General features: G+C 36.9%; 1 protein-coding gene, 1 long non-coding RNA gene and 1 other non-coding gene across 4 annotated transcripts; 2 read left to right on the top strand and 1 right to left on the bottom strand.

Moving 5' to 3' along the window:
- Positions 1 to 27,601: 27,601 nt before the first annotated feature.
- Positions 27,602 to 27,708, top strand: LOC123797598 (U6 spliceosomal RNA). The gene has a single exon (XR_006780989.1). It is a non-coding gene; the product is annotated as a U6 spliceosomal RNA (small nuclear RNA).
- A 28,766-nt stretch (positions 27,709 to 56,474) lies between these two features.
- Positions 56,475 to 125,946, bottom strand: LCA5 (lebercilin LCA5). Of its 2 annotated transcripts, none has more exons than XM_087856928.1 (8): positions 125,722 to 125,946; positions 103,752 to 104,091; positions 98,996 to 99,525; positions 65,725 to 65,862; positions 64,727 to 64,823; positions 63,901 to 64,043; positions 61,519 to 61,651; positions 56,475 to 59,792 (listed from the first exon to the last, which is right to left on the bottom strand). In XM_087856928.1, the coding sequence occupies exons 2-8, from the start codon at positions 103,948 to 103,950 to the stop codon at positions 58,930 to 58,932; spliced, it is 2,103 nt and encodes a 700-aa protein (XP_087713054.1). In that variant the 5' UTR covers positions 103,951 to 104,091; positions 125,722 to 125,946; the 3' UTR covers positions 56,475 to 58,929. The 2 variants fall into 2 exon arrangements, with proteins under 2 accessions (XP_087713054.1, XP_087713055.1); XM_087856929.1 differs by lacking the exon at positions 125,722 to 125,946 and adding an exon at positions 117,349 to 121,304.
- A 5,884-nt stretch (positions 125,947 to 131,830) lies between these two features.
- Positions 131,831 to 134,162, top strand: LOC148107491 (uncharacterized). The gene is made up of 2 exons (XR_015722239.1): positions 131,831 to 131,936; positions 133,524 to 134,162. It is a non-coding gene; the product is annotated as an uncharacterized LOC148107491 (long non-coding RNA).
- Positions 134,163 to 144,179: the final 10,017 nt, after the last annotated feature.

The following is a 144,179-nucleotide window of genomic DNA, read 5'->3' as shown; positions in this document are numbered from 1 at the left end:
GGAGATAGTTAATGCAGAAAAGGTCAACTTGAAAGGAGATATGATTTTGCAGGGAAGGCACTAGGAGAATAAATATCCTTTTCTTCCTATCATCTTCTGTGAAGGTCATTGTGAAGACCTGTGAAGGTCTGTGAAGGTCATTGGTCAAATTCAACTGGAAGCAAGAAAGCATGTTGATGTAATCTATACAGGTTAGCCTACTGACAGAAAGTAGAGTGGAAGAGGTAGCATACCAATAAGTAGAAGATACCCAGTTATTACAATTTTAAGTAAAATGATGTTATATTACTATGCATTTTTGGCATCCAATTCAGATGGAATTTTAAAAATTGAGTGACATTGCTATAATTAGATTCTTTATATTCTGTTTACTTATTTATGTGACCAAGATTTTATCAATCTGAGTACTGTCTCATCTGAGCAATAAGTGAGTTATCCAAAAATAGATTTGGATAACTTTCTACTGAGTAGAAAGGAAAATGCCATGTATCTCAGATGTGTTTGCAGAAATATGATTATAATTATCAAATACTTAATATATTTAGGTATTAAATTTTATGGGGATAAAATAGGTATGTAACATTTTTAAAGTTTCAGGTATACACAATTATAATTCAATATCTATATATACTACAAATTGATCATCACCAAAAGTCTGGTTACCATTCATTACTGTACAATTGATTGCTTCACCTATTTCACAGAACCCAGCCCCTTCCTGTCTGGTACCAATAATCTATTTTCTGTATCTGTGAGTTTGTTTTTGCACTGTTTTGTTTGTTCCTTTCTCTCTTTTTTTAGATGCCACATATGAATGAAATCATACAGTATTTATCTTTCTCCATATGACTTATTTTACCTTGCACTATACCCTTAAGATCCATCCATGTTGTCACAAATGGCAAGATTTCATTCTTCTCTATGGCTGAGTAGTATTCCTGTGTGTGTGTGTGTGTGTGTGTGTGTGTGCGCACACCACATCCTCTTTGTTGATTCATCCATCAATGAACACTTAGGTTGTATCCATATCTTGGTTGTTGTAAATAATGCTGCAATATATCTTTTCAAAATAGTGTTTTTGTATTCTTCAGATAAATACCCAATAGTGGAGTGGCTGCGTTATATGGGAGATCTATTCTTAATTTTTTAAGGAATCTCCATACTGTTTTTCCATAGTGGCAGCACCAGTTTATATTGCCATCAATGGTATGAGGGTTCCCTTTTCTCCACATTATCTCCAGCACTTCTTATTTCTTGTTTTTTTTTTTAAGATTTTATTTTTAAGTAATCTCTACACCCAACATGGAGCTCAAACTTACAACCCTAAGATCAATAGTCACATGCTCTCCCAACTGAGCCAGCCAGGCGCTCTTTATTTCTTGTTTTTTTTTTTTTTATTTTTTATAATAACCATTCTAACAGTTGTGAGGTGATATATTTTTGTGGTTTTGATTTGCATTTCCCTAATAGTGATGTTGCACATCTTTTTATGTGTCTATTGGTCACCTCTCTGTCTTTGGAAAAGTGTCTATTCAGATCCTCTGCCCAGTCTTTAATCATATGGTTTGTTATTTTATTGTTGAGTTGTAGGAGTTCTTTACATATTTTGGATATTAATCACTTACCAGATATAGGATTTGCAAATATTTTGTCCTATTCAGCATACAGTATTTTTGTTGTGATGATAGCTTCCTTCACTATGCAGAAGTCTTTAAGTTTGATGTAGTCCAATTTTTAAATTTTTTCTTTTGTTTTGCCTGGCTTTGGGGTCAGACACACAAATATATTGCTAAGGTCAATGTCAAGGAGCTTACCACCTGTGTTTTCTTCTAGGAATTTTATGGCTTCAAGTCTTACATTCAAGTCTTTATTTTGCATTAATTTTTGTGCACACTGTAAGATAGTGGTCTACTTTTATTCTTTTGCATGTGGCTGTCCAGTTTTCCCACCACCACTTATTGAAAAGAATCTTCTTTCTCCATTGTCTATTATTGGCTCCTTTGTTATAAATTGTCTGTACATATGTGGGTTTATTTCTGGGCTCTCAATTCTGTTCCTTTGGTCTGTGTGTCTGTTTTATGCCAATACCAAACTATTTTGTTTGCTATAGATTTGTAGTGTAGTGTGAAACCTGGGGGCATGATATCTCCAGCTTTCTTCTTAGAATTGTTTTGGATATTTGGGATCTTCTGTGGTTCTTCACAAATTTTAGAATTATTTGTTCTAGTTCTGTGAAAAATACCATTGGAATTTTGATAGGATTGTGATTAATCTGTAGATTGCTTTGGGTAGTATGGTCATTTTAACAGTATTAATTTTTCCAATTCATGAGCATGAAATATCTTTCCATTCCTTTGTGTCTTCAATTTCTTTTGTCAGTGTCTTATAATTTTTAGAGTAAAGGTCTTTGAACTTCTTGGTTAAATATTTGGATAGGTAATTTATTCTGTCTAATGCAGTTGTAAATGGAATTGTTTTCTTAATTTCTCTTTAAGATAGTTTGTTATTAGTGTATAGAAACACCACAAAATTCTGTATATTGATTTTGTATCCTGCAACTTCACTGAATTAATTTATTACTTCTAACAGGTTTTTGGTCGAGACTTTAGGTTTTCTGTATATAATATGTCATTTGCAAATGTGACAGTTTTATTTTCTCCTTTCTGATTTGGATGCTGCTTATTTCTTTTTCTTACCTTATTGCTATGGCTAGGATTTCCAATACTATGTTCAATAAAAGTAGTGAGAGTGAGCATCCTTGTCTCATTCCTGATCTTAGAGGAAAAGTTTTCATTGTTTTCACATTGAGTATGATGTTAACTGTGGGTTTATTATATATGGCCTTTATAATTTTGTGGTACGTTTCCTCTATGTCCATTGTGTTGACATTTTTTTATACTAAATAGATGTTGAATTTGTCAAATTCTTTTTCTGCATCTATTGAGATAATCACATAATTTTTATTCTTCATTTTATTAATGTCATGTATCACATTGAATAATTTGCAGAAGATATTGAATCATCCTTTCATCCCTGGAATAAATTCCATTTGATTATGGTGTATGATCCTTTTAATGTACTGTTTAATTCAGTTTTCTAACATTTTGTTGAATATTTTTGCATTTATTTTCATCAAGGATATTGGCTTATAATTTCCCTCCTCTCCTGTCTCCTCCCCATCCCATCCCATCCCATCCTGTCCCATCTGATTTTGGTATCAAAGTAATGCTGGCCTCATAAAGTGAGTATGGAAGTGTTCCCTCCTCCTCAATTATTTGGAAGAGTTTGAAAAGGATGGGTATTGAATCTTCTTTGAATGTTTGGTACAATTCACTGTGAAGCTGTCTGGTTGTAGAATTTTTCTTGTTGGGAGACTTTTGATTACTGATTCAATCTCCTACTAATCTAGGAGTAATGTACCCATAATTGATCTATTCAGATTTTCTGTTTCTTCCTGACTCAGCTTTGGGAGTTTGTAAGTCTCTAGGAATCTATCCATTTATTCTTGGTTTCCAGTTTGTTGGTATATAATTTTTCATAGTATTATTTTATGATCTGTTGTATTTCTGTATCAGTTGTAATGTCTCCTCTTTCATTTCTCTATTTATTTGAGCCATCTCTCTTTTTTTCTTGGTGAAACTAGCTAAAAGTTTGTCAATTTTATCTTTTTGAAAAACCAGCTCTTAGTTTTATTGATCTTTTCTATTATCTTTTTACTTTCCATTTTATTTATTTCCAGTCCAATTTTTATTCTTTCTACTAATTATAGGCTTCATTTCTTCTTTTTCTAATTCCTTTAGATGTAAAGTTAAATGCTTTCTTTGAGATTTTTCTTGTTTCTTGAGGTAAGTTTGTATTGCTATGAACTTTCCTCTTAGAATCACTTTTGTTGCATCTCCTAGATTTTGATATTTTTAATTTCTGTTTTCCTTTGTCTCTAGGAGTATTTTTATTTCTCCTGTGATTTCTCTTATGACTCAATAGCTGTTTAGTGACACGTTTTTTATCTCCATGTATTTGTACTTTTCCCAGTTTTTTTCTTGTAATTGATTTCTAGTTTCATACCATTGTGATTGGAAAAGAAGATTGATATAATTTCAGTTATCTTAAATTTATTGAGACTTGTTTTGTGACTTAATGTGTGTTCTATCCTGAAGAATGTTCATATGCACTTGAATGTATATTCTGCTATTTTGGGATATTCTATATATAACTTTTAGGTCCATCTGGTCTAATGTGTTATTCAAAGAAATGGGTAGTAAGGAGGGCACGTATTGCATGGTGCACTGGGTGTTATACACAACTAATGAATCATCGAACTTTGCATCAGAAAGCAGGGATGTACTGTATGGTGACTAACATAATATAATTTAAAAAACATTTAAAAAACTGTTTCCTTGCTGAATTTCTGTCTTCATGATCTATCCATTGATGTAAGTGGGGTGTTAAAGTCCACCACTTTATTTTATTACTGTCAGTTTCTCCCTTAACGTCTGTAAATATTTTTTTTATGTATTTAGGTGTTCCTATGTTGGGTGCATAGATATTTACGGTTATTATATCCTCTTGTTGGATTAATCCCTTTATCATTATGCAGTGCCCTTCTTTGCCTCTTATTACCGTCTTTGTTGTAATGTCTATTCTGTTTAAGTACTGCTATCCCAGCTTTTTTTGTTTGTTTGTTTTGCTTTCTTCCCTTTGTGTGGAATATTTTCCATCTTTTCACTTTCAGTGTATAGATGTCTTTTAGGTCTAATGTGAGTCTCTTGTTGGGAGCATATAGATGGGTCTTGTTTTTTTATCCATTCAGTCACCCTATGTCTTTTGATTGGAGTATTTAGATCATTTACATTTAAAGTAATTATTGATAGGTACGTACTTATTGACATTTTTAAAATTGTTTTTGGGTTGTTTTTGTATTTCTTCTCTGTTCCTTTTTTCTTGTCTTGCTCTCTTCCCTTGTACTTTAATGGATTTCTCTATTCTTATGTTTGGATTTCTTTCTCTTTATTTTTTGGTGTATCTATTATAGGTTTTTGATTTGTGGTTACCATTGTATTCATATATAATATCCTATGTTTAAAGCAGTCTATATTAAGTTGATGGTTGCTTAATTTCAAATACATTCTAAAATAACTAAATTTTTACTCTCCACATTTTATATATTTTACATCTTTTTATTTTGTGTATTTCTTGACTAATTTTTGTAGATATAATTGATTTTACTACTTTTGTGTTTAAATTCCATGCTGGCTTTATAAGCGACTAATCTACCTTTATTATATATTTGCTTTTACCTGTGAATTTTTTTCCTTTTATAATGTTCTTCTAGTTATGGTCTTTGCACTTACAGCCTTTTCTTCAACATTTCTGGTAATGCTGGTTTAGTGATGAACTCCATTAACTTTTACTTGTCTGGCAAATTCTTTATCTTTCCTTCAATCCTTAATGATAAACTTGCTGGGTAGAATATTCTTGGTTGTAGATTTTTTTCCCTTTTGCAGTTTGACTATATTTTGCCTCTCCCTCTGGCCTTTAAAGTGTCTGCTGAAAAATCAACTGACAGCTTTATGGGGTTTTCCTTGTATGTAACTATTTTCTTTTGCTCCTGATGTTTTTAAGATTCTATCATTAATTTTGTCATTTTAATTATTATGTATCGTGGTGTGGATCTCTTTAGGTTGATCTTGTTTGGAAATCTCTGTGTGTCCTAGACATGGATATCTGTTTTCTTCCCCAGAATAAGGAAGTTTTTAGCTATTCGTTCTTCAAATAAGTTTTCTGTCCCCTTTTCTCTCTCTTTTCCTTCTGTGATCCCTACAATGCAAATGTTATTGCACTTGATAATGTCACAGAATTCCCTTAACCTATTCTCATTTATTATTCTTTTTTCTTTTTTGCTCTTCATCCTGGTTGCTTTCTATCACTCTGTCTTATAGATCACTGATTCATTCTGCAATCTAATCTGCTGTTGATTTCCTCCAGTGTAGTTTTCATTTCGATTATTGTGGTCTTCAGCTTTGACTGGTTCTTTTTTATATTTTCTGTGTCTTTGTTGACATTCTCACTGAGTTTATCCACTCTTAAGTCCAGTGAGTATCTTTATGATCATTACTTTGAACTACTTATCAGGCATATTGTTTATTTGCATTTCACTTAGCTCTTTTTCTGTGATTTTGTCTTATTCTTTCATTTGGGACATATTCCTCTGTCTCCTCATTTTGTCTAATTCTCTGTGCTTGTTTCTATGTATTGGGTATGTCGTCTACATCTCCTGGTCTTGAAAGTAGTGGCATTGTGTAGAAGAGGTCCTGTGGTGCCCTATAGCATAATTCACCCCCCCTCCCACCCCATCACCAGAACCAGGTGCTCCAGAGGTGTCCCCAATGTGAGCTGTGTGCATCCCTCTGTTATGGCTGTCATATTTGCTATGGGCACACTGGTGGATGAGGTTAGCTTTCAGCGCAGCTGGCTTCAATGACCTGCTTTGCCTGCCTTGGGTGCACTGGGCATGTGGTGCTTCCCATGGTATGGCGAGGCCCAGTTGCATCTACTGTGGGCTCACTGGTGAGTAGGATTGGAACTCAACCTTCCTGTCTTCAATTAGCCTGTGCCACAGGTGCAGGTGCAGTAAAGGGCAGGGCTTGCTCCCAACATAGCCAGATAAGAGGCCTGGCTGCAGGACACGTGGGTGTGTCTATTTCGTGGCATTATCTCCTCCACTCTGCAAGGCAGGAATCACTTTGGAGTGGTACCAGTCCTGTCTGGGACTGCCTTTCAGTTGTGGTGGGGCAGGACTTGCTTGGAAGTGATTCCTGTGGACATAGGCAAGTTGTGTGGGGGTGGTTCTGCAAGGCAATGCCAGTGTGGGGCACACAGTGGTAGCAAAGTAAGTGGAGTGTGTTAGAACTGGTTTTGGCAAGCATCCAACTATCTAGACTGTGGGAGGGCAGGAAAAATGATACTTAGCAACACTTTTGTTCCTGGAGAAATCTGCAGATCCCTGCCCCTCCAGCACATGTTCTAAGATTAATCAATAAATATCCTTCACATTTACCCCAAGCACTTCTTAAACTGTTACTTCTGTGCTATGTTTTGGGCAAAGTTGTTTAGCATACTGGTTCTTTACGGGTCAGGACTGAGTTTTCCATTACTTCGTGGCTCTCCCAGAATTGATTGATGTTCAAAGCCAGACATTATGGGGAGTCATCTTCCCAGTGTGAGTCCCCAAGGCCAGGGGTGCCCAGTGTAGAGTGTGATACCCTCACTCCTCTGTGCTTGTGATGTCCTTTCTATTTGTGGTCTTTTCAATGTGGCTTTATCTCTATGACTAGCTGTGGAAAATCTGTTCTGCCAGTCTTCAAGTTGTTTTTAGAGTTATTTTGATAGATGTTGTTGTTGCCTCAGTGTGTTTGTAGGATGAGGTGAGCTCAGGATCCTCCTGTTACATCACCTTCCACCTCTCCTCAAATGTAGTTTTGTTATTAATTAATTACATTTATTTGCAGCTTTAAAAAGTTCCTTTAATATTTCTTGTAAGTCTGGTTTAGTGGTGATTAAATCCTTTAGTTTTTGCTTATCTGGAAAGCTATTACTCTTTTCAATTCTCAGTGATAATCTTGCCAGGTAGAGAATTCTTGGTTGGCATTTTCTTTTCAGATCATTGAATATGTTGTGCCACTTTCTTCTGGCCTGCAAAGTTTCTGATGAAAAATCAGCTGATAGACTTATAGGTTTCCCATGTATATAACAAGTTGTTTTTCTCTTGCTGCTTTTAAGATTCTTTTTAACTTTTACCATGTTAATTATAATGTGTCTTGGTATGGATCTTGGTATAGACCTGACACCTGTTTCCTTCACCACATTGCGAAAATTTTCAGTCATTGTTACTTCAGATAAGTTTTGAGGCCCTTTTTTCCCCTCTCTTCTCCTCTTGAGACCTCTACAATGTGAATGTTATTCCACTTGATGTTGTTTGAAAGGTCCTTTAAATATCTTTAGTTTTTAACTTCTTTTTTTTTTTCTTTTGCTGCTCTGGGTGAATTCCATTGTTTTGTCTTCCAGCTCCCTGATCCAGTCTTCTGATTCATCCAGTCTACTGTTGAATCCCTGTAGTGTTTTGTTTTGTTTTATTTTCCAGTTCAGTTACTGTATTCTTCAACTCTATAACTTCTATTTGGTACTTTTTTGTATTTTCCACCTCTTTATTAAAATCCTTGCTATGTTCATTTATTCTCCTGAGTTCAGTGAGCATCTTTATGACCTCACTCTGAACTCTTTATTAGGTAGATTGCTTATATCTGTTTCATCAAGGTCTTTATCTTGTTCTTTCATTTGAAGCATATTCCTCTGTTCTCATTTTGCCTGGCTCTCTGTGTTTGTTTCTCTGTGTTAGGCAAATCATCTATTTGTCCCAGTGTTGAAGGAGTGGCCTTTTATAGAAGATGTCTCATGGAGTTTATAAGTGCTTTCCCTGCTGGCCCTCAGAGCAAGCATGCAAGGGGCATCCTCTCTGTGAGCTGCACATGCCCACCTGCTATGGTGATGCCATAACTGTGGTATGCAGCTGCAGCACTGGGATAGGCAGGGTCCTCAGTGAGGTGCACCCTCTGGTGCTAACAAGTTAGAGAGTTCTGAAATGAAACCCACCAGCAGTAGCAAGTTAGAATGAGATCAGAAAACTGGTAACCACCAGTCTCTGTCCCAGAAAAGAGTCCCAACAAGTTCCTGCCTCTTCAGCAGATGCTTTAAGATTAGTAAGCGGATATCCTTCCCCTGTGGTCTAAGTGCTTTTCTAACCGGTGTTTTTGTGCTGGGTTCCAAGGCAAATGAATCTACGTGCAAGCCCTTTAAAAACAGATTCTCCATTCCTTACAGTTCTGTGATTTTCCTGGAAATAATCTCATTGGTTTTCAAAGCCAGGCATTTGGGGTCTCATCTCTCCTCTGCAGGATTTAGGGGCTCGGGTGGCTGATATGGAGCACAGACTCCTCACTTCTCAGGGAAAATTGCTGTATTTTTTAGATCCCTCCCAATTGTGGATCTGCTGCACCTGGAGCAGGTTTGGGTTTTGTTTTGTTTTCTTTGTGCCTTTCCTGCCTGTTTTGATGTTACTTTTTTATCCTTTGTTATGGAGGCTATGTTCATCCAATTTCCAGGTCTTTTTTAGAGGAAATTATTCCAGATGTAGTTGAAAATTTGTTGTGTCCCTGGTATGAAATAAATTCAGGATCTTCCTATGCTGCCATCTTGAACCCCCTCTCTATTTAGATAAATCAATGATGAATTATAATAATTATAATTTAATCCAGAAGAAATTTTTCAATAGCAAGAGTATATAGTGAATTATTTAACTTAATGTACAGTTGACCCTTGAACAATGTGGAGGTTAGGGGCACATACCACTTGTGCAGTCAAAAATCTATAGCCTTTTACCACCACCTCCAAAACAAAATAGTCTACTACTGACTGGAAGTCTTCCTAATAACATAAACAGTTGATTAACAAATATTTTGTATGTTATATGTATTATATATATTGTATTCTTACAATAAAGTAAGCTAGACAAAAAAAATGTTAAAATCATAAGACAAAATACATTTATAGAACTGCACTATATTAAAAAAATAAAAACTCCACATATAAGTGGATCCACACAGTTCAAACCTGTGTTGTTCAAGGGTCGATTGTATATATATTCAGAGAGAGAGAGTATTCCGATTAATCAATAAAAGATTTTTAAGGAAAAATACAGAAATCTTCCTAAACTGGAAAGGGAAATGAATATCAAGATCAATGAAGCCCAAAAAGGTACAAGTAGAGTGAACATAAAGTAGACTTCACCAAGAAACATTACAATCAAATTGATAAAACTTCATAGCAGAGTAACTTTTGAAAGCAGCCAGAGAATAGCAACTCATAACTGGCTAGCAGGTTTCTTTTGGGTGCTATGAAAATGTTCTGGAATTAGATGGAGGTGATGGATGCTAACATCACGAAGGAGCTAAAAGCTGGTGAACTGTATACTTTTTTCCAGTTTTTTAAAGAAATAATTTACATACATCACTATATAACTTTAAGGTGTATAGCATGATGGTTTGGTTTACATGTATTGTGAAATTATTACCACAATAGCTTTAGTTAACATCCATTATCTCATAGAGACACAATAAAAAAGAAAAGAAAAACAATTCTCCTTGTGATGAGAACTGTTGGGATTTACTCTCTTAACACCTTTCCTTTATATCATACAGTGTTAGCTATAGTTGTCATGTTGTACATTCCATCCCTAGTACTTACTTATTGTATAACTGAAAGTTTGTACCTTTTGACCACCTTTCACCAATTCTCCCTACCCGTACCCCTGCCTCTGGTAACCAGAAATCTTGTCTCTTTCTCTATTAGGTGGTTGTTGTTGTTGTTATTGTTTTAGGATTCCACACATAAGTGAGATCATACAGTATTTCTCTGACTTATTTAACCTCACATAATGCCTGTGAAGTCCATCCATATTGTCACAAATGGTAGAATCGTTTTTTATGGCTGAATAATATTCCAGTGTACATCTGTCTGTCTGTCTGTCTGTCTCAACTTCTTTATCTATCCTTAGGTTGTTTACATGTCTTGATTATTGTAAATAATGCTGCTGTGGATATGGGGGTACAGATTTATTTTGAGTTAGTGTTGTCTTTCTTTCCTTTGATATGTTGCCAGAGGCAGAATTGCTGGGCCATATCGTGGTTTACATTTTTTGAGGAATCTACATACTGTTTTCCATTGTGGCTGTACTAATTTACAGTCCCATCAACAGTGCACAAGTATTCTCTTTTCTTCACTTACATGCCAACATTTATTATCCTTTGTCTTTTTGATAATGGTTGTTCTAATAGGCATAAGGTACTATCTCATTGTTAGTTGGTAGTTATTTGCATTTCCCAATGACTAGTGATGTTGAGCATCTTTTCATCTACCTGTTGGCTGTTCATATATCTTCTTGGAAAAATGTCTATTCTGGTCCTTTGCCCATTTTTAATAGGATTATTTGCTTTTTTGCTATCAGGTTGTTCTTTATATATTTTAGATATTAATTCTTTATCAGATATATAGTTTGCAAATATTTTTTTCCCATTCTGTGGACTGTCTTTTCAATTCATTAATGGTTTCTTATTAGTATGATGTAGTCCCACTTGTTTCTTTTTTATTTTGTAACTCATGTTTTAGGTGTGATTTCCAAAAAATCATTACCAAGACCCATATCAAGAAGCTTTTTCTCTAGGTTTTCTTTTAGGAGTTTCATGGTTTCAGGTCTTGCATTTAAGTCTTGAAACAATTTTGAGTTCATTTTTCTGAGTGATAAGATAGGGATCAAGTTTCATTATTTCACATATCAATATCTAATTTTCCCAGCTCTATTTATTGAAGGGACTACCTTTTCTCCATTGAATATTCGTGGCTCCCTTGTCAAATACTGACTGTTTATGTGTGGGCTTATTTTTGGGCTCTCAATTCTGCTCCATTGATCTATTTGTATTTATGTTCCATACTGTTTTGTTACTGTAGCTTTATAGGGTAGTTGGAAATCAGGAAATATGATGCCTTGTGATTTGTTCTTTTTTTCTTTTTTTCTTTTTTTAAAGATTTTATTTATTTATTCGACAGAGAGAGAGACAGCCAGCGAGAGAGGGAACACAAGCAGGGGGAGTGGGAGAGGAAGAAGTAGGCTCATAGAGGAAGAGCCTGATGTGGGGCTCGATCCCATAACACCAGGATCACGCCCTGAGCCAAAGGCAGATGCTTAACCACTGTGCCACCCAGGTGCCCCTGTTCTTTTTTTCTAAGGAGTGTTTTTGCTATTTAAGGTCTTTTGCAGTTCCATATAAATTTTAAGGTTGTTTTTCCTATTTTTGTAAAAAAAAAAATGCTGTTGGAATATTGATAAGGATTATATTAAATTGATAGATGGATTTGAGCAGTATGGACATTTTAACAATATTCTTCCAATGCATGAACATGGGATATCTTTCCATTTACTTGTGCCTTTTTTAATTTCTTTCATCAATGTCCTGTAGTTTTCAAAGTAGAGATTTTTCACCTCCTTGGCTAAATTTATTCCTAATTATTTTAGTATTTTTGATGCTATTATAAATGAGATCAATTTTTTTTTCAGGAAATTGAGTGTATGCTGCTAGTTTTTGTATGTTAACTTTGTATCTTGCAGCATTAGTGAATTTGCTTATTCATTCTAACAGTTCTTTGGTGGAGTTTTTAGGATTTTCTGCATATAAAATCATGTCATCTGCAAATAAAGATACTTTTACTTTTTCCTTTCCAATTTTGATGCTTTTATTTCTTTTTCTTATCTGACTGTTCTAGCTAGGACTTCTAATACTATGTTGAATAAGAGTGGTGAGAGTGGGCACCCTTAATTGTTCCTGATCTTAGAAGAAAAACTTTCAACCCTTTACCATTGAGCTTGATATTAGCTGTGGTCTTATCATATATGACCTTTATTATGTTGAGATATGTTTCCCCAATGCCTAGTTTAAGTATTTTTATCATAAATAATTGTTGATCAAATGCTTTTTCTGCATCATTGAGATGATCATATGATTCTTTTTCTTTCATTCTATTACAGTCACATTGATTGATTTGTGTATGTTGAACCATCCCTGCAGCCCAAGGATAAATCCTATTTGATCATGGTGAATGATCCTTTTCATATGCTACTGAATTCAGTTTGCTAGTGTTATGTTGAATATTTATGCATCTATATTAATCAAGAATATTGGCCTGTAATTTTCTTTTTTGGTAATGTCCTTATCTGGCTTTGGTATCAGGATAATGCTGGACTCATAAAATGAGTTTGGGGCTATTTCCTCCTCTTCAATTTTTTGGAAGAGTTTGAGAAGGATTGGTGTTAATTCTTCTTTAAATGTTGGTAAAAATCACATGTGAAGTCATGTGTCCCTGGGCTTTCCTTTGTTGGCAGATTTTTTATTACTGGTTCAATCTTCTTATTGGTAATCAATCTATTCAGATGTTCTATTTCTTCCTAATTCAATCTTGATAGGTTGTATGTTTCTAAGAATTTTTCCATTTCTTCTAGGTCGTCCAGTTTGTTGGTGTATAGTTGTTTGTAGAACTGTACAGCTTATTTTTTTTAAAGATTTTATTTATCTATTTGACAGAGAGAGAGTGAGAGCACAAGCAGGGAGAAGGAGAAGCAGGCTCCCAGCAGGGAACCCTGTGTGAGGCTCAATCCCAGGACCCTGGGATCATGACCTGAGCCGAAGGCAGATGCTTAACCTACTGAGCCATCCAGGTGCCCCAGACCTGTACAATTTAAAATGATTTAAAAGTTATATGAATTTTATGTCAATAAAAAAAATTTATTATGCTATTTAAATTCCATTTGATATATTAACACTGTGATACATTTTTATTTTAAAAGTCAATATTTCAGGGGTGCCTGGTGGCTCAGTTGGTTGAGCAACTGTTGATATTAGCTCAGGTCATGATTTTAGGGTACTAGGATTAAGCCCCACATCAGGCTCCCCACTCAGAGGGGAGTCTGTTTGTCTTCTTTCCCTCTGCCCCTCCCCCCATTCACACACTCTCTCTCTTTCTCTCTCTTAAATAAATAAATAAATCTTTTAAAAATAAAAAATAAAATAAAATTCAACATTTTCAGTCTTGTTAAAATTACTGTCTGTAACAATTTAGAATGAAAAAATTTAGATGTTTAAAAATGTGTGAAGGTATAGGTTAAACCAGATGAGATTGCCAATATTTTACCATTTTTCACCTAAAAAATAAGTTTCATATGATTCAATTTAATAGTTTAAAAATTCTTTTAGAAAGTACACGTACAGTAAGTTTGGAAAACACTGATGCAAAGGATCTGAGAAATAGGTAAGTTTAGCACCTGCTAAGTTAGGGGGAAAGTTAACTTTAGGTGAGTGAGAATTTTCAAAAGCGGGTGAATGAAAGCATAAGCAGTTTGCAACAAGAAGTAGTGTGTAAGAGCTCAGACTCTGGGACCAAGCGTCTTTCTCAATTTCCTGAACTATAAAATGGTGATGATACTAGTACTTATAAGGTTGTTTTGAGGATTAAGTAACTGAATGAATTTAAAGAGCTTAAAATAATAGTATATAAATATGTGTTTATCAGTCAGCTATTATCACAGTAACATTGCGTAACAAACAAGCACAAAATTTCAATTGCATAAAACAATAAGCACTAATTTCTCACTGTGCACTACACAGATTGACATAGGGTTAGGCCCAGATGTGCTCCAAAGTTTCTCATACTCCTCGAACCAACAGCTAACCTAAGCATGTTCTTCCATGGCAAAAAGGAAGAACACGAGAAGATGTTAGTCTCCTTTGAAGTAAAGTTTTGTCTTAAGGTTTTTTTACTCATATGTCTTTCTAAAATCTTGTAATTTTATAGGAGTTTCCACAGAGAATACATTACTCTAAAAAAAAAAAAAATCCTTGATTGTGAACCAAATTCACGCTTCCACCACAACCATTAGTATACCCATTCTTTGAAACAGTCTGCCTTTCTTCTGCACCAAACAAGCTACATGCATCCTGGACAACATGGATAAAGGAAAAAAAAAAAAAAAAAAGAGGTGTTTTCCTTGCATTCGAATATGTTTTGAATTTTCTCTTTCCTTCTTTAGACAAGCCTGCCTTGTGTACTGCCTGAGTAATTTCATAGCATCTACTGAAGACAAATAATTTAGAATACACATTCCGCGTGCTGGCTAAGAGATTTACATTGCCGCTGAACAGGTGAGGCAAGAGTTAAAGGGAATTTACATATCCTTCTATAGTTTGGCCTTTATGTTTTATTATCAGAAGCCAACAAAATTTTAATTTCGCCTTCTGCTTCCTGGTGAATAAACAAATGAAGATCGTTTTGATAGAGAGACTTAATGGGAAAACTTGATATATTATACCTTTGCAGATAACTAAAATTTATGAGCTTAGGGGAACAGTTTACCAATTTCTTCCTCTCAAATAGTCTGTTTAGCTTGCAAAGTTCACATGTTTTTCCATCCACTACTGCTAAAAATTGTGTGTGAAGTTATCTTATGTGCCTGACCAGGCTGACAACACCTACTGAGATTAAGTCTTTACTACAAATGTGGACTATGGTAGAGTCCTTCTGGCCAAAGAGCAAGACTGCACATTTCTCAGAGTTTTTGATGTGACTTTCAAACACTACTGGGATTATACTTGTTTCTAGAAAGAAAATTCCAACTGGCAATTACTCAGTGTGAATGATAAACACACTTGGTTTTGTTGACAGCTGTTCTTGTTAATTCCAGTTTTACTGTTTCCTACAGTAACATTTTCTTAGAATGAGGGAGCTGTAGCCTAGCCTTGAGAGATGGGAGGAGTTATAAGAAGTTCTAGCTATTATTCTTCCCTCTGAAATTCAAATAGAAATGATTATGGCCCTTTGACCACAAGTTTGATTATTCAGTTTTAAGGAATGTGTATATAAGTACTGTGCAGCTAGTCATTATAATACTTTTAAGAAAATTTAATGGCATTAGAAAATTCTCATGGAAGGATCATATAATTTCTATAAGAAAAAAATAGAATACAAAACTTTTTAAATAGCATAATTCCCATTGAGATAGAATATACAGTTATTTGGAAGGAAGGAAATATACCTAAATGTTAATAGTGGGGTTTGGGATGATTACTATTCCAACTCTCGCACTTTCCTATATTCGTGAATTATTTAAAATGAACCAGTATTTTGTAACTTGAAGAGTTCCTAAATACCATAAGACATAGCTTCCTCCCCATTCTTGTAATATATTGGGAAGACAACATTTTATACGTTAAGAACTAGCCATAAAAGGGATTTTTCTAGGCTTCCCAAATTTCTATCTTCTGTCATCTTTTTTTCTTCACTCTCTTCTTAGTAATCTCAGTAAGTGTCATAATTCACATAAATACCTCCATCCTGTGTATCCAGCTCTTGCCTTGAACTTCAGCTCCCGTCTTAGAATGCGGACTACCTGCTAGATAGCTTCATGTGGATATCTTGTCAGCACCCTCAGCATACCCCGGAACAAATCCCTGAATTGTCCTCTAGGTCTGCTGATTGTCCCACTGTCTCTATTCCTGTTAATGGCATTAAGGTCATTAAGAAAGAATGTCACTGCTATCTTTACTCTCCCTTGTCTGTCACATACAAAGAGTTGTCATCATATTCTAGCTAAGTAATCTTGCTCACATTTAATTGTTCCTTTCCATTCCCTCTGGCAATATCCAAATTATACCTCTCACTTGGGCAATAGCATTGTACTTAGGAAGCCCTTCATGTTTATTAACTTTAATCCTCAAAATAGCCCTATGAGCTAGGTACTCTTCTTATCATCCCTGTTTTACATTAAATTGTCTGAGGTCACAGAATTTACAAGTAGAGCTGGATTTGAACCCAGACCATCTAAGGCCAGAGACTATACATATGCCTTTCAGCCATGCAGCCTCTGGAGTAGTAAAGGCAACAATAGCTCCACATCAGCTCTTGCTGCGTGCCTATGTCAGTATTATCCCTATTGTAGAGATAGGAAAACCAGAAACACCGCATAAGTCTATTCATCCACCCACCTCCATCAAGATTAATCTTCTAAATGCTCTGTTCTGATTACTCCTTTAAAAAGAAAAAAAAAAAAACCACACAATTCTCATTGCCCAGAGAATAAAGTCCAAATTGTTTTATTGGGCATTCAGGAGCTCCCCATCTGTTGCCCACCCACCTTTCAACTTTATCTGCTACTCTCTACTCCTGCTGGATGGGTCCCCTGGCCATCCTTCAGCCATGACCCAGGTCCTGGCTCCACTCATCTGAGCTCAAACTTCTATTTTTGCTTCTAACCACCCACCCCAACTGCCATGTATATATTCTCCTCTGCAAAGGAGAGTGAAATTTTCACTGAACAGGAGCCATAGATTAGGTGCATTCTGAAGACCATCAAGACTTCGCCATTAACAGACCATGGAAATAGAAAAATCACATTTTGTTATTCACAAGTACAAAAACTAGGCTTGACAGAGCTATCCTGTTTCTTTCTCTTTTGTAATGGTGCCCCCGGTGCATACTATCAGTTCAACAATAAATAGTAAAATAAATAAAATAAATAAAAATTAAAAAAAAAAAAGATTGTCACTGAGCATAGTGGGAGCAAGAGGCAGATAAAGTTAACACTGAGAATGATGGTTTGGGTAGTCCCAGACTTGTGACCTCGTGTGCCCAGATATCTTTTTCCTATTGGTCTTCTACTGTGGGCTAAAGCAGTGGTTGTGACCTCTTCCCCTCCTCCTCTTTGTTCTTCTTGTTCTCCATCATCTTCCAAATCCTTTTGTCAGAGAAAGTCTTTAGGAGGCTCAATATAAATAATATATTTGAAACAGAGTTGCTCTGCTGGAGGTGAAGTGGGGAGCTAGAAGCCCTCTTTATTTGTCCCTCACTTACCAATTCTCCCCCTGCACCAAAGGAATTCTGCATAGCCTAGTTTTTCAAGGGTTGTGTGAGCAGTGCGTGTGTGTGTGGTCATGCATGCCTATTTAGAGGTGGGATGAACTGGAAGGTGATTCTGTTGTTCATAAAAATGTAACATGCTTGGGGCGCCTGGGTGGCGCAGTCGATGGGCGTCTGCCTTCGGCTCAGGGCGTGATCCCGGCGTTATGGGATCGAGCCCCACATCAGGCTCTTCCGCTATGAGCCTGCTTCTTCCTCTCCCACTCCCCCTGCTGTGTTCCCTCTCTCGCTGGCTGTCTCTCTGTCACATAAATAAATAAAATCTTTAAAAAAAAAAATGTAACATGCTCAAACCCCTCTCTCCCTTCTTTTCCTAAGTTAATTGCTTTTTTATTCTGTGCTCACTAGAACCTGGATTCAATTGTAATTCAACAAGTATTTGTTTAGTTCTTGCTAAGCTGCTTTCATGATATGAGGCTTCAGAGATATATATGGAGAAGCCCCTGCCCCTAGAATGAATATAATCTAATTGTAGGCCAAGACTGTCACGTTCCTGAGAGTGACCCCAAATTTTTCTGTTCTGATTTCTTGTTGAAACTTCAGCACTAACCCTTTAGTTGCCTGACTCCTGGACAGTATCTGCTTGGTTGTCCCACTCTCACCTCAACTCGACATACCTCAGTCTGAGACTATGCTCTTCCTTAGAAAATCTAGAACGTTTGCAACATCAACATCAGAGTTGACTGGTAAAAGAGCAAACCACTGGGGAACAGTGGGAGGCAGTGGAAATCATCCATCAAAATAACAAAAGTAACACAAGTAATTGGGGCGAGCTGTGAATTACTATTAAATCTGTGAGCCCGATCTTTTACGAGGGAGAGTAAATGTATCCTGGAGAGAATATATACCTATGTTATCTCAACTGGTCTCTGTTCCCTGATGCCTCTTATCTTGTGAGCATCCCTCTATGTTAATATGATTGTAGAGTTAAAAAAACAAACAAACATGTGTTTTATATATAAATGGCCTTTAACTGCAAGTCAGCAACTACATCTGCAGATCAGCAAAAGAAATAGAAGTCTGTTCCAAAAATGGAGAAAATGGCCATGATGGATGTTCTAAAAGAAGGGACTATATACATGAAACCATATTTACTATAATTTCTAGTTGATGACTGGGATTTCCAAGGGTAATATACTGAACTCACCTTGTTTGCTTACTTGAAAAACAAACCCCTGAATAAATTGTGGCTTCATTGTATTTGATTTTGCTAGAGAGGACAAGTCGAGGTTACGGAACAGCTCACTGTGAGAGAGAAATCCTAACCAGACATCTGTCCAAAGTCACACCTGCAGTCTGGGGGAGCAGCCTGCTTCCCTTCCCAATTCAGTCGCGGGCTGGGACACATTACTGTATTTGGAGAAGGTTGAATTGAAAGGCCTCCAAAGTCCCTTCTGACTAAACATTTTATGAGTATATAAATATAAGTTCATTTGGAGGCCAGAGAGGTGAGAAATTAAAATTTTAGGAGTTTTAGCAGAGGGTCCTTCCTAATGGAGGAAATTACTGGGGCTTGCTTCGAAGACCTGCTAGATTTTGGAGATGGGGCAGGAAAAAGGTATCATTCTGGGTGGGAAAAACATGTCAAAGGTATGGAAGAGGCTGAGCAGGTGCAGAGAAATGAAGAGGGAAGCTGATGCTGATGGAGGAAAAAAGAAATATGATAGAAAGAGCCCCTTGAGAGAGAGTAGGAGTTGAACTGTATTTGAGGCAGTGGTAAGCTTAGCAAAAACCTGACAGCTGTTCATACATTATCTGATAAACCTGACAGTTGCCTAAGGACATGTGAACTTTGGAGCAGCTCTGCAGTGAAAAGAGATAGAAAAGCTGTATGCTGTGTTAAATCATCTTCCCCAGTGATAAAGAACTGGGGTTTTCCTAAATATGGGGGTGGGCTACCAATGAGAAGTAAAATACATTTTTTTAAGGTATCTCTTGTCTATACTGAGATGAAAGGGCAGCAAAGAAAATGTGTAAACATCTGACTAAGGTCAAGAAATGACATTTTAAAAACTTTCACTACAGAGGTGAAAATAAGATCTTTAAAAAATAGTATAAAGATCCTTTGTTTATGAACAAGGAAGTACGATTATGGTACAAGATGATGTATTAAGGAATTAGAACCCTGGAAGCAAGCCTGACATGAAATTGCTTCAAAGAGGCCTTTAAGTGACTATCCATTTTGTAACTCTATCATTATAATTATTATATAAATTATATTATGTATTTATATATAAATCATAAAACCATTATAGGATGGTTTGCAATAGTGTATAGCTCAGAGTGATGGTGTATCCTCTCGACTACAAACGACCAATCTGATGTCACCAGCCCCACCTGAGAGCTAGGCATAGGGCTGTGCATATTATGGCAAGTAGCCAAAGAAATATGGTGGTCCCATCAGCAACTCAAAACCCGTGATGGTTCTAGACAGTTTGTATATTTTTATGTTTGGCTATTATTGAATCATAACTGTATTTTTACTTTATTTAAAACTTCATAAAAAGAAAAAAATACTTTTAGGAAATCGAGAGGGATACAAATTATGTTTCAATCAATTTGTACTTCTGTAATCAAAGAGACCTCAAGTCCAGAAATACCACTAACCTAGAACAGATGAAGTTACCAACGCTCCATAACTGCTCTCCAGCTCTCTAGGTATGAGGAAAACACTGTTCCTGAGAATATGATTAATCATAACATTTGTCATTTGGATAATGAGAATCCCTAATGGTATAAAAAATCAGCAAATTTTGCCCATTCTGAAAAATAGACAAAACACTTTTGTGGCTTGGATTCTGGTGATACCTGGTGGTGTTTCTATTCTATTACCTTCCACTATAGACTATTATCTGTCCCTGGATCCTACCAGTTTATAACTGATCTTGAATTTATTTCAAGTAAAATTTCTAAGACATTGAAGTTTTTCCCTCTCTCTTTTAAATTATTTTTAAGTTTTTAATTTCAGTATATTTAACGCAGTGTTACATTAGTTTCAGTTGTATAATATAGCGAATCAACAATTCTGTACATCACGCAGTGCTCATCATGATAAGCGCACTCTTTAATCCCCATCACCTGTTTCACCCATCTCCCCCCACCTCCCTTCTGCTAATATCAGTTTGTTCTCTATAGTGAAGAATCTGTTTCTTGGTTTGTCTCTCTCTCTCTCTCTTTTTCTTTTAACCTTTGCTCATTTGTTTTGTTTCTTAAATTCCACATATGAGTGACAACATAAGGCATTTGTCTTTCTCTGACTGACTTATTTGGCTTAGCATTATACTCTCCAGCTCTATCCATGTCCTTGCAACTGGCAAGATGTCAGTCTTTTTTATGGCTGAATAGTATTTTTATGAAAAGTATTTTTATGGCTGAATAATATTACATTTCATACACACACCCTACATCTTTATCCATTCATCTATCAATGGACACTTGGGCTGCTTCCATAATTTGGCAGCTGTAAACAGTGCTGCAATAAACATTGGGGTGCATGTATCTCTTTGTTTATTGGGGTGCACGTATCCCTTTGAATTAGTGTTTTTGTATTCTTTGGGTAAATACCCAGTAATGCAATTACTAGATGGCAGGTACTTCTTTTTAACTTTTTGAGGCACCTCCCTACTGTTTCCTTCAGTGGCTGCACCACTTCGCATTCCCACTAACAGTACATGAAGGTTCCTTTTCCTCCACATCCTCACCAACACTTGTTGTTTCTAGTGTTTTTTATTTTAGCCATCCTGACAAGTGTGAAGTGATATCTCATGGTGATTTTGATTTGTATTCTCCTGATGATGAATGATGTTGACCATGTTTTCATGTGTCTGTTGGCCATCTGGGTGTTTTGTTTTGTTTTGTTTTGTTTTGTTTTTGGAGAAATGTCTGTTCATGTCTTCTGCCCATTCTTCAATTGAATTATTTGGTTCTTTGGTATTGAGTTGTATAAGTTCTTTATATATTTTGGATATGAACCCCCTATCAGAGATGTCATTTGCAAATATCTTCTCCCATTCCATAGGTTGTCTTTTAGTTTTGTTGATTATTTCCTTCACTATGAAGAAGCTTTTTTATTTTGATATAGTCCCAATAGTTTATTTTTGCTTTTGCTTTCCTTGCCTCAGGAGACATATCTAGAAAAATGCTGTTACAGGTGATGTCAAAGAAATACTGCCTGTGTTCTTTTCTAGGATTTTATGGTTTCAGGTCTCACATTTAAGGCCTTAATCCATTTTGAGTTTGTTTTTGTGTGGTGTAAGAATGTGGTCCAGTTTCATTCTTTCACATGTAGCTGTCCAGTGTTCCCAACACCATTTGTTGAAGAAACTGTCTTTTTCCCATTGCATAGTCTTGCCTCCTTTTCAAAGATTACTTGACCATACAATTGTGGGTTTACTTCTGGGTTTTCTATTCTGTTGCATTAATCTATGCATCTATTTTTGCGCCAGTACCATACTATTTTGATTTCTGCTACTTTGTAATATAACTTGAAGTCTGGAATTTAATACTTCCAATTTTTTTTTGAAGATTGCTTTGGCTATTTGGGGTCTTTTGTGGTTCCATACAAATGTTAGGATTGTTTGTTCGAGTTCTGTGAAAAATGCTGTCAGTATTTTAATAGGGATTGTAGTAAATCTGTAGATTGCTTTAGATAGTACAGACATTTGAACAATATTTTTTCTTCAAATCCATGAGCAGGGAATGTCTTTCCGTTTCTTTGTGTCATCTTAAATTTCTTCCATCAGTGTTTTATAGTTTTCATAGTACACGTCTTTCACCTCTTTGGCTAAGTTTATTCCTAGGTTTTTTATTATTTCTGGCATAATTATAAATGGAATTTCTTTTAAAGTTCTTTCTGCTAAAAAATTAAAACTAAAATTAAAATTCTTTCTGTTGCTTCATTATTAGTATATAGAAATGCAACAGATTCCTTATGTTGATTTTGTATTCTGCAAATTTACTGAATTCATTTATCAGTCCTAGTAGTTTTTTGGTGGAGTCTTTAGGGTTTTCTATATACAGTATTATGTGATCTGCAAATTATTTCTTCCTTACCAACTTGGGCGCCTTTTATTTTTGTTGTTGTTGTTGTCTGATTGCGGTGGCTAGGACTTCCAGTACTATGTTAAGTGAAAGTGGTGAGAGTGGACATCCTTGCCTTGTTCCTGACCTTAGAGGAAAAGCTCTCAGTTTTTTCCCCATTGAGTATGATGTTAACTGTGGGTCTTTCATATATGGCCTTTATTATGTTGAGGCATGTTCCTCTAAACCCACTTTGTGGAGGGTTGTTTTTTTTAATCATGAATGGATGTTGTACTTTGTCAAATGCTTTTTCTGCATCTATTGAAATGATCTTACTCTCTCTTTAATGTTTACACAGGTAGGATTTGGATGAGATAAGGGGAAGGAAACAAGGCAAGTGAAACAGCCTGAATAAGGACAGTATATTCATGTATGAGAGAAGCCGGTGTGGGAGCAGCAAGGCTGGAATGGATGACTTCTCCTAGGGAGGGGATAGTGGAAGGTTAAGGAGGAATGTTTGGTGGGGTAATCTTATATAGTGTTGGACATGCTGGGTTATAGAGTCGTGGGGTGAGGGCCCAAGAGGAGATAAGGAGGAAGAGGTGACATAGCTCATAGATGGGTCGTTATGAGGAAGAATGGAGGAAGCTGGGTTGCTGCTGAGGGCAACGTTAGAAAGCAGTCCACAAAACCACCCTCACTTCTTTTTTTTTTTTTTTTAAGATTTTATTTATTTATGTGACAGAGCGACAGCCAGCGAGAGGGAACACAGCAGGGGAGTGGGAGAGGAAGAAGCAGGCTCCCAGCAGAGGAGCCCGATGTGGGGCTTGATCCCAGAATGCCGGGATCACGCCCTGAGCCGAAGGCAGACGCTTAACGACTGCGCTACCCAGGCGCCCCTCACTTCTGATATAAAGTGCACGTTTGGGGTGTATAACTGACCACCCTCCATTTCAATAATTTGCTAAAAGGACTCATAGAACTCACCAAAAGCATGGTCATTATACTCATCGTTAAGGTTTATTACAATGCACCAGGACAGATTAAACCAAGGGAAGACATGCACCAGGCAGAGTCCAGGAGAGTTCTAAACTTAGAGCTTCTTATTGTTCTCTCTCGGTGGAGTATGGACAGCATTAACTCTTCCAGTAAAAATGTGAAGCAATATGCACAAAGTATTGCCAATCAGGATAACTCGCCTAAGGCTTGATGTGCAGCATTTCTATTGGGGCTCAGTTACATAGATCTGATTGGTCATCCACATTGCTGACCTCCATATCTAGCCCCTCTGGAGGTCTCCTTGATGACACATGACCCAAAGTCCCCACCCTACATGACACTGATAGGCTGTCGGTGTGGCCCAAAATTCTCAGACACTCATGTCAGAGATGACATTTCAAGGGTTTAGAGATCACCTCCCAGAGGGACTAAGAGTAAAAGCCTGACCTCCCTTTGGGTAAGGTTAAGTCTTTACTACACACTGAGGTGACACAGTTTTGCCTTTTTAAAAAATTCCCCCTCTCGTTTCTGTGTCTTCTTTCTTTGCCAAAATCTTATAAGCTACAAAGCAATCTATGTCCCCAACACCCTCTTCTTAGCCACCGTCAATTCAGGCTAACCTAGTGACTAGGCTCTAAAAAATGAGAACAGGGTCAGTGTCATGTCTTCATCCTCAGCTTAACAAACTCCACAGAAGTCTCTGGGCCAATCTCATGATGCCAGGTCCCTGGAGAATGTTATTGGCAAGGATAGCTTCTCACTTGGAAAATTACAACAAATACAAGCCATCTCAGAGGACAAGGACTAAAAGTCTGATTTCCATGGTGACATAGTGACTGCCCCTCTCCACCAGAGGCAGAGCATGTTGAAGACTTATTCTGGGCCACATAGTTTCAAACAATGCAGGTTCTAACAAAGATTAAATGACCCCACAGAAAGTGACGATGTGATTTAGGTGAAGCCGCTTCAAAGCCTTAGAACGGTTCCCTTTCAAGCTCTCTCAGGTGGCTTTTTGTTTTACTTGAGATCCCTTTCCTTGCCAGCCTGTTTCCTTCAGTGAAAACTTAGCCAAAGAAGCCTTCTCAGATAATGAGAAGAGGTTTTATTCCTGGAGATTTTTGCGATCTTGAGTCATAGCTCACATAATCATCTTTAGAGATTTTTATAAGGGTTGCCTATCTTAAAATTTAAAAAAAAATCTTTGGAAAAAACAGATTGGACCCAACTTTGGGCTTATGTCTACAAAGTGAGTTCTGTGGTAAAGGGCTTTATTTGAAAATAAAATATTTTCCACAAGCACTTCTCTAACTAAATCATATAGCACAAAAATAAAAGGGCTTGAATTCACAAAAACAATCATTATTTGCAAAGGGAAACCTTTTCAAATGTGCCCATACCTATCCACATCTGCTTTTTGATCTCGAGGCCAAAAACTCTCTTGAATCAAGTGTTTTGCTTCCAGTGCACTTATCTCAGAATTGTGAAATGAAATAAATAGGGAAAGTAAACAGCATTATTTTAAAATAATGCAATTTGTATCTAATGTGGTCATGTGTGATACTCTAACTTATTATGTTGAACTGTAATTTGAAATACTTCATATCCTATATTTTAAAAACTAACCTAGAGTTTTCTCCGTCTTCAAAAGTGACTATTATATTTTCATATTGTCATTAACATTGACTATGCTACCATACTAGTGTTCTGCTTTATATATTTTAATTAAATGTTTTATATTTTGTACTTGTATCCTGAGGCAATTTTAACATGAAGGGGACAATTTTATAAATGGGAAAAAAACATATCAAATGAATAGTGTGTTCCCTGCTGCATAGAACATTTAAAAGCCAGAATTCCTGCTCCAAAATGTTTCCAGGCAAAGTAAAATTATAAGGAAAATTAGATGCTCTTAGAATGTCAAGAGTAAGTTATTTTCTCTTATTTGGCTTGGTTTTTGGTTTGTTTGATGTAGTCATGAAACCATTTCTCCTTAAAGATGAGTCTGGTTTTGCTGAAGAGAAGGTATGAAGGTTTATTACATGGTCACTTATACTATTAAATAATTGAATATAATGCAAGGGTCTAAAAATAGGGGCATGGTTGCATGATTGAGGGACATAAACACCGCATAATCTCTAAAAGTCAGATCACAAAATGACAGAGAAAAGTGTTTCCTATATGTTAAGTGAAAAAAATCAATTATAATCAGCATACACAGAATAGTCCTTATTTGATTAAGAAAAGATATGTAGAATATGAATAAATAATATATGTAAATATGCACAGAAAACACCGAAAGGCTATTTAGACCAGATTAGTAGTGGTTTTCTCTGCATGAACTAGACGTAGTTTGAAAGATCATAACTCATTAAATCGTGGAGCTGAAGTGCCTCCGAGATCATTTAATTCAGCCACACGTTAACTCACTAGATAATTCATTCCTTGGCTATTTAAAGACTGCTCCCCCTTTTTCGTCAATTCTCTTTTCTTCAGTATAACCTCCCTAGTTTTTTCAACCTTTCTTTGTGATTTCCTGACTCCTCCCGGTCCTGAGTTGTTGGCATCCCTTTTAGGATGGGTCATCCAGAGTACGGCCATGTTCCAAGTGTGATCGGGCAGCCGGCATCCAATGGACTTGTTTGCTCCTTCAGTGTCTCTCCAGCAAAGCCCTAGTTTGTACCAACGTGAACTGTTTCAGAGAATTTCTACATCAGCAACTATTAAAGCCCATCTTCTCCAATTTGAATTCATTCTATTAATGCTTTGAATCCAAAGCAAGATCTCTGCAACTATAACAATCTCTGATTCAGCTTCCAGCCTTTCTATTCATCCTTAATAAGCCATATCTCATTTGTTTTACTCTATATCCAAGTTTATCAAACTCATTTCAAATCTTAAATCTGTCCAGCAATATATTACCTATACTTAGGGTTTATATTCCATTTTTTTTCCTTCCCCTATTGATAAGCAAGCCTTCTCTATCTTTACCCATCTCTGAAAACCATCTCTGAGAGCAAGGACTAGAAATCGTCTTACCGTCTCAGGTGTCCCATATCTGCTTTTTCACGGAGGACTTTATGGTATGGCATTTCATTGATCACCCCCTCCCACTCATTTACCCCAGCTCAGATAAGCAGGACAAGCACCCTCCTACAGGCATAGTCAGTGGCTGAGGAGGATTCAACCCTGCATTTTCTACACTGGAGTTTTAGTGCATTTCCCACCATCAGGCTCAGTAAAAAGAATACAAAGGCAAAACGTGGAAGCAAAAACTAAGAGGGGGTTTTCCTGAAAGGAAGAAAATGTAGTAGAAGAATGACGTAGCTAGTATCAATTAGTGTTTACGTATCACTGACAAGCTTAGAGTCTATAAATGGAGTAATGGGTTGGATCTCTTCTGTTTATCCCTGTAAATGCCATCGATGTCTGGCTCATTTATTCTGAATGTGGCTTCCAGAAAAATCACGGATAGGGGAGCCAAGCTCCTGGGAGAATTGGTCATCTGTGAATTTCAGAGACTCTCGTCATTATTATTATAACATTCTGTCTTCCCTCCATACCTACAAGGTGAGGAAGTTTAACTCAATTTGATGACGCTCAAGTCTTCCTCCGTTCAATATTTTTGATACGAAGATAGATTGAGCCACCATCAAGGGGCAGTTTACAAGTTTTCCTTGCAATGCTGTTCAAGATAATCCGTGAAACACAGATTTGATATTGCCAGAGCTGCTTTCTTCCTCGGTAATTTTTTCATTTATCTCAAACTGACTTCTTGCTTTTTTCTGCACCCCTCGGGCACTGCTATACCCCACTCAACATGCTCTCTGCCTGTGCATGTTCCCTGGTTTCCTCGGAAAATTGCTGCAACCCAGCCTTAGGGCTAGGGGATCTGGAAGCCTCTTTACCTAGACTCACATGCTACTCAACTGTGACTTCTGCTACGTACTGCCAAGTGACCCATTCAATCACTTAATTTCTTACAGCCTCGGTTTGTTCATATAAAATGATGGTGGTGCTTGCTTTGGCAGCACGTATGCTGAAGCTGGAACAATACAGAGAAGATTAGCATGGCCCCTGTGCAAGGATAACATGCCAACTCATGGAGACTTCCATATTTTTATAGCAATTATAAATAAACCTGTTAAATTTTTCTGGACAATGCCAGCATTTGGATTTTTTTAAACAAGTAAATTTCTTATTGATGACAACAAAATAAAATAAAAATAAAATGATGTTGATGGTTCTCATGAAACTCTTGTGAGGATATGTGGCATCAAGAGCATAGAGTCTTAAATGTATTGTCTAGCTCATAGAAAACACACAAACAGATGTTCACCAAAAAAACTTCACATTTCTCTATCATTTCTCTATATCTCCACCCCCTGGTCTCAGAGGAAGAGGAGTCTGTATTCTTTTTCTTAGGCTATCATAGCTTCTTTTGTATCTCTACTGGCTTAAAACAATAAAGAGGAATTACACGTTCTTGTAGCAAAGTCCAGAGGGAGGGCAGACTTCAGCAGCTCAGCAGTGCCATGAGGAACCGAGTTCTGTGCTCTGTTCTCTGCCCTTGCTGATATCAAATTCACTTTAAGGTTAGGTCTCCTTGGGTTCACAAGATGGCTGCAGCAGTTCCAGGGCCACATGCTTCATTTTGCACATTCAAGCAGAGAACAAGAATTAGTTCTAGAACTTCACTCAGAAGAGCAGAGAAGCTTCATTTTCAAAAGTCTGGGGGGGGGGGGAATCCCTCTCATATCTCATTGGTCTAAATTGGATGAAATGCCTTCCCTAAACCCATAACTAAGGTAGGGTGATAAGTTCGTGTTATTTTAAGCTTGAACCCCATAACTCTGTTTCTAGAAATAGGGTGGAGTTGAATGTTTCTCCAATGCACATAGAATTTGGAGTATCCAAGCAGCATTGTCCAATTGCACGATTCATACGGATTTCTATTCTGGAACTGTGTTCTGTGCCTTTCACATAAAATACGATAGGAATAGAGCTTCCTGGAGTTAGTCATCTGGTGGGCTTGGACTTGGAAAGACATAGTTGAAATTAAGGGTAGTTACTGTAAGAAAGGGTACTAGATATTGGTTAGATCATCACAAAGCCTCCTTCACCATGTGCCTTCGAGTCTATCTCTTCCTCCTTCCTATGGAGGTTTTCCCTGTTACTTTATCCTTTTTTTTTTTAATTAGTAACAGCTCCCTTTTTATTGGGTCACTTATGCTCATTTTTCTTTATCCAAAATAATAAAAAATTAAATTTAAATTAAATTTAAATTTAAAAATCGGAGCTTCCCCAAACCTGCTACTCTGCCAAGCCACCTTAGCTTCCCTACCACAGTTACTGAAAATACAGTCTATCTTCATTGCCTCAACTTGGTCAACTTGCTTCTGCCTTAACCACACTACCGAATCTACCGTCTGAGTCACTTTTCTATAAATGAATCCAGATGTCATTGATGGGCCACAACTTCCCTGTTCATCACGTCCTTCCTCCCTGAAATTTTCTCCTCCTTTTCATCAATTTATTTGATCAAAATTTATCATGCACCTGCCACATGCCACACACTGGGATAAATGCCGAGAATACAAACGTTAAAAGAATTCAGTCCTTCCCCTCAAGGAGGCTAATAAAGGCTAGTGGGAAGACAGTCCGTGAATCAACAGCTGAAAGCCATAGTGGAGGCATGTGAGAGGAGTAGAGGAGTAAGCATCTAAATCTAGGAGTTTGTAGAGCTTCAGAAAGAGATAAGTCTTGAACTGTTTTTAGGAAAGAGTAAGGAGTTTGTCAGAGTGACAGAGTGCATTCTACATTCAATCCGTTGTTAAGGCCTTTTACTTCACCTTTAATATCTCTGGCATTTATCCTTACCTCTCTGATCCCACACTGACCAAATTCTGCCTTCCATGCCCCCTCATTAAGCAAATGGCATTAATGTCTCTGTTTAACCCAATTGAAAGAATACGTAGAGAGCTGTTACCGCGTGCTGGGCACTACACTTGATACAGATCCCAAAACAAACTAAAAAATTTGCAGTTCAGAAGGAGTGATGAGATAAACACCTAAGCCACTTAAATACAAAACAAAATTGATAAATTCCGCAAACATATTACACCTAACTAGCCATGGAAATTCACAAGATGGTAGATCCCTTCTGAAGAGGACTCAGTTGAGTTAGTGGTATTCAAAATGCCACTTAAAGTTTGGATTGGATGTTTATTAGGTTTGGAGAGGACAGTTAGGAAGGAAAATGCATTCCAAGCGGAAGACTCTGGATGAGTAAAGGGAAGAAGATGGGGAAGCACAAACATCCAGATAATAGTGGGTGCTGCCATTTGCTGGGAGCTTAGGTTACTGGTAAACGAAGCTGAGGTAGGAAGATAAACTGGGACTGTTCTGTGAAGAGTCTTACAGGCTGGTCTGATCATTTATACTTAATTCATTAAATGATGAAAATCCATCAGCTTTTCCTCTTATCTTTGTACATACATGGCTTCTTCATTTGTTAGTTTATAAAATACCTGTGAGACTACTATCCGCTACTATCCTAGAATATTGTAGTTTAGTAAGACGTTATTATACAAGGCACATGTGCTGAAATGGTATCTTATGATATGAAAGCTAAGCAAACCCTGGTAGATGGTGGCAAGAATGTATTTATATCTAAAAAATTATGTTCCTGAGCTTTGAAATATTTTAGGTTTTCCATTATTTTGAAATTAGATAAAAACTGCAGTGAGCCAGCTTATAAATTACTATTTCTGTTAACTTCAGAGAACAAAAAAAGGAGTTCTCTCCTAGGGACTTTATCAAAATTCTTTGAATTGGCAGAGTCTATGAAACATAAGAAACATGAAGAAGAAATTTTAGTGGAGTATCTCCAGACCTTAATGGATGTCTGAATGAAAGTACATGGTTTCTTCCAAAAATATGTAAATAATTATCTATTTCTATAATGGGACATTAATTTCCAAAGAGGTGCTAATTTGTCTTTCTAAATGGAAATTCCCACTTAAAGAATTTTCAAAAGCAAATAAACCAGTTGAAGTTTCCAAATATAGAGCTACATGTGTTGTACTGATGACTTGTCCTAACAACCAGCATTCTGGTTTAGTTTCTGAAATATTCTATACATCGACAATATATTTACAAAATAGATTTGGTAATGAGTATGGTCCTAATATTCTAGATGAAAATCATATTGAAACCCAATATGATTTCAAAATTGGCCAACTTTACCAAGGAAACATGAAGAAAGGTTTCCATGGTTTCAGAGAATCAATAGTGCCCTCTAAAGGAAGTCCATGGGAGGTACATTTAATATCAAGGTTTAATTCAGCTTACATTTTGCCAAAGTGTTACTTAATTGTAATTCACAAAATGGATTCAAGATTATAAAAAGAGTGCAGGCTGGCCCTCCTCATAAGTATCATGGGTAGCTTCCCACATAAGTTTTCGACTGGTAGAGCAAACAGATCTTCCTTGAACCCCAGTTGTTTCTGCTCGTTGTGAACTATTGTCACCATCCTTATGGAGAGTTTCTTGAAAGGCAATGGCTTCTGAATTGAGGGTTGGACATCCTGGATTCTGAGATGGGAAATTCAGAAAGGGATCCAGGTAGCTGTCTTGGGAAAAATGTGCTATACTGAGGGAAGAATGTGTAGAATTGAGTGCTGAAGAGGCTTTGTCAGCACTTTGCCCAGGGCCAACTACGAAAACCTGTATATTGGCAAAACAGCAGCATCAGCTGATTTAGAAGAGGAAGGCAGTATAGTTTGGCTGAAACACATGAAAGTTAAAAGAAAAAGATATGGAACACTTGTGGATTTTTATTTGTCAATCCGATTTGTGGTTTACTCTCACATTTCTTTTCTCTCTCCATTTTGCATGATATATAGAGAATTATTCACAAATTGCTTGATAATGTTACAAGAAATCCTGGATATTATTATTATTGTATTCTTATTACTATTAGGAGTGGGGTGAGTCTTAAAGACTAATACCTGCCTTAGAGACACAAAAAGTCAATAAGCACAGTTGAATGTTAATCCCAGATATAAGGTAGTGCAGCAGAGTCATTGTCATAATGAGATAGTTGAGAATGAAGTTTAAAATATTTTGTTTTGTTCCCAAAACTATGCATATAGAGCACCGTGAATGTTTTTAAGGCTCTTCTTTCAGAGTCGGGGCCAGCTTCGTTGGGCAAGAAAGATCACAGGTTAGGTTGGCCCTTAGCACACACGCCTGTGGCATGCATGCCAGCTGACGCTGCGTATGCAAATATAATACTTCATCTGAGCCTCACATCAACCTTGTGAGGTCAGCAGGGTGATTATTATAACAGAGCAAGAAAAAAACTTCATGGAACATGGGTAGGATTAGTAGGAAAATTAATTTTCAAATATCCTTTTTTTCTACCGATCAGTTGGAATATTAAGACACTTGAGAAGATATTAGGTTATTAATGGAAATAAAAATCTGCTAAGATGGTACATCAGCCATAGCAAAGCTATTCCCCATCTTTTGGGACAATCCGGGGGTGAACTGGCACGTTTCTGCCGAGACAGCTGCGGTTAGTACAGCAAGGGGATAACACTGCACCATCTGAATTCGATGTGACACATAGTCTGAAGAAAGCTGAGAACTATGGCACAGAGTCATTCTTAGCGGGTTCCTCGAACTACCACCAGAGCTAAAGGTGCAGCAGGTGCGCAAGAGCTGCTGGAAGCAGTCGGCTCGTTACACCACAGCATCGACTCGCACGCAGGCCTCCCACCATGCATTTTGAGCTTCACAGGCTAGAGTTAAAAGGGTTTAAATGTTCATTTAGATTTCTCTTCTGAAAGGTTCTTGGGAAAAGACAGATCCAGGAAAGTAGAGATTCTTCTAAATCTCCAGGGCAGAAGGTTAACACACAAAAAAATCCCTCCTCCTCTGATTTACTCTGATTAGCCAAGAAGCTATTTCAAAGAAGGCGCCGGAGACGTACTTCTCAGTGTTTTTCCGCACCGCAGCATGGCCTCGTAACTGGCTGGGCAGGAATCGCAGCGCTCTCGGGTGTGACGGCCCTGTCTCAGCATGCAGTGGGACTCGTTCTGTGTTTCAGAATTCTCTTCTGGAACCAAGGCCCCTCTTCAGGGCAAATGGCTCTTGAAGAGCCTGCTGCTCACAGGAGCTTCTGGATGGTCAAGTGAGAAAGTTTTCAGCCTGGGCAACACAGACACAGCCTGGGTACAAAGGAAGGTCAGAGCATTTACTTTCAGTGCCTTGACAGCTGAACAGAAATGGTGGGTTTATGGACTAAACTGTATTATGCACTAAACTCTGCCTGAGGCCAAAGCCTGTGGCCCTGGGGAGGACGCTGTTGAGTTCCTAATGACCCCATAACCACTGAGTGTTCTCACTTTCACAAACCAGCTCCATTTGTCCTGTTAATTATTATCATGTTGCTCTGTATGCTTGTTAGTACTTGGACATAGACACTTTTAGCATGGACAGCAACCCCACAAGGTAGGCAGGACAAGTTATTGTTATCCCCATCTTGCTGCTAGGGAGAAATTAAATGATAGGGCTTGACTGTATTCTGCTAGCTAACAACCCTTGACTCCCTCCCTGTGAGCCAATTCTCTATGCTTTATGTCATTTATCCACTCTCCCTTTGGTCCCGTGGCATATGTCAACAAGGCAAGCTGATAAAATAACCAACACCAGTAGGAGATCAGAAGTATTTCCTCTTGGTCTCTCTCCTCTAAGATCTTTCTGGAGATGGTATCTTAAAATGTTCACTGTCTTGGTAAGAATTTTTTTTTTTTTTAAGATTTTATTTATTTATTCGACAGAGATAGAGAGAGCCAGCGAGAGAGGGAACACAAGCAAGGGGAGTGGGAGAGGAAGAAGCAGACTCATAGCGGAGGTGCCCGATGTGGGGCTCAATCCCACAATGCCGGGATCACGCCCTGAGCCGAAGGCAGACGCTTAACCACTGTGCCACCCAGGCGCCCCATTGGTAAGAATTTTTGGCTAGAAAGAACAGAATTTTCTCATGGATTTTAGGGGTGATGAAATATTTAGCTCATATAGGATGTTCAGGAGTATGCCGATGGGTCTTTTGGTTGAAAAAAAAAAAAACTGGTCAAGATAATAGGATTCTGCTTTGTGCTAGGTCAGGGAGACAGGGCTTGGGTACTATACCCCTTAGGTAAAGGAACTTGACCCCTATGTATGAAAACACTCTGCAGGAACATAACGGTCATTGGATTGTACAGTCATTCGAATGTTTGTTTTAAACAACGGGGCAATTATTCTTGCAAATTTCATTTCGGTTTTCCCTGGATTTGAGCATTGTTTAGGCGACCGGAACAACAGGAACAGTTTGGGGAACAGGTTTAAAGTGCTATGAGATAGGACAAGGAAAGAAGACTGGCAGGAGTCAATGGGATTGTTTACCAAAGTGAGCATTGGTCCTGAATATTCATGGCCAACAGAATTGCTTACTGGTCTTCCGATAAAGAGAAAGAAGATAAATCCCGAGGACTGTTTCTGCAGTCTTACCTGTCACAGTGTCAATCACTGGAGACATTTGATCTCCATCAGACTAGTCCAGCCAGCAGTCCAAGATTCCACCGATCAGGAAACCATGATTTTTCTGGGTTCCAGAACTAGAAAGTTACAAATGACCACCCCCATACCTGTTCACACTCAGGGCTCTGGATGCAGTGGGGCGAAGGCTTTCTTTCTTCAAGTTGGGGCATTTTTTCTGCTGGCAACCAAGACTGTGGAGTACACAGTCTCTAGCGGCTGCAGGGGCAGCAGGAAGCAGACCCTGGGCTCCAGTCCCAGCCATTGTGGCGATGGTAGCTTTCTGATCCTGGCTTCTAATTCTCTGAATTGGAGCTGCGTTTAGGCATCCTTGAAGTCAGGGTGTCTCCCGATGACCGCAGAGGAAGCGGAGCCCTGGGTGGGCCAGTCCGGAACGTTCTGGGAGTCAGTTGCAGAAGCCCCATCTAGAGCCTGCTCCTCCAGTTCTGATTTCATAAGCACCTTGTTCCTGATATTAAATCCTTTCTGTTCAAAGTATCTAGAGTAGTTTCTGTTTTATGCAGTGAGCTCTTGTCTGATACAGAGTACCACAAAAGATTAAAGGGCAAAAAAGACCTACAGTAAACATGTCCTGTTGATGTGTCATTTCAGTAATGAAGTAAAATCGGGGCAAAGACATTACTGAGGGGAGGACATTTGAATTAGAATAATAGTTCTTCTCTGTAATATATTCACCCAGAGAATTAGAGTGGTATCAAGTCTACGAAATGCTGCATGCGCCTCTTAAAGACTCATAATATGTAATTATACAGGGTAGATTCTGGGACGCTTGCAATGAGGAAGCATGCTTCATTTTGTTTATGCTTGTATTTCCCAAATTCAGAAAGATGGTCATTATTTGGGGAATGGTAGTTTACTTCAGTTTGAGGGGAAAAATACAGTTTTTGTATCTATGCTTGAAGTGACATAGTACTTTATAGTAACCTACTAAAGAAATATTTGAGACACCAAAAAAAAAAAAAAATCAAAATTTGAAAAGCAAAGGCAGGATATAAAAGAAAAGTCAGCAAGCAGTAAAACCAATAAAATTGTTAATGTCTAAGTAATTGTTAATATGGTTATTAAACTTAATATTCATATTAGGCAAAAGTCTTGAAAGGGAAGATAAAGTAAAATGGCAATTAATTTAAAAGCTTATAATGTTTCAACAAAATACTAAGGGGTGGAAAAGGAAGAATGAAAAAATATACTAATTTTTATATTCTACACTGAAGGGAGTCAACAGATTTAGATTTATTCTTGACACTGATAGAAAAATTTAGGAAATAAATGAAAGAGTGAATACATACATATTTACTTTTAAGGGAACATAAAAGTATTAAGATTAGTAGCTTTCAAATTAACAGAAAGACAAAAACCTAATAAAGAAAAAAATCAAGAAATCCTATTATTAAATGACAAATGTAAAACAAAACCCAGTAGTGACAACTATAAGTGTAAAAAGCTAAAACACTATATTGGCTTTTTTTAAAAAAAATCCTAAACTCTATGCTCTTTATAAGCAACCTATGAAAAACAACATTATATGGAAAGCAAAAAATAAACCAAACAACAGACAAAGATATAATGAGAAATTCAAACCAAAGCAAAGTAGGAGGTCTAGATATCAACACCAAAATAAAATTTAAGTTAAAAGAAGTTAGCTAGAGATAAAGGAGATTTTCATTTAATGATGCAAAAAATTGCACGCTAATGTCAAAGGGGAGAGAAACCATTTTCTCCTCCTCTGAGTGCCTGCCTCCCTTGAAATAAAAACTCTCCCAACTCTCAGAATTAAGTCCCAAGCCTCCAGAAGTACATCCCCTTTAGCTCTCTTATGTTCCTTCCACAGGCATGACCATTTATGGGATCAGTGAAATCAGGAAAGGATCATTGTGCATTCATGGGCTCCTCTCTTTGGCATGCTCTTTTAGAGTCACCTACTTGAAGTGAGTTCCATGTGGAAACCTCCCTGGAACATAGAATGGTACCATTAATGTGTGACTTCAGAGAAATTTAGTCCTCCCCACTCAAGTCACTAGAATGGACAGTAAAACAGTGTACTTGCTATTCAGACACGACTTCATGATACACTTCCTAGGATGCTCTTCCAACCTCATTATTGTCCCTACCGCCACTACTTAGAAAGTCTGGGGCCACTGCCTTTTCCCATCCTAGCTACCCATGTATAACTAAATACAGTGAGTGAATTGTAGAAAGTCAATTTCGCTAGAAATCCAAGCTTAATCCTCCAATGCAGTTTAGCACGCAATGGAGCTAATATTTCATCCCAATCTGATTTCTGAGTATCTTTTTCAGTAGTTTATAAACTGGAAAGGAGAGAGCTGTGGGTAATGACACCCTCCAAGCCTCCAAAATGGAGGCCATTAACTTTAATGAGAATACATTAAAGCAATACATAAGAAGAAATTGACAAAACCACATTCCAAAAGGGACACTTAAACACTCTCTTTCAATTCTTAACAAAGGGACAAAGACTAGAATAAGATATAGAGAATTTGAACAAATAATAAGAGCTTTAATGAAAAGATACACTGAAATTTGTCCTGTACAGAGAGAATCGCCCTTCTTTTCACATATTCATGGAAAAAATCCACAAGATTTGATCATATATTAAGTCTCAAATAGAATCTCAATAAAATAAAATAGTGACAGTTCTGGGGTGCCTAGGTGGCTCAGTTGGTTAAGTATCTGACTCTTGATTTCAGGTCAGGTCATGATCTCAGTGTTATGAAGTTGAGCCCCATATCGGGCTCCACACTGAGTGTGGAGCCTGCTTGGAATTCTTTCTCTCTCCCTCTGCCCCTCCCCCACTTGCCCTTGCTCACAAAAGTGACAATTCTACCTGCCATATTCTCTGACTGTAAAAATAAAACGGGAAATTAACAATACAAATCAACAATAAAATAAAATTTAAAATAGATTAAAAAATTAAATAATCCTAACTTTCTAGTCAAAGAGATAAAGTCAGTTTCAGAAAGTTAAATTATGTTTCCACTTAGGTTTCAAACTATTTTGTGCATATAGCAGTGTATCTCAAGGGTGAGGCATACTCAGCATTCATGGATTCTAAACCAGGAAGTAGAGGAAGTTAAGGCCCTCAACCAATGGCGATGGGAATCAATGGAGAAATAGTTCTTCCTTTGTCCCTTAAGGAGACAATGCTATAACACATTTAGTATAGTCCTCCAAATATCCTTATGGGATCAAAGACCACTCTCCCATTAATGATCATCAACCCAATAATGTACCTACGAATTGGATTTCCCTCCTTTCCCTGTTTCAGTCTCCCTGGTCTCTCACTCCCAAGTCCTAGTATTACTTCTCAAATAAACTCCTTGTACGTAAGCTCTTAGCTCACCTTTCCCTCTTGCAGGAACTCAAGGTAAGTCAAGCATGGTCTGGAAAGCTCATGTTGGGATGGTATCTGGAACCCAAGTCACCAATCAGATGACAGTGAGAACCCCACTGTGGTGGAATGAACTTCGGGTAACTGAGTGATGCTTAGAAACATCACCACAAAAAGATGCCTATGAGTGCTGAATACATTTAACTACAGAATTAAGAATAAAGTAAATGCATAATAGGCTATCAGAACAGAGTAAAAATGTTTTATGTCCTGATATTATGAGGATCATAAAAACCAATAAAACTTGGGAAGAAAAAGGAGAAAAAAATAGGAGCTATAGTAAGTATATTAATTGCTTCATCTATAATAATTTAGAGTTAAAAGATATCATTTAAAGCTGACAATCCAAGAAGGAGAAATATAATGATATTTAACAATATAAAGAGTAAGAAGTAATATTATCAACTAAAATCTGTTGTTAGAGAAGAAGGGTCAGAGGATAGAAATGTGCTAATTTTTAATGCTGCAGGATAGGGAATTAATACATACTGTCTAGGGGCACCTGGGTGGCACAGTGGTTAAGTGTCTGCCTTCGGCTCAGGGCATGATCCCGGCGTTCTGGGATCGAGCCCCACATCAGGCTCCTCCGCTATGAGCCTGCTTCTTCCTCTCCCACTCCCCCTGCTTGTGTTCCCTCTCTCACTGGCTGTCTCTATCTCTGTCGAATAAATAAATAAAATCTTTTAAAAAAAATACATACTGTCTAAAGTAGTAGACAACTAAGGGTATTAGGTACTAGAAAAAACAAAATCTTAAACCTTTCTTAATATCAGAAAAAAATACACATAGGCAATATGCATGTGCAAAGAAAACTAACCACTCAGTCAAAGACATTTTAAAAATTGCTAGAACAGGGTACATAAAATAATACAATGGAATAAAGATCAAGCTTATCTGAATGTCAATAAAATAAATGTATGTATTGAAAGAAAGATTTCCAGACTGGATCACAAAATAAAACCCAATTTTATGCTTTATACAAGAGACATATCTAAAACAGAAGACTCAGAAGGTTTTAAAATAAATACCAGGCAAACACCTGCCAAAATAAAAATAGGGTCAGGATCTAAATAAAGGAAAAAAAAGGGGGGGGGGAGTCAAACCAAAAAGCAATAGATTGTGCATAAAAATAAGGACTTTCTTAAACCTAATGACCACAATTCAGTAGGTAAATAATGATGAATCTTTCACATACCAAATAATACTTCTGCAAATTTTATAAAGCAAAAATTACAGAACCTGCAAGGAGAAATAGAAACGTATTCTACTGATATAATTCAACCACATTCTTAGACCTAAGAAGACAATTATTTAATTTTATTGACACCAAAACATTTGGAAAACAATTGAATAACTACTCTTGATTATAAATACCTAAGTAAAATTGGAAAAGATGATTATTTACTTAATATGACAAGTCTATCTCAGCCCAAAGTCAGCATCATGCTTAAAAGGGAAAACAATAGAAGCATCCCCACCAAAAATTATATATAAAACAATCATGACCACTGTCACTACTATTATATATTATACTGTACTGGAGGAAAGAGTCAGTGCAATCAACCAAGAAAAGAAAGTAGAGACAGGAGAAATATAAATGAACAGCTAAAGCTATCCAATGGAAAACTGAAAAAATAGCTTCACATATACAAACAGTAATCAGAAAAAAAATATGAAAGTAAACTTGGTATTTACAATCGTAACACAAAGCTTAAAAACCTAGGGATGAATTTAACAAAAAATGTGTAAGACTGTACAGAAACAATAACACTTTAGAACATTACTGAAGGATACAAAAGAACTGAACAAAGGGAAACACATTCTTAGATGTCAGCCAAATACTATAAATGTATCAATTTATTCTAAAACACCAAAACTTGGGGCACCTGGGTGGCTCAGTGGGTTAAGTGTCTGCCTTCGGCTCAGGTCATGATCGCAGGTGCTGGGATTGAGCTCCCAATCGGGCCCCTTGCTCAGCGTGGAGCTTGGTTCTCCCACTCCCCCTGCTTATGCTCACTTGTGCGCTCACTCTCTCTCTGTCAAATAAAATCTTTAAAAAGAAACAAAAACTTTTTTTAAAAAACTAGACAAAATGATTCTAAAGTTTATAAGGCAAAAAACAATATCAAGAAAAACTCCAGAAAATCTGAGATGAGTGATGAATTAAAAGGTCTAGTGCCACTAGATATGTTTATTTTATAGTTTCAAAGATTAAAACTGTAATATTAGCCCATAAATGGTCAACCAAAGGAACATAATAGAAATTTCAGAAATAGGTCCAAATGTATATAATTAGTATACATGTAATACATAATTTCATGTGGGATAAAGATGGAATTTCAAACCAAAGTTTAAAGATGGACTTTTAACAAATAGTGTAAGGACAATTGGATACCATTTGGAAAAAATTAAGTTGAAACTATCTCACAGTATATAGAAGTATAAATTCTACAGAAATGGAACTAAAAGAATTTTTAGATTAAAATAAAGGAGAATTCTTTTTATAACCCTATAGTGATTAAAAATAAATGATAAATTTTGCATAAAAATAAGTTATGCATGGTGAAAAGAAAAACAATAAGCAAAAAAAAAAAAACTACACACACACATACAATAAGCAAAATCAAGAGACAGTGACAAATTGGGGGGAAGTGTTTCCAAGTCATATGACAGATAAAAGGCTAATCTCTCCAATGTAGAAATAAATCCTAGAAATAAAGATTAATAACCTAACAGAAAAATGGGAAAAGAATGTGAACAGGCAGTTCAGAAATGTAAATGGCTCTTAAACACAGTCCCACACTTAGTAAGGGAAATCACAAATGAAAACTGTATTGAGATATCTATCAGAAGGGCAAAACAGGCACTTGTATTGCTTATGCGTGTATAAATTGGTTAAAACCATAGAGGATAATATTGTAGTATCTGTCAAAATAACAAATGGTATACCTTCTGCCCCATCAATTCCACTGCTGGGAATTTGTTCTATAGATATACTTAGATATATGTGAAATCGATGTACAAAGCCATTCAACAAAGCATTGTAATAGCAAAGATTGGAAGCAATCCAAATGTCCATCAATAGAGGACTGGTAAATTAATTTTGGATAACATGAGGCTATTTTTTAAAGTAATTCCTATGTAATGATATGGAAAGATCATCGTATTAGTTTTTCAGGGCTGCTATAACAAATACCAGGTGGCTTTAAAACAACAGAGATTGATTCTTCCACTGTTCTGCAGGAGAAAGTCCAAAACCAAGCTGTTGGCAGCACCACATTCCCTCTGAAGACCCTAGAAATGATCTGTTCCATGCTCTTCTCTTAGCTTCTAGTGTTTTCCAGGAATCCTTCCCATTCCTTAACTTGCAGCTTTCATTTCAGTATCTATCTGCATCTTCATGTGGTGTTCTCCTCTTGAATGGTGTTTGATTAAGTAACTGGGTATTATAGGTAGCCAAGTTCACATGTAAAACCATCATAATTGCCAAGATATATACTAATGGAAAATAAATCAGGGTACAAAATAGTGTATACCTTTCATTTACAAAAGAGGAAGAGTAAAAATTCATATTGCTTGCATTGTCATAAATAGACATAAATTCTGGAAGGATTCTCATGTGTGCATGTGTAACTGGTTCGGGACAAGGAAAGGAATAAGAATTTATTAAGTACCTTTTATTGTCATTTGATCTTTGAACCATGAAATGTACTATCTAGGCAAAATGTGTAATTTTTTTTTTTAAAAGATGTAACAGTGGGTTCTGGCGTGGGAAAAGGCAGGTTATTAGAACAAGAGAAAGTCCCAAAATAGACACACACACACACACACACACACACACACACACACACACACACAAATTGGTTTTTCAAATGAGTGGTAGAACTAGAGGTTAATTTTGTGTTCTTTTGCTTATCTGTATTGTCTGTTTCCTCGATGAACTTATTTCTTCTTCTTTAAAATGTTTAAAAACTGAGAGCCTCTCATTTTTTTTTAAAAGACGTATTTCGTACTTTGAAGGATTTGAAGGGAAGAAAGAACGGAGAAAGAATTTCAGGTATTTATATTTCAGGTAGCTCAGGTGTGTATTTCAGGTATATTTCAGGTATATATGAAACTCAGAATTATAAGTGAGGCATGACCTTCAGGGACACTGACATGATCATCTTCTGCTATTATTGATTTATTTCCAATCACACTTTTTTTTTTTTTTAACACACTGAGTAACCCTGTGCAGACCCATGGCTACAAATTCCATACATGTGTGACTGAGCCCTGAGTCAGTATCTCTGGTGTAGATCCTCCTTGTGTTGGCTCGACATGTCCTAATGGACGTCCCACAACAAACTCAACAGGCTAACAAAGGAGCTATTCATCTCATCTCCTACCTCCCAAATCTGCTCTAATCATAGAGAAGTCTGTACCACTGGCACCTCCTCAGCCTCCTCCTGTTCCCTGCTCTCCCATATCTAGTTGATAACCAAGCACTTAACTAATTCCCTCTCCTGAATAACTATACAATTCATCTATAATGTATTCTCATTGACTCTTTCATTTTTTCTAGTTTTATTGAGATATAATTGACATACATCACTGTATAAATTAAGGTATACGGCGTAACAGTTTAACTCACACATATTGTAAATTAATTACTGCCGTAAGTTTAGTGAGCATTCATTATCTCATAAAGATACCTTAAGAAGAAGAAAAATTGGTTTTTCTCATAATAAGAACTCTTAGGATTTACTCTTTTAATTTTCCTACATATCATACAGCAGTGTTATGTCTATTATGTCTATTACACCCAAGTTCTTACTTATAACTGGAAGTTTGTACCTTTTCACCAACTTTCTTATCTCTTCCACCCATCCCACCACTTCTTCTATAAGTTTCTATAACTTACTTTTTTAGATTCCAGACATAAATGAGGAAAACCGTACAGGGTTTGCCTTTCTTTGACTTATTTCACTTAACATAATGACTTTAAGGTCCATTTTCACAAATGGCAAGATTTCCTCATTTTTATGGCAGAATAATATTCCATTGTGTATATATGTACCACAGTTTCCTTATCTGACAATGAACACTTAGGTTATTTCCATATCTTGGTTATTGTAAATAATGCTGCTGTAAACATGGGGGTGCAGATAGCACTTCAAGTTAGTGTTGTTTCCTCCTAATATATTCCCAGAAGTGGAATTACTGAATCATATGATAGTTCTACTTTTAATTCTTTGAGTTTTATTGTGTCCTACAATTCCCATCGGCATTCTTCATTTTTTTTTCATTCTTTTTTTCTTTTTACTCCTCTGACTGGGTAATTTTAAAAGTCCTATCTTCTAGGTCCCTGATTCTTTCTTCTGTATGGTCAAGTCTGCCTTTGAAGCTCTGTATTGAATTCTTCAGTTCAGTTATTGTATTTTACAACTCTAGGAATTCTGGGTTTTTTTTTAATGTTTTTTATTTCTTTGTCGAACTTCTCATATTATTTATACATTGTTTTCCTAATTTATGTTCAGTTTTCTGTGTGCTCTTGTAGTTCACTTAACTTCTTTAAGAGGATTATTCTGAATTCTTTGTCACAGTCCGTAGATCTTCACTTCATTAGGATCAGTTATTAGAACTTTATGTTTCCTTTTGTGGTGTTATATTTCCTGATATTTCATGATCCTTGATTTCTATGCTGTGGGTATCTCTGCATTTGGGTAAGTGGACTCCTCTTCCAGACTTATAGGTTCATGTTGGTAGAGACAGTTCTTCTATAGTCAGCTTGGTTTGGGTTTCTGGACATGTCTGCTGGTAATGTCCTTGGACAGGTGGGGTCTGCTATTAGCGTCTAATTTGGGGCAAGGCAGCTGTTTGCTCTCTGAGGTCAGGGATGGTGGGACATGCCACTGGCTGAGAACAGCTGCCAGGACTGCTGGCTTGATTCCCCACCCAAGTGAGGTTGTAGGGTGGTCTCTGCTATTGCCTAACTCTCTGATCAGGCTCACTAGACAGTCAGGCCTGAGTATTATACTCAGCAGTAGGCGGGGCAGCAGGACAGGACCCAGGGCCTATACAGCTCATTGTCTGGGGACCCAAATAAAGCAAGAGTGTGCATCAAATATCCTGTTCTGGTGAAGCCATTGGTCTTACTCTGCAGACAAGGAAAGTCACAGGCTGTGCTTTCTATTCAAGTGTTACTGTAAGCACGGCTGTTGGATGGGTTACAGAGCTTCCCATGTAGTCTGGTAAGTTTCCCTGGTCAGGTGAGCTGAAGGCCGTATCCACATATTGCCAATCGGTGGGGCTATGAATTATTTCCCTGTCCAGGTGCAGCAAGTAGGGTTACATAATGCCTCCTTACCTGGGAGGACTAGGAAGGCCCACTCCAGCAACTCCTAAATTTTCCTGAAGAGGCTTTCTGGTAGGGAGCACTCAGAGCCAAATCCACAGCAGGTATGGTTATGACTCAGTACCTCTGCTGCTTGTGGGAAGACCAGGCTACAGGACTGGCACAAATCCTTGTTGGTGGGCACCCAAATTAGGCAGACTTGCACCCCACTGTGTTCCCTGGCCAGACTGCCCCCTCCCCTGACTTGGTCAGCAGATAAGCAGAACTGCTAGTTGGGATTACTAGTTGGGCTGTGCTGGTAGGAACTCTATCAAGATCTTGAGTGGTGGTAACTAGAAGCCCCTCAAAAAAAAAAAAAAAAAAAAAAAAAAAAAAGAAGCCCCTCAACACTTCTTCACAACTATTGATTTTCAGTGGTTGAGCCCCGCAGATGACCCTGCAATCTCCGTGGGGCAAAACCAGTGTAGGGGCTCCCACAAAATGATCCATAATGCTGGGGGTCCTGGATGTACTTACTGGGCTCTCTCTTCCCACTGGAGGATCTGTAGTCATGGTGCTGTGCAGCCTGGGGGAAGAGCAGCCGTTCCTCTTACCTTTCTAATGCAGTCTGTCTTCGTTTCTTTGGGGTTGGGGGGCGGTGCTTCAGCCTCACTCTTGTCTTCTAGGATGGTCTCAATGGTGTCTGGTCCATGAGTAGTTGTTACTTGGTCTTATGAGAAGGAGCAAAGTCAGGAGGAACCTACCTTACCATTTGGTAACATCACTTTTTCATTCTTTTTTTTTTTTTAATTGAAGTGTAGTTGACACTGTTAGGTTAGTTTCAGGTGTACATCATGATTCAACAAGCTTATCGGCTATGCTATGCTATACTCACCGTCACCACACAAGACTGTTAAAATACTATTGACTCTATTCCCTATGCTCTACCTTCCATCCCTGTGACTTACTCATTCCATAACTGGAAGCCTGTACTCCCACTTCCCTTCACCCATTTTGCAGATTCCCCACCCCCCTTTCCTCTGGCAACCACTAGTTCGTTGTCTGTTTTTATGTGTCTGTTTCTGCTTTTGGTTTGTTTACTTGCTTTTTAGGTTCCACATATAAATGAAATCCTTTAGTATTTGTCTTTCTATGACATTTCACTTAGCATATTCCCGTTGTCACAAATGGCAGGATTTCATTCTTTTTTATAGTTAATAGTCCATTATTTATTTGTTTATATATATCACATCTTCTTTATGCATTTATCTATTGATAGACACTTGGGTTGCTTCCACATCTTGGCTATTGGAAATGATACCGCAGTGAACACAGGGTTGCATATATCTTACTGATTGTTTTTTGTTTACCCAATGGTGGAATTCCTGGATCATATGGTATTTCTATTTAAAAATTTTGAGAAACCTCCATACTGTTTTTCACAGTGGCTGCACCAATTTACATTCCCATGTATGTGGAATCTTTTTCTCAAGATTTTTGCCAACACTTGTGATTTCTTGTCTTTATTTTACCATTCTAACAGGTTTAAGATGATAACTCATTGTGGTTTTGATTTGTGTTTCTCCAATGATTAATGATGAGCATCTTTTCATGTGTCCATTGATTGTATGCCTTCTTTCGGAAAAACAATCTTAACCAGATTATTTGCTTTTTTTGGTGTTCAGTTGTGTAAGTTATTTATATATTTGGAGTATTAATTCCTTATCAAATATATCATTTGCAAATATCTTCTCCCATTCAGTAGGTTGTCTTTTAGTTTTGTTGATAGTTTGCTTCACTGTGCAAAAACTTTTCATTTTGGTGCAGTTCCAATAGTTTATTTTTGCTTGTTTCCCTTGCCTAAGGAGATATATCTAAAAAAATATTGCTATGTCCAATGTCAAAGAAATTACTGCCTATGTTCTCTTTTAGGAGTTTTATGGTTTCAGGTCTCCAATCCTTTTGTATGTGGTGCAAAAAAGTGGTCCAGTTTCATTCTCTTCCATGTAACTTTCCAATTTTCTTAGCATCATTTAGTAAAGAGACTGTCTTTTCCTCATTGTAAATTCTTCCCCCCTTTGTCATAGATTAATCAACCGTATACATGTGGGCTTATTTCTGAGCTTTCTATTCTGTTGGTCTATGTGTCTATTTTTGTGCCAGTACCATACTATTTTGATTACTACAGCTTTATAATAAATCTTAAAATCTAGAATTGAGATACCTCCAGTTTTGTTGTTCTTTCTCAAGATTGCTTTGGCTGCTGGAGTCTTTTGGGGTTCCATACAAATTTTAGGATTATTCTAGTTCTGTGCAAAATACTGTTGGTATTTTGATAGGGATTGCATTGAATCTTTAGATTGCTTTAGGCAGTATGGACATTTTAACAATAGTAATTGTTTCAGTCCAGAAGGATGGACTGTCTTTCCATTTGTTTGGGTCATCTTCAATTTCTTTCATCAATGTTCTATAGTTTTCAGAGTGCAAATCTTTCACTGTTGATTTCTGGGTATTAATTTTGTATCCTGCAACTTTACTGAATTCATTTATAACTTTTAATAGTTTTTTGGTAGAGTCTTTAGAGTTTTCCATGTATGGTATCATGTCATCTGCAAATAGTGACAGTTTAACTTCTTCCTTAGCAACATTGATGCCTATTATTTATTTTTGTCCGATTGCTGTGGCAAGGATTTCCAGTGTTACGTTGAATGATAGTAGTGAGTGGACATCCTAGACTTGTTTCTGATCTTAGAGGAAAGGCTCTTAGTTTTTCCCCATTGAGTATGATGTTAGCTTGGGTTTTTCATATGTGATCTTATAATGTTGAGATATGTTCCCACTAAACTAACTTTGTTGAAAGTTTTTATCATGAACAGATGTTGAATTTTGTCAAATGCTTTTTCCATGTCTATTGAGATGATCATATGATTTTTATTCTTTGTTTTATTGATGCAATGTATCACATTGATTGATTTGTGAATATTAAACCATCTTTGTATTCCTGGAATAAATTCCACTTGTTTGTGATGAATGATCCTTTTAATGTATTATTAAATTATGTTTGCTAATATTTTATTGAGGATTCATTGATGTATTTGGAAGCTTTCTTTCCTTTTTTTTGGATTAGTTTGAGGAGAATATTTGGTCTAATTTACCTGTGAATCCATCTGGTCCTGGGCTTTTGTTTCTTGGGAGTTTTTTGATTACTGATTCAATTTTGTTATTTGTAATTGGTCTGCTCCGATTTTCTATTTCTTCCTGATTCAGTTTTGGAAGATTGTATTTCTAGGGATTTATCCATTTCTTTTAGGTTGTCCAGTTTGCTGGCATATAATTTTTTTGTAGTAGTCTCAGAATCCTTTGTATTTCGGTGGTGTCAGTTTTGTTACTTCTCCTCTTTCATTTCTGATTTTATTTGGGTCCTCTCTTATTTTTCTTGATGAGTCTGGCTAAAGGTTTATCAATTTTATCTTTAAAGAAAAAAAAGGCTCTTCCTTTCCTTGATTTTTTTCTATTTTTCTTTTTTTAGTCTCATTTCATTTATTTCTGCTCTGATCTTTATGAATATCTTTTCCTCTATTAGCTTTAGGCTTTGTTTGTTCTTCTTTTTCTAGTTCCTTTAGGTGTAAGGTTGGATTGTTTGAGATTTTTCTTGTTTCTTGAGGTAGGCCTTTATTGCTATATATTTCCATCTTAGAACTGCTTTTACTGCATCCCAAAGATTTTGGAACATTGTGTTTTCATTTTCATTTGTTTCCATGTATTTTTTTAATTTCCTCTCTGATTTCTTCATTGGCTGTTCACTAGCATGTTGTGTAGCCACCACTTGTTTGTGGGGTTTTTTTTGCTCTTGTAACTGACTTCTAGTTTCATATTGTGATTGGAAAGGATGTATGATATGATTTCAATCTTCTCAGTTATGGAGTCTTGTTTTGTGGCCTAACATGTAATCTATCCTGGAGAATGTTCCACGCGCACTTGAAAAGAATGTGTATTTTGCTGTTTTTGATGGAATGTTCTACCTCTTTTGTGTCCATCTGGTTTAATGTGTCTTTCAAAGACACTGTTTATTTATTTTCTGCCTGGACAATTTATCTATTGATGTAAGTGGGATGTTAAAGTCCCCTCCTATTATTGTATTGCTGTCATTCTCTCTATGTCTGTTAATACTTGCTTTATGTATTTAGGTACTCCAGTGTTGGGTACCTAGATATTTACAGTTGTTATATCCTCTTGTTGGATTGATTTCTTTATCACTATGTAATGCCCTTCTTCATCTCTTATTATAGTCTTTGTTTTAAATTCTATTTTGTCTAAGTATTGCTATCCTGGTTTTTGTTTTTGCTTCCATTTGTGTGGAATATCTTTTTCCACCCTTTCACTTTTAGTCTGTATGTGTCTTTAAGTCTAAAGTGAGTCTCTTATACACAGCATAGTTGGGTGTTGTTTCTTATCCCTTCCTCCATTCTATCTTTAGGGTGGAACATTTAGACCATTTAAAGTAATTACTAATAGGTATGTACTTATTGCCATTTTGTTCATTGTTTTCTGGTTATTTACATTCTCTCTTATTTCTTATCTGCAATTCTTGAATGGTGTAATCTATCTTCCATATTAGTATAGAAGTTGCTCTTCCAAAATGAAAACCTCATGTCATCTAAAAATCCACTTTGAGTTCTAGTAAAGTGCATTGGATATAATAGAAAGTCCATGAATTCTTTTTAAATGAATGAATAAATAAACTAGGTGATTGACAGTTGAGTAGTTTCAGTTATTTTCAGACTTATTAGCTATAAAACAATTGTTGGAAGAATGCCAACCATTTAAAGACATTTGCTCATCCTTAACCTTTGAGACAACTAGCCATATCACATCAAACTATTGTAAATGAAGTTGTTTTTCCTTGTAAGTTTCTTGATTTTATTAAGTCAGCTGGAAACAATGATCATACTTTATATGAAATTTTGGAATTGAATACATCAATAATAATAATCATAATAACTACAATAGAATTTCTGCAGTATTATAGACACCATGGAGATGTATTTCCTAGTGGCAATTTAAAATTCAGAATTCTTTCAGCTCCAAACATATATTGTGCAACACAAAGGAAGACTCTCCCTTAAATAAAAGTGACTAATTCTCATCCACTACATTGTTATTCAAAGCACATTCTTTGTAACTGTACCTAAACACATTTCTGTAAAGCTAAAAGCATCCAGAGATATATAGCGCTCATCTTGCTATAAATTTAGATGCAATCCTGACCTGTATTTTTATGAATTAATAAAAATGTTACTTGGGCAATCCAGGTTTTGCAATTAATCAAGAGAATTGTATCTTTAAGAGAGTATCCTAGCAACCTTTCAGCAGCTCAGGAAAGACCCAACTGACAATATACACCGATTTAATTATGCTGCTGGCTCTATCAAACTTTGCAGTTAATCAAAAAAATACTTAAAAACAGAAACAGAAATTAAGTCACAGCTGAAAATGAGAACTGGCAAAGGAGCGTAAGGGAGGAATTTCATAACTAAAGGAGAACTTTTTACTTGGAACATGTTTATCAATAGAGTAGAAGTGAAATTGGTAAAATTATGATTTCACAAAGAAATTGGTAAAATCATGATTGCTGTGGGGGTGTCAGAACCAACATATTGATTTCTCTAAGAGACTGCTAGTCCAGGACCAAAATTACATTGGGATAATCACAGCTTTAAGAATATATTTAAAACTTGCAACCCCACTACATTTTCTAGTGGCAATGCATTTTATGGGACCTAAGCCCTGGAAAAATACATTTCTCCTGAGTACACTTTTGGGAATATAGCTAATTTCATTACCCCACACTTCCTTTAACCACCACTCCTCCTACCTCACCACCACCACCACCACCACCACCACAATTTTACATGGTCCAATACTTTACACCATCTTTATCTGTTTATATATTTATCTGTTTATAACAGATTATACAGCATCAGGTCTGTCCTTGATGAGGTGGGGTTTTTTGGTAAGAGCCATCTAAATCAAGGAAGCCAGAGAAAGACAGATGGAGATTTTACATAGCATATAAAATCCAAACTCATGAAAACATGACCTACTTCATCTATAAGTCAAGCACTACCTCTAGGATGTATATCAAAATTCTTTTTTATATACATCTGTCTTCACCGATGCAAAAAGTGGACACACGAGAAATTCGAATACTTCTAATTTTTCTTTTATTTAACATATTCCTTGTCTATACAGGCTAATTTCATTTAGATAATTTCAGTATTTATTAAACCTCAAGCACAGAAACTATTTGCCTGGACCATTAAGTACACACACACACACACACACACACGCAATTTTTCTCAAATTTTGAAAAAGCTAAACTTTTAAATTTAATAAACTTCTTGCTGTGCCAAAATGCATGCTCTACAAAGAATGTCAAATTTAAACCACATTGATTAGTTCTTCAGGCAATACTGTAGGACATTGTGAAGGCTTTTCTGGAAGCTTGGGGATTAGAGACTATGATAGAGGAATGACATATGAACCACCCAATCTTTTTGGTCCTGGTTGTTCCAGTGGCTTTCCTCTTTCCTCAGTAGTTTAATTCTTCTGGTGTATTAACCACAGAGAACTGACAGTTACAGACCATAACTGTCGTAGCCATAAAAAAGACAGTGGTTTGTTTCTAGTCCAGAAAGTACAGTGTGAGGGGGCAAAGGTGAGTTTGTATACTGTACGTGCACACCAAGATCCCAAGCTGTGCTAAATTTCAATTTGCAAGACCCTGCAGGTAGCCAATCTAAATAGAAATGCCTCCAACCACCACCTACTAGTGTCAGCTTAGAGCACTGGCTTTCAAACTTGAGTTGCAACAGAATTCCTAGAAGACTTGTACAGATACAGGTTCACCTCACCTCCAGGGTTTCTGATTTAGGAGGTCTGGGATGGATGCTGAGAACTGGCATTTCTAACAAGTTCCCAGGGGACACTGGTGAGGCTTGGGGGTTGGGGAGAGGAACACTTTGAGAATTACTGCCTAACGTATAAAGCAAATTTGTTTATTTAAAACTAGACTTCAGAGTTATGGGCCCCCTTGATTCTGGACCCCAGTGATAATGTTTGAGGTGATAACATTAACAGATTTTCCTAGCATATGTTCTTTGGTTCTACTGATTCTGTTTCTCTACTGAAAAATATTCTGGACACAGAACATAGAGATTTGTGATTACTTGACTGAGCTCTTCTGTAAGTGCTTAGGAGCATAAACTTTATGGATGTCACGGACATTAGAAACAAACATTAAAGCTAAATTTAAGATTTGAAGGGAAGTTCACGTAGAAGGGAAAAAGCTGCAATAAACCCTCGTTTCTAGGTGTACCCAGAAGTTTTCAGTACCCATGATTGCCTATGTATGGTAACTTTCAGGTTTTTAACAGGGTGAAAAAACTAAAGTCTGTGATGTCCTATTACAGATAGTGTGAAAAGTAGGCCTTACCAGGATCCATATTAACTGGGACAAAAATTCTGAAATTTGATATTCAAGTCAGTTAAAGAGAGAAGAAAGGCAGTGCCTTTGGCCATGCTCTTCATGGCATCCCCCCGCTACAGTAGCAGGGCGGCTTCTTCCTGAATTCTAATGCTCTGCCTTCAGACCAGCGTATGGGCTCCGGATTTCTGTTACTCCTCCATGGAAACAGCTGGAGAAGCAAAACTATGTGTGTAAGACTGCTTCTCCCACAGGCTGCCTGCTCATGGAAGCAGCAAAGTGTCTTTTGTGGGAGACTGCTACTTCTGCAAGGGTCCATAAAGACAAGATGACTTCAAAGATGGCAGATTATAGGAAAAATAACACATTTAGTTTTTAAAATACCACACTGACAAGCTTCTGTTGTTTAAAAAAAAAAAAGTTTGGGGTGCTGATACAGAAACAAAAGAAAAAGCTGACTAGGTAATACTCTCCCTCTACTGACATGCCTATTTACCTATTCTCTTCTCTCAAGAAAACATCATCTCATTTAATCCTCACAATAACTGTAAAATATGATCAGTCCCATTTCACATCCGAGGAACCTTACGAAAAATTAAATTATTTGACCAAAGTTGTAATTAGTAAGTGGTAAACTCCAACCCAACTCCTGCCTGAAAAGCCAGTATTCTTTCTACCCTATCCTGGCTACTCATTTCTAAGTTTTGTTTTATTCTAGATTGAGAGACAATATGTTCATTTATATATGAATATATTTCACAGACGTAGCATTTAGTATGAAAAAACATTTATCTGGAACTTTTCTGTGAATTCCAAAGTGTAGTTTAAATGTCTTGCATACTTATCTGACATGATGACGGAACAGCCCACCCTTCAGTAACAAAATGAACGTCATAGTGCAACCCCATGGTTATAATCACATCACAAAAATAGCTCGCTCCTAGGAATAAGGTGTTTTGAGTAACTAATGCTTGTTCCATTAAGAGCCTTTCAATGTTTTTTCCTAAGAGCCATTAATTTAAACATTTTTCATTGGAAAATACAGGCATACCTCATTTTATTGTGCTTTACTTTATTGCACTTCACAAATATTACATTTAAAAAAAATAATTGCATTTTTTATCATTTGAAGGTTTGTTGAAACCCTGCATTGAACAAGTTGGTGTCATTTTTTCCAACAGTATCTGCTCACTTCATTTCTGTGTCACATTTTAATGATTCTTGTTAATATTTTGACCTTTTTCATTTTATTTGTATGGTCATCTTTAATCAGTGATTTTTTTTATCGAAGTATAGCTGGCACATGATGTTACATAAATTTCAAGTGTACAACATAGTGATTGAAAAAGTCTGTATGTTACGCTGTGCTCCCAGCAAGTGTAGCTACCATCTGCCACCATACAAAAATATCTACGTGATCTTTGATGTTACTATTGTAATTGTTTTGGGACACCAACTGCTCCCATACAAGATGGCAAATTTAATCGATAACTGTTGTGTGTTCTGACTGCTCCACTGACTGGTCATTCCCTGCCTTTGTCCCTCCCCTTGGGCGTCCTTATTCCTTAAGACACAAAAATACTGAAATTAGGCCAATTAATAGTCCTACAATAGTCTCTAAGTGTTCAAGTGAAAGGAAACATGTCTCTCACATTAAATCAAAAGCTAGAAATAATTATGCTTAGTGAGGAAGGCATGTTGAAAGCTGACATAGACCAAAAGCCAGGCTTCTTGTGCCAAACAGCCAAGCTGTGAATGCGAAGGAAAAGTTCTTGAAGGAAATTAAAAATTCGACTGCACTGAACACATGAATAATAAGAAAGTGAAACAGCCTTATTGCTGATATTGGGAAGGTTTTAGGGGTCTGGATAGAAAATCAAACCAGCCGTAACATTCCCTTCAGCCAGAGCCTAATCCAAAGCAGGGCCCTAACTCTCTTCAGTTCTGTGAAGGCTGAGAGCGGTGATAAAGCTGCAGAAGAAAAGTCTGAAGCTAGCAGATATTGGTTCGTGAAGTTTAAGGACAGAAGCCATCTCCATAACATAAAACTGCAAGGTGAAGCAGCAAGTGCTGACGCAGAAGTTACAGCAAGTTCTCCAGGAGATCTAGCTAAGATCATTAATGGAGGCTACGCTAAACAGATTTTCAATGTAAATGAAACAGCCTTATATTGGAAGATGCCATCCAGAACATTCATAGCTAGAAAGAAGTCAGCGTCTGTCTTCAAAGCTTCAAAGAACAGGCCGACTCTTTTGTTAGAGGCCAGTGAAACTGGTGACTTGAAGTTGAAGCCAATGCTCATTTACCATTCTGAAAATCCTAGGGTCCTTAAGCTTTATGCTAAATCTCCTCTGCCTGTGCTCTGTAAATGGAGCAACAAAGCCTGGACGACAGCACATCTGTTTACAACAGGGTTTACTGAATATTTTAAGCCCACTGTTGAGAGCTAGTGCTCAGAAAAGATTCCTTTCAAATTATTACTTCTGACGACACATTAGGTCACCCAGGAACTCCGATGAGGAACAGTGAGCTTCGTGTTGCTCTCACGCCTGCTAACACAGCATCCATTCTGTAGCCATGGATCAAGGAGTCATTTTGACACTCAAATCTTATTTAGGAAATACATTTTGTAAGACTGTAGCTGCCACAGGTAATGATTCCTCTAACGAATCTGGGCAAAGTAAATCGAAAACCTTCTGGAAAGGATTCACCATTCTAGACGCCATTAAGAACATTTGGGACTCATGGGAAGAGTTCAAAATATCAACATGAACAGGAGTTTGGAAGAAGTTGATTCCAACCCTCAGAGATGACTTTGAGGGGTTCAAGACTTCAGTGGAGGAAGTGTGAAGATGTGGTGGAAATAGCAAGAGAACTAGGAGCGGCGCCTGAAGATGTGACTGCATTACTGCAATCCTGTGATTCAAACTTGAATGGATGAGGAGCTGCTGCTTATGGGTAAGCAAAGGAGGGTTTTCTTGGGATGGAAATCTACTCCTGAAGATGCTGTGAAGATTGTTGAAATGACAACAAAGCATTTAGAAGATCACATATACTTGATAAAGCAGTGGCAGAGTTTGAAAAGATTGCCTCTAATTTGGAAAGAAGTTCTGTGTGTAAAATGCTGTCAAACAGCATCACATGCTACAGAGAAGCCATTCGTGAAAGGAAGGGTCAAGCGATTTGGCAAACTTCATTGTCTTATTTTACAGCCACCCCCACCTTCAGCAGCCATCACCCTGATCAGTCAGCAGCCATTAACATTGAGGCAAGACCTCCGCCAGCAAAAAAATTACAACTTGCTGGAAGCTCAGATGATGGTGAGCATTTTTTAAGCAATATTTTATTTTATTTAAAAGATTTTATTTATTTATTTATTTGACAGTGAGAGCCAGCAGGCAGAGGGAGAGGGAGAAGCATGCTCCCTGCTGAGCAGCGAGCCTGATGTGGGATTCAATCCCAGGATCAGGACCTGAGCAGAAGGCAGCCACTTAACTGAGCCACCCAGGTGCCCCTTAGCAATATTTTTAAATTAAGGTACGCATGTTGCTTTTACACATAATGCCATCGCACACAACAGACTATAGTGTAAACCTAACTTTTATATGCACTGAAAAACAAAACAAAAAAAAATTTTTTTTGACTCACCTCATTGTGTTCTAGAACCAAACCCACAGTAACTCTGAAGTAAATGGATTTTTTATGTCTAAAATTTCTTCACCAGGGAAAAACGCCTCCACTAGCCATAGAAATTGTGATTATTCCATGAAAAGGGATAGTAGAGTTTCATCCCTCTATACAATACCACCCGCCCTGTAGGTGGGCATAAAAGATAAACTAGCCAACCAGACTTTTGCCAGAGCTATAGGAAAGCTTTTCTTCTGGAAGTGGGCGCCAGCGGAAGGGAGCCAAGCTAAAAGGGAGACAGAGTAAGCACTATTACTTGAACCTCCAGATCACACCACACTTTCCTGAGCTTTCCATATTCAAGCCAAAGATAATTTCCTCATTTTGTTTAAGACGGTTTGACTTGGGTTTCTGTCACTTAGCACTTAAAGAATACTAATGCAAAATTCTTTTCTAAAACATTTTATTCCTTTGGACTTCTTAAATTGAGACTACTGAATGTAGTCTGTATTACCTGTATCCATCACTTTCATATTACAGTCTACTAGCCCCAACTGTAAAATGGGGGTAACAGCATCTACTTCAGAAAAAATTTTATGAGGAGCTAAAGCACGTGCATAAAAACACCAACTGCCATGCCCGGCATTCAACAAATATCACTCCTCTTCCCTGTTTCTCCATTACCTTTCCAAAACAGCAATTATCTGAGCCGTTACAATTGTTTTTCACGTATCAACGCATTTAATATATGCAGTCACCATGAGCTAGGTACCATCAGTAGCCCCATCTAATAGAGGGGGAGAAGGAGGTGCAGAGAGATTTTGTAGCTTATCCAAAGATACACACATTGTAAGAGAGCTGGGGTACAAATTATCACACTATGCAATCATAAAGTCCTGTGTTTTATATTTCATTTTTGCTGTGAGGCTTACTACAGTTAATGCTGAGTAAAGCAGAGAAAGTTCTAAGTGCAGACCTAAGGGACACAATGTATTTAGTGTAGATGTTTTATGATAATTTGGAGGGTTTTTTGCTTGTTATCTTGTGCAACGTGTAGCGTCCATATATATACATACCTATGGTCTATTTTTCAATTATACCCTAAAAGAATCTCAATCAGCTATGAGAACAGCTAATGTTTACGGACCACTTATAATGTGCCAGGCACCCTGCCAAGCATTAACTTACGTATTTCATTCAGCCCTCATAACTGCCTTAAAAAGTATGAAACAAGAGCAGTAACAGCTTGGCAAACTCAAGGACATTGAGAGAGTGGGTGGGAGGGCAGGGATGGAAATGTGTGCAGTCTGGCTTACTGTGCTCTGCATTCACTGTGAGGGCAAGGGGCAGGGTCTATCCGACTCTCCTGGCACCGACTACATGCAGGGCGGGCACCCAGTTAATGAGTGACTATATGCTCTTTACTAAAAAGCGCTTTCAAATGATATAAAAGGCAACTTTAATGTGAAAGGGGCATTTGTTGTGTAGAAAGGAAAAAGCTTTAAAGGCAGATCTTTTCTTGACAATTTACAGTTCCTTTTTTAATCCTAAAACCCCACATTGTCACTGTAACACACATTTCCCTTCCCTTTTTCATCAGGCAGATCTGCATGCTGTATCCAACTAACACCCACCCAGGGCTTCCAGAAGGTGAGTATGTCTGACAGGAGAAGGAGAGGAGGATCAGAAAAACAGTGAATCGGCCACTAAATAAGTTTATTTTATGATTCAATTTAATTCTCCTTACCCCCACCTCTTTTATATTATGAGCAATATATGCCATTAGGATAGCTATTAAGGGTGAAAGGATTAATTAAAACTATAATTATCTGATAAGACTAGCATACTGTCTAACCTGATTTAAGGCAAATTCATCTACTTCAATTAAAAGTACTGGACAGGAAAAAAAAAAGAATAATGAAATAAAAATTAACTATGTAGGTCCTGTTTCTACCATGAATTTCCTAAATAACCTAAATTATCATTCAAACAAAGAGCCATAGTGTGTTTTTAGTTTTTATTAGTTAAGAGTTCTGAGTACAAATAACAAATTTAACTTGACATTTAGGGAAAAAAATGATTTACTCTGTGAGGTTTATTCATAGAGAAAAACCTGTTCTGTACATTTTAATCTCAATTTTAATGCCTAACACCATAATGCTTCTAAGTCTATAACTTAATTTTAGGTTTAATTTTAATAATTGTATTATATCTAGTGAAAGAGACTAGAAAACATTATGTAGAAAAAAAGCAAGAGAGTAATTAAATGACCTGAATATAAAACTTTACTGAAAGGCTTTTAAAAAGCCTCTTAAAACAACCTAAAAAGTAGAATACTTTTGGCAGAAAAATTAGCAGCTATGAACAAAATTAACATTACATAATATTTTTATCAAGAACTGCATTACAGTATTGTGGTTTACATATATTAGAATGATTTGCAACATACTAAAAGCTTATTTATATCAGACATAAAAATCTCTTTGCTAAAACAACTTTTTAATGTAGTTTAGCACTTTTGGGAGATTCAGTTCCCAATAAATGACAGTAACACAATTTAAAAGATGATAGATATGAGCATATCTTTTCATTAGAGACCTACCCAGGTAAGTCTTGCCAAATAGTTATGAACTTACATTCAATAATAAGCATTCATAAGAACTCAAGATAAAACAGTAACTCGGGTCCCCTCATCAGTATATATGCTAAATTCGGGGGCGGGGGGAGAGACTCACTTTAGAATAAATGTCAATCTACATTTTTTAATGCTTTCCCTGACACACAGTTCCCACCACTCTTCATTTTAACAGTGTTTTCTCCTTGGTTGGTGGCATATTACCACTTCTTAAAGACCAGTCGTACTCCACACAACCCAAGGTCATCAACTCCTTTGTAGCTGAAGTAAGCTACAAACAGGAGACCAACACCAGGCAGAAGCCCCATCTCTAAAACATTTTTAACCAAAGGTTGCTTTAAAATTAGTCCTATAAGCCCAACAGTATTACACTATCATTATCATTGGTTTTGACAGTAAGCTCAAACCTTAAAAGTATATATTAAAATTTCCAAGTTAGATTACTCTGGAAACATAATTGAGTTGAAAAATCTTTCTATATCAGGATGAAATTAAAGAAATTTCATGTATTTGCATATGAAATCTCATACCCAGTCATTGAAATACAGAGTATAGGAGAAGGAGGAAAAAAATTACTGATTATTACAGTGTACCCAAGCCTCCAGGACCCACGACAGGGGAATTATCCATGCAAACAGACAAATGTCTTCTGAATTCAACCTAATATGTTAGCACAGTTGTCGGTAAGCGATTTCATGCACCTCTGAAGTGGGAAATCCCTATGTCGTCACTGCTTCCACTTCAGAGTAGCTCAACTATGCTATGTAAGAAAGGAGCCCCTGTCCTGTCCACAGAGGACAAGGCTCCTAAGTAGCACCAGTGCTCCGCCATCTGGGAGCTACGCTTCCCAGCCCAGAGCTTCCCACCTTTAATCTCCACTCAACAAGACTATATTTAGCTCAGTGAGGACAGGACCAAAAATAAGTAAATAAATAAACGGATAAAAATAGGAAATAAACATGAACTCCAATGGAGTAAAACTTCCTTTAGAGCTGATTAAGAGGTAAAACCTATTTGTAAATAAAAAGCCAAAGCAAGTAAGATACATATCTACTTTGGGTTTCATTCAAAAGAGTCTCCTTCATTCCTGGCAAACTAGCTACGTGGTGTGATATGATCTACTTTCATTTACACTGTATTTGTCAACTAAAAATCATTCCTTAATAAGGACTTTTTAATATTAAAAATTCTAAAGGTTTATAATAAATATTGTATTAAAATATTTTAATATTTACAATTGGAAAAATGTATAGTGGAGTCAGTCATCTCAGGGCTACTTCTTCAATTTCATCTTCTACAGATTCCACTGCTTTCACTGCTGGTTTACTGTTTGCATGTTTTAATCGGTGTCTATTTGGATTAAAACTTCTTCCTTCGCTGAGGAAAAAGTCATCCTCTTCATCATGCTCTCTATCCCTGCTGCTCTTCTCCCCAGGGAGAAAATTTAGAGGGTCAAAGTCCCCTTTGCTGGCAGCCAGAGAATTTGGGTCACTGCTTTTAGAGGAAATGGTGCTGCTGCCACTGGCACCAAATAGCTGTTCCATCAGATTAGCTTTTTTCTCTCGTCTTGTAATTAAATCTACACTGTCTTTACCAAGCTTCTCTATACTGTTTCTTTGCACGTCCAAAAGGCCACTCTTTTGGCTAAATGGATTTGACTTCCCTGATGTTTTCGCAAATGAAGGCACATAGCTGCCAAATGCAAGCTCATTGGGGGAGGCTGGGCTTCTAATATGTCCTGGATTCGGACCATCTCCTTTTGTAGTGAAAAGGCTGATGTCTTGCAGATGATGCCCATTAAATACTCCCTCTGAGGATTCAGAGAACATGTATGTTTTGGGGCTTCTCTCTGGGGAATGCAGTTTTGATTCCAAATCAGGTAGCAAAGGCAGAGGAGGGCATTTTATATTCCGAGAATCTTGGAGTTCTCTGTTGATCTCATTCAGTTTAGCAAGTAGCATTTCTCTCTTCAGCCTTTCTTCCTCCTCTTCTTCCAATCTGTCAATATTTTGAATTTGGTACATTTCCATTTGGTATCTTCCAGTTTCCAATGCAGGCTTTTCTTCTCTCTCCAGCAAAGATATCTTGTCTTTTTGCTTTTTGGCAAGTTCTTCTCTTTCCCACTCTGTATGAAACCAAATTTTAAAAATGGGATTTTACAGCAGTCAATATTTTTAAGTAGGAAAACTCAATTCTCATCTTTTACAAAACAGTCTATCTAATTTAGTTATCCGTACAGGGAGAATGAACACCATAAATTTCACTGCTACACTTGATATTCTGGAATTCAGAAAGAATATACTGTGTGTTACACTTAAAATTCACATTTAGAGAAAAAATTTTGTTCTTCAGTGTAGAGGTAAGGAAGAAGGTTCTCTATTTTTTATACCTAATATAGTGCTGTACACTGAATGGAGGGTGATGGATGGATGGAGTTTAAAATAAACTTAAATTGAACCTCTGGATGTCATACCCTGAGAAGGACACAACATACTTATTTGGTATTCTGACTAAAGATACATTAAGTTGACTCTAATTAAGAGAACACTTCAGATAAACCTCAAATGAGGAACATTCTATTTTTAAAAAATGGGTCTTCATTCATCAAAAATGTTAACCTCACAAAATATTAAAATATTTAAAGAGATAGAACTAAATGCAATTTGTCATATCCTGGAGAGAAGAAAATGCTATAAAGGACAATACTATGCCAACTAATAAAACTGTAATATGGACAGCAGATTAGAGAAATGTGTTGTATCAAAGTTAAATTTTCTGAAGTTGAAAACTATACCTGAATGGTGTAAGAAACTTATTTTGGAAAAATATCTTGAGGTATGGGCATGAGATACACAACTTACTCTCAGTAACTTTACTTTAGTAAATGGCATACATTCTCACTGATATTTGAGATCATTATTCCATATAAACTCCAGGGGGGAAAAATCCATAAAGATGGAAAAGAAGGGGCCAGTCTTCTGTTATTTTATTCCTTTTCCTGGTACCTAGATACAATACATAATACCTTTCTATTCTATGTTTTAATAATGTGAAAGCACCTCCCTTTGTGCCTTAGCCAATAGTAATATATCTTCTATTTCAACTGTTACATCGTTTTAAGTACACACACAAATATACACTCACTAATTTAAGCAACAATTAGGTCATAATTTTATATTCCATTAACTTTAAACAGAAAAAAGGATTTCTCTGCAAGAAACTTCTATAAAACTAATGAAATATATGCAGAGGACTAGAGTCAGGGATCCCTCTTGCCCATACCTTTCAGACATTTTATCCAGCTGGAAATGAATTTATCCCTGAACTTCAGTTTCAGATACTGAAACGATGTGAGTTGGTTCACTAAACTTCCACACTATTGGTTGAAATGTTAAAGATTTACTTTCATACTAAAATGAAAGAAAACTTACAGGAATATATTCAGGATCTCACAATTCCTTGATTTTAGTGTTTGGGCTAGTCTACAGACTAGAGTCGCAAGGTCAATCCAATAGAGTGCATTGTCTTTAGGTGTATGTTAACCAAAGTTTGATGAAGAGTTAACTGAAAAATTTCCTCTTTTATCTGAATTCTACTTCCTCTGACTTTTCTGAAGGTAACTTGTCCTTATTTCCTAACCCCAAATAGCAACTTAACAGTTATGCTTCTGTCCTTAGTAAATTTATTCAAATGTTTGTGATTTCCTAATAGACCATCCCCTACCACTGTATCAGCCTTTTCTTATTCTGTATAACCTATTCACTGTTCAGCTGGAAAATATCAGGGGATGTTAACCCTTTCTTTCCCAAAGGATGCTAATTCATCACTTGATTAAACAAATTCTTTCTTACCATCCTCCAGCTTCTCAACCTCCTGATTTACAACATGGAGTCCTTGATCCTTAACAAATTTTTCTTCTCTTTTCACGATTGGGTGTAGAATCTCTGCTTCTTCATGTTTACCTCTCTCTTGCAATTCCAGGTCCTATTATGTATTTTTTTTAAAAATGCAAGTTCACATGTCAAACGGGGAAAAACCTATTTAAATATCATAGAGTCATCTCTCATTAAGTATGACACCAACTAAGTTAGAAATTAAAGCAAATTTTAATTTAATAAAGCAGGAAGTCACAAGTTAGCACCCTTTAAAAGATGCTTTAAAAGCGCACAAGATTATTTACTTTAGTTAAAATTTTTTTTAGAAAGTATAATATATATCAGAACCAATATCATGGAATTAAAGCCAATACCCTACATAAAATTCTGAAGAGACATGTTTCAGAAGTACCCTTGCTTTGTACGTTTCACAACAAAATGCGGTAATTCAGTTAACCAGGAAGGTTAGTTAGCCAACTATGGAGGCCATGTGAGAAGGTGCTGCTGAACTAGCATACAGGCAGTAACAGCCACACTGAATCTTTCGAGTTTATACTTACTATGTCCAAAGCCTCCACTAAATTTTATAATATTTAAATCAAATAAAAATGTAAACTTAAAATTACTTGGTTTTTTTTTTTATGGTCCCTTTCACATGTGTAATTTTTCTGAATAAAAGTAAAATACCTATTATTACAGCAGAGGATTGTCCCCTAGTATTAATTTTCCTCTTCTTCCTTTTTTTACAGAATCCCTTGGGTTTTAGCAGGGCATAAGGCTGCTTTGCTAGTCTCCCTTGCACTTAAACAGGACCAAAGGGATTTGAGTGAAGGTATGTATGCAGCTTCTGATCACATTTATAAAAATAAAAGGTGCCTAGCCTCCACTTCCTTGTTCCTCCTCCTCACAAAAGTGGTGAGCCAGTTCAACCACACAGAGGAAGCCAACACTCTTTAAGACGCAAGAACAGTGAGACAGAGGATGAGGACCAAGGAACCAAGCTGTCTACCTATAATGGACTACCCACCGACCTTCAATCTATTAGAAAAGAAAGAAAACTTGCATCCTACTTGAGCCACTGTGTTCTGGGTCTCTTTTCAACAGCAAATGAGCTTGCACTTTAACAATGCTCCCTTTTCCTGAGACCCATTAAAGCGGCAGGATCAGGCTTAAGAGCTTTATAAACTTTGTGATTAGTTATTACCACAACCTGACGGGTAGCCCATCCTCGTTTTATAGATTAGGAAATCCAGGCTCCAGGAAGTCACTAAAGTCATTAAAAAGGCAGTGCTAACTCCAAGGCTATACTCGTGTCACTGCACCAGGTTGCTGCTCCTCATGCTGAATTGTACAAAGACCATTTTTTTTAGTCCTTTTAAAGTTAAGCATGACTTTGCTATTCCACACTTTACCCTTTTCAAAAAGACAACATGATTTAGTTTCAATGATAGTGAAAATGTAGGAAGAAAGACACTTAGCAAATATGGCTATCCAGGAACCAAATCAGACCATCCTTTCTGTTTTATACCACAAGAAAAAATCTCAGGGTCACTGGGAAACCAATAAGGCACAAAAATGCAGGAATATATGAAATGTGCTGGATCCCTGGTGTATTGTTTTCTTTGGAATTTAAACTATAAATACAAAATATACAACCCTCTTAGAGAAAAGAACATTCTGGTATTCTATTTATAAGTCCTTTTAAATGAAGGCCCAATACCAACTCCCCTGAATTTCACTCTGATTTGAATGGTCTAAAGTCAGATTTCACTGCAATACTTTGCTCAGCATTCAGCTAATCTGTAAAATTCTCACATAATAGGAGGCCAAAAAAATATGTAGACAAATCCTAAAAAATTATTCAAAAACTAGTAAAATTTGCTATTATGTGTAAAAGCAAGGAGGGTTTTAGAGATTATCTGGGTACATAAAAGGTAAGAAACCTATCTCTGGGGCACGTGGGTGGCTTCAGTCGGTTAAACGTCTGATTCTTGATTTCAGCACAGGTCATGAATTCAGGATCGAGAGATCGAGCCCTGCTTTGGGCTCTGCACTGAGTGTGGAGCCTGCTTAAGATTCTCTCTCTCTCTCTCTCTCTCTCAAAAAAAAAAAGGGGGGGGGGGAGAAAAACCTCTCTTTCCAACCCAGAAGGTACAACTAACCTTCCTGAAGGATCTGGAAGATCCAATGATCTTCCAGAGTCAATCTAAAGGAATTTAATAAACATTCCCTTTAGAAGGCTACTTGCATATTTACAGATACAGTACTAGTTTCATTGCTTTTAAAATGTTTGATATTGTGTTTTTAGGAATAACTTCAAACCTAGAATTTAGTACCTCATCATGTTGCTTGACTCACCAAAGTAAGATGTTCAGGTTCTTCCCATCTGTTTTCAAAACACATAACCGTTTGTGGTGTTACAGGAAATTCTTCTAGCTCGAAGTCATCACAGGTTTGTACTCCCTTTGTACACTGGTCTGTAAAATCACTCTGGCATGCAGCTACCGTGAGAATTACACAAGAATTTTTCCCACCATGTTGAACAGTGCTCAGATCTATGGAACTGAACTGGTATGTGCTCACCATGTACATGAGCTAACGCAGGGTTTGCTCAGCTCTGTGACAACTCAGTATTTTTGTTTCTAGGATTTATTGGCAATTATGTCATTTGAGGACAATTTAGACAGGTAAACCCTACTAAGCTTTTACAAAGTTTGTTTTTAACTTTCTGAAATTCAGAAGAGGAAAATTTATACTTTTGTTTAAAAAAAAAAAAGGTAAAAATATGCATAATACCACCAAAGTATTTATGAGTGAAATGAAATGACAGCTGGGATTTACTTAAAATACACTAAAAAAAAAAATAGATGAAATAAGATTAGTAAAATATGTAACTGTTAAATCTAAATGATACATAAATAAAGGTTCATTAAAATATAACCAAGCACCAGTTTGGAGTCTTCTTACTTATTTTCATAAAAGTTTCAAAAATAAATAAATTATAAGAAAAAAATTAAACCTTAGGAAAAACTAAGAAAGTTGGCAGGATTTCTGAAAATTAACTATAAGGAAATTTAAATTTACTTCAGTGAAGTTCTTTCCCCTTCCTCTACTTTAGAGTTATTTGATTTTATTATTAATAAGTGACAGCTACAATGTTTTTCAATAATAATAGCTACTATACCATTTTTTCTTGATCTAAGTTCTTTTTCTTTCTTTGGAGAAGACTTTGGCAGACGATTAGAATATATGTTTTTTATATCCAGTTCTCTCTCCTTTTCCTGAAAAGAAACCCAATACAATTAAGGATGTAGAGTATCAGTTTAAAATAAAACAAAAATTCTCACCTTGTCAACTGGTATTTTCCTTACCAAACTGGAATATACTATACTTAGTTCAGTTTCCCTTCCTAACTACTGAACTATAGAAAGGAATGTCTCCAGAACATCTAGGTTTGGGCAATGATTCTCCCTAAAATATGCAATATGTACTGGCAAACAAAAAAATTAGAGTAAATAAGACAAAATTCATTTTCTACCCACTCTTACCAAATAGAGCTAGTAGTGTCTTAAACTGTCTTTCAAGCTTGGCAACAGAGACCAAAAAAATTTCGTTAGCATCTTTTAAACATGGCTTTTGAGTTATTGACAAGTTAAAAATCGGACTTTTTAAAAACACAGTGTTCTTTGGCATTTTGAGGCTATGGTTCTTTCTGAGAATTTGATTAACAAAATGAACATTCTATGTAAGACAATGCATGAACATTCAATTTTGCACAAAATTTCCACCCAGCAACGACCTCTGGATGGAATTAAGAACACCTTTAACAAAATTAAATAATGTGAATGCTCCCTCTCAACACTGTGAAAATGAAGGGCATTATTTGAAACAACTTTTAAAATAATCCTAAGATAACCCTGAACCACGCAACAGAGAAAAACTCTAGGTCCCATAATTCCTTTCAGGGTTTCGTAACTTATTTCAGTTATATCAATTCTATTAGGATTCAGTGTTTCACTTTGGGCATTTGTCATCGTGATTATATTTTAAAAAATTTCTTTAAAAGTACCAAAGAGAATAGAACTTTGTAACTTGTATTGTCCCAACTTACTAATGTGAGTGCTTTAAAATGCTAAGTGTTCAATATATTTTATATATATTATCCATTAAATAAATACATACTTTTAATTTGTGATACAGTTGTTGTAGCTCCTTTTGAAGGACTTTATTTTCATCATGAGCCTCATATGCCCTTTTCCTTTCAGCAAGCAACTGCCGTTGGAAACTGTTAGTACTCAGCTCAAGGTTTTTGGATAGTTCCTATGATGTGTATATAAACATATAAAAAATAGTACTTGAAAATAACTGAAGAGTAAAACATTGCACTTAGCATTGAAATGTTTTTAGTAGTATCATACGAGACCTACAAATCAGGCTGGGCTTAGTGTTCATGAACATAAAATAAACTGGAAAACAAATCTACCAACAATTTAGTAAGGTACTTAGCCTATTATTCCTTATTTTGCTTTTCACAATGTTTTGTAAATAAATTCTTAAGCATTTGCCTGAAGCATACATGAATAGTCATTTAGGTTGGTTGCGAATTCAGCCAAAGGATGTGATGAGAAACACTGGCTTTGGGAATCACAGTTCGGGCAAATATATAACAAGACAGCTGCATAAAATTATACAGCACTATTCAAGGTGCAGAGATTACCCTGTAAAACATTTCTAGATAAAAATAATAGTCATTTCCATGGTCTTCAAACGTTTTCCATAAAGTCTGCAAAAAAGTTTAAAATATTTTCTTTTAGGTGACATCAACATCATGGTGGCATGAGTCATTCCTTTTTTCCCCACCTTTCAGTTTACAACTAATCAGATCCATAAAGCAAACATCCATAATTAAACAAAAGCACTTCTGCACGCACACCAGGACACCTGAGAGAACCACCCATCTCTGCACCTGAAAGTGGGTGGACTGGACATCAGAGAAGGCTGTGGAGCCAGGGGTGACGGTACAGGTGGCAGAGGAGGTGGAGGGTAAAGGTGTTAAGTGGGGATCTGTCCGGCCACATGTGCGGCAGTTGGAGGGACTCTCTCTCTCTCTCTGAGGAGAGACCACAGTGACTAAGGGGAGGGAAAGGAAAGGGAAGGAAGCAAAGAGAACTGAGGGAATACCATTTCCTGCTAGAGCAGGAAATCCTGCCCAGGATTCTGACAAGAGATCATCCATGAAGCTCTAGGAAACATCCCCCAACTCAAGGATCCCCTAGTGGAAAATGGGCACAGCCAAAGCATTAAGTGCTAAGCACACACCTCCCTCCACTCTGCCACCACATCTTTTCTTTCCAGTCCATCAGCTTTTAATTGTATAATTTTTTTCTCATATGCATTTTATTTGAAGGCCCCTGATTTTCTCAGTACTGTTACATATGTAGACCCTTCCGGTCCCTAGGGATGGCTCAAGGGCTTTCAGTAGCTCAAAGAACAACTGGGACCACTAACTAGATATTTGAAAACACTAAAAAGTTGTTAATTTTTTAGATGTTATTCTTGGTATCAGTTAATGGCATTGTGTTTTTAAAGTCTATATTTTAGATACAAGATGAAATATTTATGAGTAAAACAAGATATTCAAGATCTACTTTCAAATAATACAGAGAGGTGGAGGAGAGTATATATGAAAAAATATTTTCTATAAGGTGGTATTTTTTAAGTTTTAATTGGCACCCACTAAGCTTCAGCTGTTCTGCCAGGGTGTCCTCTACATGAAGAGACCCAGGACTGACCCGGCCCCCACCCACGTCAGCTCTAGCCGTCCCAACACGGCAGGCCCAGCATGGAGTGCCCTGGGAACCACAGCCCATGCCAGACACAGCTTCAGTCAGCTAACCTAAACCCCAGAAACACACAGTCTACACAGGAGAGGACCATATACAAGACCACTCCTTCAAGTTTAGGAGAAGTAGCTGTTCTGCCTAATTCACAGAAAGTCAAGGAAATGAAGAGACAGAGAAATATGCAACAAATTCTAGAAAAGAACAAGACAAAAACCTCAAAAGACTAACTGAAACAGATAAATTTAGCTGATCAATAATTCAAAGTAATAATCATAAAGATGCCCACACTGAGGAGTGGAAGGCTCAGTGAGAACTTCAATAAAAAGATAAAAAATATAAGAACCAGTCAGAGTTGGTTCTGGTCCAAGATGGCAGAGGAGTAGGAGACCTTAGTTTCGTCTGGTCCCGGGAGTTCAGCCAGGTAGCTACCAAATCATTCTGAACACCTACGAACTCAACCAGAGATCTAAGAAAAGCAAAGCCGAAACTTTACAAATAGAAAAGCGGCCACTTGTTGCACCACAGGATGTGCGGGGAAACGAATCTGAGGCAACGTACTGCAAGATGAACTGCCGGGGGAGGGAGCCTCCGCCAGCCAGCGGAGAGCGATACAGCCGCAGAGCACAAAATCAGAACTTCCAGAAGTCTGCTCTGGTGAGGGACCTCTCTGCCTGAAAGGTGCCTCGGTGGTGAAGTGGGGCAGAATCCTAGGTGGGACAGTGTGGTCTCTGGACCCCTGGGGTCACAGAAAGAATGGGGTGTCTGAGTGTGGCAGAGACCCAGGAACTGGAGTGGGGAAGCTGGCTACAATCAGCAAGCCCAGGAGTGCGCTTTCAGCTCAGTGTTGCCGTAAACCATGAACGGCAGGTCAGGTGGCCGCTCCCTGAGCAAGGACCCAGCAAGCAGCAGAACTTGGCAGAGCCCCTGCCTCCCTGGCCGGGCGGGTGCATGCTGCAATACTCTGCAGGGTTTGGAGACTCAGTGGGGTCACATGCCTGAGAGAGAAATGCTTGGTCACAGGCTGGGTGAGCACAGAGTGTGGATGGAGACCAGGAGACAGGAGTGACTGACTGCTTTTCCGAGGGTGCACAGAGGATGGAGAATAAAGAAGCTGAGGAGTTGGGGAGTGACCCTTCAGCTCCAGGGCTGGAGACTGGGAGGCCGCCATCTTCATCCTCATAAGCAGCATGGAAAGCCTTCAGGGAACAAAAGTCACATAGAGCAAACCGAAACCACTTATTTAGCCTGGTCCCTGGAAAGGGTGGTGCAATTCGGCCTGGGCAAAGACACCCGAGAATCAGTGCAACAGGCCCCTCCCCCCAGAAGATCAGCAAGAACATCCGGCTAAGACCAAGTTCACCGATCGCACAGAACTGCAAAACTCCAGTGCTAGGGGAAAAAAGTATATAGAATTCATGCTTTTATTCTCATGATTCTTTAGTCTTTCCATTTTAATTTTTTTCTTTTTCCTTTTCAAACAATTGCTTATTTTATCAACGTTTTTAAAGTCTTTCTTAATTTTTATTTCTACAGTTACATTCTATCCCTTCCTTGTATTTAATTTTATTTTTGTATATATGTATGTTTTACTTTATAATTCTGGGATGCAGTTTCTTCTAACAAACAGACCAAAATACACCCAGAATCTAGCTTATTGCTCTCTTCTCTTCACCTGATTATATTTTTTTAAAAGTCTATTTTAATTTTCATCTTTACAGTTACATTCTATCCTTTCATTGTATTTAATTTCATTTTTGTATAAGATTCTTTTTTTTATGATTATGGGATGAAGTTTCTTCTAACACAAAAACTGTAATACATATACCCATGATATAATGTATTGCTTTGTTCTGTACACCCATCTGTTTTATATTCTTTCTATTATTTATTTATTTAAAAGATTTTGTTTATTTGAGAAAGAGAGAGAGGGACCACACAGAGTGAGAAGCAGACTCCCGGCTGAGCACAGAGCTGGATGCGGGGCTAGATGCCAGAACCCTGAACCAAAGGCAGACACTTAACCAACTGAGCCACCCAGGTGCCCCTATATTTTTTCTTTTTCTGTTTTTTTTTTTTTTTGTCTTTTAATTTTCATTTTTACAGCTACATTCTATCCTTTCATTGTATTTAATTTTAGTTTTGTACATTTCTTTCTTTACAATTTTGGGCTCTAGTTTTCTAACAAACAGACCAAAAAATCCAGTGTATTGCTCTATTCTGTTCACCTGTCTGATTATATTCTCTTTTTTCTTAATTTTTTTTTTCAGTTTCAGATCTCTTCTGATATGCTTAGTGTATATTTCTCTGGGGCCATTGTTGCCATTTTAGTACTCTCATTCATCTATTATCTGGAGAGAGTGACAAGATGAAAAAACTCACCTCAGAAAAGCAAACAAGAGGCAGTATTGACTGCCAGGGACCTAATCAGTATGGATATAAATAAGATGTCAGAATTAGAGTTCAGAATAATGATTACAAAGACACTACCTGGGCTTGAAAAAAGCACAGGAGACACTAGACAATCCCTTTCTGGAGAAATAAAAGAACTAAAATCTAATCAAATTAATATATATATAAAAGGAATATAAATGAAATACAATAAAAAATGGTGACACTAACTGCTAGGATAAGTGATAAAGAAGACAAAATGATGGAGAATAAAGAAGCTGAGAAAAAGACAGAAACAACTACTGGATCACGAGGGGAGAATTTGAGAGATGACTGATACCATAAAGCAAAACAATATTAGACTAATTGGGACCCCAGAGGAAGGGGATGCAGAAAGTATACTGGAGCAATTTATAGTGGAGAACTTCACTAATCTGGGGAAAGAAGCAGGCATTCAAGTCCAGGAGGCACAGAGAAACCCCCTCAAAATCAATAAAAATAGGTCAACACCTTGACATGTAACAGTGAAACTTGCAAATCTCAGAGATAAAGAGAAAATCCTGAAAGCAGATCAGGACAAGAGGTCCATAACCTACAAGGATAGAAATATTAGACCTGGCAGCACACCTACTCACACAAACCTGGTAGGCAGAAAGGACTGGCATGATATATTCAGGGTGCTAAATGAGAAAAATACATAGCCAAGAATACTTTATCCAACAAAGGTGGCATTCAAAATAGAAGAAGAGATAAAAAGCTTCCAGGACAAACAGAAACTAAAAGAATTTGTGATCACTAAACCAGCCCTGCAAGAAATATTAAAAGGGATCCTGTAAGCAAAGAATGAGCCCAAATAGTAACATAGACCAGAAAGGAATAGAGACAATATACAGAAACAGTGACTTTACAGGTAATACAATGGCACTAAATTCATATCTTTCAGTAGTTACTCTGAATGTAAATGGGCTAAATGCTCCAATCAAAAGACACAGGGTATCAGACTGGATAAAGCAGCAGGACCCATCGATATGCTGTCTGCAAGAGACTCATTTAGACCCAAAGACACCTCCAGACACAAAGTGAGGGGGTGGAAAACCATTTATCATGCTAATGGACCTCAAAAGAAAGGTAGAGGTGGTCACCCTTATATCAGACAAATTAGATTTTAAACCAAAAGCTGTAATAAAATATGAGGAAGGCTACTATATCATAATTAAAGGGTCTATCCACCAAGAAGATCTAACGATTGTAAATATTTATGCCCTTAACATGGGAGCAGTCAATTATATGAACCAATTAATAACAAAATTAAACAAAAACACTGATAATAATACAATAACAGTAGGGGACTTTAACACCCCACTTACTGCAGATCATCTAAGCAGAAGACCAACAAGGAAACAAGCTTTGAAAGACACGCTGGACCAGATGGACTTCACAGATAAATTCAGAGCATTCCATCCTAAAGCAACAGAATTCACATTCTTCTTGAGTGCATATGGAACATTCTCCAGAACAGATAACATACTAAATCACAAATCGGGTCTCAACCAGTACCAAAACATTGGTATCATTCCCTGCATACTTTCAGACCACGATGCTTCAAAACTTGAACTCAATCACAAGAGGAAATTTGGGAAAAGCTCAAATACATGGAGGCTAAAGAGCATCCTACTAAAGAATGAATGGGTCAACCAGGAAATTAAAGAAGAATTTAAAAAATTCCTGGAAACAAATGAAAATGAAAACACAACTGTCCAAAACCTTTGGGATGTAGCAAAGGAGGTCCTAAGAGGGATGTATATAGCAATACAAGCCTTTCTCAAGAAACAAGAAAGGTCTCAAATACACAAGCTAACCTTACACTTAAAGGAGCTGGAGAAAGAACAGCAAATAAAGCCTAAACCTTTACGTTTAGGAGAAGAGAATTAATAAAAATCAGAGCAGAAATCAATGAAATAGAAACCAAAAGAACAAAACAGAGCTATGACATCAGGAACCGGTTCTTTGAAAAAATTAGTAAGATTGATAAACCCCTGGCCAGACTTATCCAAAAGCAAAGAGAAAGAACCCAAATTCATAAAATCATGAATGAAAGAGGAGAGATCACAACCAACACCAAAGAAATACAAACAATTATAAGAAATATGCCAACAAATTAGGCAACCTGGAAGAAACGGATGCATTTCTAGAGACATATAAGTTACCAAAACTGAAACAGGAAGAAACAGACAACCCGAACAGACCCATAATCAGCAAGGAAATTGAAGCAATAATCAAAATCTCCCAACAAACAAGAGTCCAGGGCTAGATGACTTCCCAGGAGACTTCTACCAAATATTTAAGAAGAATAACTCTTTTTCTGAAGCTGTTTCAAAAAACAGAAATGGAAGGAACAATTCCAAACTCTTTCTATGAGGCCAGCATTACCTTGATTCCAAAAGCAAAGACCCCGCCAAAAAGGAGAATTACAGACCAATATCCCTGATGAACATGCATGCAAAAATTCTCACTAAAATACTAACCAATAGGATCCAACCATACATTAAAAGGATTATTCACCACGACCAAGTGCAATTTATTCCTGGGCTGCAAGGGTGGTTCAACACCCGCAAATCAATCAATGTGATACACTACATAAATCAAAGAAAGGACAAGAACCATCTGATCCTCTCAACAGATGCAGAAAAAGCATTTGACAAAGTGCAGCATCCTTTCTTGATTAAAACTCTTCACAGTGTAGGGATAAAACCATATCCCTATTATAAAAGCCATATACAAAAAGCCCACAGCAAATGTCATTCTCGAGGGAAAACTGAGAGCTTTTCCCCTAAGGTCAGGAACATGGCAGGGATGTCCACGATCACAACTGTTGTTCAAAATAGTCCTAGAAGTCCTTGCTTCAACAGTAAGTAAGTAAGTAAGTAAGTAAGAAAGAAAGAAAGAAAGAAAGAAAGAGAGAGAAAGAAAGAGAAAAGAAAGAAAGAAAGAAAGAAAGAAAGAAAGAAAGAAAGAAAGAAAGAAAGAAAGAAAGAAAAGGCATCTGAATCAGCAAGGAAGAAGTCAAACTCTCACTCTTTGCAGATGATATGATACTCTATGTGGAAAACCCAAAAATCTCCACCCAAAATTGCTAGAAGTCATACAGGAATTCAGCAATGTGGCAGGATATAAAATCAATGTACAGAAGTCAGTTGCGTTTGTATACACTAACAATGAGACAGAAGAAAGAGAAATTAAGGAGACAATCTCATTTACAATTGCACCAAAAACCATGAGATCCCTAGAAATAAACCTAACCAAAGAGGCAAAGGATCTGTACTCAGAAAACCATAGAACACTCAAAAAAGAAATTGAGGAATACACAAAGAAATGGAAAAATGTTCCATGCTCATGGACCGGAAGAACAAATATTGTTAAAATATCTATGTTACCTAGAGCAATCGACACATTCGATGCAATCCCTATCAAAATACCACCAACTTTCTCCACAGAGCTGGAACAAATAATCCTAAAATTTGTATGGAACCAGAAAAGACCCCAAATAGCCAAAGGAATATTGAAAAAAAAACCAAAGCTGGTGGCATCACAATTCCAGACTTCAAACTATATTACATAATCACCAAGACAGCATGGTACTGGCACAAAAACAGACACATAGATCAATGGAACAGAACAGAGAACCCAGAAATGGACCCTCAACTCTGTGGTCAACTAATCTTCACCAAAGCAGAAAAGAATATCCAGTGGAAAAAAGAGAGTCTCTTCAACAAATGGTGTTGGGAAAATTGGACAGCCACACGCAGAAGAATGAAACTGGACCATTTCCTTACACCATACACAAAGATAAACTCAAAATGGATGAAAGACCTAAATGTGAGACAGGAATCCATCAAAATCCTAGAGGAGAACACAGGTGGCAATCTTGACCTCGGCCACAGCAACTTCTTGCTAGACATGTCTCCAAAGGCAAGGGAAATGAAAGCAAAAATGAACTATTGGGATTTCATTAAGATAAAAAGCTTTTGCACAACAAAGGAAACAACTGACAAAACCAAAAGACAACCGACAGAATGGGAGAAGATATTTGAAAGATATTGAAGATACTGAAAGATGTATGGATAAAGAAGATGTGGTGTATATATATACAATGGAATACTACTCAGCCATCAAAAAAAAATCTTACCGTTTACAACAATGTGCATGGAACTAGAGGGTATTATGCTAAGCGAAATAAGGTAATCAGAGAAAGACAATCATCATATGATCTCACTCATATGTGGACTTTAAGAAAGAAAAATCCAGAGGATCATAGGGGAAGGGAAATCAGAGATGGAGAGAAACCATAAGACTCTTAATCATAGGAAGCAAACTGAGGGTTGCTGGAGGGCAGGGGCTGGGGGGATGGGGTATGGATGAAGAACACTGAAGAGGGTATGTGGTGTAATGAGCACTGGGTATTATATAAGACTGATGAATCACTGAACTCTACCTCTGAAGCTAATACACTATAATTAATTGAATTTTAAAAATAATTTAAAAATAAATAAAATGAAAAAAAAGAGAACCAATCAGAGTTGAAGAATACATAACAAAAATGAAAAATACACTAGATGGAATCAACAGATTAGCTGATGCAGAAGAAAGGAACAGCAGTCTTAAAGACAGGGTAACAGAAAGCACCAAAGCTGAAGAGCAAAAAGACAAATGCATTAAAAAATGAGGATAGCTTAAATGATCTCATGGACAACATCAAGCAAACAAACATTCGCATTACAGGGGTCCCAGAAAGAGAACAGTGAAAAAGGCAGAAAATTTACTTGAAGAAATACTAGCTCAAAACTTACCTAACTTGATGAAGGAAACAGACTTCCATGTTCAGGAGAAAAGAGAGTTCCAAACGAGATAACCCTAAGGAGGTTCATACCAAGAGACATAAAAATTAAATGTTAAAGATTAAAGAGAGAATTTTAAAAGCAGCAAGAGAGAAACAAGTTACATAGAAGGGAAAGCCCATAAGGCTATCAGCTGATTTTTCAACAGAAACACTGAAGGCCAGAAGGGAGTGGCATGATATATTCAGAGTGCTAAAAGGGAAATACCTACAACCAAGCAAGGTTATCATTCAGAATGGAAGGAGAGAGAGAGTTTTTCTGACAAACAAAAGTTAAAGAAAGGAGTTTATCACCACTAAATTGGCCTTACAGGAAATGTTAAAGGGACTTCTTTAAGTGGAAAAGAAAAATCCACATCACAAGTAAAATAAAAAGTTATAAATTAAAAGATATAAAATATGACAAATGGATGAAATGTAAAAAAAAAAAAGATTTCTTTTAGAATGTGTCCAAACTTAAGGGACTATCAACTTAATAGAGACTTCTGCATACTTAGGATCTTATAAATGAACCTCATAGCAATCACAAATCCAAAACCTATAATAGATACATTAAAAAAAAAAAATAAAGCCAAGCATAACCCTACAGAAAGCCATCAATCACAACAAAAAGGAACAAAACAAGAAAAGAACAGAGAAGAACTAAAAAAAAAAAAAAAAAAAAAAAAACAGAAAAGATTTAATAAAATGGCAAAATGCACATAACTATCAATGACGACTTTAAATGTAAATAGTCTAAATGCTCCACTCACAAGTTATGGAGGCAGGAGGGTGGTGATAAAAAACCAAAACCCATCTATATGCTGTCTACAAGAGACTTGTTTCACACCTAAAGACACATACAGACTGAAAGTGAAAGCATTGAAAAAGATACCTCATACAAATAGAAGCAAAAGAAAAGCTGGGGTAGCAATACTTCTATCAGACAAAACAGGACTTAGACTGTAATAAGACACAAAGAATGGCATTACATAATAATAAAGGGGTCAATCCAACAAGAGGATATAAAAAATTATAAATATATGAAGGAAATATTAAGACATTATGGGAGAAGTTGGTAATACTACAATAAAAGTAGGTGATTTTATTACCCCACTTACATCAATGAAGGGATCATCCAGGCAAAAAGTCAAGAAGTAAATAATCTCTCTGAATGACACATCAGACCAGATGGATGTAACATATATAACAAAAAACATTCCATACAAAACAACAGAGTACACATTATTTTCAAGTTCAAATGAAACATACCTAAGGACAGACCACATGTTAGGCCACAAAACAATGCCTAAATAAATTTAACAAGACTGAAATCATACCATGCATACTTTTCTGACCACAACAGTATGAAACTAGACATTAAGGGGAAAAAAATGGAAAACGCACAAACACATGGAGTATAAATAATATGTTACTAAACATCCAATGGGTCAATCAAAAAGTCAAAGAGAAAATTAAAAAAAAATACATGCAGACGAACAAAAGTGAAAATATAATGTTCCAAAATCTCTGGCATGCAGCAAAACCAGATGTAAGAGGGAAATTTATAGCGATAAAGACCTACATCAAGAAACAAGAAAAATCTCAAGGAAACAATCTAGCCTTACACCTAAAGGAACCAGAAAACGCATAAAACCCAAAGGTAGAGGAGGGAAGGAAAAATAAAGATTTGAGTAGAAATAAATGAAACAGAGACTAACTAAAACAAAACAAAACAGAAAAGATCTGTGAAACCAAGAACTGGTTCTTTGAAAAGATTAAAAAATTGATAAACCTCTCACCAGACTTAATAAGTAAAAAAAAAAAAAAAAAAAGACAGAAGACCCAAATAAGGCAGAAATGAAAGAGAAGTAAAACCAACACCACAGAAATACAAGGGATTATAATAGTGTGAAAATGCCAACAAACTGGCCAACCTAAAAGAAATGGATAAATTCCTAGAAACATACAATCTTCCAAAACTGAATCAAGAAGAAAATCTGAATACACTGATTACTAGTAATAAAACTGAACCAGTAATCAAAAAACTCCCAACAAACAAAAGTCCAGGACCAGATGGATTCACAGGTGAATTCTACCAAACGTTTAAAGAAGAGTTAATACCTATTCTCCTCAAACTAATCCAAAAACTAAGAGGAGAGAAAGCTTCCAAATACATCAATGAATCCTCAATAATCCTCAATAAAATATTAGCAAACCTAACTTAATAATACCTTAAAAGAATCATTCACCACAAACAAGTGAAGTTTATTCCAGGAATGCAAGGATCGTTCAATATTTGCAAATCAATCAGTGTGATACACATCAACAAAACCAAGCATAAAAATCATATGATCATCTCAATATGTAGAAAAAACATTTGACAAAAGTCAACATCCATTTATGATAAAAACTCTCTACAAAATGAGTTTAGAGGGAACATACCTCAACTTAATAAAGACCATATAAACCCACAGCTAACATCATACTCCATGGTGAAAAAATGAGAGCTTTTCTTCTAAGAACAGGAACAAAACAAGGATGTCCACTCTCACCACTTTTATTCAACATAGTACTAGAGGTTCTAGCCACAGGAATCAAATATAAAGAAATAAAAGGCATCTGGATTGGTAAGAAAAAAGTTAAACTATAATGACGACATAATACTATACACAGAAAACCCCTAAAGAAATCATTTTAAAAAACCATAATTTATAAATTCATTCAATAAAGTTGCAGGTTGCAAAATTCACAGAAATTGGTCATGTTTCTATACACTAATAAAGTAGCAGTAAGAGAAATTAAGAAAACAATTTCCTTTACAATTGTACACCAAAAAAATAAAAAAATACTTGAGCATAAATTTAGCCAGGGAAGTGAAAGACCAGTACTTTGAAAACTATGAAACACCTATAAAATGAAGATGACACAAACAAATGGAAAGGTATTCTATGCTCATGGATTGAAAAAATTAATACTGTTAAAATGGCCATTCTATCCAAAATAATTTGGATATCACAATCAGTTTTAAGAAATGCTACAAAATGTAGTAATCAAAACAGTATGGTACTACCACAAAAGCAGACACATGGATCAATGGAACAGGATAGAGCCTAGAAATAAACCCACACTTAAAACATGGCCAATTAACCTACAATAAAGGAGGGAAGAGCGTAGAATGGGGAAAAGACAGTCTGTCAATAAATAGTGTTGGGAAAACTGGACCGTTTTCTTATACCATACATAAAAATAAACTCATAATGGATTAAAGACTTAAATGTGAGACTTGAAACCATAAAACTCCCAGAAGATAACATAGGTAGTATTATCTCTTTGACAGAGGCTGTTGCAACGTCTTCTAGATGTCTCTCAGGCAAAGGAAACAAAAGCAAAAATAGACTATTGTGACTACACTAAAATAAAAAGCTTTTACACAGAGAAGGAAACCAACAAAATGAAAGGGTTACCTAGTAAAGGGAGAAGATATTTGCAAGTAATATATCTGATGAGGGGTTAATATCCAAAATACATAAAAATTCAACAGCACAAAAACAAATAATCTGATTAAAATGGGCAGAGAACCCAAACATTTTTCCCAGAAGATATAAAGATGGCCAACAGACCCATGAAAAAATCCTCAACATTCTTCATCATAAGGGAAATACAAACCAAAACCACAATGAAATATCATCTTACACCTGTCAGAATGGCTAGAATCAAAAAATCAAGAAATAACAAATGCTGGCATGGATGTAGAAGAAAAGAAACCCTCGTGCACTGTTGGTGGGAATGTAAATTGGTGCAATCACTGTAGAAAACAGTATGTAGTTTCCTCAAAAAATTAAAAATAGAAATATCATTTGATTCAGTAATTCTACTACTTATCTAAAGAAAATGAAAACACTAATTTGAATTAGTCATTCTTTGAGAATTTTTATAATCTTGATACCAAAACTGGATAAGGATAGCCTGAAAAATAAACCATAAACCATTCTTGTATGTGAATACTGCTGTAAAAATCCCAAACAAATATTAGCCAAAGGAATAGAGCACTGTACAAAAAATATATCACAACTAAATACCATTTATACCAAGAAAACAAAGGATAAGAGTAGTTTAATAACAACATATAAATGTAATTTTCTGTTAATTAAATGAGAAAAAATAATCATTTCAATAGAAGAAAAGCATTTGAACATTTAATAAAATTCTATTATTATCCATGATTTTTAAAAAATTCCTAGCAAGCTAGTAATAGAAGTAAATTTCTTCACATATAATATGCATAATATGTACACACAGAAAAGATCCAGGGTATACACTAAAATGCTAAAATTGGTGATATCTGAGTGTAAGAATGTTTTTTAGTTATTTTTCTCGTTTTTTTATAATGCATATGTGCTACTTATACAAAAATAAAAGGACAATTTCTAAAAATATGCCTCAATGAAAATAAAATAGGAAGGAGATGTATCTATCACCTTCAGAAAAATAATTACTTCTGAGGAGAGAAAGCAGAAAAAGGGATGTTTTGGAGAAAAGTGTACAGGGAAGGCTTAAAGTAACATCTTTTAAGTATATGATTCTTTAGATGACTGTTTTAAATAGTCCCTTTTCTGTATGTTCAAAATATTTCATAAGAAAAAAAAGTGCTTTTAGAAATTAAAGATATGGAATTGAAAAACGTAAATAGTGATTATCTTTTGCTGGAAGGACTACAGGTATTTTCCACCTACTTTACTGTCAATTTCAAAATGTCTTTGAACAAAAATTTAAATACTTAACTGATATTTCACCAAAAGGAAACATCACAGAATTGTAACTCTTTAAAAGAAATAAAGGTTTATATAATTTAGCAACTTTTGCAAGCAAACCCAAATCTAATCTTAACCTCCACTTACTGCTTTTTAGTAAAGCAATGTACACTTACATAACAATGCCTTTGTTTACAGAGGTCTATAAATGTCCGTTGTTTTTATCTCTGCTGAGTTATTGTAACTCAATCCTTCAGATTTAGACCCTTGAGTAAACAAGAACTATAGCCCAATTTACAGGAATAGTTTTTTGGTTTTTTTTTTTTTTTTTTTTTTTTTACAACAGTGCTAGTAGGTGATCATTCAGCCTCTGTACAAATAGTACTGGTGGCAGAAAGTTCAGTAATTCAAAGGGTCTGATTTCACTGTCATTGGACGATTCCAATTATTTCGAAGATCTTCCTTATGAATAAGCAGAAATCTGCTCCAAGAAATATCCGTTAGGTTTGCACTGCCTTCAGGAACATCCAAGAGCCTATCTATTTCTCCTTTTCCAACAAAACAGCTCTTTAAATACTGAAATAATTATGTTTCCCCTTAATTTGAATCTTATTGATGGTTCCACGGTTCTTCCACTGTTTCTTATATTCCTATTTCTTCACCCCCTGGTTCTCTGCTTGCTCTCTGCATGTCAGTTTATTACTTAAAATTTGGTACCTGTTTTCAGATATGATCTGGCTGGTAAAATTAGTTGTTATTAATTCCTAGGGCCTGGGCACCAGGATAATTGGTTAACTGGTTTTTTTTTTTTTTCCTTCTGTTAACTTTCTAAGCAGCTATATGACCATAGGTTCAACAACTAAAACACTGTGCTTTTTTTAAAACTTGAAATAAATCAGGTCTCCCCAGATGGTACCCATAAAAAACTGAGGACTCAACAGTTAACCAGATTAAATTTTATCTTGCTTGTTTGGGGCCAGATTTTGAGCCCAGAGAGATCTTAATCTTGTCATCCATCAACTTAGCTGTCCCTATTTCTGACCCTGTCATGAATGCCACTTTCTTTCACTGATGCATCTACCCACTCATTCCTTTAAAAAACATTAATTCTAGCCAGATAGAATGTCAAATGTTACAAATACAAAATGAAATAAGACTTGTTCTTGCCCTTTAGGAGCCCGGTCAAATTCACTGATAAATATGCTGACAAAGGGCCAGGGCCTAAGATGGCACCCCAAAGCACCTACCTATAAACGTTCTCTCCAAACTGATAGCTGTTTATTTATTTGCTCCCTTTGGGTTCAGTTACTGATCCAACTGTAAAGCTTTCTAAGATTTTCAACCAGTCCACATTTCTCCATTAAAACACAAACAAGAAAGATTTCCCATATCTACTATACTGTATCTACTATATGTGAAGATACTATATCTCCTAGCATATACTGTATCTATTCTTTGTATAGAGAAAAATTAATAGGTATAGTATACTTTGATGTACCAATCTTGCAGTCTTATAAGGAAAAGAGTAAGGGTAGTTCTAAGTGAGAGATACGTTCCAAATCATTTGAAAATTTGGTAGAGACTGGCATTAAGTTTACTGATTAATAATGTCTAACATTTACCTCTGCCTACCTTTGAAAATACTGGTACTTCCTTTTTCTCACTTTTCTTACCTGTCCCTAGTCTTCCTAACTCCCCAGTGTATACTAACAAAGGCTCTGAAATCACATTCATAAGGTTCTTCAGTCCTCTGGGGGATAATTCATTTGAATGTGGAGACTGAGCTCATTTAAATAAGTTATCTATCTCTTATTATTTCTTCTGCTTTGAGCAGGACAAGATAGAAGCGGACTTGGAATCTAATAGTTATACTTTCTCTGAGTATTACAACCAGTGGGGCTTTGCTCTTATTACTCCTAATGAAAACTCGGCTGTTTTCTTTTAAAGTATTCACAAACCTTTGCTCACTCTTGAGTTTGTCTTCAAACATATAACTAGATTTTACTCCATAGTATTTAGCATGGCTAGTACCAAAAATAAAACAGATTTCAGAAGTGGTTCCTGCTCAACAAATTGCATATAAAGAATCAGCATGATATGACTGATTTTGAAAAAAACAATTTGTTTCTTTTCCAGTGTGTGCATCATCTTATCAGAAGATACTGATAAACAGCCAAATTTAATTTTAATATTTTAATTCATGCTACCATAAAATTATGAAAACTCAAATGTACTATTACAAGAAGATATTACTCAGCTTTTAAAAATGTGATAAAATTACAAGGATTTTACTAAAATGGTAACAGAATAAAAAGAGCAACAGAATGGGAGACAGCAGACTGCAGTTCTAGTTACAGACATGTGGTTCTAGTGACCTGTGTGATTCTGTGCGACCTGGAAGAAGAAAAATAACATCTCTCTATCCCAGCTTCCTCAATTGTTAAATGCTTGAGTTGGACTAGAGAGTTCCCTGACAAGGTGTTTCAGGGCTGCATCAGATTGCTGGGCTACTGAGTTTCTGCAGCCTAACTCACCAGTCACCACACAGAGTAATTCAACCTTTATCTGGCTGCCTGTAAAGAAATGCTAAAATTTGAAAAGCCAATGGATGAAATCGGTAGATTTTAAATATTTTTGGAAAAACAACAGAATCATTGAGGTACACTGAACTCACTTGAAAACCAATGCAAAAACAATTTCTATGGTCCTTCCAAAGTCTGGAATACTACTATGCTGTGATGTATTTACTTTTAAATAATGTACTTTGAGAGCACTTTCTTTTTCAGTTATACATTAGGTGCCTAATAAGTACCAGGCACTGAGATAGAATCATCATTAACTTTATCTCTAACACTGTTTATCACCACCTGCAAGATTTTATAGACTGAAAACGGGAGTTCGGATAATCTAAGTGGTAGTGGATATCATAAAACTAGACCAGTAGAGAACCAGAATTTGAACCTAAGTTGAGTATCTGTGTGCATGTATAAAATTCTGTTTCATGAGGAACTCAACATCTTCGGAAGTAGTTATTAGGTAACAGCATAACTAAATATAAACTAAATAATTTTTTAATTTGGTCTTAAATTCTGAGCCAATAATTTTTGACAAGTTAGCAAAAGTCATCACTGTTTCCATATTAAAGATGCCTTCATAAAAATGCATGTATTCTAAATCTTTTTGAGTGATATTAATCACAGGAAAGCCAATTTAATCATAGTTTTTCTTGTAGTAATAAAGTTAAATTCTTTTATTTTAAAGATTTTATTCCTTAAAATAAAAGAATTTAACTTTAAGAATATTTTATATTTATTATATTTAACTTTTATAATAAAGAATAAAATCTTTAAAAGAATTTAACTTTATTACTACAAGAAAAACTATTATTCAGTAGCATAGTTTAGATTCCTTATATCAACAAATAACCAAAACTGATCTGAAAATGCTTTACTGATTTCCATTTCCAGGAATTTTCCATTAGTATACTTACATATGCATGCGAAGACTTAAGTTCACTGCCATTATGTATATTTATACTACAACGAAGCAAGTTCCTAATATAAATGTTAGTAAGGGAAGAGGTTCAATATATTATGATATATATACAATAGAATAGTATATCACCTTCAAAAAGAATGAGGCAGGAGAAAGTGATGTCACCAAAATGATGACATACATCATTCCTGACATCATTCCCCCTTCTAAGAACAATTAACAACTACTCATGGACAAGACACCACTGAGACAACCCTAGAACACAGGAGTGAGGCTGAAGCAACCCCCTGCACCAGAGACCAAGACAGACTGCATCAGAAGGAACAGCTACACTCTGATCCCACTGCCCTTCCCCCAGGCTGCCACAACACCACACCTCTAGTTCCTTCCATGGGAAGAGAGAGCCCAGAGGAACATCCAGCTCCTGCAGAACTGTCGGTTACTTTGTGGGAGCCCTTATTCTGGTTTCATTTTACGAGGATCACAGGAAACTGCAGGACTCAAGCACTGGGAATCTGACTGTGACAGAAGTGGAGAGAGGCTTCTAACAACCAGCACTCAGATCTTGGCAGACCAAATTCCTATCTGCAGAGCCCAAGCAGTAATACCCAAGCCGCGGCCCTGCTCATCTGCAGATCAAGTCTGGGGTGGAGTCTGACTAGGAAACTCAGTGGTGCAGGTCTGCCTACACTGGATCCCCAAATGAGGGGATCCCCAGCCCTCGGGTTTGGTCTTCCAAGACCAGCAGGGCTGAGTCACAGCCCTAACCTGTTGCAGACTGTGGCTCCCAGCCTCTTGAGACCAGAAAGCCCGTTGTAGAAAATTTAGGAGTTGTCTAGAAAGGGCCCCCCTAATCCTGCCTAAGTAGGAGACTGAGTCATAGCCCCCTCACTGCAGAACATGGCTCACAGTCCCATCTGACAGAAAGAGCTGGCAAGAACAGCTGGAGACTGCATAATAACTGAGTAACTCTCAAGCTGAGAGGTGGGCAAGCAGAGCTGATGACCTGTAGACAAAGCTAGTTGCCCTGTTCATCCAGGGAACTTGGGGCACAGGTCAGGTTGAGTCAAGACCATAAACAAAGAGCATTAGTGGCCTTGGAGCTGCTTCTCCTTCTCCTGCTGTGCCTTGACAGGGAAATAATTCATTGCCTCACCTATTGCTGAATAACAGCCTTCAGCTGCCTGACCAGGGCACCACATGGGAAACTGTGTAACCCATCCAACAGCCGTGCTTACAGTAACACTTGAATAGAAAGCACAGCCTGTGACTTTTCTTATCTGGAGAGCAAAACCAGTGGCTTCACCAGAACCGGATATTTGATGCACACTCTTGCTTTACTTGGGTCCCCAAACAATGAGCTGTGCAGGTGCTGGGTCCTGTCCTGCTGCCCCACCTACTGCTGTGAATAATACTCAGGCCCTGTCTAATAAGCCTGATTAAAGGGTCTAGGCAATAGCAGAGACCATCCTACAACCTCACTTGGGCAGGGAATCAAGCCAGCAGTCCTGCCAGCTGTTCTCAGTGGCATGTCCCACCACCCCTGACCTCAGAGTGCAACCAGTTGCCTCCCCCCAAAACAGACTGTAACAGCAGACCCCACCTGTCCAAGGACATTACCAGCAGAAACCCAAGCCAAGCTAACTGACGAAGAACCGTCTCTGCCAAAGTGAACCTGCAAAGTCTAGAAGAGACTACTTACTCAAATGTGCAATACCAATGTAAGTATCAAAGATCACAAGAAATCAAATAGGATACCACTGAAGGAAGCCAATAAAGCTCTAATAATTAATCATAAAGAAATGGAGATCTATGAACTGTGACAATTCAGAATAATCCTCTTGACAAAAGAGAACCCTCTTACACTGCTGGGAATGCAAACTGGTGCAGCCACTCTGGAAAACAGTATGGAGGTTCCTCAAAAAGTTAAAAATAGAAGTACCCTACAACACAGCAACTACACTACTAGGTATTTATCCAAACGATACAAAAATAGTGATTCAAAAGGGCACATGCACCCCATTGTTTATAGCAGCAATATCCACAACAGCCAAAATATGAAAAGAATCCAGATGTCCACTGACAGATGAATGGATAAAGAGGATGTGGTATACACACACACACACAGACATGCGCACAGTGGAATATTACTCAGCCATCAAAAGGAATGAAATCTTGCCATTTGCAACAATGTGGATGGAACTAGAGGATATTATGCTAAGCGAAATAAATCAGAAAAGGACAAATACCGTATGTTTTCATTCATACGTGTAATTTAAAAACAAAACAGATGAACACAGGCGAAGGGAAGGAAAAATAAAATAAAAACAGGGAGGCAAACCATAAAAGACTCTTAACTATGGGAAACAAAATGAGGGTTGCTGGAGGAGAGCTGCGTGGGGGGATGGGGTAACTGGGTAATGGGCATTAAGGAGGGCTCTTGATGGAATGAGCACTGGGTGTTATATCCAACTGATGAATCACTAAATTCTACCCTTGAAACTAAGAATACACTATATATTAACTAAATTGTGTTTAAATTAAAAATTTTAAAAAGAATAATCCTCTTAAAGTTTAGTGAACTAAACAGGCTAGAATGTAGGATATTTCAAAATATCCAGTCAGAGGAGCATAAGAAAAAAGAATGAAAAAGAGTGAAGAAAGCCTATGGGAGGGGTGCCTGGGTGACTCATTCGTTAAGCGTCTGCCTTCGGCTCAGGGCATGATCCTGGGATCAAGCCCCACATCAGGCTCCCTGATCTGCTGGGAGCCTGCTTCTTCCTCTCCCTCTCCCCCTGCTTGTGTTCCCTCTCTCGCTGGCTGTCTCTGTCTCTGTAAATAAATAAATAAAATCGTTACTAAAAAAAAAAAAAAAAAAAAAAAGGAAAGAAAGCGGATGGGAGTTATGGGACACAATGAAAAGAAAGGTTTTCACATAATGGGAATTCCAAGAAGAGAAAGAGAAAGGGACAGAAAGTATATTTAAAGGGATAATGGCTGAAAACTTCCCAACCCTGGGGATAAACACAGACCTCTAGATTCAAGAAGCCCATGGGACTGTAAAAAGGTTGAATCCAAATAAGCCTACATCAAGACATGTTATAATGAAATTGTAAAAAGTCAAAGACGGAATTTTATAAACATCAAGAGAAAAGAGAAGTTACACAGAAGGGAACACCCATAACACAATCAGTGGATTTCTCAACAGAAACTTTTCAGGACAGAAAAGAAAGGGATGACATGTCCAAAATTTATTTTTTTAAGATTTATTTATTAATTTGAGAGAGAGAGAGAGAGCAAGTGTATGACCAGAGGGGCAGAGGGAGGGGGAGAGAGAATCCCAAGCAGACTCCATGCTAAGCGTGGAGCGCCACATGGGGCTTGATCTCATAACCCTGAGATCACAACCTGAGCCAAAACCAAGAGTCGGACACTTAACCGACTGTGCCACCCAGGTTCCTGGACATATTCAAAATATTGAAAGAAAAAAACTGTCAACCAAGAATGCCACCTGGCAAAGCCGTCCTTCAGAAATGGAGGGATAAGGACTCTGCCCAACAAACAAAAACTGAGGGAATTCATGATCACTAAACCTGCCTTACAAGAAATGCTGAAGGGAGTTCTTTGAATGGAAATAAAAGAACATTAATTAATATCATAAAAACATAAGACAGAGTAAACTTACTGGTAATTGTAAATATAGAGTCACAGTTCGATCCTGTAATATGGTAATTTTGATGCATAATTCAATTGCAGCTCTAGATTAAAAGTTTATAAAAACACAGTAAAAATAACCATAGCTACAATAATCTTATTAGTTACACAATATTTAAAAATATGTAAGTTGTAACATCAACCTAAAATGTGAGAAGTAAAAGTGTAAAGCTTAAGAATTCTATTAACTTGGGGCGCCTGGGTGGCGCAGTCGTTAAGCGTCTGCCTTCAGCTCAGGGCGTGATCCCAGCGTTCTGGGATAGAACCCCACATCAGGCTCCTCCGCTGGGAGCCTGCTTCTTCCTCTCCGACTCCCCCTGCTTGTGTTCCCTCTCTCACTGGCTGTCTCTCTGTCAAATAAATAAATAAAATCTTAAAAAAAAAAAAATTCTATTAACTTGTTATTAGTTTAAAATAGAGTGTTATAGTTAAAAGATATTTTATGTGTAAATAAAATATCATGATAAATGACCACAAGGGAAAAATCTGTAGTAATTACACAAAAGGATATGATGGAAAGTCAAAGCATTCTGATAACACAAGGCATCAAAACACAAAAAAGACAACAGGATAAGAAACAAGGAACAACAGAACCACAAAACCCCAGAAAACAATTAATAAAATGGCAACAATAAGTTGTTACTTATCAATAATTACTTTAAATGTAAATGGCTTAAGTTCACCAATCAAAAGATATAGAAATGATGGTGGAATACACTGAGGGAAAAAAAAAAAGATCCATAGATATGCTGCTTACAAGAGACCCAACTATAGCCTTAAAGACACACACAGATTGAGAGAAGCGATGGAAAAAGACATTTCAAGCAAATGATAACCAAAAAAAAAAAGGCAGTGGTAGCTATAGACAAAGTAGACCTTAAACTAAAAATTATAAAAAGAGACAAAGATTATAATATAATGATAACGGGGTCAATTCATCAAGAAGATATAACAAACATCTTGTAAATATTTATGCACCCAGGATCCGAGTACCTAAATACATAAAGTAAAAACTAACAGAATTAAAAGGAGAAATAAAGAGTAATACAATAATAGTTGGGGACTTTGATAATCCACTTTTAACAACGAATATATCATCTAGACAGAAAATTAATACAGAAAGAGCGGATTTGAACAACACTATAGACCAAACAGGCCTAACATATGCATATCCAACAACAGCAGAATACACATTCTTCTAAGTGAAAACGGAACATTTTTAAAAGATAAACCACATGTTAGGCCACAAAACAAGTCTTAGCAAATTCAAGATTAAAATCATACCAAGTATTTTCTCTAGGCACGATGGCATGAAACTAGAAATCATTAACAAGAGGAAAACTGGATAATTCACGGATACATGGAAATTAACACTCTTGAATAACCAATAATCAAAGCCAGAAAAGGACAGTACCAGAAAAACAAAAAAAACAGACAATATCCTTGGTGAAAACAGATGCAAAAATTCTCAATAAAATACTAGCAAACCAAATTAAACAGCATATTAAGGAATCATTTACCATGACCAAGTGGGATTTATACCTGGGATGCAAGCAAGGATAGCTCAACATACAGAAATCAACAATGTGATATATCGCATTAATTAAATGAAAGAAAAAAATCATATAATCATCTCAATAGATACAGAAAAAGCATCTGTCAAAATTCAACATCTGTTCATAATAAAAACTCTTAACGAATTAGATACAGAAGGAACACACCTCAACATGATACATGCCATATATAATCCCATAGCTAATACCATACTCAATAGTGAAAGGATGGAAGCTTTAGTTTTTCCTCTAAGATCCAGAACAAGATAAGGGTGACCACTCTCACCATTCCTATTTAAAAAAATCCTACTCAGAGCAATCAGGTAAAAAATAAAATAAATAAATAGCATCAGAATTGGAGAGGAAGAAGTAAAATTGTCTCTATTTGAGATAACATGATTTTATATGGAGAAAATAATCCCAAAGACTCAACCAAAAAACTGTTAGAATGAATAAACAAATTCACTAAAGTTGCAGGATACAAAATTAATCTACAAAAATCAGTAACATTTCTCTATACTAACAATGAATAATCTGAGAAAGAAAGAAAACAATCCCATTTACAATAACACCAACACAATAAAATACTTAGGAATAACCTTAACCAAGGAGGTGAAAGATCTTTACTTTGAAAAATACAAGACATTGTCAAAAGATATCAAAGAGAGCACAAGTAAATGGAAAAAGGTAACCTGTGTTCATACAGGGGAAAAATTAATAATATTGTTCAAATGTCCATACCACCCAAAGCTATAACTATAGATTCAATGCAATCACTATCAAATTCCAATGGCATTTCTTAAAGGAGTAGAAAAAAATCCTAAAATTTACATGGAACCACAAAGACACTGAATAGCCAAAGCACTCCTGAGAAAGAGAACACAGCAGGAGGCATCAAACTTCCTTATTTCACGGTATACTATAAAAAGCTATAGTAATCAAAACAGTATGGTACTGGCATAAAAACAAAGAGATCAATGGAGCAGAAATGAGAGCCCAGAAATAAATCCAAGTATATATGGTCAGTTAATATTTGACAAGGGAGCCAAAAATACTTAATGGAGAAAAGCAGTCTTTTCAATAAACGGTGCTGGGAAACCTGGATATTCACATGTAAAAGAATGAAACTAGACCCCTATCTTACACCACTCTCAAAAATTAGCAAAATGGATTAAAGACTTAAGCATAAGATCTAAAATGATGAAACTCCTAGAAGAAAAATAGAAAAAAAGCTCCTTGACATGGGTCTTGGTGATGTTTTTTGGATAGGACACGAAAGCACAAGCAACAATATAAAAAATAAACAAGTGGGACAACATCAAATTAAAAAGCTTCTGCACAGCAAAAGAAACCATCAACAAATTAAAAAGACAACATACTGAACGGGAAAAAATATCTGCAAGCCATATATCAGATAAGGTGTTAGTATCCAAAATACATAGAAATCCTACAACTCAACAGCAAAAAAAAAAAAAAAAAAAAAAAAGGTCAAAAACCTGAATAGACATTTTCCAAAGAAGATAAGGCCAACAAGAAAGATGCTCAACATGACCGGTCATTAGGGAAATACAAATCAAAACCACAATGAGATATTATCTCATAGAATAGCCATCATCAAAAAGACAAGAGATAACAAATGCTAGTAAGGCTATGTGAATAAAAGGGCCCTTACACATGGTTGGTGAGACTGTATGCTGGTACAGCCACTTTGGAAAACAGTATGGAGGATCCTCAAACAACTGAAATCACAATGACTCTATGATCTAACAATTCCACTTTTGAGAATACATCCAAAAGAAAGAAAAACACTAGTTCTAAAAAATATGTGCACCCCCATGTTCATAGCAGTATTATCTGTAATAGCCAAAACATGAAAACATCAATGGATGAATGGATAAAGCTGTTGTGATGTATACATATGTATACAATGGAATGTTATCAGCTATAAAAAATGAGAAAATTCTTCCATTTGGAACAGCATGAATGGACCTTGAAGGCATTATGCTTAGTAAAATAAGTCACAAAGATACACTGTATATTCTCAATTACATATGGAATATTTAATTTTTTAAAAATCCTAGAAAACGAGATCACATTTGTGGTTACTAGGAGGGAAATGAGGGGGAGGGAGAATTGGCGAAAGACAGTCAAAAGGTATAAACTTCCAGTTATATGATAAATAAATACTAGATACGTAATATATAACTTGGTGACTTCAGTTAACACACTGTATGATATACATGAAAGTTGTTAAAAGAGTGAATCCTAAGAGAATCACGGGTAAAAAATAGGTTTTTTCTTTTCTGTTTTCTCTTTTTACTGAATCTATAAAAGCTGATGGATGCTTACGAAACTTATTGTGGTAATTACTTCACAGCAAATGCAAACCATTAGATTGTACACCTATACAGTTTTGTATGTCAGTTATATCTCAATGTATCTGGAAAATTAAAAACAGAATGAGGCAGATTTTATATACACTGTGTTTATACACACATATATTACGTGTACATGCATAATAATATGTAAAGAGTACCAAAATGTTTCAGTAAAAAAAAAAAACATACTTAAGCAGTGTACACGGCACACTCCCATTTGCAGTTAGAGAACTAAAAGAGGATATACATATATGAATTTGCACATGTTGAGATGATTTTTTAATAGTGATTATTTCATGGGAAGGGGTCTACAAGGATAGCATAGAAGGGATACTGATGTTTCATTGTATACTTTGTATTATTTGAATTTTTAGACCTTTTGTAATGCTTGTATTACTTTTCAACAGAAAAATTATTTTAAATATTAACAATTGTTTTAAATGGGTAGTTTCAAAGGACTCTGTAAAATTTATTCTCTGGAATGTTTTTAAACTTTACCCTTCAATCATAGATCTCATAATTTCATTGTAAATCTTCTCCCACCAAAATCGGTAAAAAAAATCTACAATGATATCTAGCCAATCCCTTGAATTATTATACAATGAAAACTTAGTAGGCTCTCAATAAATGCTATTTTTTTTATAAGGAGTTCCTTTTTTTTTCAATATTAGAAATCTTTCATTCTCCCAATATTCAATAATAGATATAATAAGGACTTAATTTTGGGGGGAGTGAATATGGTTTACCATGCTAAAAACACTTCTGGCACATAAAAGATTTAAAAATAGATTTATATTCCTCAGGTTTCAGAAACCAAAGGCGCCTCAGAATCATTCCATTTCATTCCTCAATGAAGCAACTGAAACCTCTTGGTTAAGAGAGCTGCACAAAGCCAGAGTAGGACAAGAACAAAACTGACCTCTTGGTTTGACTTCCATCTCTCCTAATTAGCTTCATTTTTTAGAAGTAATACAGAACAGGTAAGTGAGGCAAAGGCAGGCCTTCTGGATTTGAGTTTCTGAAGAGTGAAAGGGCAGAAAAATGCTTAGAGCAGATACCTAGCCACTAGAGTACAGTATGGCAGGGGGAGGTGCAGGAAAGGGCCTAATATTAGATAGTTCAATTTTGGTCCTAAGTAAATTAGGACGGGTAAGAGAAGATAATAATGAATCAATTCTTACTTCTGAAAATGGTTTACAGTGGAGGACAATATTGTTTTTATCACCAAGAAACAAATACTACTTGACGGCAGCTCTAGAGTCAAGGGAATTTGAATGCCAGTCTCTTACAGGAAAACCTATCAAAAGAAAAAGCTGTGAAACTTTCTTCCACAACTGTATGGTACTCAGCCTACTCAAACATTCCCCAAAACCTTCACAAATTTTTAAGAAGGGAAAGCCTTGTTAATATAGTTTATGTTTTCTAATAAGGTAATTTACTCTACGCCAATTCAATGTTAAAATAGAGTTGGATTTTTTTAATGTATTAAATGTGTACCCTACAGTCCTTTTAATGACATGTATATTGTATTATATGTATGATCTTTTCCAAAACTTAGTAGACAATTTCTCACTTAATGATTAAGGATTCTTAAGATAGTTATAATTCATGCTATTTTATTGGTCTTATCTATGACTAATATGATACTGCATCCTTACATCAGGAATGCAACCCCCAACTCTAAGTCTTTCTTATGAGGGGTTGGACAGAATTGGTGCCTTTACCTTCAGCCCCTAGTGGAGGCCAGTCACAGACCTAGTAGCAATGGTGCAGTTTGGCAGTCATTAAAAGAAACTGCATTTTAAGGGGCGCCTGGGTAGCTCAGTCAGTTAAGCTTCTGCCTCCAGGGTTCTGGAATCTCCCTCTCCCTTTGCTGTTCCCCCTGCTCTCTCACTCTCTCTCTCAAATAAATAAATAAAATCTTTTAAGAAAAAAGAAGAAGAAAAGAAAGAAACTGCATTTGGGGGGAGTCACTAATGAAGTTGCTAATAAAGAACTGTTTTTTTTTTTTTGAAGATTTATTTATATATTTGAGAGAGAGTGTGAGCGAGTGTGGGGCGTGCAGACGGGGAGAGAGAATCTCAAGCAGACTCCCTGCTTAAGCACACGGTGTGGGGCTCTATCTCACAACCCTGAGATCATGACCTAAGCCAAAAGCAAGAGTTGGATGCTTAACCGACTGAGCTACCCAGGTGCCCCAGAACTGCTTATGTTAAATCTCAAAGGGTGGTGTGCAGGGGTCACCTAACGGTCCCTTAGACACTTTCAGGAGTCTGAAAGTTCAGAACACTTTTATAATGTAGTATTATTTGCTATTTTCACTCATTGTCATGAATATATAGTGGAATTTTCCAAAGGCTATACATGATATTATATAAAGAAAAGTGTCAACATCCAGAAGATCTGCCTAATACAATGAACAAGTATAAAAGTGATCTGACAGAGTACAAAAAGTTCAATGATTTATAGCTTCAGATTCCGCATTGCAACAAACCTTTAAGAAAGAAGCACCACTTACTAAGTTTTGATGCAGTATCAAAGAGGCATATCTAGTTATCTGAAAAGGCTATTAAAATATTCTTCCATTTTCTAATTCCTATAGACATCTGTGTGAGGCTGTATTTTTAAAATATTTATCAACCGTAACAACATATTGCAACAGATTGAATGCAGAAGCAGCTATAAGTACCCAGCTGTCCTCTATTAAGCCTGATACTGAAGAAATTTGCAAATATATAAAACAATGTCACTCTTCTCCCAATTTATTTTTAGTTTAGAAAATAGAATATTTTTCATGAAAAAATTTTATAACATATAGTGAGTTATTATTTTTAGGAAAATTAAGAAATATTTTTAAATATTCTCAGTTTTAATTTCTGATATGGTAAATATCAATAGATATCCCACATAAACAAAAGCTTCTGGGGAAGGGCGGGGGGTCTGCAATAATTTTTAAACATATAAACAGGTCTTAAGACCACAAACTTTGGGAATCACTGCATTATATAACTATAAATGTTTTTTTGCTATAAAAGTTGGCACACCTCTACATTTTTTGCAGCTTTTTTATATAACTATTAATATTAAAGTAAATAAATATATTAAAATGGGGCTGCTACTATGACAAAACTCTATTCAATAAATTTATTGAAGTAAAAGTCAAAATAATGGTATAAAGCCAACTTTTTTTTTTCTAAAGATTTTATTTATTTATTTGATAGAGATAGAGATAGCCAGCGAGAGAGGGAACACAAGCAGGGGGAGTGGGAGAGGAAGAAGCCGGCTCTCAGCAGAGGAGCCTGATGTGGGGCTCGATCCCAGATCGCCGGGATCCCTCCCTGAGCCGAAGGCAGACGCTTAACGACTGAGCCACCCAGGTGCCCGTAAAGCCAACCTTAAGTAAAGAAATATGTAGTCTGATTTAGCTGCCTACCCCTTTGTACAGAATTCAACAAGTTTAACCACATCAAGCAGTTCTTTATCCCTGGTGTCTGGTCCAAGATGGGGCAGACCACATACACAAGGGAAAAACAGCAGTCATGGGTGGTTTCCTCCATGCATACCTTTGGCTGTTTTTCTCTCGAATCATGTATCCACTTCTTAACTACCGTGCTCTTAAATCACTGAGACTCTGTGCATTCTCTCGGTTCCATCAACTAGCAAAATAAGCCTGCACCCAACACCGAGGATGATATTCAGACAGAAGTTTTTCCACAGCTAAATTATTTACAGGTAACCTTGAAAACTGCTTTTTGTCCCCTCCCCTAAGAAGAAAATATAACTCTGAAAGGGAGTGAGATTGTGGCCTGAAATCCTTCCTGGAATGAGACGATCTATAAACAAACAAAGCTGCCTGCCACAAGTTTCAGCTTAAGGACAGGCTCTTAAAAGAAAAAGCTACACCAAGTGAAACAAATAACACCATTCTTAGCAAAGAGTAGCACAGAACTTAAAGACAGCACTACTAATATTTCACTGCAATTTCAAGGGATACTCAGGACTTTCCCGGGGTTAGTTAATGTGCAAAATGAAACACCACAATTGAGCTTCTAGATTTCTTCTTTACCTAATTAATGGTAGTGACTATAACCTACTGGGTTTGAAGAAAAAAGATTAACTTAGTGTTGGATAAAGTAATAAAACTGAGTAAATTAATGAGGCACAAAAACAAAAGCTAAATTTCACACTGAATTAAGAAACTCAATAGTAAATATTTCAAATTCTGGGTTAATTACTGAGATTATGAAAGATATAATTAGACATAATGGGCCAAAGGCTTTAGGAAGTATGAAAAAGTAAGCTAGAAAGTACAGAATTTCCCTCGGGTGGGTTGCTGAGGCTCCTGCATTCAGAAGAGAGCTAGTATATGGTGTGACAGCTGAAATGAGATTGATTTGAGAGAAGGAGGTTCATAATAACATATTAAATGTCAATTCCAATATAACTTCAAACACAACAGAAATGAAGTAGTTTAGATCTGCCAACCAAACTCTGAGGCTTGTAGCTAATTAACTCAACACTCCTAAGATTTGAGAGTAAACTTTCAAAACCAAGCTATTCCTTCATGTGCATAAAACATTCATAACCTCTTGTGAAAATAATTATTACAACAAAATTAGCTTTGAAATTTGAAAATAAAAGTTCAAACATACTTTTCTCATCCAGAAAGAACTGAGACTATTCACAACTACTCTAAAGAAAATAAAATATTTAGGTGTAATCTAACAAAACCTATATGGATCTATATCCCGAGAATGACAAAATGATGATGGAAGAAATCAACGATGACCCAAATAAATGGAAGAATATACTGTGCTCGAGAGTAGGAAGGTTCAACACAACTCTCCACAAATTGATCCATGTTTAATGCATTTCCCATTAAAACCCCAGGAAGGTGTTTGTAGACAAAGACAAGCGTATCCTCAAGTTTATATGGAAAAGCAGAGGACCAGAATAGTTAAAATAGCCAAACTTTTAAAAATTAAGCATAACATGAAAGAAATCACTCTACCTGATGTTAAGGATTACTACGTTGCCTATAATGAAGAATGTGGGGTATTGGCAGAGGGACAGACTCATAAAACAGACTAAAGAATCCAGAAATAGACCAATAAAAATATGCCCAACTGATTTTTGAAAAAGGTGCTGAATTCAACAGAAGAAGGGTACCTTTTCAACAAATGGTTACTAGAGTAACTGGGTACCACAGGCAAAAAAAACAAAAAACAACAACCAAAAAAACACCTTAACGTAAACCTCACATCTTATACAAAAATTAACTCAAAATGGACTTGAAAGTAAAACAGAAAACCACAAGACCTTTGGATAAAAACACAGTAGAAAATCTCGGGGGCTACAGGCAAAGGGTGACAGAAATAGGCAAAGAATTCTTAGACTTTATACCAAAGCACAATCCATAAAAGAAAAATCTGATAAACTAGATTACATCAAAATTTAAAACTTTAACTCTGACCCTGTGAAGAAGATGAAAAGACAAGCTACAGACTGGGAGAAAATATTTGCAAACCACATATCTGACAAAGGACTTGTAACTAGAATATATAAAGAACTTAAAAAAAATCAGTAACTGCACAAACAAACCAATTAGAAAATAGGCAAAAAACATGAACAATATGAATAGAACCTAGAGATGGCAAATAAGCCCACAAAAGATGCACATCATTAACCAGAGGAATGATACGAGCTAAAACCACAAGATAGCACTAAACACCTATCAGAGTGGCTATAATATAAAAGAGTGGTAACACCAAAAGCTGGCAAGGATGTGGAGAAATTGGATCAATTATACATTGCTGACAGAAATGTAAAATAGCACTGGCACTCTAAAAAGAGAACGGTGTTTCTTACAAAACCCAAAATGCATTTATCATACAACCCATCAAGTGTACTTTCAGGCATATATCCCAGAAAAATGAAAGTTTGTGTTCACACAAAAAACTATATATGAATGATCAGAGCAGCATTATTAGTTAATAGCTAAAAACTGGAAACAACCCTGATGTCCTCCAGTGGGATGTATCATAACACTCTGTGATACATCCATACCATGCAATACTACTCGGGGATAAAAAAGGAACACGCCTATTGATATATACAACTTGGATGGAGCTCAAGGAAAAAAAATGAAATCTATTCATCTCAAGGTTAAACACTACGAGACTCCACTTATATAACATTCTTAAAATGACAAAATTATAGAAATAGTGAACAGATTAGTGGATGCCACTAGAGAGAGAAGGCAAGATGGCAGCTGTGCCCATAAAGCTGCTAACACAGGATCCTTGTGATGGAACTGTTCTGCATCTTGACTCTGGTGGTGGTCACATAAATCTACACATGTGATAAAACTGCATAGAACTAAACACATACACACATGCAAACACAAATGAATGCATGTAAAACTAGTGAAACCTGAGTACGGTTGAAGGATTGTATCACTGTATCAAAATCCATTTCCTGGTTGTAATATTACATTGTAGTTATGCAGTACATTACCACTGCAGAAACTGGATGAAGCATATATGGGATCTTCACATATACTTTTTATACAACTGTATATCAACGTATAATTAAAATAAAAAGTTAAAAACATTTTTTTACATCCAGTAAGAATAAAAAAGAATTGAGGACACTATACAGTTAACAACTATTTCAAAGTCATCACTACAGATGACTGATTTTCATGCTCCCAAGTGGACAGCTACATAATTAACCTCCATCTACTACTCAGAATCCAAAGACTTCTGTTTTTCCTCTCTTCCTTCTTTCTCTTCGTCCCCCCAACACTCCATAAACCTCCTTCATAACTGGCTATAAGAGAGAACCACAGTATTTATGTGTGTGTGTCTTCATTGCGACACCATGTTCTCTCTAGTTTTATACATACACAGAGATTTTGCTTTTTGTTTTTTTAATCATTATTAGCATTCTGTGCTCTTGGTTCCCAATTTTAAAATCCAAGATATGGCACATTTTATACTCCCCTTTAAAAATAATTAAAATGTTTGTCGTTTCTTGTGACAGTTAATTGCTTTCAGACCCTACCCCCACCCTACCTCAAGGTAAGTGGCCCTTTTAAAAAAAAAGTTTCTGGGGCATATGGGTGGCTCAGTCATTAAGCATCTGCCTTCCGCTCAGGTCATGATCTCAGGGTCCTGGGATGGAGCCCCACATCGGGCTCCCTGCTCAGCGGGGAGCCTGCTTTTCCCTCTCCAACTCCCCATGCTTGTGTTCCCTCTCTCACTATCTCAGCTGAATAAATAAATAAAATCTTAAAAAAAAAAAAGTAGCATTAAAAAAAAAAGTTTCCATATGTTTGCTCTGCAGCTTGGGTTGATCACCAATGAAGCCTATACAACAGGGTATCTTCTGTGCACTGAAACAGAAGATAATGATTGCTAATTGTATAGAATAAGTTAGGTACTTTTTCTAACCACTGATTGACACAGTATTAGTAAGCCACTGCCCCTGGGCTTAGCAGTGGTATACTAAACATGGTATCCTATACAAAGATGCACTATAACATACCATGTATTAAAAACACCTAATTAATACATTGCAGAAAGTTAATTTATTTGTAGTTCTGACTTGCACTTGTTCAGAGAGCTCTCACAGCGGGCATTATTCCCATACTTTTTCTCTAGCTTTGCCTTCCTAACTACTCATCGATTTTCATAAGCCCTGACTCAGGGCTTCTGTTTGATATACATATATACACACACATATATTCATATATATATATGTTGTATATGTATTTAGTTCTACGCAATTTTATTATGTGTATGTAATATACATACATATATACATACATACATAGACACACACACACGTACGAGGTAGCATCTAATACAAATTCTTTGTGTAACAGTCATGGAGTAGTACTCTTTTTTCAACTCATTCCAAGAAAAATATCTTTTTAAAAGCTCTGCTGTATTCTCAGACTAGCAACTCAATATTTTTCCACCTACCTCTCATATTAGTTTCTATCTGGGGGAATAAGGGTAAGCCCTGCCCCCAAAAATGTCTTTTACAAATGTTCAAAGAAATAAAAACAAAGTATTTTTCATGTGGCATTTCTTACACAATGGCCCCAACTGTCAGTTTTATACACTACAGCTATTAGTGTATCATTTTCAATTTTAGAGAAACAGATAATCAAATAATGTATTTCCCCAAAATGACTAAGATTCATGGAATTAAACACTCATTCATCAACAGGTGGCCCATTAATGTGTAAATTTTTTCTATCTTGCTCTTAAATATACAATCTTAATTTTTTCTTAATCTCGTACTCAGAAAGATAGTTTTAAAATATTAAAAAAATAGTTTTCATTTTCAAGCATATGCTGAACTGCAATAAGCAGTCTTAACAGAGCACATTAAACACCCAATGAAAAACAACACAAAGCACAATTAGAAGCTGTGTAAGTTTTACCTTAATTCTTCTCTCGGTGTCATCCAATTTTAACTCTGCTGAAACTAGTTTCTTTGCCAAATCATCTCGCTCAGGTAGGTGTCTAGCTTCAGAGATCTTTTTCAGTTTCTGTAAGGAAAATTTTGTCCTAAATAGTTCACCTTCTGTATCTTTCACCCTTTTCTCAGTTGCCCGTTCTTTCTCTTGAGATTTTCTTAAGCGTTCTTTGAGTGCTGTAATCTCATTGTTATGACGAGCAATAAGTTGCGAGATTTCATTTTCTGTATCTTCAAACTTATGCAGGGCTTTCTCCTGTCTGTATTGAAGCCTTTTCAAAGCCTTATTTTCTTTTAGCAGCTCAGCTAACTTGACCTGGAGTTCAGTTACTTCATTCTGCAATTCATTGATTTTTAGCAGTCTTGCAGAAAGAACCCGTTTTGTAACAAGATCAGTATCTTTCCGAAGTGGCTCCCTATTGAGGCTCTGGGAGCGAAATCCCACTCGGACTCCCTTTCTGTTTGGTGGACCCTTAGGGCTTGGCTTCCTAGGGGCTAAAAAAGAAACAGTAATAATGTAAAGGAAAAGCTATACCAATGTAATATTATCTTTTCATTCTAACACAAGTGGATCTATAACATTCTTTAGTTATTTTGTTCCTTAAAAAATGATCTTACCATATTAAAGTACCAGGTTTTACTTAGAGGTCTTAATATGTTTTTATTAAGAAAGGTTCAGAATCTCTTTTAAGGAAGGTCAAGAATATTCTGACTGGTACCAAAAGATATCCCAATGGTTTACAGGAAATTATTTTACATTGCTTTAAAAAATGGCAGCATCAGGCTTTACCATCTTTAACTTTATAGATAAGATGGCCAGCCAGAATTCGAACACGAGCATCATCAGCATCAGCATGGGGCTTAATAAACATTGGACAAAATACTGTGATAGTCAAGTAATTTATGCCAAGATATTTGGGATTATAATTTAGAATGTGGAAATACATGTTTTCTCTAAATTAATTAGAACTCTTTTTCTTTATTTGGTGAAACAAGACAACACCACACTGTACAGCAAGAAGACTTGGGTTTGGGACTTTGACCACTTACCAACTCCTTGGGCAATTTAGCTAAACCTTTCCAGGTCTATTTTCCCCACCCATAGAATGAGGATAACACCACCAAACATAATTAGGTTGTTGTGAGGATTAAACAAAGAATGAATGTAAAACAGGAAGTTCTCCACAAATATTCTCTGTCAGTAATAAGAACTTAATCCCACTTATCAGTGATTGAAAATGAAAAACACTTTTAGCAGTACAGATGTGATTTTAAATGCTTGCTTGGGGGCTTTCTTTTGTGTGAGGTTCAAATCAAAAACATTTGACATAATTTGAGAACAAGATGAAAAAAAAACCTACACCCTAAAAAATACAGGCATATGAAATCTTTAAACTGTACATATTAAATAACATTTCACAAAAATTTGGAATGTCATTAGTTTTACTAAAAGTTCATTAAACTTAGGCCCCAATATACAAAGCCCCTGCCCTTTAAAAAGAGACATCTGGAAGTCTGCCACAGTTGAGAATAATGAACTTTAATCTCCAAGGTGACTGCATTTTTTCCATGGAGGAAATGCATTCCAGAAGGGAAAAAAAAAAGAAAAACCAGAAAATTCAACCTTTCCCTACCCTCTCTCCAGCCATGGATACCTTGATTCCATTATGTAAACAAGTAAAGAGTAACAAGTAATATTTACAATTTACATTACAAAATTTCATCTAAAAAAAATGGAAGACTCCAATGTTTTGGATTTCAGTTCTATAACTGTTTGAACACACAAAAGGAAGTGGTAATAATAAGAAATGGGGAAAAGCCTACAACTTTGAACTACACCCTCAAATATCGTAGTAGTCACTAGCCACATGTGGCTTGAGAGATTTGAAATGTGGATAGTCCAAAGTGAGATATGTATGCCATAACTGAAATACATACTGAATTTCAAACAGTTAAAAAAAATGCATAATGTTTCAAACACAGTGTTTTATATTAACTACATTTTAAAATAAAAATATTTTGGACATTTTGGATTAAATAAAATATACTATTAAAATTAATTATACCTGTTTCTCTTTTTTAATGTGGTTATCAGACAATATGAAATTACATGTGTGGCCTGTGCTTGTGACTTGCATTGTATTTCCCCCGGACAGCACTGCTCCAATTTTAAATTGGGGCATCCATCATTTCGATTTTCTTTCCTTCCCCACATACTGAGTTAACAGTTTTGGTATCCATATACTTTTATGGAATATGGACTCAATTCTTGGAATGACAAAAACTTTATACATAAAAATGATTATAAAATTATATTTCTCAGCAAACAAGATTTCATACAAATAGAAACTTATTTTATTTGAAAAGTTAAGACCTATATAAGAATCAGGATAGAATTTTCCACTAATACCTTACTTCAAATGTTCAGTCAGACAGGAAGGGCTTCCAAAACCAACTTTTTCACATCCTAATAATCTTAACATTTAGTTTTAGCATGTTCTGTTAGCATGACTAAAAACTGATCATACGAAGTACATTTAACCTGAACTCAAAAATATTTCCTAGCTTACTTTATTTTCATTTTTAAAACTATCAAGATGAAATACGGTGCTAATAAGAGAAAAGATGACTGTCATGTGTTATCACTCTTCTTCTACCCCTGTTAAGTCACTATGAAAAGAGGGTGAGAAAATGTTGCTTTTTTTCTTCCTTCAGGTGATAAAAATAAAATATGACCCCTTTAAAAAACATGTAAAGATGTATTATGCATCTATAAAAGACTTAAGATGTTTATACTATTGATAAAACATGAAATATAATAAATATATAACAGGTAATATATAAACATGTATAACTTAAACTATCACATTTTATCATTATGCACATAACTTTTGATAAAGCAACAATTTTATTTTTAAAAATAATTAGATATGCTGAAAATTAAAAAGAGAAAGGAAGAATATGCTATCAAACATGCAAATCCACAAATTCAAGTGTTTAAGATACTGTTTTAATCACATTTGCTCTGTCCTTAGTTTACCGGTACACTCGTGGTTGCCAGCTTAAAAAGAAACTAATTCAGTGTTTAACACTAAGGTGTTTAACTGTAATAGGTGTGGTCCTGTTGATTGATCTAAGGTAGACAAATTACCACAGATTTTAATTCAGAAGACAATACAAAGCAGAAAATAGTACAAGTCAGACTGAAGATAATAACTGAAATTTTCTGGGTGATGTTGGAACGGTTTTTCAAAGCTTTTTCTCAATTATCTTCTTAAATAAGGTAAGGTTTAAGAATTTCTGACTCCTTAATTAGGTGGCCTCCTAAATTGCTTCTGGGGAAGTGGTGAAAAATTAAAGTATTCCTACCAATAGCACCAATAATTCCCCAAATATGTAAGTTATTTCTTAGGAATAAATAGGCATTTTCTAAGGTTCAACCCTACAGTCCATTTGTTCTTAATTAGACAGCAAAAGTTTAATACCACAAAATCAAAACAAGAGGCTCACACTGAGACAGATTTAGAGGAAAAGACCAAAAACCTACAGCACTGTACAAGCAAAAGAAAAAGAAAAAGCACCCAATTGTTATAAGAATGGACATTCCTGGGAAGTTAGATCAGAGGTCCACAAGAGGGTTGCTTTCAAAAGTAACATATTCTTTCCACAATTTTTAAAAGCAAATATTACTTTTCAAAGTAAAAATTTATAAAGGCAAATTTAATTATACCCTGGCTTAAATCTGTTCAGTAGCTAACTATTTCCCCACAGAAAAGGAGAGCCAATATATTATTATAGGTTTCAAGGTGTCTCATGACCTGACCCCTGTTTTCCTTTTCGGCTTCCAATTTGACCCCTCTCTGCCTTGCAATCCAAACTCTATAATCATTCTAAGCTAGTGCTGTTATAATTGTGCTGCATTCATTAATGTATACTATAACTACCTCATTTACCTTAGCCTAATTTTCTATGGTGTATTTTTCTATGGTTGTCCTTAGATATTTTGTTACTAAAGTACATCTGGCATCTTTTGACCAGAAATTTATTAAGATGAAGAGATTTCTAGAACACTGCCTTGTCAAATATATATTAATATGTAGTTTCAAACTAGGAACATTTTAATAAGATAAATTATTTCTAATGATTAATCTTGTTTCCACTATAACACAGTTTTATAGAAAACAGTGGAAGTCCCAAGTCCCAAATTCCATTTCTAGATTTAATTTGAACTTTTGCAGTAAGCACGGTGTAACCTAGAGGAAGTAATTTTACTCTCTCCATAAAAATGCCCCTTAACTAATTTATAGCAATGTCTTTTGCTGCTTTTTAGAGGTTAAGATTTAAAAAGGTATAAAGATTTTGTGATTTTTTTTTTTTTTTGCCTTTACAGTACCTCAGAAACACCAAGACAAACACTTATTTAGGAAGAAGAGAACAAAATGAGAAGGCTTATTAATGGTTCCTTCTTCTGTATATAGTATGATTTTGATTATAACAAAGGATAATACACAGCACCATAGGCAACAACTATATATAACACTATATATACAACTAAATATATATAACTACATATACAAAAATACATCTTATTCAAAACGTCGATCAGCCCATTTCCATGCACATATCAATATATACACAGTAATAGAAGTTGCATTCGTACAACTTTCCTAAACACTCAAAATGAGTCTTCTAGGTCCCCTGGACTCTTAGAGAATGCTTACCTTGATGATGCACTTGGCTATCTGAAATTTGTCTTTTAGGATTGTTTCCCTTAATACTCGTAGGCGAAGAAGAATTGACCAGCGATGACCGGCCAGAAGACTGTGGCGTACTTCCCAAATCAGATGAGCGATAAGAGTAATGGTGTTTGCCTGCCTTACTTTCTTGATCATTATCTGGACTTCTTTCTCTTTCCCCCATGGTTTTGAAAATAGTCTCTATTCACATAATTTCACAGATTCCTTTCTCCAGAAAACTCCATGACAAGCCTGAAGAGCAATGTTTAGAATCTTCAGATCCTGGTGATAATATTCACGTCTGCACTTTGTTTTCTCTAGGTATCTGTAGTAGAGATTAGCACATTAGCAATGAGAAGATACACTTTTTGCCCCTACAATTAAGGAAGGGGAAAGGAAACTCATTATATTTTGTTAAATAGGTTTTACGGTTAATTACAATGAAAGATACTAAAAGCAAATAATACACTGCTTATAATTTTTAAAAGAAGCTGTAATTCAATTTACCTATATTTTCACACACTGTTGTTTATCGTATGTGGGGAAAAGAATGTTGTAGCTTGGACAGAGAACATGTAAAATGCCTGACATATAACTGTTTTTCAATAAAAATTAACTGACTTTGACTCCCCTGAATCTTAAGATTTATAATAAAGACAAATGCTGATTTTTGACAGATGTATAATGATCAAATCACCATTTTTTTCTTTTCTGGGGAGGCAGGGGGTGGTTAAGGCCAGCCTGCTAATAGGAACAACAACAAAAACCTAACTACATCAAAGTGTAAAACTAAAGTATGTAAAAAAATTAATCAAATTAAAACACCTGATGAAAAACATCTGCAATATGACACAAAAATGGTTACCATCCTTAACATATATAACTCATACCACCTCATAAGAAAAATATGAGATCAAAAGTTAAATGGGCAAATACATGTTAAGACCCACAGCTGACAATACAAATGATAGGCACATAAAAATATTCAACTTCAGATACCACTTTTTTTTTAATTTGGCAGAAAGAGAGAGAGAGCACAAGCAGGGGGAGCAGCAGGCAGAGGGAGAGGGAGAAGGAGAAGCAGGCTTCCTGCTGAGCAGGGAGCCTGACGTGGGGCTTGATCCCAGAACCCTGGGATTATGACCCGAGCCAAAGGCAGACAGACGCTTAACTGACTGAGCCACACAGGTGCCCCTTCAGACACAATTTTTAAACTTACCAATTATCAAAGATTTTTTCAAAACAACACTCAATGCTGCTAGAATGCCTATCAAGAAAAGATAGGCATTCCGAAAATCCACAGGATTTTCGGAAAAAATGTTGGCAAGATGTATTAAAACTTTAATTGCACTTTAACCTTTGATCCAATAATTCCATTCCTAAATAATAAGAAAATAATCCTAAAAATGGGGGGAAAGTTATGTACCAATGTTTATACAGTACAATTTTTTTTAAAAGATTTATTTGAGAAAGAGAGAGAGAGTGCAGGTAACCAACTGTGCCACCCAGGTGCCCCTACAGTACAATTTTTTTTAAAAACAGAGGCAATGTAAATGTCTAACAATTGCAGAATAATTAAGAATATTGTAAAAATCAATACAGCATAACATCATGCTGTTGTTAGAAACACTTATAAAAGGTTTGTGTTACCAGAGGAAATGTTTATAGAACTACAGTAAAGAGGAACTTCAAGCTAGTGAATACAATATGATCTCAGCTATACATATTCATTGAAAAAAATACTGAAAATACTGAATATTCTTCCCTCAGAAACTGAAAAAATTTTATAAACCACGAGATACATATACAACAAAATAGTGTCTGTGCAACATGAATTTTAGATGATTTTCTTCTCTATGTATTTTTATTTTCTAATAAAATAAAATTGGTTTACCTTTTTAATTGGAATAATTATTTTTAATATTCAGAAAAAAACAAAATCCCATTGACAAAATTAGTAATTCAAGTATAGTCGTTCTAGTACTATACAGCAAAAGACGTACGTACCAGGCAACACTACTACTGTTCACTGCAGCAGTATTACAGTGCTGGAGGACTAAAACAATCAGAAGGACCATCAAAAAGGAACTGGCAACATACTATAAAGCTTCTAAAGGAATGAGCACTACCTCTGTGTATTTTCTGCAGTCTGGAGTGATCTCCACAATATATTAAGAAAAGGAATATGGACAAAGCATGTATATTACCATTTATCAAAAAAGATTACAAATTTGTATATATAATGTTTCATATTTTTAAAAAGTAAAAGGACAAACTAAACACTTAATGAAAAAACACTTAATGTCCAAAAAAACTTTCAGCAAGAATGGAAATGTTTTATAATCTGTGCTATCTGGTATGGTAGCTGGCCACATACGGCTACTGAGCCCCTGAAATGTGGCAAATGTGACTGAAGTATAATTTTTAATATTGTCGAATTTTAATTTTTAAAAATGATACATAATGATGTTTGGCTCACTGAATCTCAATGATCTCATTTTTAAAGAGAATAATAATAGTAACTTCCTTAGAGAATTGTTGTGACAGTTAAATAGGATAATTCAATAACTATGACACAATAAGCACTCAGTAAAAATCAACATTTACAATTCAAACATACAAGATGCTCAGTAAATTGATTGATAGTCCTTGTCAAAGACTTAGTTTTAATTACAATATAATTAAAAGCTGATCATATGGTATAAATAAGGATTATTTGTTTATATGCATATAGCAGAAATAGCTCCCTATGACCAGTTCCATCTTAATCAGAGTTGCCACCTAACTTTTCACTGCAAAAGACAGACCCCACAAAACATTACCTGCCATTCATCTCGTATGCACTAGCACTCATTCTTCCCCACCCCTGCCACAAATATATGCATATAGTTTATTTAAAAAAAGAAAAAAAAAAAGAGGAAACATCCACTGCTCCCTTATTCAAGTACTTCTCCCTGGGATAGCTAGTTTAGTGGCTTATACTTTCATTCTTATGGTATTTCTTGAATTAGCAATTTAAGACTATGAAAGATGAGAGAGAGGAAAAGATGGCAGAGGAGTAGGGGACCCCTTTTTCAGCTGGTCCCCTGAGTCGAGCTGGATATCTACCAGACCATCCTGAACACACACAAAATCAGCCTGAGATGCAGGAAGATACATCTGGATCCCTACAAATGAACATCTCCAGCGCTGAGTATTGAGGTACAAAGCGGGGAGCCGTGAATCCGTGCACAGATATCAAGGATGAATGCAAGGGGGAGGGAACCACCGCAATCAGGCACCTGGAAGCAGTAGCCACCTGTACTGGGGAGCAGGCCGGACTCACGGACCGGCACCCTCGAGAAAGCAGACTGAGATCGTGAGCCCAGGAACGTGCGTTTGACCGGACTGAAAACCGGAGTTCCCGATTGAGCACTCGAACTAGACTGAAACCAAGAGCTTGGGAGCAGGTGCTCTGGAGCGCGCACCACACTGAAACAGGGAGCTCGGGAGCACGCGTGGAACCGGGGCGGCTGGTGGTGTTAGAAGCACAAAGGACAGAGACGTGCGGGCCCTGGAAGTGAGGGCTGGGAGAGCGACTGTGGTGCACACAACCCCGGACCCTGTGGGGTTTTTGGCAGCACCGACAGAAACAGAGTTAAAGTGGCCAAGAGAGCTCAGTAGAGAGCGGACTGCGATCTATCCGTTCTGACACAGAGGCTAGGATACGGCCACTGCTGCTCTGACTCTCAGAAGAGTCACAGCAAACTGCCAGGGAAAGCTGCCAGAGAACAAAAGCCTGGAAATACCGGCTCACAGTGTGCCCATCCCCATCCCCCCACACAGGGGACGCAGAGACTCTACCCAAACAGGGTTGCCTGAGTATCGGAGCAGCAGGCCCCTCCCCCAGAAGGCAGGCTGAAAAATCAAGAAGCCCACATCCCTAAGGTCCCTAGAAAACAAGTGCACACTGTCTGGGTCGTGGTCAATAATTTGGGCTCTGGGCAACCCCGCAACCTCTCCTCATCGGAATGAGGAGGAGGAAAAACCCTCAGCAAAGAAAGGAGACAGAGACTGTGGCCTCTGCCACAGAAATTATGGATATGGATATAACCAAATTCTCAGAAATGGAGTTCAGAGTAACAATGGTCAAGATGTTGTAGGCTTGAAAAAAATATTAATGAAAATATTAACAAGAATATAGAATCTCTAAGGGCAGAAATGAGAGCAAATCTGGCAGAAATTAAAAATACTATGAATCAACTGCAGTCTAAACTAGATGCTCTGACGGCCAGGGTAAATGAGGCAGAAAAACGAATTAGTGAATTAGAGGATGGGATGGAAGAAGAGAAAGTTAAAACAGAAACTTGGCTCAAAAAAAAAAATCGAATCTCAAGAATGTAGAATAAGGGAGATTACTTACTCAGTGAAACGTTCCAATGTCAGAAACATCGGCATCCCTGAGGGGATGGAGAAAGAGAGGTCTAGAAGAGATATTTGAACAAATTGTAGCTGAGAACTTCCCTAATCTGGCAAAGGAAACAAGCATTCATGTCCAAGAGGCAGAGAGAACCCCTCCCAAGGTCAATCACGGCAAACCTACACCAAGTCACGTCATAGTGCATTTCGCTAATATTAGATCCAAGGATACAATATTGAGAGCGGCAAAGGGGACGAAAATCTTTACCTACAGAGGTAAAAATATCAGAATAACGTCAGACCTGTCTACAGAGACCTGGCAGGCTAGGAAGGGTTGGCATGGTATTTTCAAAGCTCTATCTGAGAAGAAAATGCAGTCGAGGATCCTTTATCAAGCAAGGCTGTCATTCAGAATTGATGGAGAGACAAGGACCTTCCAGGATCAGCAGAAACTGACCAAATTTGTAACCACCAAACCAGCCCTACATGAGATATTAAGGGGGGTTCTATAAAAGTAAAAAGGCCCAAGAGTGATACAGAACAGAAATTTACATTCTATAGAAACAAAGACTTCACAAGCAACATGACATCATTAAAATCATCTCTCTCAATAATCACTCTCAATGTGAATGGCCTAAATGCTCCCATAAAACGCCACAGGGTTGCAGATTGGATAAAAAGACATGACCCATCCATTTGCTGTCTACAAGAGACTCATCTTGAACCTAAAGATACATCCAGACTGAAAGTGAAGGGATGGAGAACCATTTTCCATGCCAATGGACCTCAAAAGAAAGCTGAGGTAGCAATTCTCATATCAGACAGATTAGATTTTAAACTAAAGACTGTTGTTAGAGATACAGAAGGATACTGTATTATTCTTAAAGGATGTATCCAACAAGTGGATATGACAATTATAAATATCTATGCCCCCAACAGGGGAGCACCTAGATACACAAGCCAACTCTTAACCACAATAAAGAGACACATAGATAAAAATACGTTAATAGTAGGGGACCTCAACACTCCACTCTCAGCAATAAACATCACCTAAGTAGAAAATCAACAAAGAAACAAGAGCTTTGAATGACATACTGGACCAATGGACCTATAGATATATACAGAACACTACACCCCAGAACAACAGAATACTCATTCTTTTCGAATGCACATGGAACTTTCTCCCGAATAGACCACATACTGGGTGACAAAACAGGTCTCAACCGATACCAAAAGACTGAGATTACTCCCTGCATATTCTCAGACCACAATGCTTTGAAACTGGAACTCAATCCCAAGGAAAAATTTGGAAGAAACTCAAACACTTGGAACTAAGAACCATCCTGCTCAAGAATGACTGGGTAAACCACAAAATTAAAAATCAATTTAAACAATTTACGGAGACCAACGAGAATGAAAACAAATCAGTCCAAAACCTATGGGACACTGCAAAGGCAGTCCTAAGGGGAAAATACATAGCCATCCAAGCCTCACTCAAAAGAATAGAAAAATCTAAAATGCAGTTTTTATATTCTCACCTCAAGAAGCTGGAGCTGGAACAGAAGAACAGGCCTAACCCACGCACGAGAAAGCAGCTGATCAAGATTAGAGCAGAGACCAGTGAATTAGAAACCAGGAGCACAGTAGAGCAGATCAACAGAACTAGAAGCTGGTTCTTTGAAAGACTAAATAAGATTGATAAGCCACTGGCCAGACTTATTTAAAAGAATAGAGAAAGGACCAAAATAAATAAAATTATGAATGAAAGGGGAGAGATCACAACCAACACCAATGAAATAGGAAGGATCATTAGAAACTTTTATCAACAGCTTTATGCCAATAAATTAAACAACCTGGAAGAAATGGATGCCTTCCTGGAAACCTATAAACTACCAAGACTGAAACAGGAAGAAACTGATTATCTAAGCAGACCGATTAATTATGAAGAGATTGAAGCAGTGATCAAAAACCTCCCCAAGAACAAGAATCCAGGGCCTGACGGATTCCCCGGGGAATTCTACCAAACATTCAAAGAAGAAGTAATACCTATTCTCCTGAAGCTGTTTCAAAAAATAGAAACAGAAGGAAAACTACCAAACTCATTCTATGAGGCCAGTATTACCTTGATCCCCAAACCAGGCAAAGGCCCCATCAAAAAGGAAAATCCTCTCAATTGATGCAGAAAAAGCATTTGACAAAATACAGCATCCTTTCTTCAGAGTGTAGGGATAGAGGGTACATTCCTCAATTTCATAAAAGCCATCTATGAAAAGCCTACAGCGAATATCATTCTCAATGGGGAAAAGCTGAATGCCTTTCCCTTAAGATCAGGAACACGACAAGGATGTCCACTCTCACCACTATTATTCAACATAGTACTAGAAGTCCTTGCAACAGCAATCAGACAACAAAAAGGGATAAAAGGTATCCAAATCAGCAAAGAAGTCAAACTGTCTCTCTTCACAGATGACATGATACTCTATATGGAAAACCCAAAAGACTCCACCCCCAAACTACTAGAACTTATAGAGCAATTCCGTAACGTGGCGGGATACAAAATCAATGCTCAGAAATCAGTTGCATTTCTATACACGAACAATGAGACTGAAGAAAGAGAAATTAGGGAATCTATTCCATTTACAACAGCACCAAAAAGCATATGTTATCTCGGATTTAACTTAACCAGAAACGTAAAGGATCTATATTCTAGAAACTACAAATCACTCTTGAAAGACATTGAAGATGACACAAAAAGAGGGAAAAATATTCCATGCTCATGGATTGGAAGATAAACATAGTTTAAAATGTCTATGCTGCCCAGAGCAATCCACACTTTCAATGCCATCCCAATCAAAATACCAATGACATTTTTCGAAGAACTGGAACAAACAGCCCTTAAATTTGTGTGGAACCAGAAAAGCCCCGAATCATCAAGGAATTGTTGAAAAGGAAAAACAAAGCTGGGGGCATCACAATGCCGGATTTCGAGCTGTACTACAAAGCTGTGATCACAAAGACAGCACGGTACTGGCACAAAAACAGACACATAGACCAATGGAACAGAATAGAGAACCCAGAAATGGACCCTCGGCTCTTTGGGCAACTCATCTTTGACAAAGCCGGAAAAAACATCCAGTGGAAAAAAGACAGTCTCTTCAGTAAATGGTGCTCGGAAAAATAGGACAGCTATATGTAAAAGAATGAAACTCGACCACTCTCTCACACCATACACAAAGATAAACTCCAAATGGATGAAAGATCTCGATGTGAGACAGGAATCCATCAAAATCCTAGAGGAGAACATAGGCTGCAACCTCTTTGACATCGGCCACAGCAACTTTTTTCATGACACATCTCCAAAGGCAAGAGAAACAAAAGATAAAATGAACTTGTGGGACTTCATCAAGACAAAAAGCTTCTGCACAGCCAAGGAAACCGTCAAAAAAAACTAAGTGGCAGCCCACGGAATGGGAGAAGATATTTGCAAATGACACTACAGATAAAAGACTGGTATCCAAGATCTACAAGGAACTTCTCAAACTCAATACATGAGAAACAAATAATCAAATCAAAAAAAGGGCAGAGGATATGAACAGACACTTTTCCAATGAAGACATACAAATGGCTAACAGAGACATGAAAAAATGTTCAAAATCATTAGCCATCAGGGAAATTCAAATCAAAACCACATTGAGATACCACCTTACGCCAGTTAGAATGGCAAAACAAGGCAGGAAACAACAATTGTTGGAGAGGATGTGGAGAAAGGGGATCCCTCCTACATTGTTGGTGGGAATGCAAGTTGGTACAGCCACTTTGGAAAACAGTGTGGAGGTCCCTTAAAAACTTAAAAATTGAGCTACTCTATGATCCAGCAATTGTACTACTGGGTATTTACCCCAAAGATACAGACGTAGTGAAGAGAAGGGCCATATGCACCCCAATGTTCATAGCAGCATTGTCCACAATAGCTAAAGTGTGGAAGGAGCCGAGATGCCCTTCAACAGATGACTGGATTAAGAAGATATGGTCCATTTATACAGTGGAATATTACGCAGCCATCAGAAAGAACAATTACACAACATTTGCAGCAACATGGATGGGACTGGAGGAGATTATGCTAAGTGAAATAAGTCAAGCAGAGAAAGACAATTATCATATGGTTTCACTCATTTATGGAACATAAGAAATAGGAAAATCGGTAGGAGAAGGAAGGGAAGAATGAAGGGGGTGTAAGCAGAAGGGGGAATGAACCATGAGAGACTGTGGACTCTGGGAAACAAACTGAGGGCTTCAGAGGGGAGGGGGGTGGGGGATTGGGATAGGCTGGTGATGGGTATTAAGGAGGGCACTTATTGCATGGTGCACTGGGTGTTATACGCAACTAATGAATCATGGAACACTACATCAGAAACTAAGGATATACTGTATGATGACTAACATAACAAAAAATTATTATAAAAAAAGACTATGAAATTGAGGATTTAACTTGTGACTCATTTTAAATGGTTGCAACATACAACGACTTGTTAGTTATGGAACATTTTTTCTTGGAATTCCTAATTGTCCTTTTTTCTTTTCTTGTCCTTTTTTCTTATTGAAAAGAAAAAAGAACCTTCTTATATCACTAATATTTACCTAGCTTGCCAGTCATTCTATCTACAGCCTGAAATGCATTCCATTCCTTCTCTTAAAAACATTTTTCTTGGAGAACAATCATTTCTGATTCTAATTTAAACCAATTATTCTGTAGACCTGTGGTACCACTGTCATTCTGAATCATTTTTATAGTTCTGAGTTAATCCACCATTTCTAATAGCTCATGTCATCATATTTATTAGTTTTGGTCATCATTTTACTAGCCCATATCCTCAAATAACTTCTACAGAAAGGGTAAATAGGTTGAGATAAATGTTCTGTGTCCTTGTATGCCCCAGAATGTCTTTATTTTGCCCTCCAATTTGGTAGTTTTCATAAGTTCTGCATTCTAAGTTATTTTTCTCAGAACTTTAAAGACACTATTCCACTGTCTTCTAAACCCTCAGAGGTTCTTGCAGGATGGTACACTCTTTCTTTTAACCAACATGTATTTCTTTTGAGCTCTCACCATGTAACCATAATGAAAACAACCACCACACAAATCCCTGCCATTACGGAGTTTACGTCTGATGCTCATCTAGTTACGCTCATCTGATTCGCATTCCCTTACAGGTTATCTTTTGCTTTTCGTCCCTAGGAATTTTTAGGATTTTCCCTCCTCTTATACTGCAATCCCACGACATGTGTAGGTGTCTTTTTTCACTGATTGTGTTGCCCCGTTATTTTCCTCTTTCTTTTAATATTGAAACAAGTATCTTTAAGCACTAGAAATGTTTTTATGTTACTTTTCTGATAACTGACTTTCCTGTTTATTCTTTTTGAGACCTCTACCATCTAAGTAACAGACTGCTCTTTCTATTTTCACCCAATTTATCTTTTAACTATCCAGGGTTGTTGTGCTTTTGTTTACTCTGTGCAAACACCTTAATTTCCAAGAATTCTTTCTTGTTCTGACTTTTTAAAAAAAAATTCTCCTGTTCTTGCTTTACTCAGGCAATATATATTCATTTCTCTGAGAATATTAAATAGACATTTTATTTGCTTTAAAGTCTCTACTGATCCAGGAACTCTCACCTGGTGAGAGTTTTTCTCTTTACCACTGGCTTTTCATTTATATATGGTTTTATTTCTTTGAAGGTAATTTTCAGTTGTCCATTGATATATAAAAGAGAAAAAGAAAAGAATAAATGGAAAACAGGTACTTATGAATAGGGCTTCCTGACAGGTACACTTCGCTTTAGGAATAGCAGAGAATCGGCCATTTTCCAGGGGACTCCCTAAAAGCTAGAATTAGGAGGGATAATCTCCAGATACAAATATCCACCATGGCAACTCTATTTCTCTTTTAAGGTTGTCTTTATTTTGATTTCCTGAAGAAATTACTTCTGTATCTTTTGATGGGAAAGAAAGGGAGTGGTGAAGGGCAGGGACTATTACACTGAGTCACTGTGTATGGGACTGGGTAGGAAAGGAGGCATAACTGTTACAAAGTTTTTCAACTATTCTTCCTTCCCATTTTCAATTATCCTCTCTCTCTGACTTTTCAAATTCTAAGATCCTCCAAGATTCTTTTGGATACACCTAAATCTTTCTTTGCTGTAGTTCTCTCTTGAATATTTTCAGACACAGTTTTCTCTGTTTCAATGTGTTTCATCTATCATTACTCTTTTCCTCTTTCAGAAATGTGCTGTGATGTCTTATCTACTGAGAGTACCCTAATATCCCTTCAAAGTCATAGGTTCATTCTGTTGCTTTAATATACTTTTAATGTGGTCTTCAAGAAGAGAGGAGAAAAACACAAATCTACATCTTTAATAACAAATATATTTTAAAACCAGTATTTCAAACAGTTATTCTCACCCTTTTAAGACAACTTGATATAAGCAATCACTTTCCCAAAGTCCTACTTTGGGAATAGAAACTACTATTCAATTCATGCACCAATTCAGTCAACAAAAATTACTGACAGTACAGATGCCATTATAGACAATGAGGAAAGCAATCTGAGCAAGAATACACTGTGAGTTGTTTTAGGGCAGGGTCTGGCTCTTCCATCAAACAGAGACAATTAAGAAAAAGAAATAATATATTATGTACATATCATTTATATATTCCCTAAAAATATTACCTGTTAATTATATGAAAAAAAACTTTAATAGTGACAAAAAATACAAGAGTAACCCCTAAAATACTAGACAATTTCGTATCTTTGTTCAGTTTCTGATTTAGGATCTATTCTGAACTAAGGTGGGTATTTCTAACCTACATAAACTTGTAACATCCCGCAGTATGTTAGAATTCTTCATGAAAACAAATATTCCTTAGAAAATATAGCACTCAATGATCTAAGCTTTCCCGAAGAATAGACACTTAGAAACGTGAAAATTCACTTTTAAAAAATTAGTACTTAGACCTTGTGGAAACACTGTAGCCTGGCTAATAGTACTGCCAGAAAAACAGTTCACATAAGCAAACAAACAAAAAGTAACAAGTTAGAAACAAAAGACATGAAATACTAGATTAAAAGAAACAGGAAGAAATAAGGACGAAATAAGACAACTACTAAAACAACAAATATTAATTTTTTTTATAAAGTACTGGGGCGCCTGCGTGGTTCAGTCAGTATGCGTCTAACTCTTGATTTTGGCTCGGGTCATGATCTCACGAGCCCTGCATCTGGGCTCCCCACTCATTGGGGAGTCTGCCTGAAGATTCTCTCCCCTTGCGTTTCCCCCTACTCTCTCTCTCTCTAGCATAAATAAATCTTAAAAAGAAAGTATAAATAAATGCTAAACAACCAATGAGTCAATAAAGAAATCAAAGAGGAAATAAAACAATACCTGGAGACAAATGAAAATGAAAACACAGCAGTCTAAAATCCTTGGGACACAAGCAACAAGCAAAATTTCAAATAAACAAGAAGGAAAGAAATAATAAAGATCAGAGTGAAAATAAGTGAAATAAAGACTAAAAAAAAAGAAAAGAAAAAATATCAATGAAACCAAGAGCTGGTTCTTTGACAAGATAAACAAAGAAAATCGATAAACCTTTAGCCAGACTCACCAAGAAAAAAAGAGAGAACACACAAACAAGATCAGAAAAAGAACAAATGATATACAAAGAATTATAATAAAGTATTATGAAAAATTATATGCCAACAAATTGGATAGCTTAGAAGAAATGGATAATTTCCAAAAAAAAAATACAATCCTTCTAAAATTGAATCATGAAGAAATAACAAATCTAAACAAAGGATTACTAGTAAAAAATTGAATTGGTAATCAAAAAACTCCCAACAAACAAAAATCTAGGATCAGATTAATTCACAGGTGAACTCTACCAAACATTTAAAGAAAACATATTCTTGGCATTTTCCCAAAGACATATAGATGGCCGACAGACACATGAAAAGATTCTCGATATCACTGATAGGGAAATGAAAATCAAAACTACAAAGAGATATCACCTCACACCTGTCAGAATGGCAAAAATCAAAAACCCAAGAAACAACAGGTGTTGGTGAGGTTGTGGAGAAAGGAGAACCCTCTTGCACTGCTGATGGGAATGCAAACTGGTACAGCCACTGTGGAAAACAGTATGGAAGTTCCTCGAAAAGTTAAAAATAGAACTACCTGAGGCACCTGGATGGCTCGGTTGGTTAAGCATCTGACTCTTGATTTTGGCAAAACTAAACTATTGGGACTCCACCAAAATTCAAACTTTTGCACAGCAAAGGAAACCATAAACAAAAAAGGCAACCCAGCACTTCTGTTAAGTGGTTAACATCCAAAATATATAAAGAACTTATCCAACTCAACACCAAAAAACAAACAATCCAATTAAAAAGTAGGCAGAGAACCTGAATAGACATTTTTCCAAAGAAGACATACAGATGGCCAACAGACAAAAGAAAAGATGCCTAACCTCACTAATCATCAGATCACAAATCAAAACCACAATAGGTATCACCTCACACCATTCAGAATGGCTAGTACCAAAAAAAGAATAAATTACTAATACTGGAGAGGATATGGAGAAAAGGGAACCTTCACACACTTGTGGCAGAAATGTAAATTGGTGAACTGGCAGCGACAGACAGTAACCTCACTTACAGTAAGCACAGCATAACCTACAGAGCTGTTAAATCCCTATGCTGTATGCTTAAAACTAAGGTAACGTGTGTCAATTGGACTTCATTTAAAAAAGTATAAACAAATAAAAATAAGTAGTATAGCTTAATAAGATTACATACCAACTCTGCACTGGAAGGAACCCCCCGGGGAATCACTTTTTTCTTTGAATAGAGTAAGGAAACTAACACCCAGGAAAACAAACTGACTTCCTCAAGATTACAATTTACTTAAGGCGACAGAGTTAAGGTACTAAGCCTTGAAATGGACCACAGGCACACCTCAGAGATATTGCAGGTTTAGTTCCAGACCACCACGATAAAGTTAATACTGCAATAAAGCAAAGACTACAATAAAAATAGTCAAATGAATTTTCTGGCTTCCCAATGCATATGAATGTTTATACTGTAGTCTACTAACTGTGCAAGAGTACTGTCTTTAAAAAATGTACATACCTTAATTTCAAAATGCTTCATTGCTTAAGAAATGTTAATCACCATCTGAGCTTTCAGTGAGTCGTAATCTTTTTGCTGGTGGAGCCTTGCCACAGTGTTGATGGCTGCTGACCGATCAGGGTGATGGTTGCTGAAAGCTGGGTGGCTGTGGCTATTTCTTAAAATAAGACAATAAAGTTTGTCTCATTCATTGACTCTTCCTTTCATGAATGATTTCCTGTAGCATGCAAAGCTGCTTGAAAGCATTTTACTCACAGAACAACTTTCAGAATTGGGGTCAATCCTCTAAAACCTTGCCACTGCTTTATCAACTAAGTTTCTATAATATTCTAAATCCTTTCTGTCACTTCAACAATCTTCACAGCATCTTTACCAGGAGGAGATTCCATCTCAAGAAACCACTTTCTTTGGGCATCCATAAGAAACAACTCCTCTTCTGTTCAAGTCTGATCACGAGACTGCAGTAATGCAGTCACATCTTCAGGCTGTACTTCTAGTTCTCTTGCTATTTCCACCACATTTGTGGTTACTTCCCCCACTGAAGTCTTTAACCCCTCAAAGTCATCCTGCGAGGGTTGGAATCAACTTCTTCCAAACTGTCATTAATATTAATATGTTGACCTATTTCCACAAATCACAAATGTTCTTAATGGCATCTAGAATGGTGAATCTTTCCCAGAAGGTTTTCAATTTACTTTGTCCAGATCCATCAGAGGAACCATTACCTATGGCAGCTACAGTCTTACAAAATGTATTTCTTAAATAAGAAAACCTGAAAGTAAAAATTACTCCTCGATCTATGAGCTGCAGAATGGATGCTGTGTTGGCAGGCATGATAACATGAATCTCCATCAGCTTTTGGGTGACCTGGTGTGTGGTCAACGAGCAGTAATATTTTGAAAGGAATGTTTTTTCCCCTGCGCAGTTCTCAACAGAGGGCTTAAAATATTCAGTAAACCATGTTGTAAACAGATGTGCTGTCATCCAGGCTTTGTTGTTGCATTTATAGAGCACAAGCAGAGTAGATTTAGCATAATGCTTAAGGGCTCTAGAATTTTTGGAATGGTAAATGAACACTGGTTCAACTTAAAGTCACCAGCTGCATTAGCCCCTCACAAGATAGTCAGCCTGACCTTTGAAGCTTTGGCGACAAGCACTGACTTCTCCTTTGTAGCTACGAAAGCCCTAGATGGCATCTTCTTCCAATAGAAGGCTGTTGTGTCTACACTGAACATCTGTTGTTTGGAGAAGCAACCATCTTTATTATCTGAGTTTGATCTTCTGGATAACTTGCTGTAGCTTCTATATCAGCACTTACTGCTTCATTTTGTACTCTGATGTTACACAGAAGGTTTCTGTCCTTAAGCCTCATGAAACAACTTCTTGCAGCTTCCAAGTTTTCTTTTGCAGCTTCCTCACCTCTCTCAGCCTTCATTGAATTGAAAGTTTGGGCTTTACTCTGGAATAGGCTTTGGCTTACGAGACTATTGTGGCTGGTTTGATCTTCTACCCAGACCACCAAAACGTTCTCCATATCAGCAATAAGGCTGTTTCACTTTGTTATCTTACTGTATGTGTTCATTTCAGTAGCACTTTTAATTTCCTTAAAGAACTTTTCCTTTGCACTTGCAACTTGGCTGTTTGATGCACAGGACTACCTTTTGGCCTATCTTGGCTTTCAACATGCCTTCCTCATTAAGCTTAAATCATTTCTAGCTTTTGATGTAAAGTGAGAGATGTCTGACTTTCACTTGAACACTTACGAGCCATCATAGGGTTATTAATTGGTCTAATTTCAATCTTGTCATATCTCAGGGAATAGAAAGGCCCAAGGACAAGGAGAGAGATGGGGGAATAGCTTGTTGGTGGAACAGTCAGAATGAACACATTTATCAATTAACTCCACTGTCTTATATGGGTGCAGTTCATGCCACCCCAAAACAATTACAATAGTAACATCAATGATAACTAATCAGAGATCACCATAACAAATACTATAACGAAAAAGTCTGAAATGAGAATTTAGAAAATGACACAGACAAAAAGTGAACAAATGCTACTAGAAAAAATGGCATCGATAGACTTGCTCAATGCAGCGTTGCCACCAATCTTCAAATTAAAAAAAAAAAAAGCAGTTTCTGCAAAGCACAATAAATCAAAGTGCAATTAAACAAGGTAAGCCTGTACAAGTTTTCTCTTGTAACCCATTAGATATTTCAGTGTCAACAATCAGATGAGAACTACCTCATCTTTGAAGTCATCTCCATTTGCTTCTATCCCATATTATTGCCTTCCTGACACTAAAATGAAGAAGCATTTCTGCTCCTTTTCAGAGCTAAGCCCTTCACCATATCTCCGTATCTCTCTGTCTCCTTTCCCATATCTTCTCTCCATCTCAGGACTGCGCCCCTGCTACTGTACTCTGTACAGGATCATTCCTACCAACGAAGACGCTCTAATAAAGCTGTTGCTTGACTCCATGTCCTAATACATCTATGACCCAGTTGCTCTATTCTAATTTTCCAATAAATCTCTTTTGAAGAGTAATCTAGAATGTTATCTCTACTTTGTTGAATCTGCCTCCTCTTCCTTATCTCTAAATGTTGGAATACCCAAGACACCACATATTGGCTCTCTTTTCTTCATTTATACCCACTCCACAGGTGATCTCATCTAGACTTAATTTACTCTGACTTCCAAATTCACATATCCACCTTCAAATGTGACAACTCCACCTGGGTATCTAAAAATCATTTCAAACTTACATGTCCAAAACCAAAATCATAATTTGTCCTCTTTCTACCCCTACTCTTTCCTATTTTTCTAATTTCATTAAATGGCACTTCCATCTACTAAATTACTCATGTCACAAATCTAAGGATCATCCTGGATTCCTTCTTAACCTCACATCCCACACCCTAACCATCTGTGAAACCAGATGGTTTTATCTCCCAAAATACATTCCACATTAATTTTCTTTTTTATCATTCCCACTGCTACTGCCCTAGTCCTAGCCACCATCTTTTTTCACTTGAACTTCTGCAGTAGTCTCCTAAATGATATCCTGCTTTCATCCTTGCTTCCACAGAGGAAGCAGTATACTTGACTCAAATCAGACAGCATTGCTCTCCTGCTTAATATTTTTCAATGGCTTCTTACAGCCATCATATTCCTCAACCAGACCTGGAAACTTATACAAGATCTGGCCCCTCTGCCTACTTCTCCATCCTTATCTCATGCCACTCACATACTTTTTCAGCCAAAGCGGAGGCATGTTCATGCCTCCAACATGCCAAGCTTGTCGCCAACTCACAGACTTTGTACTTGCTGCATCCTTCACCTAAAAGACCCTTCTTAGAACTTTAAAAGGTGGCTCCTTCTCTTCATCCTGTCCTCAACATAAATGTCACCTTCTCAAAGATGGCTCTGCTGACATTTCTATTAAAATAAGCCCAGTCACTCTATCTTAATCACTATTTTCTTCATAGACCTTGTTACTATTAGAAATAATCTTACATTTATCTTTCTCTTCCTACTAAATAGAAGACCCGTAAGAACAGAAATCTTGTCCATCTAGTTCACCGTGGACAACACCATTCACTAATTTGTTATGGAATGAATAATTATTCTATCAAGCTATTCCAAATGGAACGTTAACAATTTCATTCTATAAAATTTGTCTTTTTGTTTTAAAGGAAATGTTAAATTTTCCCTCTTTTAAATAACTAAGACTTAAATCTCTAAAATTCCTAAGAAGGGAAGAAAGTTAGCTAATTAAAAAGTCTGCTCAGAGCCAGTACCACAGTGAAGTTGGAATATTCTAACTCAGTTGATTTTAAATAACTGAGATGACCTAATAGGGCTTCAGACAAAATAAAATTCACCTGTACTTACAACAATACTTTCCATTTGACTAGTATAAGCTAGTCACAATATTACTAAACGAATAAATATTATTTTTCTCTTAAAAGAAAAAAGTTACCTAGGTAAATACTGAAGATTTATACTTCATGTACAGTTCTCCAGCTAATTTAAGTTAATTCTTTGTGATGGAGAATAAACCTACTAACAGTTGTTCATCTGTCTCCCTTATCTGTACAAGGGTAGCTGGATAAAAGCAAAAAAACAAAAAACAAAAAACAAAAACAAACAAACAAAAATACCCCACAAAACCTACAAGTCTTGCCCAATTTCAGTTCCTAAGAATAGTTTATTTTCTAAAAATGGCCAGAAGTGCTACTGTGGCAATGCAAGAAAACTAGCAAATCTAACACTCAATTTTCATCCAAAAATAAACTGCTTTCTAAAAAAATCCCAAATAGTATAGGTCACACATAACAAGTCAGAAAAAAGATGACCATAACCCCCTTCAGCACCAGAATGCCTCCTTTATATTCAGTTTCAAATGAATCAAAAGTAGGTCTAAGCTAGAAAGCTTACCATATATGGAATAGCATAATGATTACCTGATTTATATGACTTTAAGAAAGCTTCTTAGTTTTAAGGGAAAAAACTATATAAAATCGAAGAATTGTTCATATCCTGTCATTTCCCTATGTTCAGCTTCTTCGTATAAAACATTGTTGCATGGCTACCTCTACTCCCAGCAAGAGCTCACACAACAACTAGATGAGTAAAATAAAAATAAACTAAGACAGAAAGGTATAAATAAGGAGATCTCTCTCCTCAAAAAGGAATATAAATAACTGAAGATGAGACAAAGATAAAAACAATTTTGTTGCATTTAAAACTGCAACTGCTTCTCTCCTATAAAGGAGAAAAAATTATTAGAAACAGATAAAACCAAGTCATTTTTCCACTCTTCTACCCATAAGTTCCAGGATATTCCTAAGCATTTCTTTATCCTATCTTTATTTACACAACACCTACTCTTGCTTTAAAATCAAACTATGTTTAGATTTTAAGTATGGTTTCCTGGACTTCAGGTCAGATCACAATATACGCTAGACTTAAAATTTAAGGCATAATCAGCTTCATTTAAACAGCATTTTGAAACAGTGGGTCAAATTAAAGCATCTTAACTACAATATGCATTCCCAAAGTCTAGTCAAATGAAAACATCACAGAATATTCATTCATACATGCATGCATAAGGCATTTACTGAACACCTATGTCAGCCACCAAACTATGAATGGAGATACAAAAAATAAGAAAGGTACAACTGACACCTTACAATTAAGAAACTCCAACGCAAGACGAAAAATATAATGCAAGAGTATAAGTACTAATGACAAAAAAAGTAAAGTAGGCTAAGTAAACTTAAAGCTAAGATTTAGAGGACAGAGGGAATTTGGGAAGACTTCCAGAGGATATAATGCGTAAATTAAGTCTTTAGGTATTACCAGAGGTTAAACACAAGTATGTGTGTTTTGGGGTTGATTTTTTTGGTGGAGGGGGGAGTAATGGTAGATGAGGTTAGTAAAAGAATGCAGTTCGTGACAGAAGACCCTATTTCAGTAAGAGGAAGCAGCATGTGCAAAAGTAAAAGGCATGAGATAAGTGAGGCATGTCGTCAAACTGCAAATAGTATACAATTGTGCTATCCAAACACAGTGGCTACTGAGCACGTGAAATGTAGCTAGTCAGAATTGAGATACGTGGTAAGTGTAAAATACACATGGGATTTTGACAACTTAGTACATAAAAAAGGAACATAAACTATCTCAATGTTTTTAAATATTCATCATGTTAAAATATTATTTTGGATGTACTGGGTTAAATAAGATATACTATTAAAATTAATTTCTCCTGTTTGTATTTTCCTGTGACTATTGGAAAAATGTTTTAAATTATATGTATGGTTCACATTATATTTCTTTTAGACAATGCTTAGAATGACTGCATTGGCTGGGGGGGTAGTGACAAAATGGTAAATGAGACTGGATCAAGCGGAAGAGACTATTATAAGAAGGATCTTTATATCATACAAAGAAGGTGGTTAGAAAAAAAGGATCTTCAGTAGGATTAAAATGATCAGATCTGACATTTACTAAGACCAATCTCCAGCCCAAAAATTGGAGGGCCAATAAGGCTAAATGCAGAAGACCAGCTGGTCCTGAAATCAGGTGCTAAATGATAGTGCTTTGAACAGAGGGCACCTAGAGATGTAGAGTACAGAATTAAGAAATGTTTATCAAGTAAAACAAACTGGACTTGATGACAGATTATATGTGGACTATAAGAACAGAGAAGAATTCCAAATTCTTCCAAATTCAGAGACTGAATTCCAAAGTTTCAGGCTTACAGAATTGGGTAAATATGGTACCATTCAATAGGACAGGTTTGGTGGGGAAATGTGATGGTTTCGTATCTGACACACTGAGTTTAGGATGCCTGTGGGAAATCTATGTGGAAAAACCAAAAATTAGCTATATGAATTTAGAGCTAATTCAAGAGTTCCAGGACAGAGATAAAAAGTGATTGTGCATTAATAAAATATAGATGGTGGAAGCCAAGACAACCAGAAGCCTGAGGATGAACTCAGCCGAGAAAAGAGCACAGAGTAAAGAGAGGCCGAAGACTAAATTATGAGGAAATGCAATAATGAGATGGTGAGCAGAGGCGGAGGAGCATCCCGCAAAGAAGATCAATGATAACAGGCAGGAGAAGAACCAGGTGAGAGAGCGCAATCTTCTTTTTTGGCGGGAAGGAGAAAGGAGAGGGAGGCAGAGGGAGAGAGAGAATCAAGCAGGCTCCATGCCCAGCCTGGAGCCCAATGCAGGCCTCAATCTCCCCACCTGGAGATCATGAGCTGAGCCGAAATCAATCAGAAGCTTAACAGACTGAGTCACCCAGGTGCCCCAAGAGGAGCATCTTCGAATGGACTTCTTCTGTGTCTTATGTTATTCCATGACTGCATGACAGAAAAGATGTGACGCTGACAAAAAAAGAAAGATCTCTTTTCCAAAATCACCAACTACTTTTTGATATTTAAAATGATGCTTTGTCAGTTCAGAAAATCAAAAACTGTTATTTCTTTTTGTGCATTTGGATAAACATACAAGTCAACAAGGAACAAGAGCCCAAAGTGAAACAGAATAATAATATAAAATTCAAATGTGGAAACATAACTTGAAAAAATACGAATTAAAATAATAAAGATCTCCAGAACTATACCCTTTTTCAAAATTGCATGTAGAACCCTCCTGCCAAAAAGGATAAATACATAAAAATCATTTAAATTATGACTTTTGATCCCAAAGATACATTTAATCCAAGTTCTTAAACTGAAGGTAAAGGACCAGCATAAACATGTCTGTGCCCAAGTGTACTTTCCTAGGGAGAGGGGCCAAAACATTCCTCAGACTTTAAGAGTAGGATCCAAGAAGCAGAAGATTAAGAAAATCCCCAGTAATTGCAGCCCATCGAATTGCTGACACAAACCAAATTCCAAGAACAAATCCACTTTAACAGAACCACCCAATTTTTTTCATTTACCTAAGTATAGGTACGAACATCTCAATAAATTAATCCTCACAACAGTATCTACTATTCCCATTTCCAAATGGAAAAGATATATATGCCCCTACTAATTTGTTACTAGCCAATAATTTGTTACTAATGATGTCAGTAATTTGTCCAAGGTCACAAAGTGAATGAGAGGGGTTTAAACTCAGATGAACCTGGCCCATGATCTTCACCACTGTGAAACACTATATCCTTTGGTCCTGCCAACGAAGAACATCAACCAGAGCACTCCGACTCATCTATGCCAAGAAGGCGCATCTTTTGCCAAACATCTTTCCTCTCATCCCATCCTTGAAGAACATGCAAAAATTTCACAGCCAGGACAAATGGGCCTTTCCACTCTAACCACAATGTCTTTAATCTCCAATTATTTATTCTCCCAGAGATACCGAAAGCTTCACAGTCTCCTTCCCCTTCTTGGCTCTGTCCCTCCTCTCCCATCTTCAGTCTCCACAGGCCTTTAGGGTTTCCTAATCATTCCTAACCCCTTCTCTAGATCCTCCTGCAATGAGCTCCCTTCCTCCTCTTCCAGATTCCAATAAGCAACCTTCTACAACTCCGTCTCCTCCTAATTTCCCAATTCCCCACCTGTAGCTCTACCTCCCCTCCTCCCAGTACTTTCCCCGCTGCCGAGCTCTTCACTTATTTTCCCACGACTTTGTTCTCCCCGCGTCCCCAAACCCTCCCTACCCCTAATCCTCTCATCCTCCCCCGCTTTAACAACTCCACTCGCATGCCTCCATCCACGAAGAGCCAGCCCCCCACGCTCCAGTCCCAGCCTCACTTCGCAACCCCAGCACTCCAGTCTCCACCCCCACACCAAAGCCCACCCCCAACCCGCCCCGGCCCCTCCTCAGATCCGACGCGGCGTCCCGCCTCCTTGCCTTCTCTCCGCGGACCAAACTTCCCGCCGAGGCCTCGGCGTCTAGCCGCCGAAGAGTGGGTGCCTGGTTGCTGCGAAGATTGCGGGGCGGGCGCCGAGGTTGCCGGGGTGCGGGAAATTTGAACACACGGCCAGGGTAGGGGCGGGGACCGCAGCTCCCTGGCGGTGGCGACGCGGCTACTTCGGCACCAGGGTAACGGAGATGGAGGACCATACTGCACTGCGGCACGACTGCAGCCAATGACGCCCGCCCCCCAATCTGCCATTGGTCTCTGGCACCAGACGACCATTCCTATTGGGTTCTGTGGAACTGGAAGGCGGGACAATGAGTACGGGAGAAGGCAGCCATTGGTTGACCGCTTCAGCTGTAGCGGCGACCGAGAGTAGGCAAGTGGTTCGCGCCCAAGCTCAGCCCCGCGCGCGAGCGCCTTTTAGGCAGTGCTGAGAGAAGCGCGCCCGCAGAGCGTTGAGGGCCCTGGGGGGTGCGGTTAGGGTGTGGGCGGAGGGGAAGGGGGTTGGTGTAATGAATTATAGAAATTGGCAAGTGCGTGATTGAAAACATTGAAAATTGTTTTGAATCCTTTTTGGAAATCGATTGATTTTAAATTGGAAGGTAATTATAAACAAATAGCTAGTTACTTCTCGGTCTTAGCGCCGAAATTGGTTATTTTCAGGATGAGGTGGAGTTAGTGTACTGTCTCCTTCCTCGAGGTCCTGGCCTTTGTAGTTTGCTTGAAAGTGATTTTTTAGGTTTTGGAAAGGGTTAGAGGTGGAATGACGGTTGAGACATTTGCACAGCTTGAAAAAAAAAAGAGTAAACGTCTGTGGCGTATGTCAGTAACCTATTGAGAACTGCAGTATGGCATTTCCCCTTTAAAAAATTGACAGTGCATTAAACGGCATTAATTGCGGGAGGCAGGGAAAGTAAAAAGAAAATCCTTCCTTTGGTGAAGGCTATTTTAAGCCATCCTGAACCTTCTGATTATCAAGATTGCTTAATACCGCACCCCGCTTTTTCCGCCATTGACAATTTCTTGAAAACTGGGCTTTACCTCCATTCTGCAGAGAATCTAAATCTTGAAGGCAAATGCATTGTAATCAATCTTCTCACCATGAATTACGGTAATTCTGTTTCTTGCCTGACCTCGTTTTCCCAACTTTGCACTATTTCAAAGCTTTCATTTTATCCTGTCAATATATTTTACTTGAAGTTACAGACTAACCCACCTCAACAATACTGTAATTAAATGCAATTTTCTGTATACAAAGTAGAAGATACGAATCGTCTGGTAGTGAAAAATAAAGATGAGTAATACCTAAAGTGCACTTAAATAACATTTCATCAGTTTAAATCCGCTAATACTCTTCGTTAAAATAGCTCACTGGTTATTACTGACTCCGTTAGAGTTAATATTATGTAGTTTAATAAACGCATTAGTGGAGTACTTTTAAAGGAAATAACTATAAAGGGTGAAGAAACATGCTATATCTAGGTTAAAAAACACGTCTCTCCCCCAAGGAGTCAAATGAAGGTTGCTAGCACTCAAGGACAGCTGAGAATGAAACTAACATTCATTCTGCTAGCAATGTGCTAGGTAATAGAATCTCATTCCATCTTCATTCCTGATTCTAGACAGGTATTGTTATTCATTGTTACACCTGAGGAAACAGATTCAGAGACAGAAAAGAATCTACCAGGAGATACTGAAGTAGTAAGTGGCAGGGGCAAGAATCAAGCCTAGGTCAGCTAAATTCAAGTCTTCAAATTGAATGCCTTTAATGTGTTTCACCTACAGGTTAATTGAGTTGCTAGAAAGCAAGAAAGTATTTAAAAGGTTAGGAGTCTCCAAAAAATTGTCTAATTGTATGTAACACATTTTCAAGATGTTTACAATGTGCAGTTTTATTCACTCTATCATATTTGGAGTGACAGTGACTCAATTTATTTGACCTTGAATAAAGACCCAAAGGATTTATAAATCTCCAGAGTAAAAACCAGCTTACTGAACTAATTTTTTAAAAAGTTATCCCAAAAGATGAGATAATTCTTAATTTTTTTCTGCTTTCAGAAAAAAAGCCAACAAAAGTATATTTTTACATATGTCACTTGAAATTATATTTAACAGAACTCAGGCTTTTTATTGTTTTTACAGATTGTATTTATGAAAGGAATTATATTAATGATCATTAAGCACTTTGGAGTTTTATTTTTAATATTTGGGCCTTACACAGTATTGCAGTATCTCCAGATTAATTATATTGCTAACTGCTCCTTTTTTGCAAGATTTTGATTGCTTTGATAAATGCCATGTGATGATACAGATATTAATCAAAATCTTCCTAGAAGTGCTTACCAATAGAATTACTCCCATTTTCCATGTGAAGAAACTAAGAAGTTTGAACAATATGTCAGAAGTTTCATAAAATTAATAGGTAGACTTTCCAAATGCAGACAATCCAGGAATTACACTGACTACATTTTAAAAGGAGCGTACTATAAATAATCATGTCTTGGAAAGCACACCAGTATAATTATCCTTAGCTAAAGTTTAGTTGTCCATTTAATACCATTCCCAAAGAAAAAAAGCACTGTCGCAATTTTATGTATTTTACCTAGATAGGTGATAATAAAAAATTTAGGGGCGCCTGAGTGGCTCAGTCGGTTAAGCATCTGCCTTCGGCTCAGGTCACGATCCTGGGGTCCTGGGATCGAGCCCTGCTTAGCAGGGAGCCTGCTCCTCCCTCTCGCTTGCACCCTCTCTCACTCTGTCTCACTCTCAAATAAATAAAATCTTTATAAAAAAATAAGACACTCTTAAAAAATAAAAATTAAAAAATTTAAAACTTTTAAATCCAACTTCAAGTGTCCATATTGCTAGAAAACTTTAAACTTAAGAAATTACAAGTAGGGGCACCTAGGTGGCTCAATCAGTTTAAGCGTCTGTCTACCTTCAGCTCAGGCCACCATTTCAGGGTCCTGGGATCCAACCCCCATGCTTAGCAGGGAGTCTGCTTCTCCCTCTCCCTCTGCCCCTCCCCCCACCTTTGCTTGGGCATGCATGTGTGTGCGCCCTCTCTCAAATAAATAAAATCTTAAAAAAAAATTACAGGTAAATAGATTGTCAGCATGTAATACTAACTTTTAAACAGCATCTAATATGCTAGGTGTTTAAAGAAATTGAATGGCTTAGGAAACTTGAGCCAGGTGTAAATAACAGTAAAATTGGAGACAGTGATTTGATCTTCCAGAAACAAATTTAGTCTATTTGATTGTTATTATTTGCCTTTGCAGTACAGAAAGCTGATACCCTTTGATTATTGCTTTGTTTAGTTAAAGGATAAATCTTTTTTGATCGCTCTATGAAATTTACAAGTTAATTATTTTGTTAGTGGAGAAAGAAAACCATTGAGATGTTTACTAGTATTTTTCTGCTTTCATAATTGGTGAGTAAATCATTGATAGTTTCTCAACTTCATGGAATTTATTTGAACATGGGGATCTTTTACTTTTGTTTTGCATAAAAAGCATTAAGCCAAAAGTTGGTTTAAGCTAGTTTTTAATACATGTTTTCAGATTTCATTACTCCACAACTACATCTTTAAATAAATTGACCTACAGACTAAATGCTATTTCCAAAGCAGTAGAAATAGCATTGAATGAAACCATAATTCTATCTGTATTCACATTGTTAGATTTGAAAGCGAGAATGTCAATACAATTTTTTTAGTAGACAATTGCCTGTTCTTAACTGAAAATAATGCATAGGAAATTCTATTAAAATCAGTGACTATATTTTTCATTTACAATAAGTATACAATAGTAGTGAAGAGACACCTGGCACCCTTCACCAAGACAGTTGAGTACAGAATGCAAGTGTGAGATAAAGGACAGTAATGAGTAATTTGGGGACTGTGTTTGAGATATCTATGGGACGTCCAGGTGAAAATGAAGATGGTGTTTCTTATGTAGTTAAGCACACATCTCTAACATGTCCTAGTAATTTTACTCCAAGGTAAAAAAGGAGAAACAAAAGCATATATCCAAAAATACTTAATCAACAGTGTTTATAGCAGCTTTATTCACATTAGACAAAATAGGAAACAACCCAAATATCCACCAACATGAGCATAAATTTTTAAAATGTATATCCCTTTGTGATCAACTAAATTGAATCATAATTTCAACTACTGTTTTGTAACAGTAATTATGTTTTTATAGTAGTTCAGTTTAAACATAATTTCCAAAATCCTTAGGAAACTTAAAAACTTGGATTGATAGTACATCAATTTAATGAGTAATCTTTTGATACCTAAAACATTTCTAAGACTGAATATTGAACAGTGATTACTAGACATGATTTTAAGTTTTGGGTTTTTCCTTTTTTTATATATATACAAGTGATTATGTCTTTAGGTCCTGTTAAATGTGTTTGTTTTTTCACTCATATGTGGAATTTAAGAAACAAAACAAATGATCATAGGGGAAAAGAGAGAGAGACAAACCCAAGAAACAGACTCAACTATGGAGGACAAAATGATGATTACCAGGAGGGAAGTGGGTGGGGGAATGGGTGAAATAGGCGATGAGGATAAAGGAATGCACTTGTGATGAGCACTGGGTGTTGTATGGAAGTGTTGAATCGCTACATTGTACTCCTGAAACTAGTATTACACTGTATGTTAACTAACTGGAATTTAAATAAAAACTTTAAAAGACAAAAAACAAAAATGTATATTCTTACAACGTAATGCTGGGCATCAATAAAATTAACTACTGATCAACATGATGAATTTCAAAGATACGTTGAGCAAAAGAAGTCAACCACAAAAGAATATATTCTGTATATTGCCACCAATAATCAGCTTAAGAAAGGTGTTTTTCACTGTATTAACACTGAGTGTTATCTCAACTTTTTCAATGACTTCATTTTAAAATAGAGCATTCACCTATACAATAGAAAAATCTAGAATTAGACCTATCTCCAAATACAGTTAGATCCACACATTCAATGTCATTAAAATTGTTTTCTCTTTGAAAAAAAAATATTTTCTCTTTCTCTTTCTCTTTATTATATTCTCTTTATCTCTTTATCTTTATACTTGTTGGTTTTATATCAGGCAGGCTGTAGGAAAAGCCAGGTATTAACATCTAAGCTCCAAACTTACACACTATTCACCTAACAACCCCATGGAGAAAAGAACGCCTCTTTTCTGATTGGTCCAACAGAAATCCTGGTATTCATTCTGATTGCTCATACCTGAACATGACCTCATTACTGTGGCCAAGGGGTTGCTTGGGGTAGGGGAAGTAGAAGGGTATGATCAAATCTCCTGAATTTTCATGTTTTTCCAGAAGAGCTGAGAGAAATGTTTCTCCAAATGAAAACCAGAATGTTGTTACTAGAAAAAGGAATGTCAGACAAAACCAAAAAAAAGTCCCCATACATGATGATGACAATTTTATTCAAACAGGTTTGTAAACCAGTCTGGCATGCTTAATTTAAAATTCATTTAAGAAAAACATATGTAATTATAAGTTCCCCAGGCTGTAAATATAGATAATATCAACCATATATTGTTATCTTTTGACCCCTTCTGATTTATAGTACTTACACTGTCAAAAGACTTTCGCACAGTAATTTCTGGGACCTCCCAGAGAGTGTCTCATACTTACAAACACACAGACCTTCACTGGTAGTCCTTGCTAGGAAAGACAGCAAGACCACTGCTCAATCATGCAACAGTCTATCCCATTTCTTTCCAGAACCCAACAGTTTCCGCTGGTGGCCGTCACTGATTCACTGAGTACCACCACTATGTCAGTGCCAAAGTTGAACTGGAATAATGCCGGAAGTACACCTATTGTTTCTCAGATCTGAACCTGCCTTTCTATATTCTGTTACATAGTGCTGGGGCTAGGACTCAACAAACTCCATTTCCCAGACCCTTTGCTAGTTGGTTCATTGTTAGGTTCTGCCAGTCGAAGGCATTAGGAAAAGGTGGAAGGTGGGAGTTGGCGAGGAAGAAGTTCCTTGTTGATATCCCTGCTTCTATCAGTGTTAATACAGCACAGGCGGTTGGCTCTATTCTAATACGTCTTTTGCTGTTCCTAGGTCTACATACTTAAACTGTCCCTGGCTTGACTCTTCCCCTTGGAAAAGCTCCTTTTTGGGAGGATTCTGAGGTCAATCGCTCAAACTGAGATTCTCACTGCATGTAAGTAACATCTCCAATCTATATGGCTCTGCACTGAGGCTAATGAGTAGATGGGCTCAGCACACATACAGAATATAAATAAGACTGAACGAATGTGTTCATGAAAATGTTTGCAGCCTCCACTATTATCGACCTCCTCCAACACCTCCTTTCCCCCAAAACATAGAAACAACAACAAAGAAAAAGCTCCACAACACGTTTACTGCTTTCCAGGGAGCAATTAACACAATAGGTGACCAAGCAAGCATTAAAATGCTTCAGAATATGATCTTACATTTGAGTAGCATTTTGCATAGCACTCTCACAAAGATTACTTCATTCGATTTTAAAACAACCGTGAAAGGGGTGCCTGGCTGGTTCAGTCAGAAGAGTGTGTGACTCTTGACCTTGGGGTAGTGAGTTCGAGCCCTATGTTGGGTGTAGAGATTACTAAAATAACATTTTTTAATAAAAACAAAAAAATAAAACAACCCTGAAAAATAGGAAAGGCAGATATTTTCCACTTTTAACGGGGATGGAAATGGACCCTTAGGTTAGATTAGATTTGCCTAATAGAAACACAGCGTGAGCCACATATTTAATTTTAAATTGTCTAGTAGTCCCATTAAGTTTTAAAAAATGAAATTATACTTACCATATATTTTATTTAACATAATATATCCAAAGTATTATTTTAGCATATAATCAATATTTTTAAATTATTAATGAGCTATTTCACACTGTTGTTTTGTGCTAAGAATTTGACGCTCAGTATGTATTTTGCGGTTACAACACATCTCAATTCAGACTAGCCACATTTCGTGTACTTCAATAGTCACATTTGGATTGTGACTACCCTATTGGGACAACATAGGATTAGGTTATTTACCCAGAGACATATAATGGGAAGTAGTGTTGCCAGGTAGCCAGCTTCTGAAAAGGGAAATACTGATCTGGAAACCTGAATTCAGAAACCTGAATTCCAGACCTGACTCTGCCTGTTACTGGTTGTGGGATAGTGACAAGGTCTTTGTTTTCTTTAAAGCTTGGTTTCTGGTTTGTTAAACAAAGCGAATGGCATTACTCAGTTGTCTTTACTCCCCCTTCCACCACCTCCGCCAGCAGAACCCTTTCTTCTAAAGAAATCTTGTGTGGAAACCCAATATTTTAAAAACAGGAATATGGTTTCATAGGAAGCATAGGATGGGCTGCTTCACCATCAAAAGGGGAGTGAAGGGGCCACGAGTGGATTACAGTGTGTTTACACAACCTGTTTGTGTACACACACACAGAGGCATTTTCTGAGGGGGTTCTGATGAACACTTTGGGCATGTTTGAAAACGCTTGGAGGAAGTCATCTCTAAGATCCTTCATATTTTAAAAAGTCTATGATTTCATGTACATAATTCCACTCAGGCATGGTTGACTCTTTCAACCACTATTTAGTTTAAGATTTAACCAAGAAAGAAAGTCCAGTACAATCCACAGACATCGTATGTTGGTGTTTGACTACCATTTTAAGTTTCATAGAACCATTAATTTTCAAAAATGGAAGGAGGTCTTTGAGATCAATTATTCAAATAGCTTTCTGGTTTTTTTCTTCCTTAGTATTCAAAGCTTCTCTTCGAACAGTACCGGACATAGAAGTCTAAAATCGCGTGTGCTAGAGTCAGGATGGGCCTGCAGAGTTGAAGTGCATGTGAGGAGCTAGAATCCTAACAGCACGGCGTCTCTCAAACACCCTTTTCTAAAAGCAGCCCCCGAGAATCCTCTCTCAATCACCAGGGCAAACTCTTGCAGACTTTTAACAACTCAAGTTTAAGCCCAGCTCCAACCCTTTCAACTGATTGAGAAACTGAGGCCCAGGGAGGTGCTCAAAATCTCCCCACAAGCTGGTGGCAGAGCTGGCCCAGAACCCAGTCACTGATACGCTAGAGCCAGCTGGCCCTGGCTCACAAGGGCCGATTATTACATCTTCAGAAAGTTTGCAAGCCAGTTGACATCATGTTGGTGGCTGGAAATCAGCCATGGTGAAAATTTTACACCACGGACATCAGCAAATGCTACAGATCAGGGCTTTCCCCGGAGAACTGGTTGTGAAAACCTTTTCCCAGCACACTGGTACCCAGCGCTCCTGAGTCCGGGTCTTTGAATGCTACACAACAACCTGGACTAGATGCACCACCTTTTGATAGGAAACACAATTTTAAGTTAATGAAAAATTTAAAATAAAGTAAAAAAAAAGTGTCTGTTTATGAAAAAGGACTTCATACCAAAAATAGCCATTTTTTTCCATATTTACCACTTTCTATTGTCCTGTGGGTACGGGTTCCAGTGTCTTTCAAGCTGTTATTTGGAGTCTTCGGTCACTCGGGGGATCGGTTTTGAATGTTAAGTGAGCCAGGCGCTCAAAGCTTCAGAACATTAGTTAAATGAATGCCTAAACATAAGAACATAAAATAAATTATCGAAACTGCCGTTACAGTAGCGAATTATCGGTTCTACCTTCTCTCTATCCCCTCTGGTTCTATTTCTGGCTAAGAAGGTATTAAAAGGTCGGTGTAAACAAGGGCTGGTCTCCAAGCTTCTCAGATGGCCTTGCGCCTCCCCGCATTTAATCCTCCCAACTGAACTTTGGATTCCTCGCCTTAACAATGACCCTCTCCCTCTGCCTCTCTCTCCCCTCCCTTCACTGCTTTTCTTCTGTCCTTTGTGGTGCTGGCATTGCAGCAGCTCTCCTCCTGGGCCTGTTTGGGCATGCTTGTGATGTCAGATGCCTGCACTTCAGCTGTCCTTTCGTATCCATGGTGATGGACGAAAAATAAGCTGCTTTGCAGTGATTTGAACTTTAATCCATTCAAATGATGCATGCTTTATTACTCAGGTGATTTTTCCCCCCCAATACTTTCAGATCACTGAAATCTTGAATTATTAAAGAGGAATTAACATGCCTTTTCTTTCTTTTTTTTTTTTTTTAACCTTTTATGCCTTGGTAAGTTCAAATAATCTTCTTTGATCTCAGCACCTGAAAATTTTTTCTTGGTGATTAAGTCAATAGGAAAATAATTTTAGAAACGATTCCCAAGGAAAAGAAATTATAAAAGATATTATTTGAAGTTCCTTTTCCCTACCTGCTTATAAAGCATTTTTATTAGGCTGAATAAAGTGTGGAGGGCTTACATAGCACCAGGGAAACATGACAAAAACTGTAAAACATTTACAGAGTGCTGCTGCCCAAAATGTTGATCACTTAACACTAGCGGTATGGGAAATCACTTCAGTGGTCTATCGACATAGTATTAAGTAACTGGCTTCAATTTTTTTGAATTCAGAAAACATCTCAGTCTCTTGGTAGTCTTTAGCACCTTGCTAATACTTGTTAATCATTTTTTTTTACAATGAGAACTGGCTTTTTGCATGTAAGTTGCATGCAATAGTTTCTAACTAAAATGTAAAATGTTTAAATTCTATCGATTTTCATAGTTTCATCCATTTGTAAATAACACTGACTTTCTAGTGATGTGAAGTTCCTTTCTATTAAAAAATGATCAGTCAACACAAACAAATAGCAAAAATCATGAAGTTAGTACTCCTAGGACACTCAGTCGTCTACAATTGTGTCTACAGTTGTCTCAGCAGTCACAGCCAAGATCCTGCCTCTCTTTCTGGGGGAGGAAGGGAAACATGCATTTGTACATTTTTCTTAAGTTGGCTATAACCTCTCTTATTTTCCTGCTTCAGAAGTCTGGACACACAACGGTCAGTGTATCCAGAGGTGAGTAAGCCTCGGGAAAAACATTAATATTATATAAAATATCTAGGATAAGCAGACTCCTAGACACAGAAAGTAGAGGTAACCAGGAACTGGAGAGAGGAGGGAATGGAAGTTATTGTCTAATGGATACGGAAATTTTATTTGGGATGATGAAAACATTCTGGAAATGGAGAGTAGTGATGGTTATACAACACTTGGAATATACTTAATACCACTGAAATGTATGCTTAAAAATGGTTAAAACAGTTAATATTGGCATATTTATGTGTGTTTTACCATAAGTTTTAAAATATTTCTATTTATGGCTGTCGTTATTGTTGGTGAAAGAAATCTTAGTGAACTGACATAGGCAGGAACTAGTGATGGGTCACATCCTGCCAGTAGAGTTTAGAGAAGCTGATGCACCGGATGTCCTTTCTGATCACTCAGAGGCAACAAGGGACCTTTGGCAAGTCTAGGCTGTGGTCTAGTGATTCACTATATTGGATCCCAAGACAAGAGCAAGGGACCTGGCTGTGTAGACTCAGGTAAGAAATCAGACAGCAGGAAGCATGATCCCACTTGGCCTGTTTGACATCACTGAACTCTACTTCTTCTCATCAGGGGCACAGTGACCAATTGCCTGCTCTTAGTGACAGGAAAGAAGTGGGGTCAAGGTCATGGTATCTGGATCAGGTGGCAAGGTAGGGAGAACAGGGTATCAATTTCATGTGTTTTGATCTAGTTTATAACACCAAAATTAATAAATGGGAACAGAAGCCAGGTAGACTCTAACAATATGACACAATCCAAGATATTTGGGAAAATCATAACAGTTGAATGAATTAAGATTCTTCAGATAATACAAATTCAACAATACAAATAATGAAGTGAAAAATTCCTAAATTTGAAAGTGTGTCTAGTCTCTCCCTCCCTACTTCCTGCCAAATTGAATCTTGCATGGAATTTTTCCTGTCGCCCTAGAATTGTGGCTACTGTCTAAAGCTGAGGTCATTCTCTTAAAAGCCATAAATAATTACAACTTGAAATCTACCTAGGCTTATTAAAAAGTGTAGAACCAACCTACTACCATCAACCACACCCCTAGATAACTCTTCTCTTCATCTTACTAAAGGAATGGCCTAGTGAGTGAGGGTGATGGGAGGAACTCCAAGAGAAGAATTCATAGAGATCCATAAGGTGCCATAAAGAAGGAGACTAGCATCTAGATTCCTGACTTGTGTCTGCTCCTTTGTTGCAGCTCCTTTGTAACTTTGTGCTGTCATTGGAGTAAAGCATTTGAGATGGTACTTAGGAAAGTTTTCCATTGTTCATGGGGGCATCCGTAAGACATGTCCATTCCTACTCTAGAAATGCCTAAAAATAGGAGTCAAAAAACCACTGCAAATAACATTTAAGAATACAATAGAGCTGAGAAGAAGATGAGGGCTCCTGGCCCCAGTCTGGTTCTTTGTGACCTTAAAGGCCATGGCAAGAATGTCCAGGTTTCATGATTCCATATAAAGCAGTGACGAGTCACAGGAGAGGCAACAGAGCACAGGGCTGCCTAGGAGGTTGCTGGGTGGTCGATGTACAACCCAGAGGGGAAGCTGCAATGGGGAACTCCTGGTCAGACTGAGGGAAGTCTAATTTGCCCCTCTCTTCCCCACAACTAAAGGGAGCTGGATAAAGCTGAGCATTTTCCTAAGGGTGGTACACTTCATGAGCTTGGAAACCATCTCATCCTCTGGGGCATTGGCCTCATGCTGAACCAGAGTGAGGCCAGTGATGCCTCCTCACCTTGACCTGGGGACCATTCATGTAAGAAGGTGGATGCCATCTCTATCCCTCCACCATAGCCAGTTGCACCACCTCCCCTATTTCTGTTGTGTTCAGAGTTCTGGCTTCTACTACATGGAGGAAAGAAAGAGATTGAATCAGAAATGAGACTGAAGTTTTCAAACTGGACTACACTTCAAAACCTGAAAGTAACCAGAATCTTATGGAATCTGTCCAAGATGTTAATCTGGAATTCAATAGAGCATAGATGAAAGCAGTGATGGGGGAAAAAAAGTGATACTATTTTTATTAATAACCCACTGAGCTGAGGCGGCCCAATTAAGATATAGAATCAAATTATATATATAATTTTATATTATGATTTTTTGCTTAATAGTAACAATTTGGTCATCTATCTTAAAAAGTCTTCATTAATACCATTTTGATAGTCTCATATTTCCACTTTACAGGTATGTTGTAATTTATTTAACCATTCCCCTATTATAGGATGCTGATGTTGTTTTCAAATGTTAAGAATTGAATTATAATATTTATTTGTTCCTTTATGTGATTATTATCATTATTAAAAATCCACTTATCTGTAGACCAAAGTCATTCTAACTAGCTAGTAATTTGTTAGAAAGACAGCCAGGAGTTTTGATGATATGTTTAAGTTGGCAGCATTACACACTTTATCCTTCTAATGTTTGCCAGTTTGTGTGGAGCCCATGACTATAATTCTACAGGATATAACATATCCCAGCCTTCTAGAATATAATCACCACAAGGGTGGGAGTTCATCTTTGTTTCATTCTCTGCTGTATGCCTAGCACCTAGAATAGGGCCCAGCACAGAGAAGTAACTAAAAAAATAATTTTAAAAAAAGTGAAAGCAATTTTGAGTAGGAGTGGGACATAATTACTCCTTAATTTCCCTTTGGTTTTTGCAGAGTGGGTTTATGGGAATCACATAATTAGGTGGTTAGGGCAAGAATGGATCTAACAGAAGAAATGATGAGAAGATGCAGGGCATAGAGCAGAAGATAGAGACAAAGAGGAAGAGGGAGCTCTGGGCCCCTGGCATCTGAATAAATACTGATGCAATCCCATGGCTTCATTTTCATTAAGATCTAAATTGATTAATCCTATCAGTAAGACAACAGGTTCATAATAAGATGGCTGAAACCAAGCGATGGGTCTATGGGAGAAATTACGCCTAGTGTTGCTAAGTGGTGGACTGCACATACCCATCTAACCCCAGCCTCTCAAAGTCTCAGTAAAATAATAGAAGGGCCATTAAATAAATTAAAAAAAAAATTTTTTTAAAGATTAAGAACGTACCATTAAAGGAGGGGGTTATAGAATGGAGAGAGCAACTGACCACAAGTTTGAAGAAATCCTGGAAGACAAAACCTAAACAGGAGAAGAAATCCAAGATGGTGGAGGAATAGGAGACCTTAGTTTCATCTGGTCCCAGAATTCAGCTAGATAGCTATCAAATCATTCTGAACACCTGTGAACTCAACTGAAGATCTAAGAAAAGAATAGCTGCAACTTTACAAATAGAAAAACAAACACTTTCTGCAAGGTAGGAGGTGTGGAGAAGTGAATCCAAGGCGATATATAGGAAGATAAACTGCAGGGGAAGGGAGCCTCCATCAACCGGCTACCAGCAAGTGATAGAACACAAAATTGGAACTTCTAGAAGTCTGCCCCAGTGAGGGACATCACTCAGGTGGCTAAGCAGGGGCAGAACCCTAGCTGGGACAGTGTGGTCTCAGGATCCTCAGGGTCACAGGAAGACTGGGGATGCCTAAGTGTGGCAGAATTTCCAGGCATCAGAGTGGGGAAGCCGGCTGCAATCATGGAGCCCAGGTGTGGGCCCTCAGCTCGGGGTTGCCGTAAACTATGAACCGCAGCATGGTTGGGCGATTGCTCTAGGACCAGGGGCCCAACAAGCAGAACTGGGGAGACCCCCCTTCCTCCCCTGGGAGGAGTGGCAGAGGAGCACACCTCAGGAGTCTGCAGGGTTCGGAGACTGGAAATGGGGTCATGTGCCAGGGATGGAAATCCTGGGTTGGAGGCCAGGTGAGTACAGAGTGCAGACACAAACCAGGGAGACAGAAGTGACTGACTGCTTTTCTCTGAGGGCGCACTTAGCTTTTGGCTCTGGGGCCAGAGATTGGGAGGCCGCCATTTTCGCTGTTATCCTCTAAAAGCTGCGCAGAAAGCCTACAGTGAACAAAAACCACAGAGAACAAACCGGAGCAGATTACTTAGCCTGGCCCCATCACAAGGGTGGTACAACTCCGCCAGGGGCAAACACACTTGAGAATCAAAGCAGGAGATCAGCAGAGCCCCCAGCCAAGACCAAGTTTACCGACCAATGAGAACTGCAAAACTCCAGTGCTAGGGGAATACAGCACATAGAATTCATGGCTTTTCCCCCATGATTCTTTAGTCTCTCAACTTTAATTTGTTCTTATTTTTTTCTCTTTCCTTTTTCAACCATTTTATCAACTCTTTTTAAAAATTTTTTAATTTTCATTTTTGCAGTTACATTCTATCTCTTCATTTTATTTAATTTTGTTTTTGTATATATATAAGTTATTCTTTCTTTACAATTTTGGGATGCAGTTTCTTCTAACAAACCAAAATACACCCAAAATCTAGTGTAGGGCTCTGTTCTATTCACCTGTCTGATCATATTTTTTTTTCTTTTTTCTTCCTTTTTGTTTTAGTTTTTGTTTTGTTTCATTAAAGGGTTTTTTAATTTTCATCTTTACAGTTACATTCTATCTTTTCAATGTATTTAATTTTTTTTTTGTATATATAAGTTTTCCTTTCTTTACAATTTTGAGGTGTGGTTTCTTCTAATAAACTGGCCAAAATACACACAGAATATGGTTTATTGCTCTGTTCTGTTCACCTCTCTGTTTATATCTCTTTCTTTATTGTTGTTGTTTCTCTTTTGTTTTTTCTCAACTTTTAATTTTCATTTTTATAGTTACATTCTATCCTTTCATTGTATTTAATTTTATTTTTGTACATATATAAGTTTTTCTTTCTTTACAATTTTGGGATCTAGTTTCCTAATAAACAGACCCAAATACACACAGGATCCAGTGTATTGCTCTATTCTGTTCACCTGTCTGATTATATTCTATTTCTTTCTTTTTTTTTTTCTTTTTTTTTTTTTTCAGTTTCCAGTCTCTCTGATTTGTTTACTGCACATTTCTCTGGGATCATTGTTGCCATTTTAGTAGTTTGTTCTCTCGTTCATCTATTCTTCTCTGGACAGAATGACAAGATGGAAAAAGTTACCTCAAAAAGAGAACAAGAGGAGTACTGACTGCCAGGGACCTAATCAGTATGGACTAAGTAAGATGTCAGAATAAGAGTTCAGAATAATGATTATAAAGATACTACCTAGGCTTGAAAAAAGCATAGAAGAGAATCTATGAGAATTCTTAGATTCTAGAGAATCCCTTCCTGGAGAAATAAAAGAAGTAAAATCTAACCAAGCCAAAATCAAAAAGGCTATTAATGAGATGCAATAAAAAATGGAGGTTCTAACTGCTAGGATAAATGAAGCAGAAGAGAGAATTAGTGATATAGAAGACAAAATGATAGAGAATAAAGAAGCTGAGAAAAAAAGAGAGAACTACTGGATCATGAAAGGAGAATTCGAGAGGTAAGTAATACGATAAAGTGAAACAGTATTAGAATAATTGGGATCCCAGAAGAAGAGGAGAGAGAGAAAGGGGCAGAAGGTATATTGGAGCAAATTATAGCAGAGAACTTCCCTAATCTGGGGAAGGAAATAGGCATCCAAGTCCAGGAGGCACAGAGAACCCCCCTCAACTCACTAAAAATAGGTAAACACCCCAAAATATAATACTGAAATTTGCAAATCTCAGAGATATAGAGAAAACCCTGAAAGCAGCTTGGGACAAGATGTCTGTAACCCAGAAGGGAAGAAACATTAGATTGTCAGCAGACGTATCCACAGAGACCTGGCAAGCCAGAAAGGACTGGCATGATATATTCAGGGTGCTAAATGAGAAAAATATGCAGCCAAGAATACTTTATCCAGCCAGGATGTCATTCAAAATAGTAGAAGTGATAAAAAGCTTACAGGACAAAGAAGAAAGTATACAGCAATACATGTCTTTCTCAAGAAACAAGAAAAGTTTCAAACACACAACATAACCATACACCTAAAAGAGCTGGAGAAAAAACAGCAAATAAAGCCTAACCCAGCAGGAGAAGAGAAATAATAAAGATTAGAGCAGAAATCAATGAAATAGAAACCAAAAGAACAGTAGAACAGATCAAAGAAATTAGGAGATTGTTCTCTGAAAGAATTAATAAGATTGATAAACCCCTGGCCAGACTTACCCAAAAGCAAAGAGAAAGGACCCAAATAAATAAAATCATGAATGAAAGAGGAGAGATCACAACCAACACCAAAGAAATACAAACACTTATAAGAACATATTATGAGCAAATATGCCAACAAATTAGGCAACCTAGAAGAAATGGATGCATTCCTAGAGACATATAAACTACCAAAACTGAACCAGGAAGAAATAGAAGACCTGAACAGACCCATAACCAGCAAGGAAATTGAAGCAATAATCAAAAATCTCCCAATAAACTAGAGTCCAGGGCCAGATGGCTTCCCAGGAGAATTCTATCAACATTTAAAGAAGAATTAATAGCTCTTCTTCTGAAGATGTTTCAAAAAATAGAAACGGAAGGAACACTTCCAAACTCTATGTGGCCAGCATTACCTTGATCTCAAAATCAAAGACCCCCTCCAAAAAGGAGAATTACAGACCAAAATCCCTGATGAACATGCATGCAAAAATTCTCACCAAAATAGTAGCCAATAGGATCCAACAATACATTAAAAAGATTATTCACCACAACCAAGTGGGATTTATTCCTGGGCTGCAAGTGTGGTTCAACATCCACAAATCAATCAATCAAAAGAAAGGACAAGAACCATCTGATCCTCTCAACAAATGCAGAAAAAGCATCTGACAAAGTACAGCATACTTTCTTGATTAAAACTCTTCACAGTGTAAGAATAGAGGGAACATACCTCAATATCATAATAGCCATCTATGAAAAGCCCACAGCAAATATTACTCTCAATGGGGAAAGCTGAGAACTTTGTTCCTAAGGTCAGGAACACTGCAGGGATGTCCACTATCACCACTGCTGCTCAACATACTACTAGAAGTCCTCGCCTCAGCAATCAGACAACAAAAAGAAATAAAAGTCATCCGAATCAGCAAGGAAGAAGTCAAACTCTCACTCTTTGGAGATGATATGATACTCTATGTGGAAAACACAAAAGACTCCAACCCAAAATTGCTAGAACTCATACAGGAATTCAGCAATGTGGCAGGATATAAAATCAATGCACAGAAATCAGTTGCATTTCTATACACAAACAATGATACAAAAGAAAGAGAAATTAAGGAGTCATACCCATTTACAATTGGAACAAAACCATGAGATAACTAACCAAAGAGGCAAAGGATATGTACTTAGAAAACCATAGAACACTCATAAAAGAAATTGAGGAAAACACAAAGAAATGGAAAAATGTTCCATCCTCATGGATTGGAAGAACGAATATTGTGAAAATGTCTATGCTATCTAGAGCAATCTACATATTCAATGCAATCCCTAACAAAATACCACCAACTTTTTCCACAGAGCTGAAACAAATAATCCTAAAATTTGTATGGAACAAGAGAGACCCCAAATAGCCAAAGGAATGTTGAAAAAGAAAACCAAAACTGGTGGCATCACAATGCCAGACTTCAAGCTGTATTACAAAGCTGTAATCATCAAGACAGTATGGTACTAGCACAAAAACAGACACATAGATCAATGGAACAGAAGAGAGAACCCAGAAATGGACCCTCAACACTGTGGTCAACCAATCTTCGACAAAGCAGAAAAGAATATCCAATGTAAAAAAGACAGTCTCTTCAACAAATGGTGTTGGGAAAATTGGACAGCCACATGCAGAAGAATGAAACTGGATCATTTCTTTATACATTACAGAAAAATAGACTCAAAATGGATGAAAGACCTAAAGGTGAGACAGAAATCCATCAAAATCCTAGAGGAGAACACAGGCAGCAACCTCTGTGACCTCGGCCACAGCAACCTATTGCTAGACACATTTCCAAAGGCAAGGGAAACAAAGGCAAAAATGAACTACTGGAACTTCATCAAGATAAAAAGCTTTTGCACAACAAAGGAAACAGTCAACAAAACCAAAAGACAACCGAGGGAATGGGAGAAGATATTTGCAAATGACATATCAGATAAAGGGCTAGTATCCAAAATCTATAAAGAACTTATCAAACTCAACACCCAAAGAACAAATAATCCAATCAAGAAATGGGCAGAAGACATGAACAGACATTTCTCCAAAGAAGACATACAAATGGCCAACAGACACATGAAGAAATGTTCCACATCACGCATCATCAGGGAAATGCAAATCAAAACCACAATGAGATACCACCTTACACCAGTCAGAATGGCTAAAATTAACAAGTCAGGAAACAACATGTGTTGGCAAGGGTGCGGAGAACGGGGAACCCTCTTACACTGTTGGTGGGAATGCAAGCTGGTACAGCTACTCTGGAAAACAGTATGGAGTTTCCTCAAATAGTTGAAAATAGAGCTACCTTATGACCC

This window comes from Ursus americanus, chromosome 29, assembly GCF_024610735.1.
Source record: "Ursus americanus isolate L20-20 chromosome 29, mUrsAme1.1.p, whole genome shotgun sequence".
NCBI classification, from domain to species: Eukaryota; Metazoa; Chordata; class Mammalia; order Carnivora; family Ursidae; genus Ursus; species Ursus americanus.
Note: the sequence above shows the minus strand (reverse complement) of the source record. Positions and strands in the feature narration are given on the sequence as shown.

What these genes read in the sequence shown, in the direction of transcription:
- LCA5 (XM_087856928.1), bottom strand. Translation starts at nt 103,950, where the DNA reads ATGGGGGAAAGAGAAAGAAGTCCAGATAATGATCAAGAAAGTAAGGCA. An exon ending in TAGCCAAGTGCATCATCAAG is followed by an intron (nt 99,526 to 103,751) that starts GTAAGCATTCTC and finishes TTTCTTTTTTAG; the next exon opens with CCCCTAGGAAGCCAAGCCCT. An exon ending in AACTGTATCACAAATTAAAA is followed by an intron (nt 64,824 to 65,724) that starts GTATGTATTTAT and finishes GTTTCTTTTCAG; the next exon opens with GAAAAGGAGAGAGAACTGGA.